The 125,111-nt window shown below is 50.2% G+C and overlaps 5 protein-coding genes across 5 annotated transcripts; 4 read left to right on the top strand and 1 right to left on the bottom strand.

Annotated features, from left to right (window-relative positions):
• Positions 1-3,610: 3,610 nt before the first annotated feature.
• Positions 3,611-9,552, top strand: LOC309978590 (uncharacterized protein CXorf49 homolog; the record flags this gene model as incomplete). The annotated part of the gene is made up of 6 exons (XM_082865116.1): positions 3,611-3,635; positions 5,439-5,680; positions 5,879-6,997; positions 7,653-7,809; positions 8,339-8,415; positions 9,457-9,552. The coding sequence occupies 6 exons, from the start codon at positions 3,611-3,613 to the stop codon at positions 9,550-9,552; spliced, it is 1,716 nt and encodes a 571-aa protein (XP_082721242.1).
• An 8,726-nt stretch (positions 9,553-18,278) lies between these two features.
• On the top strand, positions 18,279-24,159 carry LOC309978589 (uncharacterized protein CXorf49 homolog; the record flags this gene model as incomplete). The annotated part of the gene is made up of 7 exons (XM_082865115.1): positions 18,279-18,303; positions 20,107-21,665; positions 22,331-22,487; positions 23,017-23,093; positions 23,360-23,405; positions 23,989-24,030; positions 24,135-24,159. 6 exons carry the CDS (start codon positions 18,279-18,281, stop codon positions 24,027-24,029), a joined length of 1,905 nt encoding a protein of 634 aa, XP_082721241.1. The 3' UTR covers position 24,030; positions 24,135-24,159.
• Positions 24,160-36,173: 12,014 nt separating this feature from the next.
• On the top strand, positions 36,174-38,805 carry LOC309977922 (uncharacterized protein CXorf49 homolog). Its single transcript, XM_082864293.1, has 6 exons — positions 36,174-36,340; positions 36,990-37,146; positions 37,663-37,739; positions 38,006-38,051; positions 38,635-38,676; positions 38,781-38,805. The coding sequence occupies exons 2-5, from the start codon at positions 37,026-37,028 to the stop codon at positions 38,673-38,675; spliced, it is 285 nt and encodes a 94-aa protein (XP_082720419.1). The 5' UTR covers positions 36,174-36,340; positions 36,990-37,025; the 3' UTR covers position 38,676; positions 38,781-38,805.
• A 25,167-nt stretch (positions 38,806-63,972) lies between these two features.
• On the top strand, positions 63,973-67,834 carry LOC309978588 (uncharacterized protein CXorf49 homolog; the record flags this gene model as incomplete). Its single annotated transcript, XM_082865114.1, has 2 exons — positions 63,973-65,244; positions 67,739-67,834. 2 exons carry the CDS (start codon positions 63,973-63,975, stop codon positions 67,832-67,834), a joined length of 1,368 nt encoding a protein of 455 aa, XP_082721240.1.
• A 24,331-nt stretch (positions 67,835-92,165) lies between these two features.
• Positions 92,166-94,148, bottom strand: LOC309977836 (uncharacterized protein CXorf49 homolog). The gene is made up of 5 exons (XM_082864171.1): positions 93,953-94,148; positions 93,347-93,423; positions 93,016-93,061; positions 92,393-92,434; positions 92,166-92,288 (listed from the first exon to the last, which is right to left on the bottom strand). The coding sequence occupies exons 1-4, from the start codon at positions 94,071-94,073 to the stop codon at positions 92,394-92,396; spliced, it is 285 nt and encodes a 94-aa protein (XP_082720297.1). The 5' UTR covers positions 94,074-94,148; the 3' UTR covers positions 92,166-92,288; position 92,393.
• Between the last annotated feature and the right edge of the window lie 30,963 nt (positions 94,149-125,111).

The following is a 125,111-nucleotide window of genomic DNA, read 5'->3' as shown; positions in this document are numbered from 1 at the left end:
ACAACAGGGATGAATCTCAGTTACACAGTATCACACGGGAGAAGTCAGAAACAACACAAATGATTCCATTTACATAAAGACCAAAGGATGCAGCAAAACCACCGTTGTTAGGAATATGAACCTATGTAGAGAATAACTAAAGAAAAGGAAGGGAACGATGAAGACAAAGGATAGAGGTTACTTCTGAGGAGGGTGAAGGGAAAGGAATTGGAGCTTCCATGCAAGGAACTTCTAAGGTTATGGTGACGTTTGAAAAAACACTGCTATAAAAGTTTACTGAGGGAATGAATGACTCCCAAGTCTGTATCTCTCTCTAGCTTTGACCCCTCACTGGTGTTCCAGAACCAAATTTCTAAGTGCATTCCACCTGCATGTCCTATAAGAAACACAACCTTAATGTATCCAAAATCCCATCATTTCCCTCCCAATCTTTCTTTACTTCCTGTGTCCTTATGCTCCCCACCACAAAGTCACTCAAAACGGAAATGTTAGTCACCTTTGACTTCTGCTTCCTTGTGGTGGCCATAGAAACATGCCCCTCCGATCCACTGCAGGGAACATAGTAGATTGGCAAGTGCCAGCTGCCACTTCTCGGGCACCACCATTGTTTGTGCCAAGATCCCACATCCTCTGGGTAGCTCCCAGCCAGTGACTGAGCATGGCAGGGGCATACTGCTTCAGGACAGGGACTCCTCTAAATGGCAGCTGTAGGGTGGGGACTCCACATGAGCCTGAACAAACTAAACTAAACGGAACTAAAGTTTACTGTTAGAATGAAACTGCATCTGAGATTCTTCTTATCTGACCCTCCTTTCCCCCACGTCTCTCTTACAGACGTCAGACCCGCATCGCACCCTGAAGAAGAAGACTCATTCCTGCTCCTTCTCCTTTATCCTTCACATGCCATTCTCCCATCATGTTCGTTCATGTCCAATCATGCCTTGGTGTCCGTATTTTTGGAGGACCCAAACTAACAAAAGTGGTACCAGGAGTGGTCTGAGAAGTTAGCTATAAGATGGGGTTTATGGACCAGCTCACTCACTGCCCAAATGACAAAGAGCGTACCATTTTGAGTGTTATGTGGGGCATGGATAATCTCTAGCACAAGGTTACCTCCTGATTCCTTAAGGTTTTATCCATACGTACCTTGAAAAATATCCCAGTGGAGGGTCTTACTTGTGGCCTGTGAGATGATTCAGGCCTTTGAATGGTAGGGAGGGCACTATGTCTATAGGGAGGGCAGGGGCGGCTGTTCATCACTGTTATACTGGCGCCCTGCAAAGACATAATGAGAAACTAAGGGACATTACCAAACAGTTAAGGGCCAAGTGTAAGATTCATGGGGTTTTCTTGGTGGCTTACAAAATGCCCTTGCCTCCTGCAGAGACAGCTGAGTAGCTCACAGATTATGCGATAACAGTAAGTGCAGAACTCCAGAGATGTATACATCCTTGACAAACACAGGCCTGTTATGGGAAGGTCAGGGCCCTTTTTGGAAAAACTTCAGACTCTGAAATGTAGGCCGGGTATATTGGCATGGATGTCTCCAAACGTTGGCTTATCAGATCCAAACGTCCTGAGGCCTCAAAGCTTGCAGGGTGGCCCTTCCTTCCCTAGCAAGAGCTAACACATGCCCTGTGCTGGTAGATGCTACAGAGTCTGCTCCCCCACAAAGTGACAGACGCCTCTCCCAGGGAAACCCTCATCTCTTCCCCATAAACTCACTGGGATATGCCGAGCCTGATAAGGGGAAAAAGAAATTATACACCAAGAAATAACAAGCCTGTACTGGCAGGAGCAGGGCAATATCCCTGGGATTGGATTTTGAGGGTGCTGGATCAAGTGGACAGGAATATAAGAGTGGATAAGCAAGTTTTGCTGAGCGGAGGCGCTTTCTCATGCCATGGGATTTAACACACGGGCAAGGACTCCAGGAGGTGGAGGAAATTCACTGCCAGACTGGCCCTTTGAAACTCTGAGAAAGTGATGGCCCGTAAGGAGAGAAGTGGAAATGCCTGCCTTGGATTGGCAGATGGCAGAGGAAGGAACAAAAAGGTTGAGTGATGCAGACATGCTAGAACGCACAGAAAAGGTGAGGCCAGTCACATGGCCTCATGGTTATGTCCCACTGTAGGGCTGAGAGGACACATCACTCACCAAAGCCATCAGGAGTGTTCTGGTGAGAGGGGCCCCAGCATCACTAGAAGTTTGGTGGTTGCTCCCCTCTGGAGGCCAATGCCAATGATGGAAGGAAAGTGGTCCCGACCTGGGCTCATTACCACCCATGGGAGCCAACGAATTCTGACATAATAGAGGGCACAGGGCAGCTCTTAACCAAGAGATGCCAGCAGACCACATTTGCAGTAACGACCAGCAAGGTCAGAGGGGCAGTCAAGAGTGCCTGCTTGACCGGCAGAAAGCTGAGAAGATGGCTCAGACAGCATGGCTCCCTAGGGGCAACGACAGCCAGCAAAAGGCAAGAATGCAAGAGAAGGAGGGCCATCATCCCGCTAAAAAGCCACAGTCTCCTGCTCAGTTCCTGGTCCTCAGCCAATTCAGAGACTGGCCCCACTGAAGAGGTGGATAAGTCCTGAGGAGGAAGGATCCAGAAACAAGGCAGTGGGTTATGACCGTCCCTAAAGAGAATGACTGCCAGTTCTCAGGTGACTGTACCCGGAGGCTAGAAAAAGACCCAGACACTTCTACTACTACTGGACACAGGATCTGAGCTGACATTGATCCAGGAGGCCCAAAGTGTCATGATGGGGCCCCATTAGAATGGGGCTTATGAGGCCCTGACATTAAAAGGAGTTGGGAATAGAGACCGGTTCACAGTGAGCTGAATGGGTCCCTGGACCAAAATAGCGGTCATTTCTCCAGTCCCCAAGCTGATAATGATAAGTGATACACTTGGCAGTTGGAGCGATGACTTCCACATTGGGTCACTGCTCTGTGGGGTAAGAGCTATCCCGGTGGGGAAAGCCAAGAGGAACCTCTGACACTGGCTCCCACCCCAGGCCAAGAGAGTAAGTCAAAAGCAGTATTGGATCCTGGTGAGCATAGGGGGCTAAAGCAGAGATTAGTGACATCATTGGAGACGTATGGGATGCAGGGGAAGAGGGGGTAGGAGAGCCACAGGGACGAAGAGAGTGGAGAAGGTGAGAAGTTCTGGGAGTCTCTCTCTGGGGGAGGGAGGAAGGGAATGGAAATGGTGAGAGGGAAGACGGAGGCTTCCACTGAATCCACTGGTAATGTTTCCTAGGGTGCTGGTGGATGCAGGAGATTTTGCTATATCCTTCCTTATCCATTTTAACATATTTGAAATAGCACACCACGACTTAAAAAGTCACTGGGAGAAGTGGAAGAGGGCGGTATCCACAAACGGGCAGGCACCATCGGGGGCAGGCTCGAGTAGGAGGATTGCAGATTTACATTGCACCCAATCTCCCCTGCTCTGAAACTTCTCCAGCACGGCCAGCTTCTCAGGTGCAGACCCAGAAAACTGGGCCTTTGAGTTCCACAGGCAACAGGGGTTCAGACACCCCAGGACTCTCCAGGAGGTCAGCCAGAGCAGGTTGCAGGAGAGAGAGGTGACTGAAGACAGAGGAGTATGAACGGGAAGGAGCAGAAGGAAGGTATGGGAGGAATGGAGCGGTGTCAGAGTAGGAGTGGGGTGGCAGACACGGGAAATTCTAACACCCATGGGCCGTATAGAAACCAAGGGAGGCACCACTCCCCAGACATCAGTACTGCTCAGCTCACGGAAGCTGAGAACTGACAGTTCCAAGAAAAATTGAGAGACACCTGGCTATCCACACCCACCGCCATCACAACTGGTAGGCCTTGGTTGTGCGTCCTTCAAAACTTTAAAACATACTTGTACATATACTTAAATGAATTCTCATATATTACATAGGATTGACTGGTGTGTGTGCGTGTGCCCACGCACGCAAGTGATTTAACTTACAAATGTGAATCCAAAGCCATCGTTCTGCAACTTGCAGTTGGAAGTCAGGCGGATGCTTTCGAAAGCTGTGAGAATGGCCTGATGCATTCCGTTGGACTGCCACGCTTTATGCTACTGGATGCTAAGCCACGTTGCATTCATCCATTTCCTTACTGACGGGAATTTGGAGTGTTCCCAGTTTTTCCCATCACCAACTCCCTTGTGCATGTGTTCTTGTACACTACAGGTACCAGCGTGTCTCCGGAAGAAGTACCAGGCAGCAGACTTGCAGGAGCATAGAGGAAATAGATTCTTTCTTCCTTCCTTTTAAAGATCTTGGGCTAAAAGCAAGGACTCTGGAGTCAGATTGATTGGTTTCAATTCTGCCGCTGATCCCCACGAGCCGAATGACCTTGGGCCAGTGGCCGAACCTCTCAGTGCCTGTTTCCTCACCGGGAAGAGGCCAGTAATAGTTGGTACTATAGTTAAAGGCGTGTCACGCGGAGGCATTATTATTTATGCCCAGCGCTTAGAAGAGTGCCAGGCACAGAGTCCATGCCGGCACTAAGTTGCTTTCAATGGATTCTGCCAAATTACCTCCCAAATGCGTCTCTTGCACCACCGCCACAGGGGTTTGCTCCTAACCTCTCCCACCCTCGGAATGGTTAAGCTCTTTGAAGGTTGTCAACCTAGTGTGTGAAACCCGATTCGTGGTTTTAGTTCACATCTCCAGGATCAGCGGTGGGGAGCATCTTTTGGGGTGTAACTGGCCACTGCGATTTCCTCTTCTTTGAATTTGCCTCAGAGAGGGGGAAGGACTGATGGAGCGAGGCCAACCCCAAGTCTATCCGCCACACCCGCCTGCCAGTAACGTCTGCTGAGCCACATTTGATGGAGCAGTTGAGACAGAGACCTTACAGAACGAAAATACGATCCCTTTGCTCTCTGGCCGACCCCTGATCACTGACTGCGGGACTCCTGTGCCCATTCTCCTGTTGGGTCTTAAGGCTTGCGGTGGAAGGGAGGCTGGCAAATGCTTTCGGCGCGTGCTAGGCATCCAGCGCCTCCATCTTGACGTTTCATCCTCACCACCCCTGGAGCCCGGCGCCCTCACTCGCCGACGCCCTCGACCCCCTGTATACATGGGAAACGGAGGCTCAGAGCTGTGACTCTAACCAGAAAGGGGAGGCGGGACAGGAGGAGGCGGGCCCAGAGGCTTGACAGAGGGAGGCACTCCCACCACCTCCTTCACCAGCCAACTGCCCGGACCGCCCACGGGCTTGCGAGCAAACCAGAGGCCCTCGGCCCCATTGGTTAGGTCTCGACGGGGGCGGGCGAACAAGGAGCCCGCTGGTTGGCGGGGGCCGGACCAATGAGGAGGCTGCGGCGCGGGCGTGAGAGGCGCGCTGAAAGTGGCGCGTCCTTTCTTTTGAGGCGAGCTCGTGCGGCGCGTGAGGTGGCTGACGCTCCCTTCTGAGCGCCGGCCGCCTAGCCCGCCGTGACCGCGACCGCGACTCGGGCCATCGACTGTCGCCCCGGTTCTGGGGCCACCCGGGTCGCGACATGAGCTCCGCGGATGAGGTGTATGTGTTGAGAAGGCGTGTCCGCCCAAAAGTCAGGGAGCGGGCCGGCGTTCGCATAGCCGGCCCCGCAGTCCCGCCGGGGCCCGACCCAGGCCCCGAGCCTGGGGAGCCGCGGAGCGGCAAGGGCGGAGGCGGCTTCCCGGACCCCGAGGGCTTCCAGTCGAAGCGGGAGATGCTGGAAGGGCGAGGGCCGGTGCTGTGGGGCCGCGAAGGCCGACCTGGCTCCCCAGATGAGCACACGAGGGACCTCCTGGACCTGATCGAGGAGTCTGAGGCGGCCAAGGAGGCCAACCTGCAGCAGCTGACCGACCAGGATGTGCTGGGCGTCCGCAAATACCCAGACCCCGAGGGCTTCCAGTCTGAGCGGGAGATGCTGGAAGCGCGAGGGCCGGTGCTGTGGGGCCGCGAAGGCCGACCTGGCTCCCCAGATGAGCACACGAGGGACCTCCTGGACCTGATCGAGGAGTCTGAGGCGGCCAAGGAGGCCAACCTGCAGCAGCTGACCGACCAGGACGTGCTGGGCGTCCGCAGGTACCCGTCCCCGGAGAGGTCCACTGCCTTCAAAGAGGCCACTGGGTCGACACTGCGCCTCGAGGCGGGTCCCGGCGGTCGAGGAGCGCCCGGCCAGAGCTGTGGGGAGGCGTCGACGGCTCCAGCCGGCCCTCTCCACCTCGGTGGGCCTGAAGCGGGCCGGGCCTTGGGGAACCCTAAGAGAGGCACTAAGCATAGGTTGAACGTGGCTGCGGATCGCCAGCGGCGCTCCGCGGAAGGCCTGGCCTGGCTGCTGTCCGACTCCGAGTCCTCAGATGAATTCAGTGAGACACAGCTGATGACGGTGAGCACTTACCGCAGAGGAGGAGGCCAGGCCAAGCCCAGCAGACCCGAGGATCCCGGGGACACTCCCAGACACTCGAAGTTCCAAGTCAGGGAGAATTACCGTCACGTGACAGGCTCTTCCCTGTCCTCGGCTCCGCGAGGACTCTCTTCGGTTGTGGAAAGGCAGGGCGTGGGAAAGCAGGGCATCTCTTCCCCTAAGAAAATGCAGAGCGTGCTGTGGGGCAAGGGGGGCAGCAAGCCCAGCTACCCGGGAGCTGCTGCTGCTGCTGCTGCTGCTGCTGCTTCTGTTTCTGCTGCTGCTCCAGGTGGCCTACCGCAGGTCACTCCTAGGAAGAACGGAGCCCAGGAGAAGAAATCCGTCGGGGAAGCATCCAAACTTGCCCTGGGGGGAACCTTCCATTCCCGGGGGCAGCGAATCTCGGCAACTCCCGTGGAACCGGCCACCTTCCCCCCAATCTCTGGTATTCCGCTGCCTGGGAGACCCAAGAGTTATACCTTGGTCCTTTCGGGAACCAAACAGTCCAAGCACAGTGGTGCTGGGAAGAAATCCGTGGTCAGCTGGGCAAGGGAGTCTGAGGCGGTGGCGGGAGAAGATAAGGACCCAAATAGAGACCCAGCCGCAAAGGGCCAAGTGAGTAGGCCATGCTCCTCCTCTCTCCCCACTCTTCCCCCCCCCACAGCACCCAGGGACACGTCTTCATCCATGCTGCCTCTGTCCACCCCTCAGAGGTCAGCATTGGGTGCCCCTCGGTCACTGGGTCATTACGATGCCAGATCGGGCTCCTTTTCCTAGGGACAAACATTAAGGTAGCACTTCGGGTGTCCTGGGCCCGGTTCTCCACCCTTGGCCTCTTTCCAGCCTCCTCTGAGAGACTTGGGCTGGGATGGAAGGGAGGGCTGGTAGCTGAATTGGGTCGGGGGATCCCTTAAAAGCTTCCCCGGAAAGCCTCAGTATTTAGACTCACCAGCTTCCTGAATCCTCCTTCCTAGCTGTTCCCCAGACCTTCCTTGCAGGGGGCCTGGGCTTTCTCAGTGTCCCACTGTTGTGCCTAGATCAGCTCTGCCTGCTGGCCTGGGGCTGACTGAGGGAGAAAGTGCTAATGAGATCAGCCTTTCAATTCCCTTCCCAATTCCCTGCCTCACCCTGGCCCGAATCACACAACTCTCTCTCTCTCTCTCTCTCTCTCTCTCTCTCTCACACACACACACACACACACACACACAGACACAGACACACACACACACACACTTCCTTAGTCCAAATCGGTGAGAAATTTTTGTTTCAGCTGCTCACTCACAGGCCAGGGACATCTTGTCTGCGCATGCATCGTAGAAAAGCCAGCAGTGGCGACGTCAACACCAGAGGGCCCCAAGATCCAGGAAACTCAGAACCCTTGGCCCTGAACCAGGGAGAAGTCATGCCCAGGGGGCCTGCCCCCTCAGGTGAGTGTCGTGGGTTTGATATGAGGGGAGGGAAGAGGGGTTGAGGACAGAAACCTCTGCCTCTGTCTCTGCCGGGGGCACAGCCTTGCTCCCAGGCAGCTTCTCCCACAGGAGACGGGGTGCTGGCAGGGCTGGCCTTGAGCCACATCATCCTCTGTGTGGGGTTTGTGCAGCCGGGGTGATCGGTGGCAGTGCCCCAAACAGCTGCTCCGGGTGTAGACTTGCAGGGGAACAGCCTTTTCTGTTAAGTCCTGATCGGCCACATTGCTCTCCCACGTGCTGGCTGTGGCTGCAGCTCTGGGAGGGTCGAATCCAGAGCCACATTGTTTGGGGACCACAATGGTGAAATGGCTGCCCCCGGGGAACAGGGGAGGCAGGCCCAGAGACAAGGTTCCGGCTGCTGGGCAGAGCAGGGGCGGCTGGTTGCCAGCAGAGGATGGTGCTGCCTCACCTCACTTTAGAGCCCGCTTGGCCCTTTCCACCTCACTGGGAGCCTGGGAAGCTGGATTGTGTGTCCTTTCCCTCTCAGGTGACCGGGAGCCACTTGACCATCCCCCAAGACCGGAAACGCAGCAGCAGCCACTGGGAACGCCCTGCTGTCCTTGGGTAATGCTTCCTCTGCATCCTGGAAATGCAGGCCCAAACTCGAGGGTGGGATCTGGGTCCAAGTTCAGCTGACATGTGTGGGCTCCCCCTCCCCTGCCCCCATCACGTACCCCACGGAGGGAGCCCACCTCCTTTCCACTGAGGAGCCCTTGCCAGTCTAACCACCCGGCTTTGGGGTGGAGGGCCCGGGGGAGAGGAGAAGGTGGAGGAGAGAGGAGGCCAGAGTATACTAATCATTCCTCTTCCTCCTCTGTCTGCTGGCCTAGTGTCTCGAGCTAAAGAGAGAAGTAGACGAACTTAAGGAGCAACTTGGTATGAGGAACCAGGGCCGGAGAGCGGTGTCTTAGTGAAGAACCCGGGTGGGCACCTGGGGTGGGGGTGGGCTGCAGGTGCGGTGGGCCTGGCAGGGACGATCATCCCTGTGGGGAGGAGAACCTCTCAGGCCTGGCCCTGGAGCTGGCTGTGCATGTACAACTGGGCGTGTGTACAAACAGCAAAGTACTGTCTGGACTGCATGCACACTTTGACAACCAGACCAGTCCTAGGGAATGTCCTTCTGATAGGACTTTTAGAGATGCCTCGTTGATTTTTCCCTTGAACTGCTGCTTGGTGTGGCTTCTAAGGTTCTTGTTGGATTGTTTGTTTGTGTGTGTGACAAGTTCTGAGTGGTTGTGGCACGGCCCACAGCATGAGAGCTGCTGGCACATTTTGTTTCCCTTTAGGAACCGGTTCCACATTCAATTTGGGTGGTGGGGAGTGATCAGGCCCAGAGCTCTTTGCATCGGGTCTGGAGGGGTTTCAGGTATCAGGGCTAGGCGGTTCCTCACGGGGATAGGGGGACGGGCTTCTGTATCCCTCTGTCTGGAGCGCCTGCTAATGCCTGTCCCTGTTGCAGCCGCCATGCAGTACCTGGCTGACAAGTTGCAGACCCTTTGAAGTGAGTGTTACACACACCGTACCCCTTCCCGCAGTCCTGGCTGTTGAGCAGGGCTGGGGGCTGGCCCTGGCTTCAGGCTCTTCCCTGACTCTGCTGTTTCACAGGTTGAGCCCAGCGTCTTCCTGCAAGAGGAGCAGCTGGTACCTTTGGGGCCCTGGAGCTGTGGCCAAGCTCGTTCCCTCCTGTTCTGCCTCAGCTAGGGCTTCCTCTCCCCCTTGTTTTGCCCCCGCCCCGCCCCAGTTTCACAGCAGTTTCCAATTAAAGTACCTCTCATATTCTGTGTTCTGCCTTCTCTCTGGAGGGGTAGGGGTCGGGGTCGGGGTAGGGGGCCGGGGCGGGGCGCTGCTCCACGTCAGAGCCTTTTCCAGAACGGTATCTGTGGCATCCTGTGGTGGGGACTCTGGGCCAGCCTCTGTTACCATCCCTGCAGTCAAGCCAGCGGAGTGTCCCAGGTCTGGGTCCTGTGTGTGCTCTGCCTGGCCACATTGGCACGTCCTCCCTTTCCCCCGAAGGCCCTCTTCTAGCTCTCTCCAAACCCCCCTCCTCCTCTGGGGTCTGGCGGTTCCCATTCATCTCTGCCATTCACCCTTCCCATCAGCAGGAACTCATGACCCCCTTCCAGAGCTCCAATCTGGAAGCATTCACATCCTCCCTGCCCTAGCCAGCTGACCACCCTCCTCCAGCTGGGTCGTCTGTACACCCTTGAGTGGAAATTGGCCCGTCAGGTTCTATGGCGAGTGTGGTTAGTAGGTCTGTGTTGTTGCATGGTCCCCGTCAAATACTCTTCCACCAGCCCCATGACACAGATTTTCCTGGAAATGATATTTCCGTGTCCCAGCTCAATCTCCCAGACTGCCTCTTTAGGACACACGAGATTGAGTCTGAACTCCATGTTCGATTTCCCCCTCACTCGAGGTTGGGGAGCACTTCCTTCCCTCAGCCAGGACCCAGGGCTGTACCAGCCTGAGACTCAGAGGGACAGATTTGTGTTTGAGTGAGGCAAGGGTGGTTCTGCCTGACACCCTTCCCGAAAGACCGGTGTTTTACTACACAAAAGGGGGTATGATGGTAGATTGGCCATTCAAGGTTGGTGACGGTGTGTCTCTGTGTGTGAATAAATGTAATCAGGGGTAATCTCCCTTGAGGGAGAAAGATGTGATTCAGGGAGTAAAGGGAGTAGAGGCTGGTCCAGGTTCTGTAAGGCATTGAATGAGCAAAAGCAAGGGTCGGATCTGTTTTGTTCAAGGGTTGTCGTTAAATTCCCAAAACATAGGAGGGGGATGATGCAGAAGTCACCAACCCCCACGACAGGGTGTCGGGATGCTCGAAATGTTGGATTCGCTGGAGGTGGCTCTCGATCCTACTCTGTGATCCTATGATGTCTGACAACTACTGTGGGTGTGGATGGAATGAGATTGGGAAGGGTGGCTCCTCAGAGTAGCTCATCTTAGAATCAGGGGACCCATATATGAGGCCACCCAACATGAGCTACCCGGGACAGGGGCAGGATGGGCGCAGTGAGGATGGGAAGTAAGGAGTGACTGCACCTGGACAATGGGGAGCACTTGGGTCCACCCTTCCCCCATATTCTCACCCTGACTCCCTTCCAGAGTCCACGGCATGAGTTCAGGTGGGCAGACCACAGGTGGGATGGGACAGTCACAGACCTCAGGGTCAGAAAAGAACGTTCGTGGGACTTAATCCTTCCCCTCAAATCCCTCCCTGGAGAAGGTGGGCTTGATTGCTGCCCAGGCCTCTGGCTGGATTCCTAGAATGTATCCAGTGCCCCACCCAGCCTGTACCAGGCTTATGTTCTAGCCCCTCTTGCTCCGGCACTGCTCCCCACTGAGCTGAGGCCATTACCAATGAGTGTGTGTGCACTTCGAGGAAACAGAGCTAGCTTAGACCTTGGACCTGCCTCTGACCAGTAGAGACAGTCATTCCAGGTCATGTGTCCCTGCAGACACTCTGGAGAGAGTGAAGCTAACTACAGGCTGGAGACAGCCATCACAGGAACTCGCTTCCCAGTGCACACTATGGATGTTAATAGAATGTTAACAGAATGTTAATAGAAACCTTATTCATAGTCACCCCAAACTGAAAGCAATCAAGATGTTATTCAACAGATGAACGAATAAAACCATACATCTATAAATGAAACATTTTTTAACAATACAAAGGAAGGAACTCTTGATACATGCAACAACTTGGATGAATCGCAAATGCATTATGCTAAATGAAAGAAGCCAGTCTCAAAATGTTACATACTGTGTGATTGTGTTTGTATAATATTTGGAAAAGGTAAAACTATAGGGATGGGAAACAGATCACCAGTTATCAGAGGTTTGGGATGGGGGAGATGGTTTGACTACAAAGCAGCAGAATGAGGGAGATTTTGGGGCTGATGGAACTGTTTTGTATCCTGATTGTGGTGATAGTTACACAAATCTGTCCATGTGTTAAAACTCATGGTACTGAAAACAAAAAAGTTAATTTTACTATGTAATAAATCAAAATATATGTAACTAAAAAAATTAAATGTGTCATACATAAAGGCTTGGGAATCATAATGGCATGCAAAATAGTACCAGCATTCTCAAAAGTGACATTGAAAGTCAGAAAACTTTTCAGCCTGAAATTATATATCAGCTATCAAATAAGCATGAAATTAAAGGTAATATTAAAGGTAATATTTGTTCATGCAAAGTCTTAAAAGAAATTATCACCCATGGTACCTGGAGAATGAGTCCCATCAAAACACCGTGGTAAACCAAGAACAATGAAGACATTAGTTCTAGGAAGCAGAAGATCCCACTTAGGGGTTTGGTAAAGGAGTGTTCTAGGAGCAACACTCTAGGCAACCAATAAAGATTGAAACTGGGTCCAGGAAAGTGATTTCCAACAACAAAGGAATGGACATAGTTGAAGATTGAGAAAATATTGCCAATAGGCCTATGACAGAAATGTAAGCTCTTGAGGGAAGGAACGTCATCTGTTTTTCTCAGTGATGTAGCACCATGTGTTAGAACAGCACCATGTGTTAGAACAGTACCTTGTAAGCCCTCAATAGAGAATTGTTAAATGGAAAGGAGAGAAAGAGTGAATGAGAAGAGAAGAATTTGACGCAGCAAGTATACACTGACTCTTAAGGTGTTTTTATGTGAAGGTGAGCAGAGAAAAATGGTGTCACTTGAAGGGAAATTGGAATCAAAAGAAGGTTTTCTTTAATTGGGAGAAACGACAACATACTTGTATGCTGATAGGAATGATCCAAAATAGAGAAAACTATTTATGAATGAGGGAAGTTTGTTTCTGATTGCCTGTATACTCTCAATGAAATGGGAAGCAAGGTCATCTGGTGAGAGCGAAGGTGGTCCATGATCAGCAAGTACCCCCTCAACTTTCCCGGATCATCTTGTGATCTTCTTCTTTCTTTTAAAATTTTATTTATTTATTTGGCTGCGCTGGGCCTCTGTGGCTGCGCGCCGGCTTTCTCTAGTTGCGGTGAGCAGGGGCTACTCTTCGTTGTGGTGCGCGGGCTTCTCATTGCAGTGGCTTCTCTTGTTGTGGAGCATGGGCTCTAGGCACGCAGGCTTCAGCAGTTGTGGCACGCAGGCTCTAGAGCACAGGCTCCAGTAGCTGTGCCGCACAGGCTTAGTTGCTCCGTGGCATAGGGGATCTTCTGGGACCAGGGATCGAACCCGTGTCCCCTACATTGGCAGGCAGATTCTTAACCACTGTGCCACCAGGGAAGTCCCGTGATCTTCTTGTATGGAACTTTTCATAATAAAGTGCTGTGAAAAATTAAAAAGAAGTGCTTTTGTTCGTTAAAAGGTATGATAAAAAGAGTGAAGGCAAGCTAAAAACTAGAAGATATTTACATAACATGAAATCATCAAAGAATTAAAGTATAGAATACATAAAGAACTTCCACAAATAAATATGCAAACAACCCAAGGGGAAAATGGGCAAAAGACACTAAATGAACACCTCATAGACAAGAAAATCCCCAAGGCCAAGCATATGAAAAGCTGCTCAATATTCTTACTAATATTATTACTAATCAAGAAATTGCAGATTAAATCTACAATGAGACGCCATTTCACTATCACAAGATTGACAACAATTTTGTACTTTGTTAATATCAAATGTTGATGAGGATGTGGAACAGTTAAACACTGTTGATAGGAGTAGAAATTAGCATGACCGCATTGTAAAAACTCTGGCATGATCTAGTAATGTTGGAAATCTTCTTTCCCTATGAGATGACAAGTTCAGTCCTAAGTATGAGCACTGAAGCAGCTTCCCAGCCATTTGATTCTATGGCTCACACAGAAAATGATGATTGTATGGCATACAGGAGTAAGATGACAAAGTTGTTCAGGGCCAGAACCAAGCGGTCCAGGGGCTGCTGTCTGGCTGTCTCCGGAGATGAAGGCCTCAAAGTCCCAGGTCCAAAAGTTGGAAAGCTCTGCCCTGGAAGGCTCTTGTACGTGGGCACCAGGAAACATGCGCCAGAATGTTTATAGTAGCGCTATGAATAATATCTGCCCAAATGGAAACAACCCAAATTACCCATTGACAGTAGAATGGATACATAGGTTGAGATACAGTTGATTCTTGTTATTTGTAGGTTCCATACTTGCAAATTCCCCTATTTGCTAAAATTCATTTTTAACCACAAATCAGTACCAGAGTGCTTTCCTCCTCATTCGAGAGAGCTGTGAAAAATTTGAGTTGGTGGAATATGTTCCCAACTGAGGTCAAACAAGGTGACGCTCTGCCTTCTGGTTTCAGTCTCATACTGCAAGCAAGTGTCCTTTTCATGATTTATTTGGTGCCACATAGTTTGCATTTTTGTGCTTCTTTGTTGGTGATTTCATAATTAAAGATGGCCTCCAAGCTTAGTGCTGAAGTACTGTCTAGTGTTCTTGAGTGCAAAATGACTATGACGTGCACTCAAGAAAATATGTGTGTTACATAAACCTTGTTCAGGCATGATTTATAATGCTGTTGGCTGTGAGGTCAGTGTTAATGAATCAATAATATTTGTATTAAATAGAGTGCCTTTAAACAGAAACACACATGAAACATGATTACGCAGCGATCAGTCGATGAAAATGTTGTGACCAGCGGATGGTAGGAACTTGAAATTATATTTCCCTTAGGAGCAATGTTTCAGGATTGCCTAATTCAGTGTTCATGGCAACTTTATAGACTGCAAATAACTATCATGATAATGAGAGTCTACTGTATATTCATTTGGTGGAACAGTGTACAGCAATGAAAATGAACAAGTGCCTGCCACATGCGACAACAGGGATGAATCTCAGTTACACAGTATCACACGGGAGAAGTCAGAAACAACACAAATGATTCCATTTACATAAAGACCAAAGGATGCAGCAAAACCACCGTTGTTAGGAATATGAACCTATGTAGAGAATAACTAAAGAAAAGGAAGGGAACGATGAAGACAAAGGATAGAGGTTACTTCTGAGGAGGGTGAAGGGAAAGGAATTGGAGCTTCCATGCAAGGAACTTCTAAGGTTATGGTGACGTTTGAAAAAACACTGCTATAAAAGTTTACTGAGGGAATGAATGACTCCCAAGTCTGTATCTCTCTCTAGCTTTGACCCCTCACTGGTGTTCCAGAACCAAATTTCTAAGTGCATTCCACCTGCATGTCCTATAAGAAACACAACCTTAATGTATCCAAAATCCCATCATTTCCCTCCCAATCTTTCTTTACTTCCTGTGTCCTTATGCTCCCCACCACAAAGTCACTCAAAACGGAAATGTTAGTCACCTTTGACTTCTGCTTCCTTGTGGTGGCCATAGAAACATGCCCCTCCGATCCACTGCAGGGAACATAGTAGATTGGCAAGTGCCAGCTGCCACTTCTCGGGCACCACCATTGTTTGTGCCAAGATCCCACATCCTCTGGGTAGCTCCCAGCCAGTGACTGAGCATGGCAGGGGCATACTGCTTCAGGACAGGGACTCCTCTAAATGGCAGCTGTAGGGTGGGGACTCCACATGAGCCTGAACAAACTAAACTAAACGGAACTAAAGTTTACTGTTAGAATGAAACTGCATCTGAGATTCTTCTTATCTGACCCTCCTTTCCCCCACGTCTCTCTTACAGACGTCAGACCCGCATCGCACCCTGAAGAAGAAGACTCATTCCTGCTCCTTCTCCTTTATCCTTCACATGCCATTCTCCCATCATGTTCGTTCATGTCCAATCATGCCTTGGTGTCCGTATTTTTGGAGGACCCAAACTAACAAAAGTGGTACCAGGAGTGGTCTGAGAAGTTAGCTATAAGATGGGGTTTATGGACCAGCTCACTCACTGCCCAAATGACAAAGAGCGTACCATTTTGAGTGTTATGTGGGGCATGGATAATCTCTAGCACAAGGTTACCTCCTGATTCCTTAAGGTTTTATCCATACGTACCTTGAAAAATATCCCAGTGGAGGGTCTTACTTGTGGCCTGTGAGATGATTCAGGCCTTTGAATGGTAGGGAGGGCACTATGTCTATAGGGAGGGCAGGGGCGGCTGTTCATCACTGTTATACTGGCGCCCTGCAAAGACATAATGAGAAACTAAGGGACATTACCAAACAGTTAAGGGCCAAGTGTAAGATTCATGGGGTTTTCTTGGTGGCTTACAAAATGCCCTTGCCTCCTGCAGAGACAGCTGAGTAGCTCACAGATTATGCGATAACAGTAAGTGCAGAACTCCAGAGATGTATACATCCTTGACAAACACAGGCCTGTTATGGGAAGGTCAGGGCCCTTTTTGGAAAAACTTCAGACTCTGAAATGTAGGCCGGGTATATTGGCATGGATGTCTCCAAACGTTGGCTTATCAGATCCAAACGTCCTGAGGCCTCAAAGCTTGCAGGGTGGCCCTTCCTTCCCTAGCAAGAGCTAACACATGCCCTGTGCTGGTAGATGCTACAGAGTCTGCTCCCCCACAAAGTGACAGACGCCTCTCCCAGGGAAACCCTCATCTCTTCCCCATAAACTCACTGGGATATGCCGAGCCTGATAAGGGGAAAAAGAAATTATACACCAAGAAATAACAAGCCTGTACTGGCAGGAGCAGGGCAATATCCCTGGGATTGGATTTTGAGGGTGCTGGATCAAGTGGACAGGAATATAAGAGTGGATAAGCAAGTTTTACTGAGCGGAGGCGCTTTCTCATGCCATGGAATTTAACACACGGGCAAGGACTCCAGGAGGTGGAGGAAATTCACTGCCAGACTGGCCCTTTGAAACTTTGAGAAAGTGATGGCCCGTAAGGAGAGAAGTGGAAATGCCTTCCTTGGATTGGCAGATGACAGAGGAAGGAACAATAAGGTTGAGTGATGCAGACATGCTAGAACGGACAGAAAAGGTGAGGCCAGTCACATGGCCTCATGGTTATGTCCCACTGTAGGGCTGAGAGGACACATCACTCACCAAAGCCATCAGGAGTGTTCTGGTGAGAGGGGCCCCAGCATCACTAGAAGTTTGGTGGTTGCTCCCCTCTGGAGGCCAATGCCAATGATGGAAGGAAAGTGGTCCCGACCTGGGCTCATTACCACCCATGGGAGCCAACGAATTCTGACATAATAGAGGGCACAGGGCAGCTCTTAACCAAGAGATGCCAGCAGACCACATTTGCAGTAACGACCAGCAAGGTCAGAGGGGCAGTCAAGAGTGCCTGCTTGACCGGCAGAAAGCTGAGAAGATGGCTCAGACAGCATGGCTCCCTAGGGGCAACGACAGCCAGCAAAAGGCAAGAATGCAAGAGAAGGAGGGCCATCATCCCGCTAAAAAGCCACAGTCTCCTGCTCAGTTCCTGGTCCTCAGCCAATTCAGAGACTGGCCCCACTGAAGAGGTGGATGAGTCCTGAGGAGGAAGGATCCAGAAACAAGGCAGTGGGTTATGACCGTCCCTAAAGAGAATGACTGCCAGTTCTCAGGTGACTGTACCCGGAGGCTAGAAAAAGACCCAGACACTTCTACTACTACTGGACACAGGATCTGAGCTGACATTGATCCAGGAGGCCCAAAGTGTCATGATGGGGCCCCATTAGAATGGGGCTTATGAGGCCCTGACATTAAAAGGAGTTGGGAATAGAGACCGGTTCACAGTGAGCTGAATGGGTCCCTGGACCAAAATAGCGGTCATTTCTCCAGTCCCCAAGCTGATAATGATAAGTGATACACTTGGCAGTTGGAGCGATGACTTCCACATTGGGTCACTGCTCTGTGGGGTAAGAGCTATCCCGGTGGGGAAAGCCAAGAGGAACCTCTGACACTGGCTCCCACCCCAGGCCAAGAGAGTAAGTCAAAAGCAGTATTGGATCCTGGTGAGCATAGGGGGCTAAAGCAGAGATTAGTGACATCATTGGAGACGTATGGGATGCAGGGGAAGAGGGGGTAGGAGAGCCACAGGGACGAAGAGAGTGGAGAAGGTGAGAAGAAGTTCTGGGAGTCTCTCTCTGGGGGAGGGAGGAAGGGAATGGAAATGGTGAGAGGGAAGACGGAGGCTTCCACTGAATCCACTGGTAATGTTTCCTAGGGTGCTGGTGGATGCAGGAGATTTTGCTATATCCTTCCTTATCCATTTTAACATATTTGAAATAGCACACCACGACTTAAAAAGTCACTGGGAGAAGTGGAAGAGGGCGGTATCCACAAACGGGCAGGCACCATCGGGGGCAGGCTCGAGTAGGAGGATTGCAGATTTACATTGCACCCAATCTCCCCTGCTCTGAAACTTCTCCAGCACGGCCAGCTTCTCAGGTGCAGACCCAGAAAACTGGGCCTTTGAGTTCCACAGGCAACAGGGGTTCAGACACCCCAGGACTCTCCAGGAGGTCAGCCAGAGCAGGTTGCAGGAGAGAGAGGTGACTGAAGACAGAGGAGTATGAACGGGAAGGAGCAGAAGGAAGGTATGGGAGGAATGGAGCGGTGTCAGAGTAGGAGTGGGGTGGCAGACACGGGAAATTCTAACACCCATGGGCCGTATAGAAACCAAGGGAGGCACCACTCCCCAGACATCAGTACTGCTCAGCTCACGGAAGCTGAGAACTGACAGTTCCAAGAAAAATTGAGAGACACCTGGCTATCCACACCCACCGCCATCACAACTGGTAGGCCTTGGTTGTGCGTCCTTCAAAACTTTAAAACATACTTGTACATATACTTAAATGAATTCTCATATATTACATAGGATTGACTGGTGTGTGTGCGTGTGCCCACGCACGCAAGTGATTTAACTTACAAATGTGAATCCAAAGCCATCGTTCTGCAACTTGCAGTTGGAAGTCAGGCGGATGCTTTCGAAAGCTGTGAGAATGGCCTGATGCATTCCGTTGGACTGCCACGCTTTATGCTACTGGATGCTAAGCCACGTTGCATTCATCCATTTCCTTACTGACGGGAATTTGGAGTGTTCCCAGTTTTTCCCATCACCAACTCCCTTGTGCATGTGTTCTTGTACACTACAGGTACCAGCGTGTCTCCGGAAGAAGTACCAGGCAGCAGACTTGCAGGAGCATAGAGGAAATAGATTCTTTCTTCCTTCCTTTTAAAGATCTTGGGCTAAAAGCAAGGACTCTGGAGTCAGATTGATTGGTTTCAATTCTGCCGCTGATCCCCACGAGCCGAATGACCTTGGGCCAGTGGCCGAACCTCTCAGTGCCTGTTTCCTCACCGGGAAGAGGCCAGTAATAGTTGGTACTATAGTTAAAGGCGTGTCACGCGGAGGCATTATTATTTATGCCCAGCGCTTAGAAGAGTGCCAGGCACAGAGTCCATGCCGGCACTAAGTTGCTTTCAATGGATTCTGCCAAATTACCTCCCAAATGCGTCTCTTGCACCACCGCCACAGGGGTTTGCTCCTAACCTCTCCCACCCTCGGAATGGTTAAGCTCTTTGAAGGTTGTCAACCTAGTGTGTGAAACCCGATTCGTGGTTTTAGTTCACATCTCCAGGATCAGCGGTGGGGAGCATCTTTTGGGGTGTAACTGGCCACTGCGATTTCCTCTTCTTTGAATTTGCCTCAGAGAGGGGGAAGGACTGATGGAGCGAGGCCAACCCCAAGTCTATCCGCCACACCCGCCTGCCAGTAACGTCTGCTGAGCCACATTTGATGGAGCAGTTGAGACAGAGACCTTACAGAACGAAAATACGATCCCTTTGCTCTCTGGCCGACCCCTGATCACTGACTGCGGGACTCCTGTGCCCATTCTCCTGTTGGGTCTTAAGGCTTGCGGTGGAAGGGAGGCTGGCAAATGCTTTCGGCGCGTGCTAGGCATCCAGCGCCTCCATCTTGACGTTTCATCCTCACCACCCCTGGAGCCCGGCGCCCTCACTCGCCGACGCCCTCGACCCCCTGTATACATGGGAAACGGAGGCTCAGAGCTGTGACTCTAACCAGAAAGGGGAGGCGGGACAGGAGGAGGCGGGCCCAGAGGCTTGACAGAGGGAGGCACTCCCACCACCTCCTTCACCAGCCAACTGCCCGGACCGCCCACGGGCTTGCGAGCAAACCAGAGGCCCTCGGCCCCATTGGTTAGGTCTCGACGGGGGCGGGCGAACAAGGAGCCCGCTGGTTGGCGGGGGCCGGACCAATGAGGAGGCTGCGGCGCGGGCGTGAGAGGCGCGCTGAAAGTGGCGCGTCCTTTCTTTTGAGGCGAGCTCGTGCGGCGCGTGAGGTGGCTGACGCTCCCTTCTGAGCGCCGGCCGCCTAGCCCGCCGTGACCGCGACCGCGACTCGGGCCATCGACTGTCGCCCCGGTTCTGGGGCCACCCGGGTCGCGACATGAGCTCCCCGGATGAGGTGTATGTGTTGAGAAGGCGTGTCCGCCCAAAAGTCAGGGAGCGGGCCGGCGTTCGCATAGCCGGCCCCGCAGTCCCGCCGGGGCCCGACCCAGGCCCCGAGCCTGGGGAGCCGCGGAGCGGCAAGGGCGGAGGCGGCTTCCCGGACCCCGAGGGCTTCCAGTCGAAGCGGGAGATGCTGGAAGGGCGAGGGCCGGTGCTGTGGGGCCGCGAAGGCCGACCTGGCTCCCCAGATGAGCACACGAGGGACCTCCTGGACCTGATCGAGGAGTCTGAGGCGGCCAAGGAGGCCAACCTGCAGCAGCTGACCGACCAGGATGTGCTGGGCGTCCGCAAATACCCAGACCCCGAGGGCTTCCAGTCTGAGCGGGAGATGCTGGAAGCGCGAGGGCCGGTGCTGTGGGGCCGCGAAGGCCGACCTGGCTCCCCAGATGAGCACACGAGGGACCTCCTGGACCTGATCGAGGAGTCTGAGGCGGCCAAGGAGGCCAACCTGCAGCAGCTGACCGACCAGGACGTGCTGGGCGTCCGCAGGTACCCGTCCCCGGAGAGGTCCACTGCCTTCAAAGAGGCCACTGGGTCGACACTGCGCCTCGAGGCGGGTCCCGGCGGTCGAGGAGCGCCCGGCCAGAGCTGTGGGGAGGCGTCGACGGCTCCAGCCGGCCCTCTCCACCTCGGTGGGCCTGAAGCGGGCCGGGCCTTGGGGAACCCTAAGAGAGGCAATAAGCGTAGGTTGAACGTGGCTGCGGATCGCCAGCGGCGCTCCGCGGAAGGCCTGGCCTGGCTGCTGTCCGACTCCGAGTCCTCAGATGAATTCAGTGAGACACAGCTGATGACGGTGAGCACTTACCGCAGAGGAGGAGGCCAGGCCAAGCCCAGCAGACCCGAGGATCCCGGGGACACTCCCAGACACTCGAAGTTCCAAGTCAGGGAGAAATACCGTCACGTGACAGGCTCTTCCCTGTCCTCGGCTCCGCGAGGACTCTCTTTGGTTGTGGAAAGGCAGGGCGTGGGAGAGCAGGGCATCTCTTCCCCTAAGAAAATGCAGAGCGTGCTGTGGGGCAAGGGGGGCAGCAAGCCCAGCTACCCGGGAGCTGCTGCTGCTGCTGCTGCTGCTGCTGCTTCTGTTTCTGCTGCTGCTCCAGGTGGCCTACCGCAGGTCACTCCTAGGAAGAACGGAGCCCAGGAGAAGAAATCCGTCGGGGAAGCATCCAAACTTGCCCTGGGGGGAACCTTCCATTCCCGGGGGCAGCGAATCTCGGCAACTCCCGTGGAACCGGCCACCTTCCCCCCAATCTCTGGTATTCCGCTGCCTGGGAGACCCAAGAGTTATACCTTGGTCCTTTCGGGAACCAAACAGTCCAAGCACAGTGGTGCTGGGAAGAAATCCGTGGTCAGCTGGGCAAGGGAGTCTGAGGCGGTGGCGGGAGAAGATAAGGACCCAAATAGAGACCCAGCCCCAAAGGGCCAAGTGAGTAGGCCATGCTCCTCCTCTCTCCCCACTCTTCCCCCCCCCACAGCACCCAGGGACACGTCTTCATCCATGCTGCCTCTGTCCACCCCTCAGAGGTCAGCATTGGGTGCCCCTCGGTCACTGGGTCATTACGATGCCAGATCGGGCTCCTTTTCCTAGGGACAAACATTAAGGTAGCACTTCGGGTGTCCTGGGCCCGGTTCTCCACCCTTGGCCTCTTTCCAGCCTCCTCTGAGAGACTTGGGCTGGGATGGAAGGGAGGGCTGGTAGCTGAATTGGGTCGGGGGATCCCTTAAAAGCTTCCCCGGAAAGCCTCAGTATTTAGACTCACCAGCTTCCTGAATCCTCCTTCCTAGCTGTTCCCCAGACCTTCCTTGCAGGGGGCCTGGGCTTTCTCAGTGTCCCACTGTTGTGCCTAGATCAGCTCTGCCTGCTGGCCTGGGGCTGACTGAGGGAGAAAGTGCTAATGAGATCAGCCTTTCAATTCCCTTCCCAATTCCCTGCCTCACCCTGGCCCGAATCACACAACTCTCTCTCTCTCTCTCTCTCTCTCTCTCTCTCTCTCTCTCACACACACACACACACACACACACACACACAGACACAGACACACACACACACACACTTCCTTAGTCCAAATCGGTGAGAAATTTTTGTTTCAGCTGCTCACTCACAGGCCAGGGACATCTTGTCTGCGCATGCATCGTAGAAAAGCCAGCAGTGGCGACGTCAACACCAGAGGGCCCCAAGATCCAGGAAACTCAGAACCCTTGGCCCTGAACCAGGGAGAAGTCATGCCCAGGGGGCCTGCCCCCTCAGGTGAGTGTCGTGGGTTTGATATGAGGGGAGGGAAGAGGGGTTGAGGACAGAAACCTCTGCCTCTGTCTCTGCCGGGGGCACAGCCTTGCTCCCAGGCAGCTTCTCCCACAGGAGACGGGGTGCTGGCAGGGCTGGCCTTGAGCCACATCATCCTCTGTGTGGGGTTTGTGCAGCCGGGGTGATCGGTGGCAGTGCCCCAAACAGCTGCTCCGGGTGTAGACTTGCAGGGGAACAGCCTTTTCTGTTAAGTCCTGATCGGCCACATTGCTCTCCCACGTGCTGGCTGTGGCTGCAGCTCTGGGAGGGTCGAATCCAGAGCCACATTGTTTGGGGACCACAATGGTGAAATGGCTGCCCCCGGGGAACAGGGGAGGCAGGCCCAGAGACAAGGTTCCGGCTGCTGGGCAGAGCAGGGGCGGCTGGTTGCCAGCAGAGGATGGTGCTGCCTCACCTCACTTTAGAGCCCGCTTGGCCCTTTCCACCTCACTGGGAGCCTGGGAAGCTGGATTGTGTGTCCTTTCCCTCTCAGGTGACCGGGAGCCACTTGACCATCCCCCAAGACCGGAAACGCAGCAGCAGCCACTGGGAACGCCCTGCTGTCCTTGGGTAATGCTTCCTCTGCATCCTGGAAATGCAGGCCCAAACTCGAGGGTGGGATCTGGGTCCAAGTTCAGCTGACATGTGTGGGCTCCCCCTCCCCTGCCCCCATCACGTACCCCACGGAGGGAGCCCACCTCCTTTCCACTGAGGAGCCCTTGCCAGTCTAACCACCCGGCTTTGGGGTGGAGGGCCCGGGGGAGAGGAGAAGGTGGAGGAGAGAGGAGGCCAGAGTATACTAATCATTCCTCTTCCTCCTCTGTCTGCTGGCCTAGTGTCTCGAGCTAAAGAGAGAAGTAGACGAACTTAAGGAGCAACTTGGTATGAGGAACCAGGGCCGGAGAGCGGTGTCTTAGTGAAGAACCCGGGTGGGCACCTGGGGTGGGGGTGGGCTGCAGGTGCGGTGGGCCTGGCAGGGACGATCATCCCTGTGGGGAGGAGAACCTCTCAGGCCTGGCCCTGGAGCTGGCTGTGCATGTACAACTGGGCGTGTGTACAAACAGCAAAGTACTGTCTGGACTGCATGCACACTTTGACAACCAGACCAGTCCTAGGGAATGTCCTTCTGATAGGACTTTTAGAGATGCCTCGTTGATTTTTCCCTTGAACTGCTGCTTGGTGTGGCTTCTAAGGTTCTTGTTGGATTGTTTGTTTGTGTGTGTGACAAGTTCTGAGTGGTTGTGGCACGGCCCACAGCATGAGAGCTGCTGGCACATTTTGTTTCCCTTTAGGAACCGGTTCCACATTCAATTTGGGTGGTGGGGAGTGATCAGGCCCAGAGCTCTTTGCATCGGGTCTGGAGGGGTTTCAGGTATCAGGGCTAGGCGGTTCCTCACGGGGATAGGGGGACGGGCTTCTGTATCCCTCTGTCTGGAGCGCCTGCTAATGCCTGTCCCTGTTGCAGCCGCCATGCAGTACCTGGCTGACAAGTTGCAGACCCTTTGAAGTGAGTGTTACACACACCGTACCCCTTCCCGCAGTCCTGGCTGTTGAGCAGGGCTGGGGGCTGGCCCTGGCTTCAGGCTCTTCCCTGACTCTGCTGTTTCACAGGTTGAGCCCAGCGTCTTCCTGCAAGAGGAGCAGCTGGTACCTTTGGGGCCCTGGAGCTGTGGCCAAGCTCGTTCCCTCCTGTTCTGCCTCAGCTAGGGCTTCCTCTCCCCCTTGTTTTGCCCCCGCCCCGCCCCAGTTTCACAGCAGTTTCCAATTAAAGTACCTCTCATATTCTGTGTTCTGCCTTCTCTCTGGAGGGGTAGGGGTCGGGGTCGGGGTAGGGGGCCGGGGCGGGGCGCTGCTCCACGTCAGAGCCTTTTCCAGAACGGTATCTGTGGCATCCTGTGGTGGGGACTCTGGGCCAGCCTCTGTTACCATCCCTGCAGTCAAGCCAGCGGAGTGTCCCAGGTCTGGGTCCTGTGTGTGCTCTGCCTGGCCACATTGGCACGTCCTCCCTTTCCCCCGAAGGCCCTCTTCTAGCTCTCTCCAAACCCCCCTCCTCCTCTGGGGTCTGGCGGTTCCCATTCATCTCTGCCATTCACCCTTCCCATCAGCAGGAACTCATGACCCCCTTCCAGAGCTCCAATCTGGAAGCATTCACATCCTCCCTGCCCTAGCCAGCTGACCACCCTCCTCCAGCTGGGTCGTCTGTACACCCTTGAGTGGAAATTGGCCCGTCAGGTTCTATGGCGAGTGTGGTTAGTAGGTCTGTGTTGTTGCATGGTCCCCGTCAAATACTCTTCCACCAGCCCCATGACACAGATTTTCCTGGAAATGATATTTCCGTGTCCCAGCTCAATCTCCCAGACTGCCTCTTTAGGACACACGAGATTGAGTCTGAACTCCATGTTCGATTTCCCCCTCACTCGAGGTTGGGGAGCACTTCCTTCCCTCAGCCAGGACCCAGGGCTGTACCAGCCTGAGACTCAGAGGGACAGATTTGTGTTTGAGTGAGGCAAGGGTGGTTCTGCCTGACACCCTTCCCGAAAGACCGGTGTTTTACTACACAAAAGGGGGTATGATGGTAGATTGGCCATTCAAGGTTGGTGACGGTGTGTCCCTGTGTGTGAATAAATGTAATCAGGGGTAATCTCCCTTGAGGGAGAAAGATGTGATTCAGGGAGTAAAGGGAGTAGAGGCTGGTCCAGGTTCTGTAAGGCATTGAATGAGCAAAAGCAAGGGTCGGATCTGTTTTGTTCAAGGGTTGTCGTTAAATTCCCAAAACATAGGAGGGGGATGATGCAGAAGTCACCAACCCCCACGACAGGGTGTCGGGATGCTCGAAATGTTGGATTCGCTGGAGGTGGCTCTCGATCCTACTCTGTGATCCTATGATGTCTGACAACTACTGTGGGTGTGGATGGAATGAGATTGGGAAGGGTGGCTCCTCAGAGTAGCTCATCTTAGAATCAGGGGACCCATATATGAGGCCACCCAACATGAGCTACCCGGGACAGGGGCAGGATGGGCGCAGTGAGGATGGGAAGTAAGGAGTGACTGCACCTGGACAATGGGGAGCACTTGGGTCCACCCTTCCCCCATATTCTCACCCTGACTCCCTTCCAGAGTCCACGGCATGAGTTCAGGTGGGCAGACCACAGGTGGGATGGGACAGTCACAGACCTCAGGGTCAGAAAAGAACGTTCGTGGGACTTAATCCTTCCCCTCAAATCCCTCCCTGGAGAAGGTGGGCTTGATTGCTGCCCAGGCCTCTGGCTGGATTCCTAGAATGTACCCAGTGCTCCACCCAGCCTGTACCAGGCTTATGTTCTAGCCCCTCTTGCTCCGGCACTGCTCCCCACTGAGCTGAGGCCATTACCAATGAGTGTGTGTGCACTTCGAGGAAACAGAGCTAGCTTAGACCTTGGACCTGCCTCTGACCAGTAGAGACAGTCATTCCAGGTCATGTGTCCCTGCAGACACTCTGGAGAGAGTGAAGCTAACTACAGGCTGGAGACAGCCATCACAGGAACTCGCTTCCCAGTGCACACTATGGATGTTAATAGAATGTTAACAGAATGTTAATAGAAACCTTATTCATAGTCACCCCAAACTGAAAGCAATCAAGATGTTATTCAACAGATGAACGAATAAAACCATACATCTATAAATGAAACATTTTTTAACAATACAAAGGAAGGAACTCTTGATACATGCAACAACTTGGATGAATCGCAAATGCATTATGCTAAATGAAAGAAGCCAGTCTCAAAATGTTACATACTGTGTGATTGTGTTTGTATAATATTTGGAAAAGGTAAAACTATAGGGATGGGAAACAGATCACCAGTTATCAGAGGTTTGGGATGGGGGAGATGGTTTGACTACAAAGCAGCAGAATGAGGGAGATTTTGGGGCTGATGGAACTGTTTTGTATCCTGATTGTGGTGATAGTTACACAAATCTGTCCATGTGTTAAAACTCATGGTACTGAAAACAAAAAAGTTAATTTTACTATGTAATAAATCAAAATATATGTAACTAAAAAAATTAAATGTGTCATACATAAAGGCTTGGGAATCATAATGGCATGCAAAATAGTACCAGCATTCTCAAAAGTGACATTGAAAGTCAGAAAACTTTTCAGCCTGAAATTATATATCAGCTATCAAATAAGCATGAAATTAAAGGTAATATTAAAGGTAATATTTGTTCATGCAAAGTCTTAAAAGAAATTATCACCCATGGTACCTGGAGAATGAGTCCCATCAAAACACCGTGGTAAACCAAGAACAATGAAGACATTAGTTCTAGGAAGCAGAAGATCCCACTTAGGGGTTTGGTAAAGGAGTGTTCTAGGAGCAACACTCTAGGCAACCAATAAAGATTGAAACTGGGTCCAGGAAAGTGATTTCCAACAACAAAGGAATGGACATAGTTGAAGATTGAGAAAATATTGCCAAAGGGCCTATGACAGAAATGTAAGCTCTTGAGGGAAGGAACGTCATCTGTTTTTCTCAGTGATGTAGCACCATGTGTTAGAACAGCACCATGTGTTAGAACAGTACCTTGTAAGCCCTCAATAGAGAATTGTTAAATGGAAAGGAGAGAAAGAGTGAATGAGAAGAGAAGAATTTGACGCAGCAAGTATACACTGACTCTTAAGGTGTTTTTATGTGAAGGTGAGCAGAGAAAAATGGTGTCACTTGAAGGGAAATTGGAATCAAAAGAAGGTTTTCTTTAATTGGGAGAAACGACAACATACTTGTATGCTGATAGGAATGATCCAAAATAGAGAAAACTATTTATGAATGAGGGAAGTTTGTTTCTGATTGCCTGTATACTCTCAATGAAATGGGAAGCAAGGTCATCTGGTGAGAGCGAAGGTGGTCCATGATCAGCAAGTACCCCCTCAACTTTCCCGGATCATCTTGTGATCTTCTTCTTTCTTTTAAAATTTTATTTATTTATTTGGCTGCGCTGGGCCTCTGTGGCTGCGCGCCGGCTTTCTCTAGTTGCGGTGAGCAGGGGCTACTCTTCGTTGTGGTGCGCGGGCTTCTCATTGCAGTGGCTTCTCTTGTTGTGGAGCATGGGCTCTAGGCACGCAGGCTTCAGCAGTTGTGGCACGCAGGCTCTAGAGCACAGGCTCCAGTAGCTGTGCCGCACAGGCTTAGTTGCTCCGTGGCATAGGGGATCTTCTGGGACCAGGGATCGAACCCGTGTCCCCTACATTGGCAGGCAGATTCTTAACCACTGTGCCACCAGGGAAGTCCCGTGATCTTCTTGTATGGAACTTTTCATAATAAAGTGCTGTGAAAAATTAAAAAGAAGTGCTTTTGTTCGTTAAAAGGTATGATAAAAAGAGTGAAGGCAAGCTAAAAACTAGAAGATATTTACATAACATGAAATCATCAAAGAATTAAAGTATAGAATACATAAAGAATTTCCACAAATAAATATGCAAACAACCCAAGGGGAAAATGGGCAAAAGACACTAAATGAACACCTCATAGACAAGAAAATCCCCAAGGCCAAGCATATGAAAAGCTGCTCAATATTCTTACTAATATTATTACTAATCAAGAAATTGCAGATTAAATCTACAATGAGACGCCATTTCACTATCACAAGATTGACAACAATTTTGTACTTTGTTAATATCAAATGTTGATGAGGATGTGGAACAGTTAAACACTGTTGATAGGAGTAGAAATTAGCATGACCGCATTGTAAAAACTCTGGCATGATCTAGTAATGTTGGAAATCTTCTTTCCCTATGAGATGACAAGTTCAGTCCTAAGTATGAGCACTGAAGCAGCTTCCCAGCCATTTGATTCTATGGCTCACACAGAAAATGATGATTGTATGGCATACAGGAGTAAGATGACAAAGTTGTTCAGGGCCAGAACCAAGCGGTCCAGGGGCTGCTGTCTGGCTGTCTCCGGAGATGAAGGCCTCAAAGTCCCAGGTCCAAAAGTTGGAAAGCTCTGCCCTGGAAGGCTCTTGTACGTGGGCACCAGGAAACATGCGCCAGAATGTTTATAGTAGCGCTATGAATAATATCTGCCCAAATGGAAACAACCCAAATTACCCATTGACGGTAGAATGGATACATAGGTTGAGATACAGTTGATTCTTGTTATTTGTAGGTTCCATACTTGCAAATTCCCCTATTTGCTAAAATTCATTTTTAACCACAAATCAGTACCAGAGTGCTTTCCTCCTCATTCGAGAGAGCTGTGAAAAATTTGAGTTGGTGGAATATGTTCCCAACTGAGGTCAAACAAGGTGACGCTCTGCCTTCTGGTTTCAGTCTCATACTGCAAGCAAGTGTCCTTTTCATGATTTATTTGGTGCCACATAGTTTGCATTTTTGTGCTTCTTTGTTGGTGATTTCATAATTAAAGATGGCCTCCAAGCTTAGTGCTGAAGTACTGTCTAGTGTTCTTGAGTGCAAAATGACTATGACGTGCACTCAAGAAAATATGTGTGTTACATAAACCTTGTTCAGGCATGATTTATAATGCTGTTGGCTGTGAGGTCAGTGTTAATGAATCAATAATATTTGTATTAAATAGAGTGCCTTTAAACAGAAACACACATGAAACATGATTACGCAGCGATCAGTCGATGAAAATGTTGTGACCAGCGGATGGTAGGAACTTGAAATTATATTTCCCTTAGGAGCAATGTTTCAGGATTGCCTAATTCAGTGTTCATGGCAACTTTATAGACTGCAAATAACTATCATGATAATGAGAGTCTACTGTATATTCATTTGGTGGAACAGTGTACAGCAATGAAAATGAACAAGTGCCTGCCACATGCGACAACAGGGATGAATCTCAGTTACACAGTATCACACGGGAGAAGTCAGAAACAACACAAATGATTCCATTTACATAAAGACCAAAGGATGCAGCAAAACCACCGTTGTTAGGAATATGAACCTATGTAGAGAATAACTAAAGAAAAGGAAGGGAACGATGAAGACAAAGGATAGAGGTTACTTCTGAGGAGGGTGAAGGGAAAGGAATTGGAGCTTCCATGCAAGGAACTTCTAAGGTTATGGTGACGTTTGAAAAAACACTGCTATAAAAGTTTACTGAGGGAATGAATGACTCCCAAGTCTGTATCTCTCTCTAGCTTTGACCCCTCACTGGTGTTCCAGAACCAAATTTCTAAGTGCATTCCACCTGCATGTCCTATAAGAAACACAACCTTAATGTATCCAAAATCCCATCATTTCCCTCCCAATCTTTCTTTACTTCCTGTGTCCTTATGCTCCCCACCACAAAGTCACTCAAAACGGAAATGTTAGTCACCTTTGACTTCTGCTTCCTTGTGGTGGCCATAGAAACATGCCCCTCCGATCCACTGCAGGGAACATAGTAGATTGGCAAGTGCCAGCTGCCACTTCTCTGGCACCACCATTGTTTGTGCCAAGATCCCACATCCTCTGGGTAGCTCCCAGCCAGTGACTGAGCATGGCAGGGGCATACTGCTTCAGGACAGGGACTCCTCTAAATGGCAGCTGTAGGGTGGGGACTCCACATGAGCCTGAACAAACTAAACTAAACGGAACTAAAGTTTACTGTTAGAACGAAACTGCATCTGAGATTCTTCTTATCTGACCCTCCTTTCCCCCACGTCTCTCTTACAGACGTCAGACCCGCATCGCACCCTGAAGAAGAAGACTCATTCCTGCTCCTTCTCCTTTATCCTTCACATGCCATTCTCCCATCATGTTCGTTCATGTCCAATCATGCCTTGGTGTCCGTATTTTTGGAGGACCCAAACTAACAAAAGTGGTACCAGGAGTGGTCTGAGAAGTTAGCTATAAGATGGGGTTTATGGACCAGCTCACTCACTGCCCAAATGACAAAGAGCGTACCATTTTGAGTGTTATGTGGGGCATGGATAATCTCTAGCACAAGGTTACCTCCTGATTCCTTAAGGTTTTATCCATACGTACCTTGAAAAATATCCCAGTGGAGGGTCTTACTTGTGGCCTGTGAGATGATTCAGGCCTTTGAATGGTAGGGAGGGCACTATGTCTATAGGGAGGGCAGGGGCAGCTGTTCATCACTGTTATACTGGCGCCCTGCAAAGACATAATGAGAAACTAAGGGACATTACCAAACAGTTAAGGGCCAAGTGTAAGATTCATGGGGTTTTCTTGGTGGCTTACAAAATGCCCTTGCCTCCTGCAGAGACAGCTGAGTAGCTCACAGATTATGCGATAACAGTAAGTGCAGAACTCCAGAGATGTATACATCCTTGACAAACACAGGCCTGTTATGGGAAGGTCAGGGCCCTTTTTGGAAAAACTTCAGACTCTGAAATGTAGGCCGGGTATATTGGCATGGATGTCTCCAAACGTTGGCTTATCAGATCCAAACGTCCTGAGGCCTCAAAGCTTGCAGGGTGGCCCTTCCTTCCCTAGCAAGAGCTAACACATGCCCTGTGCTGGTAGATGCTACAGAGTCTGCTCCCCCACAAAGTGACAGACGCCTCTCCCAGGGAAACCCTCATCTCTTCCCCATAAACTCACTGGGATATGCCGAGCCTGATAAGGGGAAAAAGAAATTATACACCAAGAAATAACAAGCCTGTACTGGCAGGAGCAGGGCAATATCCCTGGGATTGGATTTTGAGGGTGCTGGATCAAGTGGACAGGAATATAAGAGTGGATAAGCAAGTTTTGCTGAGCGGAGGCGCTTTCTCATGCCATGGAATTTAACACACGGGCAAGGACTCCAGGAGGTGGAGGAAATTCACTGCCAGACTGGCCCTTTGAAACTCTGAGAAAGTGATGGCCCGTAAGGAGAGAAGTGGAAATGCCTGCCTTGGATTGGCAGATGACAGAGGAAGGAACAATAAGGTTGAGTGATGCAGACATGCTAGAATGGACAGAAAAGGTGAGGCCAGTCACATGGCCTCATGGTTATGTCCCACTGTAGGGCTGAGAGGACACATCACTCACCAAAGCCATCAGGAGTGTTCTGGTGAGAGGGGCCCCAGCATCACTAGAAGTTTGGTGGTTGCTCCCCTCTGGAGGCCAATGCCAATGATGGAAGGAAAGTGGTCCCGACCTGGGCTCATTACCACCCATGGGAGCCAACGAATTCTGACATAATAGAGGGCACAGGGCAGCTCTTAACCAAGAGATGCCAGCAGACCACATTTGCAGTAACGACCAGCAAGGTCAGAGGGGCAGTCAAGAGTGCCTGCTTGACCGGCAGAAAGCTGAGAAGATGGCTCAGACAGCATGGCTCCCTAGGGGCAACGACAGCCAGCAAAAGGCAAGAATGCAAGAGAAGGAGGGCCATCATCCCGCTAAAAAGCCACAGTCTCCTGCTCAGTTCCTGGTCCTCAGCCAATTCAGAGACTGGCCCCACTGAAGAGGTGGATGAGTCCTGAGGAGGAAGGATCCAGAAACAAGGCAGTGGGTTATGACCGTCCCTAAAGAGAATGACTGCCAGTTCTCAGGTGACTGTACCCGGAGGCTAGAAAAAGACCCAGACACTTCTACTACTACTGGACACAGGATCTGAGCTGACATTGATCCAGGAGGCCCAAAGTGTCATGATGGGGCCCCATTAGAATGGGGCTTATGAGGCCCTGACATTAAAAGGAGTTGGGAATAGAGACCGGTTCACAGTGAGCTGAATGGGTCCCTGGACCAAAATAGCGGTCATTTCTCCAGTCCCCAAGCTGATAATGATAAGTGATACACTTGGCAGTTGGAGCGATGACTTCCACATTGGGTCACTGCTCTGTGGGGTAAGAGCTATCCCGGTGGGGAAAGCCAAGAGGAACCTCTGACACTGGCTCCCACCCCAGGCCAAGAGAGTAAGTCAAAAGCAGTATTGGATCCTGGTGAGCATAGGGGGCTAAAGCAGAGATTAGTGACATCATTGGAGACGTATGGGATGCAGGGGAAGAGGGGGTAGGAGAGCCACAGGGACGAAGAGAGTGGAGAAGGTGAGAAGTTCTGGGAGTCTCTCTCTGGGGGAGGGAGGAAGGGAATGGAAATGGTGAGAGGGAAGACGGAGGCTTCCACTGAATCCACTGGTAATGTTTCCTAGGGTGCTGGTGGATGCAGGAGATTTTGCTATATCCTTCCTTATCCATTTTAACATATTTGAAATAGCACACCACGACTTAAAAAGTCACTGGGAGAAGTGGAAGAGGGCGGTATCCACAAACGGGCAGGCACCATCGGGGGCAGGCTCGAGTAGGAGGATTGCAGATTTACAGTGCACCCAATCTCCCCTGCTCTGAAACTTCTCCAGCACGGCCAGCTTCTCAGGTGCAGACCCAGAAAACTGGGCCTTTGAGTTCCACAGGCAACAGGGGTTCAGACACCCCAGGACTCTCCAGGAGGTCAGCCAGAGCAGGTTGCAGGAGAGAGAGGTGACTGAAGACAGAGGAGTATGAACGGGAAGGAGCAGAAGGAAGGTATGGGAGGAATGGAGCGGTGTCAGAGTAGGAGTGGGGTGGCAGACACGGGAAATTCTAACACCCATGGGCCGTATAGAAACCAAGGGAGGCACCACTCCCCAGACATCAGTACTGCTCAGCTCACGGAAGCTGAGAACTGACAGTTCCAAGAAAAATTGAGAGACACCTGGCTATCCACACCCACCGCCATCACAACTGGTAGGCCTTGGTTGTGCGTCCTTCAAAACTTTAAAACATACTTGTACATATACTTAAATGAATTCTCATATATTACATAGGATTGACTGGTGTGTGTGCGTGTGCCCACGCACGCAAGTGATTTAACTTACAAACGTGAATCCAAAGCCATCGTTCTGCAACTTGCAGTTGGAAGTCAGGCGGATGCTTTCGAAAGCTGTGAGAATGGCCTGATGCATTCCGTTGGACTGCCACGCTTTATGCTACTGGATGCTAAGCCACGTTGCATTCATCCATTTCCTTACTGACGGGAATTTGGAGTGTTCCCAGTTTTTCCCATCACCAACTCCCTTGTGCATGTGTTCTTGTACACTACAGGTACCAGCGTGTCTCCGGAAGAAGTACCAGGCAGCAGACTTGCAGGAGCATAGAGGAAATAGATTCTTTCTTCCTTCCTTTTAAAGATCTTGGGCTAAAAGCAAGGACTCTGGAGTCAGATTGATTGGTTTCAATTCTGCCGCTGATCCCCACGAGCCGAATGACCTTGGGCCAGTGGCCGAACCTCTCAGTGCCTGTTTCCTCACCGGGAAGAGGCCAGTAATAGTTGGTACTATAGTTAAAGGCGTGTCACGCGGAGGCATTATTATTTATGCCCAGCGCTTAGAAGAGTGCCAGGCACAGAGTCCGTGCCGGCACTAAGTTGCTTTCAATGGATTCTGCCAAATTACCTCCCAAATGCGTCTCTTGCACCACCGCCACAGGGGTTTGCTCCTAACCTCTCCCACCCTCGGAATGGTTAAGCTCTTTGAAGGTTGTCAACCTAGTGTGTGAAACCCGATTCGTGGTTTTAGTTCACATCTCCAGGATCAGCGGTGGGGAGCATCTTTTGGGGTGTAACTGGCCACTGCGATTTCCTCTTCTTTGAATTTGCCTCAGAGAGGGGGAAGGACTGATGGAGCGAGGCCAACCCCAAGTCTATCCGCCACACCCGCCTGCCAGTAACGTCTGCTGAGCCACATTTGATGGAGCAGTTGAGACAGAGACCTTACAGAACGAAAATACGATCCCTTTGCTCTCTGGCCGACCCCTGATCACTGACTGCGGGACTCCTGTGCCCATTCTCCTGTTGGGTCTTAAGGCTTGCGGTGGAAGGGAGGCTGGCAAATGCTTTCGGCGCGTGCTAGGCATCCAGCGCCTCCATCTTGACGTTTCATCCTCACCACCCCTGGAGCCCGGCGCCCTCACTCGCCGACGCCCTCGACCCCCTGTATACATGGGAAACGGAGGCTCAGAGCTGTGACTCTAACCAGAAAGGGGAGGCGGGACAGGAGGAGGCGGGCCCAGAGGCTTGACAGAGGGAGGCACTCCCACCACCTCCTTCACCAGCCAACTGCCCGGACCGCCCACGGGCTTGCGAGCAAACCAGAGGCCCTCGGCCCCATTGGTTAGGTCTCGACGGGGGCGGGCGAACAAGGAGCCCGCTGGTTGGCGGGGGCCGGACCAATGAGGAGGCTGCGGCGCGGGCGTGAGAGGCGCGCTGAAAGTGGCGCGTCCTTTCTTTTGAGGCGAGCTCGTGCGGCGCGTGAGGTGGCTGACGCTCCCTTCTGAGCGCCGGCCGCCTAGCCCGCCGTGACCGCGACCGCGACTCGGGCCATCGACTGTCGCCCCGGTTCTGGGGCCACCCGGGTCGCGACATGAGCTCCCCGGATGAGGTGTATGTGTTGAGAAGGCGTGTCCGCCCAAAAGTCAGGGAGCGGGCCGGCGTTCGCATAGCCGGCCCCGCAGTCCCGCCGGGGCCCGACCCAGGCCCCGAGCCTGGGGAGCCGCGGAGCGGCAAGGGCGGAGGCGGCTTCCCGGACCCCGAGGGCTTCCAGTCGAAGCGGGAGATGCTGGAAGGGCGAGGGCCGGTGCTGTGGGGCCGCGAAGGCCGACCTGGCTCCCCAGATGAGCACACGAGGGACCTCCTGGACCTGATCGAGGAGTCTGAGGCGGCCAAGGAGGCCAACCTGCAGCAGCTGACCGACCAGGATGTGCTGGGCGTCCGCAAATACCCAGACCCCGAGGGCTTCCAGTCTGAGCGGGAGATGCTGGAAGCGCGAGGGCCGGTGCTGTGGGGCCGCGAAGGCCGACCTGGCTCCCCAGATGAGCACACGAGGGACCTCCTGGACCTGATCGAGGAGTCTGAGGCGGCCAAGGAGGCCAACCTGCAGCAGCTGACCGACCAGGACGTGCTGGGCGTCCGCAGGTACCCGTCCCCGGAGAGGTCCACTGCCTTCAAAGAGGCCACTGGGTCGACACTGCGCCTCGAGGCGGGTCCCGGCGGTCGAGGAGCGCCCGGCCAGAGCTGTGGGGAGGCGTCGACGGCTCCAGCCGGCCCTCTCCACCTCGGTGGGCCTGAAGCGGGCCGGGCCTTGGGGAACCCTAAGAGAGGCAATAAGCGTAGGTTGAACGTGGCTGCGGATCGCCAGCGGCGCTCCGCGGAAGGCCTGGCCTGGCTGCTGTCCGACTCCGAGTCCTCAGATGAATTCAGTGAGACACAGCTGATGACGGTGAGCACTTACCGCAGAGGAGGAGGCCAGGCCAAGCCCAGCAGACCCGAGGATCCCGGGGACACTCCCAGACACTCGAAGTTCCAAGTCAGGGAGAAATACCGTCACGTGACAGGCTCTTCCCTGTCCTCGGCTCCGCGAGGACTCTCTTCGGTTGTGGAAAGGCAGGGCGTGGGAAAGCAGGGCATCTCTTCCCCTAAGAAAATGCAGAGCGTGCTGTGGGGCAAGGGGGGCAGCAAGCCCAGCTACCCGGGAGCTGCTGCTGCTGCTGCTGCTGCTGCTGCTTCTGTTTCTGCTGCTGCTCCAGGTGGCCTACCGCAGGTCACTCCTAGGAAGAACGGAGCCCAGGAGAAGAAATCCGTCGGGGAAGCATCCAAACTTGCCCTGGGGGGAACCTTCCATTCCCGGGGGCAGCGAATCTCGGCAACTCCCGTGGAACCGGCCACCTTCCCCCCAATCTCTGGTATTCCGCTGCCTGGGAGACCCAAGAGTTATACCTTGGTCCTTTCGGGAACCAAACAGTCCAAGCACAGTGGCGCTGGGAAGAAATCCGTGGTCAGCTGGGCAAGGGAGTCTGAGGCGGTGGCGGGAGAAGATAAGGACCCAAATAGAGACCCAGCCCCAAAGGGCCAAGTGAGTAGGCCATGCTCCTCCTCTCTCCCCACTCTTCCCCCCCCACAGCACCCAGGGCACACGTCTTCATCCATGCTGCCTCTGTCCACCCCTCAGAGGTCAGCATTGGGTGCCCCTCGGTTACTGGGTCATTACGATGCCAGATCGGGCTCCTTTTCCTAGGGACAAACATTAAGGCAGCACTTCGGGTGTCCTGGGCCCGGTTCTCCACCCTTGGCCTCTTTCCAGCCTCCTCTGAGAGACTTGGGCTGGGATGGAAGGGAGGGCTGGTAGCTGAATTGGGTCGGGGGATCCCTTAAAAGCTTCCCCGGAAAGCCTCAGTATTTAGACTCACCAGCTTCCTGAATCCTCCTTCCTAGCTGTTCCCCAGACCTTCCTTGCAGGGGGCCTGGGCTTTCTCAGTGTCCCACTGTTGTGCCTAGATCAGCTCTGCCTGCTGGCCTGGGGCTGACTGAGGGAGAAAGTGCTAATGAGATCAGCCTTTCAATTCCCTTCCCAATTCCCTGCCTCACCCTGGCCCGAATCACACAACTCTCTCTCTCTCTCTCTCTCTCTCTCTCTCTCTCTCTCTCTCTCTCACACACACACACATACACACACACACAGACACACTTCCTTAGTCCAAATCGGTGAGAAATTTTTGTTTCAGCTGCTAACTCACAGGCCAGGGACATCTTGTCTGCGCATGCATCGTAGAAAAGCCAGCAGTGGCGACGTCAACACCAGAGGCCCCCAAGATCCAGGAAACTCAGAACCCTTGGCCCTGAACCAGGGAGAAGTCATGCCCAGGGGGCCTGCCCCCTCAGGTGAGTGTCGTGGGTTTGATATGAGGGGAGGGAAGAGGGGTTGAGGACAGAAACCTCTGCCTCTGTCTCTGCCGGGGGCACAGCCTTGCTCCCAGGCAGCTTCTCCCACAGCAGACTGGGTGCTGGCAGGGCTGGCCTTGAGCCACATCATCCTCTGTGTGGGGTTTGTGCGGCCGGGGTGATCGGTGGCAGTGCTCCGGGTGTAGACTTGCAGGGGAACAGCCTTTTCTGTTAAGTCCTGATCGGCCACATTGCTCTCCCACGTGCTGGCTGTGGCTGCAGCTCTGGGAGGGTCGAATCCAGAGCCACATTATTTGGGGACCACAATGGCGAAATGGCTGCCCCCGGGGAACAGGGGAGGCAGGCCCAGAGACAAGGTTCCGGCTGCTGGGCAGAGCAGGGGCGGCTGGTTGCCAGCAGAGGATGGTGCTGCCTCACCTCACTTTAGAGCCCGCTTGGCCCTTTCCACCTCACTGGGAGCCTGGGAAGCTGGATTGTGTGTCCTTTCCCTCTCAGGTGACCGGGAGCCACTTGACCATCCCCCAAGACCGGAAACGCAGCAGCAGCCACTGGGAACGCCCTGCTGTCCTTGGGTAATGCTTCCTCTGCATCCTGGAAATGCAGGCCCAAACTCGAGGGTGGGATCTGGGTCCAAGTTCAGCTGACATGTGTGGGCTCCCCCTCCCCTGCCCCCATCACGTACCCCACGGAGGGAGCCCACCTCCTTTCCACTGAGGAGCCCTTGCCAGTCTAACCACCCGGCTTTGGGGTGGAGGGCCCGGGGGAGAGGAGAAGGTGGAGGAGAGAGGAGGCCAGAGTATACTAATCATTCCTCTTCCTCCTCTGTCTGCTGGCCTAGTGTCTCGAGCTAAAGAGAGAAGTAGACGAACTTAAGGAGCAACTTGGTATGAGGAACCAGGGCCGGAGAGCGGTGTCTTAGTGAAGAACCCGGGTGGGCACCTGGGGTGGGGGTGGGCTGCAGGTGCGGTGGGCCTGGCAGGGACGATCATCCCTGTGGGGAGGAGAACCTCTCAGGCCTGGCCCTGGAGCTGGCTGTGCATGTACAACTGGGCGTGTGTACAAACAGCAAAGTACTGTCTGGACTGCATGCACACTTTGACAACCAGACCAGTCCTAGGGAATGTCCTTCTGATAGGACTTTTAGAGATGCCTCGTTGATTTTTCCCTTGAACTGCTGCTTGGTGTGGCTTCTAAGGTTCTTGTTGGATTGTTTGTTTGTGTGTGTGACAAGTTCTGAGTGGTTGTGGCACGGCCCACAGCATGAGAGCTGCTGGCACATTTTGTTTCCCTTTAGGAACCGGTTCCACATTCAATTTGGGTGGTGGGGAGTGATCAGGCCCAGAGCTCTTTGCATCGGGTCTGGAGGGGTTTCAGGTATCAGGGCTAGGCGGTTCCTCACGGGGATAGGGGGACGGGCTTCTGTATCCCTCTGTCTGGAGCGCCTGCTAATGCCTGTCCCTGTTGCAGCCGCCATGCAGTACCTGGCTGACAAGTTGCAGACCCTTTGAAGTGAGTGTTACACACACCGTACCCCTTCCCACAGTCCTGGCTGTTGAGCAGGGCTGGGGGCTGGCCCTGGCTTCAGGCTCTTCCCTGACTCTGCTGTTTCACAGGTTGAGCCCAGCGTCTTCCTGCAAGAGGAGCAGCTGGTACCTTTGGGGCCCTGGAGCTGTGGCCAAGCTCGTTCCCTCCTGTTCTGCCTCAGCTAGGGCTTCCTCTCCCCCTTGTTTTGCCCCCGCCCCGCCCCAGTTTCACAGCAGTTTCCAATTAAAGTACCTCTCAAAAAAATAAAAAATGAAAATAAAGTACCTCTCATATTCTGTGTTCTGCCTTCTCTCTGGAGGGGTAGGGGTCGGGGTCGGGGTAGGGAGCCGGGGCGGGGCACTGCTCCACGTCAGAGCCTTTTCCAGAACGGTATCTGTGGCATCCTGTGGTGGGGACTCTGGGCCAGCCTCTGTTACCATCCCTGCAGTCAAGCCAGCGGAGTGTCCCAGGTCTGGGTCCTGTGTGTGCTCTGCCTGGCCACATTGGCACGTCCTCCCTTTCCCCCGAAGGCCCTCTTCTAGCTCTCTCCAAACCCCCCTCCTCCTCTGGGGTCTGGCGGTTCCCATTCATCTCTGCCATTCACCCTTCCCATCAGCAGGAACTCATGACCCCCTTCCAGAGCTCCAATCTGGAAGCATTCACATCCTCCCTGCCCTAGCCAGCTGACCACCCTCCTCCAGCCGGGTCGTCTGTACACCCTTGAGTGGAAATTGGCCCGTCAGGTTCTATGGCGAGTGTGGTTAGTAGGTCTGTGTTGTTGCATGGTCCCCGTCAAATACTCTTCCACCAGCCCCATGACACAGATTTTCCTGGAAATGATATTTCCGTGTCCCAGCTCAATCTCCCAGACTGCCTCTTTAGGACACACGAGATTGAGTCTGAACTCCATGTTCGATTTCCCCCTCACTCGAGGTTGGGGAGCACTTCCTTCCCTCAGCCAGGACCCAGGGCTGTACCAGCCTGAGACTCAGAGGGACAGATTTGTGTTTGAGTGAGGCAAGGGTGGTTCTGCCTGACACCCTTCCCGAAAGACCGGTGTTTTACTACACAAAAGGGGGTATGATGGTAGATTGGCCATTCAAGTTGGTGACGGTGTGTCCCTGTGTGTGAATAAATGTAATCAGGGGTAATCTCCCTTGAGGGAGAAAGATGTGATTCAGGGAGTAAAGGGAGTAGAGGCTGGTCCAGGTTCTGTAAGGCATTGAATGAGCAAAAGCAAGGGTCGGATCTGTTTTGTTCAAGGGTTGACGTTAAATTCCCAAAACATAGGAGGGGGATGATGCAGAAGTCACCAACCCCCACGACAGGGTGTCGGGATGCTCGAAATGTTGGATTCGCTGGAGGTGGCTCTCGATCCTACTCTGTGATCCTATGATGTCTGACAACTACTGTGGGTGTGGATGGAATGAGATTGGGAAGGGTGTCTCCTCAGAGTAGCTCATCTTAGAATCAGGGGACCCATATATGAGGCCACCCAACATGAGCTACCCGGGACAGGGGCAGGATGGGCGCAGTGAGGATGGGAGGTAAGGAGTGACTGCACCTGGACAATGGGGAGCACTTGGGTCCACCCTTCCCCCATATTCTCACCCTGACTCCCTTCCAGAGTCCACGGCATGAGTTCAGGTGGGCAGACCACAGGTGGGATGGGACAGTCACAGACCTCAGGGTCAGAAAAGAACGTTCGTGGGACTTAATCCTTCCCCTCAAATCCCTCCCTGGAGAAGGTGGGCTTGATTGCTGCCCAGGCCTCTGGCTGGATTCCTAGAATGTACCCAGTGCCCCACCCAGCCTGTACCAGGCTTATGTTCTAGCCCCTCTTGCTCCGGCACTGCTCCCCACTGAGCTGAGGCCATTACCAATGAGTGTGTGTGCACTTCGAGGAAACAGAGCTAGCTTAGACCTTGGACCTGCCTCTGACCAGTAGAGACAGTCATTCCAGGTCATGTGTCCCTGCAGACACTCTGGAGAGAGTGAAGCTAACTACAGGCTGAAGACAGCCATCACAGGAACTCGCTTCCCAGTGCACACTATGGATGTTAATAGAATGTTAACAGAATGTTAATAGAAACCTTATTCATAGTCACCCCAAACTGAAAGCAATCAAGATGTTATTCAACAGATGAACGAATAAAACCATACATCTATAAATGAAACATTTTTTAACAATACAAAGGAAGGAACTCTTGATACATGCAACAACTTGGATGAATCGCAAATGCATTATGCTAAATGAAAGAAGCCAGTCTCAAAATGTTACATACTGTGTGATTGTGTTTGTATAATATTTGGAAAAGGTAAAACTATAGGGATGGGAAACAGATCACCAGTTATCAGAGGTTTGGGATGGGGGAGATGGTTTGACTACAAAGCAGCAGAATGAGGGAGATTTTGGGGCTGATGGAACTGTTTTGTATCCTGATTGTGGTGATAGTTACACAAATGTGTCCATGTGTTAAAACTCATGGTACTGAAAACAAAAAAGTTAATTTTACTATGTAATAAATCAAAATATATGTAACTAAAAAAATTAAATGTGTCATACATAAAGGCTTGGGAATCATAATGGCATGCAAAATAGTACCAGCATTCTCAAAAGTGACATTGAAAGTCAGAAAACTTTTCAGCCTGAAATTATATATCAGCTATCAAATAAGCATGAAATTAAAGGTAATATTAAAGGTAATATTTGTTCATGCAAAGTCTTAAAAGAAATTATCACCCATGGTACCTGGAGAATGAGTCCCATCAAAACACCGTGGTAAACCAAGAACAATGAAGACATTAGTTCTAGGAAGCAGAAGATCCCACTTAGGGGTTTGGTAAAGGAGTGTTCTAGGAGCAACACTCTAGGCAACCAATAAAGATTGAAACTGGGTCCAGGAAAGTGATTTCCAACAACAAAGGAATGGACATAGTTGAAGATTGAGAAAATATTGCCAATAGGCCTATGACAGAAATGTTAGCTCTTGAGGGAAGGAACGTCATCTGTTTTTCTCAGTGATGTAGCACCATGTGTTAGAACAGCACCATGTGTTAGAACAGTACCTTGTAAGCCCTCAATAGAGAATTGTTAAATGGAAAGGAGAGAAAGAGTGAATGAGAAGAGAAGAATTTGACGCAGCAAGTATACACTGACTCTTAAGGTGTTTTTATGTGAAGGTGAGCAGAGAAAAATGGTGTCACTTGAAGGGAAATTGGAATCAAAAGAAGGTTTTCTTTAATTGGGAGAAACGACAACATACTTGTATGCTGATAGGAATGATCCAAAATAGAGAAAACTATTTATGAATGAGGGAAGTTTGTTTCTGATTGCCTGTATACTCTCAATGAAATGGGAAGCAAGGTCATCTGGTGAGAGCGAAGGTGGTCCATGATCAGCAAGTACCCCCTCAACTTTCCCGGATCATCTTGTGATCTTCTTCTTTCTTTTAAAATTTTATTTATTTATTTGGCTGCGCGCCGGCTTTCTCTAGTTGCGGTGAGCAGGGGCTACTCTTCGTTGTGGTGTGCGGGCTTCTCATTGCAGTGGCTTCTCTTGTTGTGGAGCATGGGCTCTAGGCACGCAGGCTTCAGCAGTTGTGGCACGCAGGCTCTAGAGCACAGGCTCCAGTAGCTGTGCCGCACAGGCTTAGTTGCTCCGTGGCATAGGGGATCTTCTGGGACCAGGGATTGAACCCGTGTCCCCTACATTGGCAGGCAGATTCTTAACCACTGTGCCACCAGGGAAGTCCCGTGATCTTCTTGTATGGAACTTTTCATAATAAAGTGCTGTGAAAAATTAAAAAGAAGTGCTTTTGTTCGTTAAAAGGTATGATAAAAAGAGTGAAGGCAAGCTAAAAACTAGAAGATATTTACATAACATGAAATCATCAAAGAATTAAAGTATAGAATACATAAAGAACTTCCACAAATAAATATGCAAACAACCCAAGGGGAAAATGGGCAACAGACACTAAATGAACACCTCATAGGCAAGAAAACCCCAAGGCCAAGCATATGAAAAGCTGCTCAATATTCTTACTAATATTATTACTAATCAAGAAATTGCAGATTAAATCTACAATGAGACGCCATTTCACTATCACAAGATTGACAACAATTTTGTACTTTGTTAATATCAAATGTTGATGAGGATGTGGAACAGTTAAACACTGTTGATAGGAGTAGAAATTAGCATGACCGCATTGTAAAAACTCTGGCATGATCTAGTAATGTTGGAAATCTTCTTTCCCTATGAGATGACAAGTTCAGTCCTAAGTATGAGCACTGAAGCAGCTTCCCAGCCATTTGATTCTATGGCTCACACAGAAAATGATGATTGTATGGCATACAGGAGTAAGATGACAAAGTTGTTCAGGGCCAGAACCAAGCGGTCCAGGGGCTGCTGTCTGGCTGTCTCTGGAGATGAAGGTCTCAAAGTCCCAGGTCCAAAAGTTGGAAAGCTCTGCCCTGGAAGGCTCTTGTACGTGGGCACCAGGAAACATGTGCCAGAATGTTTATAGTAGCGCTATGAATAATATCTGCCCAAATGGAAACAACCCAAATTACCCATTGACAGTAGAATGGATACATAGGTTGAGATACAGTTGATTCTTGTTATTTGTAGATTCCATACTTGCAAATTCCCCTATTTGCTAAAATTCATTTTTAACCACAAATCAGTACCAGAGTGCTTTCCTCCTCATTCGAGAGAGCTGTGAAAAATCTGAGTTGGTGGAATATGTTCCCAACTGAGGTCAAACAAGGTGACGCTCTGCCTTCTGGTTGCAGTCTCATACTGCAAGCAAGTGTCCTTTTCATGATTTATTTGGTGCCACATAGTTTGCATTTTTGTGCTTCTTTGTTGGTGATTTCATAATTAAAGATGGCCTCCAAGCTTAGTGCTGAAGTACTGTCTAGTGTTCTTGAGTGCAAAATGACTATGACGTGCACTCAAGAAAATATGTGTGTTACATAAACCTTGTTCAGGCATGATTTATAATGCTGTTGGCTGTGAGGTCAGTGTTAATGAATCAATAATATTTGTATTAAATAGAGTGCCTTTAAACAGAAACACACATGAAACATGATTACGCAGCGATCAGTCGATGAAAATGTTGTGACCAGCGGATGGTAGGAACTTGAAATTATATTTCCCTTAGGAGCAATGTTTCAGGATTGCCTAATTCAGTGTTCATGGCAACTTTATAGACTGCAAATAACTATCATGATAATGAGAGTCTACTGTATATTCATTTGGTGGAACAGTGTACAGCAATGAAAATGAACAAGTGCCTGCCACATGCGACAACAGGGATGAATCTCAGTTACACAGTATCACACGGGAGAAGTCAGAAACAACACAAATGATTCCATTTACATAAAGACCAAAGGATGCAGCAAAACCACCGTTGTTAGGAATATGAACCTATGTAGAGAATAACTAAAGAAAAGGAAGGGAACGATGAAGACAAAGGATAGAGGTTACTTCTGAGGAGGGTGAAGGGAAAGGAATTGGAGCTTCCATGCAAGGAACTTCTAAGGTTATGGTGACGTTTGAAAAAACACTGCTATAAAAGTTTACTGAGGGAATGAATGACTCCCAAGTCTGTATCTCTCTCTAGCTTTGACCCCTCACTGGTGTTCCAGAACCAAATTTCTAAGTGCATTCCACCTGCATGTCCTATAAGAAACACAACCTTAATGTATCCAAAATCCCATCATTTCCCTCCCAATCTTTCTTTACTTCCTGTGTCCTTATGCTCCCCACCACAAAGTCACTCAAAACGGAAATGTTAGTCACCTTTGACTTCTGCTTCCTTGTGGTGGCCATAGAAACATGCCCCTCCGATCCACTGCAGGGAACATAGTAGATTGGCAAGTGCCAGCTGCCACTTCTCGGGCACCACCATTGTTTGTGCCAAGATCCCACATCCTCTGGGTAGCTCCCAGCCAGTGACTGAGCATGGCAGGGGCATACTGCTTCAGGACAGGGACTCCTCTAAATGGCAGCTGTAGGGTGGGGACTCCACATGAGCCTGAACAAACTAAACTAAACGGAACTAAAGTTTACTGTTAGAACGAAACTGCATCTGAGATTCTTCTTATCTGACCCTCCTTTCCCCCACGTCTCTCTTACAGACGTCAGACCCGCATCGCACCCTGAAGAAGAAGACTCATTCCTGCTCCTTCTCCTTTATCCTTCACATGCCATTCTCCCATCATGTTCGTTCATGTCCAATCATGCCTTGGTGTCCGTATTTTTGGAGGACCCAAACTAACAAAAGTGGTACCAGGAGTGGTCTGAGAAGTTAGCTATAAGATGGGGTTTATGGACCAGCTCACTCACTGCCCAAATGACAAAGAGCGTACCATTTTGAGTGTTATGTGGGGCATGGATAATCTCTAGCACAAGGTTACCTCCTGATTCCTTAAGGTTTTATCCATACGTACCTTGAAAAATATCCCAGTGGAGGGTCTTACTTGTGGCCTGTGAGATGATTCAGGCCTTTGAATGGTAGGGAGGGCACTATGTCTATAGGGAGGGCAGAGGCCACTGTTCATCACTGTTATACTGGCGCCCTGCAAAGACATAATGAGAAACTAAGGGACATTACCAAACAGTTAAGGGCCAAGTGTAAGATTCATGGGGTTTTCTTGGTGGCTTACAAAATGCCCTTGCCTCCTGCAGAGACAGCTGAGTAGCTCACAGATTATGTGATAACAATAAGTGCAGAACTCCAGAGATGTATACATCCTTGACAAACACAGGCCTGTTATGGGAAGGTCAGGGCCCTTTTTGGAAAAACTTCAGACTCTGAAATGTAGGCCGGGTATATTGGCATGGATGTCTCCAAACGTTGGCTTATCAGATCCAAACGTCCTGAGGCCTCAAAGCTTGCAGGGTGGCCCTTCCTTCCTTAGCAAGAGCTAACACATGCCCTGTGCTGGTAGATGCTACAGAGTCTGCTCCCCCACAAAGTGACAGACGCCTCTCCCAGGGAAACCCTCATCTCTTCCCCATAAACTCACTGGGATATGCCGAGCCTGATAAGGGGAAAAAGAAATTATACACCAAGAAATAACAAGCCTGTACTGGCAGGAGCAGGGCAATATCCCTGGGATTGGATTTTGAGGGTGCTGGATCAAGTGGACAGGAATATAAGAGTGGATAAGCAAGTTTTGCTGAGCGGAGGCGCTTTCTCATGCCATGGGATTTAACACACGGGCAAGGACTCCAGGAGGTGGAGGAAATTCACTGCCAGACTGGCCCTTTGAAACTCTGAGAAAGTGATGGCCCGTAAGGAGAGAAGTGGAAATGCCTGCCTTGGATTGGCAGATGGCAGAGGAAGGAACAAAAAGGTTGAGTGATGCAGACATGCTAGAACGCACAGAAAAGGTGAGGCCAGTCACATGGCCTCATGGTTATGTCCCACTGTAGGGCTGAGAGGACACATCACTCACCAAAGCCATCAGGAGTGTTCTGGTGAGAGGGGCCCCAGCATCACTAGAAGTTTGGTGGTTGCTCCCCTCTGGAGGCCAATGCCAATGATGGAAGGAAAGTGGTCCCGACCTGGGCTCATTACCACCCATGGGAGCCAACGAATTCTGACATAATAGAGGGCACAGGGCAGCTCTTAACCAAGAGATGCCAGCAGACCACATTTGCAGTAACGACCAGCAAGGTCAGAGCGGCAGTCAAGAGTGCCTGCTTGACCGGCAGAAAGCTGAGAAGATGGCTCAGACAGCATGGCTCCCTAGGGGCAACGACAGCCAGCAAAAGGCAAGAATGCAAGAGAAGGAGGGCCATCATCCCGCTAAAAAGCCACAGTCTCCTGCTCAGTTCCTGGTCCTCAGCCAATTCAGAGACTGGCCCCACTGAAGAGGTGGATGAGTCCTGAGGAGGAAGGATCCAGAAACAAGGCAGTGGGTTATGACCGTCCCTAAAGAGAATGACTGCCAGTTCTCAGGTGACTGTACCCGGAGGCTAGAAAAAGACCCAGACACTTCTACTACTACTGGACACAGGATCTGAGCTGACATTGATCCAGGAGGCCCAAAGTGTCATGATGGGGCCCCATTAGAATGGGGCTTATGAGGCCCTGACATTAAAAGGAGTTGGGAATAGAGACCGGTTCACAGTGAGCTGAATGGGTCCCTGGACCAAAATAGCGGTCATTTCTCCAGTCCCCAAGCTGATAATGATAAGTGATACACTTGGCAGTTGGAGCGATGACTTCCACATTGGGTCACTGCTCTGTGGGGTAAGAGCTATCCCGGTGGGGAAAGCCAAGAGGAACCTCTGACACTGGCTCCCACCCCAGGCCAAGAGAGTAAGTCAAAAGCAGTATTGGATCCTGGTGAGCATAGGGGGCTAAAGCAGAGATTAGTGACATCATTGGAGACGTATGGGATGCAGGGGAAGAGGGGGTAGGAGAGTCACAGGGACGAAGAGAGTGGAGAAGGTGAGAAGTTCTGGGAGTCTCTCTCTGGGGGAGGGAGGAAGGGAATGGAAATGGTGAGAGGGAAGACGGAGGCTTCCACTGAATCCACTGGTAATGTTTCCTAGGGTGCTGGTGGATGCAGGAGATTTTGCTATATCCTTCCTTATCCATTTTAACATATTTGAAATAGCACACCACGACTTAAAAAGTCACTGGGAGAAGTGGAAGAGGGCGGTATCCACAAACGGGCAGGCACCATCGGGGGCAGGCTCGAGGAGGGGGATTGCAGATTTACATTGCACCCAATCTCCCCTGCTCTGAAACTTCTCCAGCACGGCCAGCTTCTCAGGTACAGACCCAGAAAACTGGGCCTTTGAGTTCCACAGGCAAGAGGGGTTCAGACACCCCAGGACTCTCCAGGAGGTCAGCCAGAGTAGGATGCAGGAGAGAGAGGTGACTGGAGACAGAGGAGTATGAACGGGAAGGAGCAGAAGGAAGGTATGGGAGGAATGGAGCGGTGTCAGAGTAGGAGTGGGGTGGCAGACACGGGAAATTCTAACACCCATGGGCCGTATAGAAACCAAGGGAGGCACCACTCCCCAGATATCAGTACTGCTCAGCTCAGGGAAGCTGAGAACTGACAGTTCCAAGAAAAATTGAGAGACACCTGGCTATCCACACCCACCGCCATCACAACTGGTAGGCCTTGGTTGTGCGTCCTTCAAAACTTTAAAACATACTTGTACATATACTTAAATGAATTCTCATATATTACATAGGATTGACTGGTGTGTGTGCGTGTGCCCACGCACGCAAGTGATTTAACTTACAAATGTGAATCCAAAGCCATCGTTCTGCAACTTGCAGTTGGAAGTCAGGCGGATGCTTTCGAAAGCTGTGAGAATGGCCTGATGCATTCCGTTGGACTGCCACGCTTTATGCTACTGGATGCTAAGCCACGTTGCATTCATCCATTTCCTTACTGACGGGAATTTGGAGTGTTCCCAGTTTTTCCCATCACCAACACCCTTGTGCATGTGTTCTTGTACACTACAGGTACCAGCGTGTCTCTGGAAGAAGTACCAGGCAGCAGACTTGCAGGAGCATAGAGGAAATAGGTTCTTTCTTCCTTCCTTTTAAAGATCTTGGCCTAAAAGCAAGGACTCTGGAGTCAGATTGATTGGTTTCAATCCTGCCGCTGATCCCCACGAGCCGAATGACCTTGGGCCAGTGGCCGGACCTCTCAGTGCCTGTTTCCTCACTGGGAAGAGGCCAGTAATAGTTGGTACTATAGTTAAAGGCGTGTCACGCGGATGCATTATTATTTATGCCCAGCGCTTAGAAGAGTGCCAGGCACAGAGTGCGTGCCGGCACTAAGTTGCTTTCAATGGATTCTGCCAAATTACCTCCCAAATGCGTCTCTTGCACCACCGCCACAGGGGTTTGCTCCTAACCTCTCCCATCCTCGGAATTGTTAAGCTCTTTGAAGGTTGTCAACCTAGTGTGTGAAACCCGATTCGTGGTTTTAGTTCACATCTCCAGGATCAGCGGTGGGGAGCACCTTTTGGGGTGTAACTGGCCACTGCGATTTCCTCTTCTTTGAATTTGCCTCAGAGAGGGGGAAGGGCTGATGGAGCGAGGCCAACCCCAAGTCTATCCGCCAAACCCGCCTGCCAATAACGTCTGCTGAACCACATTTAATGGAGCAGTTGAGACAGAGACCTTACAGAACGAAAATACGATCCCTTTGCTCTCTGGCCGACCCCTGATCACTGACTGCGGGACTCCTGTGCCCATTCTCCTGTTGGGTCTTAAGGCTTGCGGTGGAAGGGAGGCTGGCAAATGCTTTCGGCGCATGCTAGGCATCCAGCGCCTCCATCTTGACGTTTCATCCTCACCACCCCTGGAGCCCGGCGCCCTCACTCCCCGACGCCCTCGACCCCCTGTACACATGGGAAACGGAGGCTCAGAGCTGTGACTCTAACCGGAAAGGGGAGGCGGGACAGGAGGAGGCGGGCCCAGAGGCTTGACAGAGGGAGGCACTCCCACCAACCCCTTCACCAGCCAACTGCCCAGAACGCCCAGGGGCTTGCGAGCAAACCAGAGGCCCTCGACCCCATTGGTTAGGCCTCGAGGGGGCGGGCGAACAAGGCGCCCGCTGGTTGGCGGGGGCCAGACCAATGAGGAGGCCGCGGCGGGGGCGTGTGAGGCGCGCTGGAAGTGGCGCGTCCTTTCTTTCGAGGCGAGCTCGTGCGGCGCGTGAGGTGGCTGACGCTCCCTTCTGAGCGCCGGCCGCCTAGCCTGCCGTGACCGCGACCGCGACTCGGGCCATCGACCGTCGCCCCGGTTCTGGGGCCGCCCGGGTCGCGACATGAGCTCCCCGAATAAGATGTTTGTGTGGGGAAGGCTTTTCCGCCCAAAGGGCAGGGAGCGGGCCGTCGTCCGCGAGGCCGGCCCCGCAGTCCAACGGGGACCCGCCCCAGGCCCCGAGACTGGGGAGCCGCGGAGCGGCGAGGGCGCAGGCGGCTTCCCAGACCCCGAGGGCTTCCAGTTGAAAAGGGAGATGGTGGAAGCGCGAGGGCCCGTGCTGTGGGGCCGCGAAGGCCGACCTGGCTCCCCTGCTTACCACAAGAGGGATCTCCTGGACCTGATCGAGGAGTCTGAGGAGGCCAACCTGCAGCAGCTGACCGACCAGGACGTGCTGGGCGCCCGCAGGTACCCAACCCCGGAGAGCTCCACCGCCTTCAAAGAGTCCACCGTGTGGACACTGCGCCTCGAGGCGGGTCCCGGCGGTCGAGGAGCGCCCGGCCAGAGCTGTGGGGAGGGGCCGACGGCTCCAGCCGGCCCTCTCCACCTCGGTAGGCCTGAAGGGGGCCGGGCCTTGGGGAACCCTAAGAGAGGCACTAACCGTAAGTTGAACGTGGCTGCGGATCGCCAGCGGCGCTCCGCGGAAGGCCTGGCCTGGCTGCTGTCCGACTCCGAGTCCTCAGATGAATTCAGTGAGACACAGCTGATGACGGTGAGCACTTACCCCAGAGGAGGAGGCCAGGCCAAGCCCAGCAGACCCGAGGATCCCGGGGACACTCCCAGACACTCGAAGTTCCAAATCAGGGAGAATTTCCTTCACGTGACAGGCTCTTCCCTGTCCTTGGCTCCGCGAGGACTCTCTTCGGTTGTGGAAAGTCAGGGCGTGGGAGAGCAGGGCATCTCTTCCCCTAAGAAAATGCAGAGTGTGCTGTGGGGCAAGGGGGGAAGCAAGCCCAGCTACCCGGGAGCTGCTGCTGCTGCTGCTGCTTCTGTTTCTGCTGCTGCTCCAAGTGGCCTGCCGCAGGTCACTCCTAGGAAGAACGGAGCCCAGGAGAAGAAATCCGTCGGGGAAGCATCCAAACTTGCCCTGGGGGGAACCTTCCGTTCCCGGGGGCAGCGAATCTCGGCAACTCCCGTGGAACCGGCCACCTTCCCCCCATTCTCTGGTATTCCGCTGCCTGGGAGACCCAAGAGTTATACCTTGGTCCTTTCGGGAACCAAACAGTCCAAGCACAGCGGCGCTGGGAAGAAATCCGTGGTCAGCTGGGCAAGGGAGTCTGAGGCGGTGGCAGGAGAAGATAAGGACCCAAATAGAGACCCAGCCCCAAAGGGCCAAGTGAGTAGGCCATGCTCCTCCTCTCTCCCCACTCTTCCCCCCCCCACAGCACCCAGGGCACACGTCTTCACCCATGCTGCCTCTGTCCACCCCTCAGAGGTCAGCATTGGGTGCCCCTCGGTCACTGGGTCATTACGATGCCAGATCGGGCTCCTTTTCCTAGGGACAAACATTAAGGTAGCACTTCGGGTGTCCTGGGCCCGGTTCTCCACCCTTGGCCTCTTTCCAGCCTCCTCTGAGAGACTTGGGCTGGGATGGAAGGGAGGGCTGGTAGCTGAATTGGGTCGGGGGATCCCTTAAAAGCTTCCCCGGAAAGCCTCAGTATTTAGACTCACCAGCTTCCTGAATCCTCCTTCCTAGCTGTTCCCCAGACCTTCCTTGCAGGGGGCCTGGGCTTTCTCAGTGTCCCACTGTTGTGCCTAGATCAGCTCTGCCTGCTGGCCTGGGGCTGACTGAGGGAGAAAGTGCTAATGAGATCAGCCTTTCAATTCCCTTCCCAATTCCCTGCCTCAACCTGGCCCGAATCACACAACTCTCTCTCTCTCTCTCTCTCTCTCTCTCTCTCTCTCTCTCTCTCACACACACACACACACACACACACAGACACAGACACACACACACACACACTTCCTTAGTCCAAATCGGTGAGAAATTTTTGTTTCAGCTGCTCACTCACAGGCCAGGGACATCTTGTCTGCGCATGCATCGTAGAAAAGCCAGCAGTGGCGACGTCAACACCAGAGGGCCCCAAGATCCAGGAAACTCAGAACCCTTGGCCCTGAACCAGGGAGAAGTCATGCCCAGGGGGCCTGCCCCCTCAGGTGAGTGTCGTGGGTTTGATATGAGGGGAGGGAAGAGGGGTTGAGGACAGAAACCTCTGCCTCTGTCTCTGCCGGGGGCACAGCCTTGCTCCCAGGCAGCTTCTCCCACAGGAGACGGGGTGCTGGCAGGGCTGGCCTTGAGCCACATCATCCTCTGTGTGGGGTTTGTGCGGCCGGGGTGATCGGTGGCAGTGCCCCAAACAGCTGCTCCGGGTGTAGACTTGCAGGGGAACAGCCTTTTCTGTTAAGTCCTGTTCGGCCACATTGCTCTCCCACGTGCTGGCTGTGGCTGCAGCTCTGGGAGGGTCGAATCCAGAGCCACATTGTTTGGGGACCACAATGGCGAAATGGCTGCCCCCGGGGAACAGGGGAGGCAGGCCCAGAGACAAGGTTCCGGCTGCTGGGCAGAGCAGGGGCGGCTGGTTGCCAGCAGAGGATGGTGCTGCCTCACCTCACTTTAGAGCCCGCTTGGCCCTTTCCACCTCACTGGGAGCCTGGGAAGCTGGATTGTGTGTCCTTTCCCTCTCAGGTGACCGGGAGCCACTTGACCATCCCCCAAGACCGGAGACGCAGCAGCAGTCACTGGGAACGCCCTGCTGTCCTTGGGTAATGCTTCCTCTGCATCCTGGAAATGCAGGCCCAAACTCGAGGGTGGGATCTGGGTCCAAGTTCAGCTGACATGTGTGGGTGCCCCCCTCCCCTGCCCCCATCACGTACCCCACGGAGGGAGCCCACCTCCTTTCCACTGAGGAGCTCTTGCCAGTCAGGTCCCCCGACTTTGGGGTGGAGGGCCCAGGCGAGAGGAGAAGGTGGAGGAGAGAGGAGGCCAGAGTATAGTAATCATTTCTCTTCCTCCTCTGTCTGCTGGCCTAGTGTCTCGAGCTAGAGAGAGAAGTAGTCAAACTTAAGGAGCAACTTGGTATGAGGAACCAGGACCGGAGAGCGGTGTCATAGTGCAGAACACAGGTGGGCACCTGGGGTGGGGGTGGGCTGCAGGTTCAGTCGGCCAGGCAGGGACCAACATCCCTGTGGGGAGAACCTCTGAGGCCTGGCCCTGGAGCCGGCTGTGCATGTACAACTAGGCATGTGTACAAATAGCAAAGTACTGTCTGGACTGCATGCACACTTTGACAACCAGACCAGTCCTAGGGAATATCCTTCTGATAGGACTTTTAGAGATGCCTCGTTGATTTTTCCATTGAACTGCTGCTTGGTGCGGCTTCTAAGGTTCTTGTTGGATTGTTTGTTTGTGTGTGTGACAAGTTCTGAGTGGTTGTGGCACGGCCCACAGCATGAGAGCTGCTGGCACATTTTGTTTCCCTTTAGGTACCGGTTCCACATTCAGTTTGGGTGGTGGGGAGTGATCAGGCCCAGAGCTCTTTGCATCCGGTCTGGAGGGGTTTCAGGTTTCAGGGCTAGGCGGTTCCTCTCGGGGATTGGGGACAGGCTTCTATATCCCTGTGTCTGGAGCGCCTGCTAATGCCTGTCCCTGTTGCAGCCGCCATGCAGTACCTGGCTGACAAGTTGCAGACCCTTTGAAGTGAGTGTTACACACACCGTACCCCTTCCCACAGTCCTGGCTGTTGAGCAGGGCTGGGGGCTGGCCCTGGCTTCAGGCTCTTCCCTGACTCTGCTGTTTCACAGGTTGAGCCCAGCGTCTTCCTGCAAGAGGAGCAGCTGGTACCTTTGGGACCCTGGAGCTGTGGCCAAGCTCGTTCCCTCCTGTTCTGCCTCAGCTAGGGCTTCCTCTCCCCCCTGTTTTGCCCCCGCCTCACCCCAGTTTCACAGCAGTTTCCAACTAAAGTACCTCTCATATTCTGTGTTCTGCCTTCTCTCTGGAGGGGTCGGGTTCGGGGTCGGGGTGGCGGTAGGGAGCCGGGGCGGGGCGCTGCTCCTCATCAGAGCCTTTTCCAGAAAGGTATCTGTGGCATCCTATGGTGGGGACTCTGGGCCAGCCTCTGCTACCATCCCTGCAGTCAACCCAGCGGAGTGCCCCAGGTCTGGGTCCTGTGTGTGCTCTGCCTGGCCACATTGGCACGTCCTCCCTTTCCCCCGAAGGCCCTCTTCTAGTTCTCTCCAAACCCCCCTCCTCCTTTGGGGTCTGGCGGTTCCCACTCATCTCTGCCATTCACCCTTCCCATCAGTAGGAACTCATGACCCCCTTCCAGAGCTCCAATCTGGAAGCATTCACATCCTCCCTGCCCTAGCCAACTGACCACCCTCCTCCAGCCGGGTCGTCTGTACACCCTTGAGTGGAAATTGGCCTGTCAGGTTCTATGGCAAGTGTGGTTAGTAGGTCTGTGTTGTTGCATGGTCCCCGTCAAATACTCTTCCACCAGCCCCATGACACAGATTTTCCTGGAAATGATATTTCCGTGTCCCAGCTCAATCTCCCAGACTGCCTCTTTAGGACACACGAGATTGAGTCTGAACTCCATGTTCGATTTCCCCCTCACTCGAGGTTGGGGAGCACTTCCTTCCCTCAGCCAGGACCCAGGGCTGTACCAGCCTGAGACTCAGAGGGACAGATTTGTGTTTGAGTGAGGCAAGGGTGGTTCTGCCTGACACCCTTCCCGAAAGACCGGTGTTTTACTACACAAAAGGGGGTATGATGGTAGATTGGCCATTCAAGGTTGGTGACGGTGTGTCCCTGTGTGTGAATAAATGTAATCAGGGGTAATCTCCCTTGAGGGAGAAAGATGTGATTCAGGGAGTAAAGGGAGTAGAGGCTGGTCCAGGTTCTGTAAGGCATTGAATGAGCAAAAGCAAGGGTCGGATCTGTTTTGTTCAAGGGTTGTCGTTAAATTCCCAAAACATAGGAGGGGGATGATGCAGAAGTCACCAACCCCCACGACAGGGTGTCGGGATGCTCGAAATGTTGGATTCGCTGGAGGTGGCTCTCGATCCTACTCTGTGATCCTATGATGTCTGACAACTACTGTGGGTGTGGATGGAATGAGATTGGGAAGGGTGGCTCCTCAGAGTAGCTCATCTTAGAATCAGGGGACCCATATATGAGGCCACCCAACATGAGCTACCCGGGACAGGGGCAGGATGGGCGCAGTGAGGATGGGAAGTAAGGAGTGACTGCACCTGGACAATGGGGAGCACTTGGGTCCACCCTTCCCCCATATTCTCACCCTGACTCCCTTCCAGAGTCCACGGCATGAGTTCAGGTGGGCAGACCACAGGTGGGATGGGACAGTCACAGACCTCAGGGTCAGAAAAGAACGTTCGTGGGACTTAATCCTTCCCCTCAAATCCCTCCCTGGAGAAGGTGGGCTTGATTGCTGCCCAGGCCTCTGGCTGGATTCCTAGAATGTACCCAGTGCCCCACCCAGCCTGTACCAGGCTTATGTTCTAGCCCCTCTTGCTCCGGCACTGCTCCCCACTGAGCTGAGGCCATTACCAATGAGTGTGTGTGCACTTCGAGGAAACAGAGCTAGCTTAGACCTTGGACCTGCCTCTGACCAGTAGAGACAGTCATTCCAGGTCATGTGTCCCTGCAGACACTCTGGAGAGAGTGAAGCTAACTACAGGCTGGAGACAGCCATCACAGGAACTCGCTTCCCAGTGCACACTATGGATGTTAATAGAATGTTAACAGAATGTTAATAGAAACCTTATTCATAGTCACCCCAAACTGAAAGCAATCAAGATGTTATTCAACAGATGAACGAATAAAACCATACATCTATAAATGAAACATTTTTTAACAATACAAAGGAAGGAACTCTTGATACATGCAACAACTTGGATGAATCGCAAATGCATTATGCTAAATGAGAGAAGCCAGTCTCAAAATGTTACATACTGTGTGATTGTGTTTGTATAATATTTGGAAAAGGTAAAACTATAGGGATGGGAAACAGATCACCAGTTATCAGAGGTTTGGGATGGGGGAGATGGTTTGACTACAAAGCAGCAGAATGAGGGAGATTTTGGGGCTGATGGAACTGTTTTGTATCCTGATTGTGGTGATAGTTACACAAATGTGTCCATGTGTTAAAACTCATGGTACTGAAAACAAAAAAGTTAATTTTACTATGTAATAAATCAAAATATATGTAACTAAAAAAATTAAATGTGTCATACATAAAGGCTTGGGAATCATAATGGCATGCAAAATAGTACCAGCATTCTCAAAAGTGACATTGAAAGTCAGAAAACTTTTCAGCCTGAAATTATATATCAGCTATCAAATAAGCATGAAATTAAAGGTAATATTAAGGGTAATATTTGTTCATGCAAAGTCTTAAAAGAAATTATCACCCATGGTACCTGGAGAATGAGTCCCATCAAAACACCGTGGTAAACCAAGAACAATGAAGACATTAGTTCTAGGAAGCAGAAGATCCCACTTAGGGGTTTGGTAAAGGAGTGTTCTAGGAGCAACACTCTAGGCAACCAATAAAGATTGAAACTGGGTCCAGGAAAGTGATTTCCAACAACAAAGGAATGGACATAGTTGAAGATTGAGAAAATATTGCCAATAGGCCTATGACAGAAATGTAAGCTCTTGAGGGAAGGAACGTCATCTGTTTTTCTCAGTGATGTAGCACCATGTGTTAGAACAGCACCATGTGTTAGAACAGTACCTTGTAAGCCCTCAATAGAGAATTGTTAAATGGAAAGGAGAGAAAGAGTGAATGAGAAGAGAAGAATTTGACGCAGCAAGTATACACTGACTCTTAAGGAGTTTTTATGTGAAGGTGAGCAGAGAAAAATGGTGTCGCTTGAAGGGAAATTGGAATCAAAAGAAGGTTTTCTTTAATTGGGAGAAACGACAACATACTGGTATGCTGATAGGAATGATCCAAAATAGAGAAAACTATTTATGAATGAGGGAAGTTTGTTTCTGATTGCCTGTATACTCTCAATGAAATGGGAAGCAAGGTCATCTGGTGAGAGCGAAGGTGGTCCATGATCAGCAAGTACCCCCTCAACTTTCCCGGATCATCTTGTGATCTTCTTCTTTCTTTTAAAATTTTATTTATTTATTTGGCTGCGCTGGGCCTCTGTGGCTGCGCGCCGGCTTTCTCTAGTTGCGGTGAGCAGGGGCTACTCTTCGTTGTGGTGCGCGGGCTTCTCATTGCAGTGGCTTCTCTTGTTGTGGAGCATGGGCTCTAGGCACGCAGGCTTCAGCAGTTGTGGCACGCAGGCTCTAGAGCACAGGCTCCAGTAGCTGTGTCGCACAGGCTTAGTTGCTCCGTGGCATAGGGGATCTTCTGGGACCAGGGATCGAACCCGTGTCCCCTACATTGGCAGGCAGATTCTTAACCACTGTGCCACCAGGGAAGTCCCGTGATCTTCTTGTATGGAACTTTTCATAATAAAGTGCTGTGAAAAATTAAAAAGAAGTGCTTTTGTTCGTTAAAAGGTATGATAAAAAGAGTGAAGGCAAGCTAAAAACTAGAAGATATTTACATAACATGAAATCATCAAAGAATTAAAGTATAGAATACATAAAGAACTTCCACAAATAAATATGCAAACAACCCAAGGGGAAAATGGGCAAAAGACACTAAATGAACACCTCATAGACAAGAAAATCCCCAAGGCCAAGCATATGAAAAGCTGCTCAATATTCTTACTAATATTATTACTAATCAAGAAATTGCAGATTAAATCTACAGTGAGACACCATTTCACTATCACAAGATTGACAACAATTTTGTACTTTGTTAATATCAAATGTTGATGAGGATGTGGAACAGTTATACACTGTTGATAGGAGTAGAAATTAGCATGACCACATTGTAAAAACTCTGGCATGATCTAGTAATGTTGGAAATCTTCTTTCCCTATGAGATGACAAGTTCAGTCCTAAGTATGAGCACTGAAGCAGCTTCCCAGCCATTTGATTCTATGGCTCACACAGAAAATGATGATTGTATGGCATACAGGAGTAAGATGACAAAGTTGTTCAGGGCCAGAACCAAGCGGTCCAGGGGCTGCTGTCTGGCTGTTTCTGGAGATGAAGGCCTCAAAGTCCCAGGTCCAAAAGTTGGAAAGCTCTGCCCTGGAAGGCTCTTGTACGTGGGCACCAGGAAACATGCGCCAGAATGTTTATAGTAGCGCTATGAATAATACCTGCCCAAATGGAAACAACCCAAATTACCCATTGACAGTAGAATGGATACATAGGTTGAGATACAGTTGATTCTTGTTATTTGTAGATTCCATACTTGCAAATTCCCCTATTTGCTAAAATTCATTTTTAACCACAAATCAGTACCAGAGTGCTTTCCTCCTCATTCGAGAGAGCTGTGAAAAATCTGAGTTGGTGGAATATGTTCCCAACTGAGGTCAAACAAGGTGACGCTCTGCCTTCTGGTTTCAGTCTCATACTGCAAGCAAGTGTCCTTTTCATGATTTATTTGGTGCCACATAGTTTGCATTTTTGTGCTTCTTTGTTGGTGATTTCATAATTAAAGATGGCCTCCAAGCTTAGTGCTGAAGTACTGTCTAGTGTTCTTGAGTGCAAAATGACTATGACGTGCACTCAAGAAAATATGTGTGTTACATAAACCTTGTTCAGGCATGATTTATAATGCTGTTGGCTGTGAGGTCAGTGTTAATGAATCAATAATATTTGTATTAAATAGAGTGCCTTTAAACAGAAACACACATGAAACATGATTACGCAGCGATCAGTCGATGAAAATGTTGTGACCAGCGGATGGTAGGAACTTGAAATTATATTTCCCTTAGGAGCAATGTTTCAGGATTGCCTAATTCAGTGTTCATGGCAACTTTATAGACTGCAAATAACTATCATGATAATGAGAGTCTACTGTATATTCATTTGGTGGAACAGTGTACAGCAATGAAAATGAACAAGTGCCTGCCACATGCGACAACAGGGATGAATCTCAGTTACACAGTATCACACGGGAGAAGTCAGAAACAACACAAATGATTCCATTTACATAAAGACCAAAGGATGCAGCAAAACCACCGTTGTTAGGAATATGAACCTATGTAGAGAATAACTAAAGAAAAGGAAGGGAACGATGAAGACAAAGGATAGAGGTTACTTCTGAGGAGGGTGAAGGGAAAGGAATTGGAGCTTCCATGCAAGGAACTTCTAAGGTTATGGTGACGTTTGAAAAAACACTGCTATAAAAGTTTACTGAGGGAATGAATGACTCCCAAGTCTGTATCTCTCTCTAGCTTTGACCCCTCACTGGTGTTCCAGAACCAAATTTCTAAGTGCATTCCACCTGCATGTCCTATAAGAAACACAACCTTAATGTATCCAAAATCCCATCATTTCCCTCCCAATCTTTCTTTACTTCCTGTGTCCTTATGCTCCCCACCACAAAGTCACTCAAAACGGAAATGTTAGTCACCTTTGACTTCTGCTTCCTTGTGGTGGCCATAGAAACATGCCCCTCCGATCCACTGCAGGGAACATAGTAGATTGGCAAGTGCCAGCTGCCACTTCTCGGGCACCACCATTGTTTGTGCCAAGATCCCACATCCTCTGGGTAGCTCCCAGCCAGTGACTGAGCATGGCAGGGGCATACTGCTTCAGGACAGGGACTCCTCTAAATGGCAGCTGTAGGGTGGGGACTCCACATGAGCCTGAACAAACTAAACTAAACGGAACTAAAGTTTACTGTTAGAATGAAACTGCATCTGAGATTCTTCTTATCTGACCCTCCTTTCCCCCACGTCTCTCTTACAGACGTCAGACCCGCATCGCACCCTGAAGAAGAAGACTCATTCCTGCTCCTTCTCCTTTATCCTTCACATGCCATTCTCCCATCATGTTCGTTCATGTCCAATCATGCCTTGGTGTCCGTATTTTTGGAGGACCCAAACTAACAAAAGTGGTACCAGGAGTGGTCTGAGAAGTTAGCTATAAGATGGGGTTTATGGACCAGCTCACTCACTGCCCAAATGACAAAGAGCGTACCATTTTGAGTGTTATGTGGGGCATGGATAATCTCTAGCACAAGGTTACCTCCTGATTCCTTAAGGTTTTATCCATACGTACCTTGAAAAATATCCCAGTGGAGGGTCTTACTTGTGGCCTGTGAGATGATTCAGGCCTTTGAATGGTAGGGAGGGCACTATGTCTATAGGGAGGGCAGGGGCGGCTGTTCATCACTGTTATACTGGCGCCCTGCAAAGACATAATGAGAAACTAAGGGACATTACCAAACAGTTAAGGGCCAAGTGTAAGATTCATGGGGTTTTCTTGGTGGCTTACAAAATGCCCTTGCCTCCTGCAGAGACAGCTGAGTAGCTCACAGATTATGTGATAACAATAAGTGCAGAACTCCAGAGATGTATACATCCTTGACAAACACAGGCCTGTTATGGGAAGGTCAGGGCCCTTTTTGGAAAAACTTCAGACTCTGAAATGTAGGCCGGGTATATTGGCATGGATGTCTCCAAACGTTGGCTTATCAGATCCAAACGTCCTGAGGCCTCAAAGCTTGCAGGGTGGCCCTTCCTTCCTTAGCAAGAGCTAACACATGCCCTGTGCTGGTAGATGCTACAGAGTCTGCTCCCCCACAAAGTGACAGACGCTTCTCCCAGGGAAACCCTCATCTCTTCCCCATAAACTCACTGGGATATGCCGAGCCTGATAAGGGGAAAAAGAAATTATACACCAAGAAATAACAAGCCTGTACTGGCAGGAGCAGGGCAATATCCCTGGGATTGGATTTTGAGGGTGCTGGATCAAGTGGACAGGAATATAAGAGTGGATAAGCAAGTTTTGCTGAGCGGAGGCGCTTTCTCATGCCATGGGATTTAACACACAGGCAAGGACTCCAGGAGGTGGAGGAAATTCACTGCCAGACTGGCCCTTTGAAACTCTGAGAAAGTGATGGCCCGTAAGGAGAGAAGTGGAAATGCCTGCCTTGGATTGGCAGATGGCAGAGGAAGGAACAAAAAGGTTGAGTGATGCAGACATGCTAGAACGCACAGAAAAGGTGAGGCCAGTCACATGGCCTCATGGTTATGTCCCACTGTAGGGCTGAGAGGACACATCACTCACCAAAGCCATCAGGAGTGTTCTGGTGAGAGGGGCCCCAGCATCACTAGAAGTTTGGTGGTTGCTCCCCTCTGGAGGCCAATGCCAATGATGGAAGGAAAGTGGTCCCGACCTGGGCTCATTACCACCCATGGGAGCCAACGAATTCTGACATAATAGAGGGCACAGGGCAGCTCTTAACCAAGAGATGCCAGCAGACCACATTTGCAGTAACGACCAGCAAGGTCAGAGCGGCAGTCAAGAGTGCCTGCTTGACCGGCAGAAAGCTGAGAAGATGGCTCAGACAGCATGGCTCCCTAGGGGCAACGACAGCCAGCAAAAGGCAAGAATGCAAGAGAAGGAGGGCCATCATCCCACTAAAAAGCCACAGTCTCCTGCTCAGTTCCTGGTCCTCAGCCAATTCAGAGACTGGCCCCACTGAAGAGGTGGATGAGTCCTGAGGAGGAAGGATCCAGAAACAAGGCAGTGGGTTATGACCGTCCCTAAAGAGAATGACTGCCAGTTCTCAGGTGACTGTACCCGGAGGCTAGAAAAAGACCCAGACACTTCTACTACTACTGGACACAGGATCTGAGCTGACATTGATCCAGGAGGCCCAAAGTGTCATGATGGGGCCCCATTAGAATGGGGCTTATGAGGCCCTGACATTAAAAGGAGTTGGGAATAGAGACCGGTTCACAGTGAGCTGAATGGGTCCCTGGACCAAAATAGCGGTCATTTCTCCAGTCCCCAAGCTGATAATGATAAGTGATACACTTGGCAGTTGGAGCAATGACTTCCACATTGGGTCACTGCTCTGTGGGGTAAGAGCTATCCCGGTGGGGAAAGCCAAGAGGAACCTCTGACACTGGCTCCCACCCCAGGCCAAGAGAGTAAGTCAAAAGCAGTATTGGATCCTGGTGAGCATAGGGGGCTAAAGCAGAGATTAGTGACATCATTGGAGACGTATGGGATGCAGGGGAAGAGGAGGTAGGAGAGCCACAGGGACGAAGAGAGTGGAGAAGGTGAGAAGAAGTTCTGGGAGTCTCTCTCTGGGGGAGGGAGGAAGGGAATGGAAATGGTGAGAGGGAAGACGGAGGCTTCCACTGAATCCACTGGTAATGTTTCCTAGGGTGCTGGTGGATGCAGGAGATTTTGCTATATCCTTCCTTATCCATTTTAACATATTTGAAATAGCACATCATGACTTAAAAAGTCACTGGGAGAAGTGGAAGAGGGCGGTATCCACAAACGGGCAGGCACCATCGGGGGCAGGCTCGAGGAGGAGGATTGCAGATTTACATTGCACCCAATCTCCCCTGCTCTGAAACTTCTCCAGCACGGCCAGCTTCTCAGGTACAGACCCAGAAAACTGGGCCTTTGAGTTCCACAGGCAACAGGGGTTCAGACACCCCAGGACTCTCCAGGAGGTCAGCCAGAGTAGGATGCAGGAGAGAGAGGTGACTGGAGACAGAGGAGTATGAACGGGAAGGAGCAGAAGGAAGGTATGGGAGGAATGGAGCGGTGTCAGAGTAGGAGTGGGGTGGCAGACAAGGGAAATTCTAACACCCATGGGCCGTATAGAAACCAAGGGAGGCACCACTCCCCAGATATCAGTACTGCTCAGCTCAGGGAAGCTGAGAACTGACAGTTCCAAGAAAAACTGAGGTACACCTGGCTATCCACACCCACCGCCATCACAACTGGTAGGCCTTGGTTGTGCGTCCTTCAAAACTTTAAAACATACTTGTACATATACTTAAATGAATTCTCATATATTACATAGGATTGACTGGTGTGTGTGCGTGTGCCCACGCACGCAAGTGATTTAACTTACAAATGTGAATCCAAAGCCATTGTTCTGCAACTTGCAGTTGGAAGTCAGGCGGATGCTTTTGAAAGCTGTGAGAATGGCCTGATGCATTCCGTTGGACTGCCACGCTTTATGCTACTGGATGCTAAGCCACGTTGCATTCATCCATTTCCTTACTGACGGGAATTTGGAGTGTTCCCAGTTTTTCCCGTCACCAACACCCTTGTGCATGTGTTCTTGTACCCTACAGGTATCAGCGTGTCTCCGGAAGAAGTACCAGGCAGCAGACTTGCAGGAGCATAGAGGAAATAGGTTCTTTCTTCCTTCCTTTTAAAGATCTTGGCCTAAAAGCAAGGACTCTGGAGTCAGATTGATTGGTTTCAATTCTGCCGCTGATCCCCACGAGCCGAATGACCTTGGGCCAGTGGCCGAACCTCTCAGTGCCTGTTTCCTCACCGGGAAGAGGCCAGTAATAGTTGGTACTATAGTTAAAGGCGTGTCACGCGGAGGCATTATTATTTATGCCCAGCGCTTAGAAGAGTGCCAGGCACAGAGTGCGTGCCGGCACTAAGTTGCTTTCAATGGATTCTGCCAAATTACCTCCCAAATGCGTCTCTTGCACCACCGCCACAGGGGTTTGCTCCTAACCTCTCCCACCCTCGGAATGGTTAAGCTCTTTGAAGGTTGTCAACCTAGTGTGTGAAACCCGATTCGTGGTTTTAGTTCACATCTCCAGGATCAGCGGTGGGGAGCACCTTTTGGGGTGTAACTGGCCACTGCGATTTCCTCTTCTTTGAATTTGCCTCAGAGAGGGGTAAGGGCTGATGGAGCGAGGCCAGCCCCAAGTCTATCCGCCAAACCCGCCTGCCAATAATGTCTGCTGAACCACATTTAATGGAGCAGTTGAGACAGAGACCTTACAGAACGAAAATACGATCCCTTTGCTCTCTGGCCGACCCCTGATTACTGACTGCGGGACTCCTGTGCCCATTCTCCTGTTGGGTCTTAAGGCTTGCGGTGGAAGGGAGGCTGGTAAATGCTTTCGGCGCGTGCTAGGCATCCAGCGCCTCCATCTTGACGTTTCATCCTCACCACCCCTGGAGCCCGGCGCCCTCACTCCCCGACGCCCTCGACCCCCTGTATACATGGGAAACGGAGGCTCAGAGCTGTGACTCTAACCGGAAAGGGGAGGCGGGACAGGAGGAGGCGGGCCCAGAGGCTTGACAGAGGGAGGCACTCCCACCAACCCCTTCACCAGCCAACTGCCCAGAACGCCCAGGGGCTTGCGAGCAAACCAGAGGCCCTCGACCCCATTGGTTAGGCCTCGAGGGGGCGGGCGAACAAGGCGCCCGCTGGTTGGCGGGGGCCGGACCAATGAGGAGGCCGCGGCGGGGGCGTGTGAGGCGCGCTGGAAGTGGCGCGTCCTTTCTTTCGAGGCGAGCTCGTGTGGCGCGTGAGGTGGCTGACGCTCCCTTCTGAGCGCCGGCCGCCTAGCCTGCCGTGACCGCGACCGCGACTCGGGCCATCGACCGTCGCCCCGGTTCTGGGGCCTCCCGGGTCGCGACATGAGCTCCCCGAATAAGATGTCTGTGTGGGGAAGGCTTTTCCGCCCAAAGGGCAGGGAGCGGGCCGGCGTCCGCGAGGCCGGCCCCGCAGTCCAACGGGGACCCGCCCCAGGCCCCGAGACTGGGGAGCCGCGGAGCGGCGAGGGCGCAGGCGGCTTCCCAGACCCCGAGGGCTTCCAGTTGAAAAGGGAGATGGTGGAAGCGCGAGGGCCCGTGCTGTGGGGCCGCGAAGGCCGACCTGGCTCCCCTGCTTACCACAAGAGGGATCTCCTGGACCTGATCGAGGAGTCTGAGGAGGCCAACCTGCAGCAGCTGACCGACCAGGACGTGCTGGGCGCCCGCAGGTACCCAACCCCGGAGAGCTCCACCGCCTTCAAAGAGTCCACCGTGTGGACACTGCGCCTCGAGGCGGGTCCCGGTGGTCGAGGAGCGCCCGGCCAGAGCTGTGGGGAGGGGCCGACGGCTCCAGCCGGCCCTCTCCACCTCGGTAGGCCTGAAGTGGGCCGGGCCTTGGGGAACCCTAAGAGAGGCACTAACCGTAAGTTGAACGTGGCTGCGGATCGCCAGCGGCGCTCCGCGGAAGGCCTGGCCTGGCTGCTGTCCGACTCCGAGTCCTCAGATGAATTCAGTGAGACACAGCTGATGACGGTGAGCACTTACCCCAGAGGAGGAGGCCAGGCCAAGCCCAGCAGACCCGAGGATCCCGGGGACACTCCCAGACACTCGAAGTTCCAAATCAGGGAGAATTTCCTTCACGTGACAGGCTCTTCCCTGTCCTTGGCTCCGCGAGGACTCTCTTCGGTTGTGGAAAGTCAGGGCGTGGGAGAGCAGGGCATCTCTTCCCCTAAGAAAATGCAGAGCGTGCTGTGGGGCAAGGGGGCCAGCAAGCCCAGCTACCCGGGAGTTGCTGCTGCTGCTGCTGCTTCTGTTTCTGCTGCTGCTGCAGGTGGCCTGCCGCGGGTCACTCCTAGGAAGAACGGACCCCAGGAGAAGAAATCCGTCGGGGGAACATCCAAACTTGCCCTGGGGGGAACCTTCCGTTCCCGGGGGCAGCGAATCTCGGCAACTCCCGTGGATCCGGCCACCTTCCCCCCAGTCTCTGGTATTCCGCTGCCTGGGAGACCCAAGAGTTATACCTTGGTCCTTTCGGGAACCAAACAGTCCAAGCACAGTGGCGCTGGGAAGAAATCCGTGGTCAGCTGGGCAAGGGAGTCTGAGGCGGTGGCGGGAGAAGATAAGGACCCAAATAGAGACGCAGCCCCAAAGGGCCAAGTGAGTAGGCCATGCTCCTCCTCTCTCCCCACTCTTCCCCCCCCACAGCACCCAGGGCACACGTCTTCACCCATGCTGCCTCTGTCCACCCCTCAGAGGTCAGCATTGGGTGCCCCTCGGTCACTGGGTCATTACGATGCCAGATCGGGCTCCTTTTCCTAGGGACAAACATTAAGGCAGCACTTCGGGTGTCCTGGGCCCGGTTCTCCACCCTTGGCCTCTTTCCAGCCTCCTCTGAGAGACTTGGGCTGGGATGGAAGGGAGGGCTGGTAGCTGAATTGGGTCGGGGGATCCCTTAAAAGCTTCCCCGGAAAGCCTCAGTATTTAGACTCACCAGCTTCCTGAATCCTCCTTCCTAGCTGTTCCCCAGACCTTCCTTGCAGGGGGCCTGGGCTTTCTCAGTGTCCCACTGTTGTGCCTAGATCAGCTCTGCCTGCTGGCCTGGGGCTGACTGAGGGAGAAAGTGCTAATGAGATCAGCCTTTCAATTCCCTTCCCAATTCCCTGCCTCACCCTGGCCCGAATCACACAACTCTCTCTCTCTCTCTCTCTCTCTCTCTCTCTCTCTCTGTCTCTGTCTCTCTCTCTCTCTCTCTCTCTCTCTCTCTCACACACACACACACACACACACACACACACACACACACACACACACACACACACACTTCCTTAGTCCAAATCGGTGAGAAATTTTTGTTTCAGCTGCTAACTCACAGGCCAGGGACATCTTGTCTGCGCATGCATCGTAGAAAAGCCAGCAGTGGCGACGTCAACACCAGAGGCCCCCAAGCTCCAGGAAACTCAGAACCCTTGGCCCTGAACCAGGGAGAAGTCATGCCCAGGGGGCCTGCCCCCTCAGGTGAGTGTCGTGGGTTTGATATGAGGGGAAGGAAGAGGGGTTGAGGACAGAAACCTCTGCCTCTGTCTCTGCTGGGGGCACAGCCTTGCTCCCAGGCAGCTTCTCCCACAGGAGACGGGGTGCTGGCAGGGCTGGCCTTGAGCCACATCATCCTCTGTGTGGGGTTTGTGCGGCCGGGGTGATCGGTGGCAGTGCTCCGGGTGTAGACTTGTAGGGGAACAGCCTTTTCTGTTAAGTCCTGTTCGGCCACATTGCTCTCCCACGTGCTGGCTGTGGCTGCAGCTCTGGGAGGGTCGAATCCAGAGCCACATTGTTTGGGGACCACAATGGCGAAATGGCTGCCCCCGGGGAACAGGGGAGGCAGGCCCAGAGACAAGGTTCCGGCTGCTGGGCAGAGCAGGGGCGGCTGGTTGCCAGCAGAGGATGGTGCTGCCTCACCTCACTTTAGAGCCCGCTTGGCCCTTTCCACCTCACTGGGAGCCTGGGAAGCTGGATTGTGTGTCCTTTCCCTCTCAGGTGACCGGGAGCCACTTGACCATCCCTCAAGACCGGAAACGCAGCAGCAGCCACTGGGAACGCCCTGCTGTCCTTGGGTAATGCTTCCTCTGCATCCTGGAAATGCAGGCCCAAACTCGAGGGTGGGATCTGGGTCCAAGTTCAGCTGACATGTGTGAGCTCCCCCTCCCCTGCCCCCATCACGTACCCCACGGAGGGAGCCCACCTCCTTTCCACTGAGGAGCCCTTGCCAGTCTAACCACCCGGCTTTGGGGAGGAGGGCCCGGGGGAGAGAGGAGAAGGTGGAGGAGAGAGGAGGCCAGAGTATACTAATCATTTCTCTTCCTCCTCTGTCTGCTGGCCTAGTGTCTCGAGCTAAAGAGAGAAGTAGACGAACTTAAGGAGCAACTTGGTATGAGGAACCAGGGCCGGAGAGCGGTGTCTTAGTGAAGAACCCGGGTGGGCACCTGGGGTGGGGGTGGGCTGCAGGTGCGGTGGGCCTGGCAGGGACGATCACCCCTGTGGGGAGGAGAACCTCTCAGGCCTGGCCCTGGAGCTGGCTGTGCATGTACAACTGGGCGTGTGTACAAACAGCAAAGTACTGTCTGGACTGCATGCACACTTTGACAACCAGACCAGTCCTAGGGAATGTCCTTCTGATAGGACTTTTAGAGATGCCTCGTTGATTTTTCCCTTGAACTGCTGCTTGGTGTGGCTTCTAAGGTTCTTGTTGGATTGTTTGTTTGTGTGTGTGACAAGTTCTGAGTGGTTGTGGCACGGCCCACAGCATGAGAGCTGCTGGCACATTTTGTTTCCCTTTAGGAACCGGTTCCACATTCAATTTGGGTGGTGGGGAGTGATCAGGCCCAGAGCTCTTTGCATCGGGTCTGGAGGGGTTTCAGGTATCAGGGCTAGGCGGTTCCTCACGGGGATAGGGGGACGGGCTTCTGTATCCCTCTGTCTGGAGTTCCTGCTAATGCCTGTCCCTGCTGAAGCCGCCATGCAGTACCTGGCTGGCAAGTTGCAGACCCTTTGAAGTGAGTGTTACACACACCGTACCCCTTCCCACAGTCCTGGCTGTTGAGCAGGGCTGGGGGCTGGCCCTGGCTTCAGGCTCTTCCCTGACTCTGCTGTTTCACAGGTTGAGCCCAGCATCTTTCTGCAAGAGGAGCAGCTGGTACCTTTGGGGCCCAGGAGCTGTGGCCACGCTCATTTCCTCCTGTTCTGCCTCAGCTAGGGCTTCCTCTCCCCCTTGTTTTGCCCCCGCCCCGCCCCAGTTTCACAGCAGTTTCCAATTAAAGTACCTCTCATATTCTGTGTTCTGCCTTCTCTCTGGAGGGGTAGGGGTCGGGGTCGGGGTAGGGGGCCGGGGCGGGGCACTGCTCCACTTCAGAGCCTTTTCCAGAGTGGTATCTGTGGCATCCTGTGGTGGGGACTCTGGGCCAGCCTTTGCTACCATCCCTGCAGTCAAGCCAGTGGAGTGTCCCAGGTCTGGGTCCTGTGTGTGCTCTGCCTGGCCACATTGGCACGTCCTCCCTTTCCCCCGAAGGCCCTCTTCTAGCTCTCTCCAAACTCCCCTCCTCCTTTGTGGTCTGGCGGTTCCCATTCATCTCTGCCCTTCACCCTTCCCATCAGCAGGAACTCATGACCCCCTTCCGTAGCTCCAATCTGGAAGCATTCACATCCTCCCTGCCCTAGCCAGCTGACCACCCTCCTCCAGCCGGGTCGTCTATATACCCTTGAGTTGAAATTGGCCCGTCAGGTTCTATGGCAAGTGTGGTTAGTTGGTCTGTGTTGTTGCATGGTCCCCATCAAATACTCTTCCACCAGCCCCATGACACAGATTTTCCTGGAAATGATATTTCCGTGTCCCAGCTCAATCTCCCAGACTGCCTCCTTAGGGCACACGAGATTGAGTCTGAACTCCATGTTCGATTTCCCCCTCACTCGAGGTTGGGGAGCACTTCCTTCCCTCAGCCAGGACCCAGGGCTGTACCAGCCTGAGACTCAGAGGGACAGATTTGTGTTTGAGTGAGGCAAGGGTGGTTCTGCCTGACACCCTTCCCGAAAGACCGGTGTTTTACTACACAAAAGGGGTTATGATGGTAGATTGGCCATTCAAGGTTGGTGACGGTGTGTCCCTGTGTGTGAATAAATGTAATCGGGGTAATCTCCCTTGAGGGAGAAAGATGTGATTCAGGGAGTAAAGGGAGTAGAGGCTGGTCCAGGTTCTGTAAGGCATTGAATGAGCAAAAGCAAGGGTCGGATCTGTTTTGTTCAAGGGTTGTCCTTAAATTCCCAAAACATAGGAGGGGGATGATGCAGAAGTCACCAAACCCCACGACAGGGTGTCGGGATGCTCGAAATGTTGGATTCGCTGGAGGTGGCTCTCGATCCTACTCTGTGATCCTATGATGTCTGACAACTACTGTGGGTGTGGATGGAATGAGATTGGGAAGGGTGGCTCCTCAGAGTAGCTCATCTTAGAATCAGGGGACCCATATATGAGGCCACCCAACATGAGCTACCCGGGACAGGGGCAGGATGGGTGCAGTGAGGATGGGAAGTAAGGAGTGAGTGCACCTGGGCAATGGGGAGCAGTTGGGTCCACCCTTCCCCCATATTCTCACCCTGACTCCCTTCCAGAGTCCATGGAATGAGCTCAGGTGGACAGACCACATGTGGGATGGGACAGTCAGAGATCGCAGGGTCAGAAAAGAACGTTCCTGTGACTCTCTCCTTACACTCACACCCCTCTCTGGAGAAGGTGGGCTTGACTGCTTAGTTTACAGCTTTGAGCCTGAATCTGATCCAGTGGTTATTGCTTGGTGGTGTAGGACATCTCGCTGCTGTCTGAGTGACAAAGTTTGGCAGAGACCTTCCAGCTGAGGTTTCTGCCCACCGAGATGTGCAGGCAACTTGTTCCCCGGGAGAAGTCCAGCACCAGCACCAGCGCCACCTGTCAGCAGAGGGGGTCACGGGGACGTGGTCACCAGGGTGAGGAAATAGAGAAGCTTGTTGAAAGGGAGGTGACATGGGCGAGCGTGACCTCAACCCTTGGTTTTCCCTGCCTCCCTTCCCTCCACTGAGCACACAATCTCCCTGTTCCATGTTCTGACCAACTACCACAGAAAAATGTTGCTGGAAACATGTATATCACAGACTGTGGCTTGGCCCTGAGCTTTCCAGTTCCAGAGGGAATAGTGGCAGGTCATACATCTGGGCCCCCGTGGGTAGGAAGAGGTCAAAACCCCGCCCTCATTCAGTTCACCCCATTTGCCTTTCCCCTCAAGCCCCTTCTCCAGCCTGGGAGACAGTGGCAGCTGGCCTGGAGAGCCTTAGGCCCCATCCTGCCTGATTCTGCTCCCTGCCCAATTACTGGGAAAATGCCCCCTCCCCACCCCACCCACTCCACACCAGCGCCATCCCAACCAGAGTCCCACTGCTCTTTCTGGACTCTTGGGGGAAACTGACACAAACAAAGAAGGTAGGTGGGGGCTTCCCTGGTGGTGCAGTGGTTGAGAGTCCGCCTGCCGATGCAGGGGACACGGGTTCGTGCCCCAGTCCGGGAAGATCCCACATTCCGTGGAGCGGCTGGGCCCGTGAGCCATGGCTGCTGAGCCTGCATGTCTGGAGCCTGTGCTCCGCAACGGGAGAGGCCACGACAGTGAGAGGCCCACGTACTGCAAAAAAAAAGCAAACAAAACAACAAAAAAACCCAAAGAAGGTAGGTGTAGGTGTGCCCTGGAGAAGGAGCTGGATGTGGTGGGCAGAGTAATCATGCCCAAAGGTGTCCAAATCCTAATTTCTGCTGTTGGCTTATATGTTACCTTGCATGGCAACAGGGGTTAAAGGCTGATACTCAGCTGAATTAAGGTGGGAAGACTCTCACCTGCATTGGCCGGGTCCGGCCAGGCACATTGGGGCTGCCTGGGTTGCCATGTGGGCTGTCCCTGCATGATTCCAGTGCGCGGCATTCAAATGACTGCAGTGTGCTTGGTGCCTCCTGTGCTTGTGCAGTGTTGAAGTCCTGGTAAGTACCGCTCAGATGCAGATGGAGGACAGACCAGTAGTTTTGGACCTCCCTTTGGTTCCAAGCCAATCACTTCCCCCTCCCTAGTCCTCTTGAGGTATCTGCCAGCCTGACTTTTACGACGATCATTCACTTTCTTTTAAAGGATTTACATTTGCTATTTAATAAAATAACCCTTCCAAAGATAAAAGACACTATACATATACACATCATAGAGAGCATAGGCTGTCAATCTGACAAATAATTATGAACGGAACAACCCATGTAATTATACCCAGGTGACAGAAAATTACATTGCACATCCAAAAGTCCCCTATATGTCCTTTTCTGTGTAGGAATCCAAATGGATAAGTCCACATACTGCCTGATCCCATTTACTTCACATTCTTGAGAAGGCCAAACTACAGGGACAGAAAACAGATTGGTGGTTGCCTGGGTCTGGGGGTTTAGACAAGGGGTTAAACTACCAAAGAGCATGAAGCAATTCTGAGGCTGGTGAAAATGTTTTTTATTTTGGTTGTATTAGTGGTTCCATGGTTAAGTTTATTTTTAGGTATGTTATGCTTTCTGATGCGATTGCAAATGGGATTGTTTTCTTGCTTTCTCTCTCTGATAGTTCATTATTATGTATAGAAAAGCAGCAGATTTCTGTATATTAATCTTGTATCCTGTAACTTTACTGAATTCATTTATTACTTCTAATAGTTTTTTTTCCCTTTGGTGCAGACTTTAGGGTATTCCATATATAGTATTATGTCACCTGCAAATAGTGACAGTTTTACTTCTTCCCTTCAAAATTTGATGCCATTAATTTATTTTTCTTGTTGATTGCTGTGTCTAGGACAATACTATATTAAATAGAAATTTGAGAGCGGGCATCATTGTCTTGTTCCTGACTTTAGAGGAAAAGCTTTCAGTTTTTCTCCATTGTATACAATGTCAGCTGTGGGCTTGTCATAAATGGCCCTTATTGTGCTGAGATATGTTCCATCTATACCAACTTTGTTGAGAGTTTTTATCACAAGTGGGTGTTGAATTTTGTCAAATTTTTTTTCTGCATCTATTGAGATGATGTGACTTTATCTTTCATTTTGTTAATGTGGTGTACTACACTGATTGATTTGTGAGTATTGAACCATCCTTGCATTCCTGGAATAAATCGTACTTGATCATATAGTGTATGATCCTTTTTATATATTGTGAATTCGGTTTGCTAATATTTTGTTGAGGATTTTGGCATCTGTATTCATCATATTGGCCTAAAATTTTCTTTTCTTGTAGAGTCCTTGTCTAGTTTTCGTGTCAGGGTAATCTTGGTCTTGTAGAATGAATTTGGGAGTGTTCCCTCCTCTTCAATTATTTGGAGTAGTTGGAGAAGGATAGTTATTAACTCTTTTTTTAAATAGATTTTTATTGGAGTATAAGTAGTTCACAATACTGCACTAGCCTTTGTCACACAACAAAGTGAATCAGCCACATGCACACATACATCCCCATATCTGCTCCCTCTTAAGCATCCCTCCAATCATCCTTATCCCACCCCTCTAGGTGGTCACAAAGCACCGAGCTGATCTCACTGTGCTATGATACTGCTTCCCACTAGCTAAGTATCTTATATTTGGTAGTGTATATATGTTGATGCTACTCTCACTTTGCCCCAGATTCTCCCTCCCGCTGTGTCCTCAAGTCCATTCTCTATGTCTACGTCTTTATTCCTGCCCTGTCACTAGGTTCATCAGTACTATATATATATATATATATATATATTTATATTTATATTCCATATACATGTGTTAGCATACGGTATTTATTTTTCTCTTTCTGACTTACTTCACTCTGTATGACAGACTCTAGGTCTATCTACCTCACTACAAAAAACTCAATTTTGTTTCCTTTTATGGCTGAGTAATATTGCATTGTATATATGTGCCACATCTTCTTTATCCATTCATCTGTCAATGGACATTTAGGTTGCTTCTATGTCCTGGCTATTGTAAATAGTGCTGCAATGAACATTGTGGTATGTGTCTCTTTTTGAACTATGGTTTTCTCAGGGTGTATGCCCAATAGTGGGATGGCTGGGTCATACAGTAGTTCTATTTTTAGTTTCTTAAGGAACCTCCATACTGTTCTCCATAGTGGCTGTATCAATTTACATTCCCACCAACAGTGCAGGAGGGTTCCCTTTTTGTATGCTTGGTAAAATTTCCCTGTGCATCCGTCTGGTCCTCGAATTTTGTTTGCTGCGTGCTTTTTGATTACTGATTCAATTTCAGTAGTAGTAATCAGTTTGTTCATATTATCTATTTTTTTCCTGATTAAGTCTTGGAAGATTGTATGTTTCTAGGAATTTATCCATTTCTTCTAGGTTGTCCAATTTTGTGGCATATAAGTTTTCATACTGTTCTCTTATGATCATTTGTATTTCTGTGATGTTGGTTGCAATTTCTCCTGTTTCATTTCTTATTTTCTTTATTTGAGTCCTCTCTCTTTTTTTCTTAAGGAGCCTGGCTAAAGTCCTTTCAATTTTGTTTATCTTAAAAAAAAACCCCAACTCTTGGTTTCATTGATCGTTTCTTTCTTTTTTTTTGGTATCTATTTTATTTATTTCTGCTCTGAAATTTATTATTTCCTTCCTTCTGCTGATGTTGGGCTTTGTTTGTTCTTCTTCTAATTCCTTTAGATGGAAGTTAGGTTGTTTATTTGAGATTTTTCTTGTTTCTTGAGGCATGTATGTATCTCTATAAACTTCCCTCTTAGAACTGCTTTTGCTGCATCCCGTGGATTTTGGAAAGGTTTTTTTAATTTTCATTTTTCTCAAGGTATTTTCTGATTTCCTCTTTGAGTTTTTCATTGACCAATTGGGTTTTTTTAGCAGTATATTGTTTAGTCTCTATGTGTTTGTGTTTTTCCAATTTTTCTTCCTGTAATTGATTTCTAGTTTTATACCATTGTGATCAGAAAAAGTGCTAGATATAATTTCTATCTTCTTAAATTTGTTGAGACTTCTTTTGTGGCCTAGTATGTGCTCTATCCTGGAGAATAATCCATGTACACTTGAAAGGAATGTGTATTCTGCTGTTTTTGGATGGGATGTCCTATAGATATTTATTAAGTTCACTGATCAAATGTGTCATTTAAGGCCACTGTTTCTTTAATGATTTTCTGTGTGGATGATCTGTCCACTGATGTATGTGTGTTGTTTACGTCCGCTGTTATTATTGTATTATTGTCAATTTCTCCCTTTATTTCTGTTAATATTTGCTTTATATATATATGTGTGTATATATATATATTTTTTTTTATTTTATTTATTTATTTATTTATTTTTGCGGTACGTGGGCCTCTCACTGCTGTGGCCCCTCCCGTTGCGGAGCACAGGCTCCGGACGCGCAGGCTCAGCCGCCATGGCTCATGGGCCCAGCCGCTCTGCGGCATGTGGGATTCTCCCGGACCGGGGCACGAACCCGTGTCCCCTGCATCGGCAGGTGGACTGTCAACCACTGCGCCACCAGGGAAGCCCTGCTTTATATATTTATGTGCTCTTATATTAGGTGCATATGTGTTTATGAATGTTGTAACCTCTTCTTCTATTGACACCTTTATCATTATATGATGCCTTTCTTTGTCTTTTATTATAGACATTGTTTTAAAGTCTACTTTGATATGTGTATTTCTACCACAGCTTTCTTGTTGTGGCCATTTGCATGGAATATTTTTTCGATCCCCTCACATTTAGTCTGTGCGTGTCTCTCATTCTGAGTTGAGTCTCTTATAGGCAGCATAAAGATGGGTCTTTTTTCTATTTACTTATTTTTAAAATCCAATCCAGCCTGATGTCTTTTGATTGGAGGATTTTGTCCACTGACATTTTTTTGTGGTTTTCACTGCTTCTTTATTTTTTCTTTCTTATTTTTTTATTGGGGTATAGTTGTTTTACAATGTTGTGTTAGTTTCTACTGTACAGTGAAGTGGAGTTCCCTGTGCTATACAGCAGGTTCTTGTTAGGTATCTATTTTATACATACTAGTGTATATATGTCAATCCCAATCTCCCAATTCATCCCACCCCCCACCCCCACCCCCATTTTCCCCCCTTGCTGTCCATACATTTGTTCCCTACATCTCTGTCTCTATTTCTGCCTTGTAAACTGGTTCATCTATACCATTTTTCTAGATTCCACATATATGCCTTAATATACGATATCTTTTTTCTCTTTCTGACTTACTCCACTCTGTGTGACAGTCTCTATGGCCATCTAACTCTCTACAAATGACCCAATTCATTCCTTTTTATGGTTGAGTAATATTCCATTGTATATATGTACCACAACTTCTTTATCCATTCATCTGTCAATGGACATTTAGGTTGTTTCCATTACCTGGCTATTGTAAATAGTGCTGCAATGAACATTGGGGTGCATGTGTCTTTTTGAATTATGGTTTTCTTTGGGTATATGCCCAGTGGTGGGATTGCTGGGTCATATGGTAATTCTATTTTTAGTTTTTTAAGGAACCTCCATACTGTTCTCCATAGTGGTTGTATCAATTTATATTCCCACCAACAGTGCAAGAGGGTTCTCTTTTCCCACACCCTCTCCAGAATTTATTGTTTGTAGATTTTCTGATGATGCCCATTCTAACCACTGTGAGGTGATATCTCATTGTAGTTTTGATTTGCATTTCCCTAATAATTAGTGATGTTGAGCAGCAATTTTTTTTTTTTTTTGCGGTACGTGGGCCTCTCACTGTTGTGGCCTCTCCTGCCATGGAGCACAGGCTCCAGACGCGCAGGCCCAGTGGCCATGGCCCACGGGCCCAGCTACTCCATGGCACATGGGATCTTCCTGGACCAGGGCACGAACCCGTGTCCCCTGCATCGGCAGGCAGAGCCTCAACCAATGCACCACCAGGGAAGCCCCTGAGCAGCTTTTATGTGCTTCTTGGCCATCTGTATGTCTTCTTTGGAGAAATGTCTATTTGGGTCTTCTGCCCATTTTTTGACTGGATTTTATTTTTTTTTATTTTTTTTTATTTTTTTTTTTTGCGGTACGTGGGCCTCTCACTTTTGTGGCCTCTCCCATTGCAGAGCACAGGCTCCGGATGCGCAGGCCCAGCGGCCATGGCTCACAGGCCCAGCCACTCCACGGCATGTGGGATCCTCCCGGACCGGGGCACGAACCCGTGTCCCCTGCATCGGCAGGCGGACTCTCAACCACTGCGCCACCAGGGAAGCCTGGATTTTATTTTTTATATTGAGCTGCATGAGCTGTTTATATTTTGGAGATTAATCGTTTGTCTGTTGATTCCTTTGCAAATATTTTCTCCCATTCTGAGGGTTGTCTTTTGGTCTTGTTTATAGTTTCCTTTGCTGTGCAAAAGACTTTACGTTTCATTAGGTCCCATTTGTTTATTTATTTATTATTATTTTTTGTGGTACACGGGCCTCTCACTGTTGTGGCCTCTCCCATTGCAGAGCACAGGCTCCAGACACGCAGGCCCAGCAGCCATGGCTCACGGGCCCAGCCCCTCAGTGGAATGTGGGATCTTCCCGGACTGGGGCATGAACCTGTGTCCCCTGCATTGGCAGGTGGACTCTCAACGACTGTGCCACCAGGAAAGCCCCCATTTGTTTATTTTTATTTTTCTTTTCATTACTCTAGGAAGTGGGTCAAAAAAGATGTTGCTGTGACTTATGTCAAAGAACGTTCTTCCTATATTTTCCTCTAAGAGTTTTATAAAGCCCAGTCTTACATTTAGGTCTTTAATCCATTTTGAGTTTATTTCTGTGTATGGTGTTAAGGAGTATTCTAATTTCATTCTCTTACATGTGGCTGTCCAGTTTTCCCAGCACCACTTATTGAAGAGAATGTCTTTTCTCCATTGTATATCCTTGCCTCCTTTGTGATAGATTAGTTGACCATAGGTGCGTGGGTTTATCTCTGGGCTTTCTATCCTGTTCCATTCATTTATATTTCTGTTTTTGTGCCAGTACCATATTGTCTAGATTACTGTAGCTTTGCAATATAGTCTGAAGTCAGGGAGTCCAATTCCTCCGGCTACTTTTTTATTTTTTTCCCTGAAGATTGCTTTGGCTATTTGCAATTTTTTTTTGTCTCCATACAAATTTTAAAGTTTTTGGTTCTAGTTCTGTAAAAAATTGTCACTGGTAATTTGACAGGGATTGCATTGAATCTGTAGATTGCTTTGATTAGAATAGTCGTTTTCACAATATTGATTCTTCCAATTCAGGAACATGGTATGTCACTCCATCTGTTTGTGTCATCTGTGATTTCTTTCAACAGTGTCTTATAGTTTTCTGAGTATATGTCTTGTTTGTTTTGTTAAATAAATTTATTTATTTATTCATTTATTTAATTTTTGGTTGCATTGGGTCTTCGGTGCTGCATGTGGGTTTTCTCTAGTTGCTGAGAGCGGGGCTTCTCTTCTGGTGGATCATGGGCTGTAGGCGTGCGGGCTTCAGTAGTGTGGCATGCAGGCTCAAGAGTGCAGGCTCAGTAGTTGTGGTGCACAGGCTTAGTTGCTCCGTGGCATGTGGGATCTTCCCGTATCAGGGCTCGAACCCATGTCCCCTGCATTAGCAGGTGGATTCTTAACCACTGCGCCACCAGGGATGCCCTGAGTATATGTCTTATACCTCCTAAGGTAGGTTTATTCCTCGGTATTTTGTTCTTTTTGTTGCAGTGATGAATGGGATTGTTTCATTCATTTCTCTTTCTGACCTATTATTGTTAGTGTATAGGAATGCAAAAGATTTCTGTGCATTAATTTTATATCCTGCAACTTTACCAAATTCATTGATTAACTCTAGTAGTTTTCTGGTGGCATCTTTAGGATTTCCTATATATAGTATTATGTCATCTGCAAACAGTGACAGTTTTACCTCTTCGTTTCCAATTTGGATTCCTTTTATTTCTTTTTCTTCTCTGATTGCTGTGGCTACGACTTCCAAAACTATGTTGAATAATAGTGGTGAGAGTGGACATCCTTGTCTTCACCCTGATCTTAGAAGAAATGCTTTCATTTTTATTTCCCACCATTTAGATTGATGTTTGCTGTGGGTTTGTCATATATGGCCTTTATTTTGTTGAGGTAGGTTCCCTCAATGCCCACTTTCTGGAGAGTTTTTACCATAAATTGGTGTTGAAATTTGTCAAAAGCTTTTTCTGCATCTATTGAGATGATCATATGGCTTTTATTCTTCAATTTGTTAATATGGTGTATCACATTGATTTGTGTATATTGAAGAAGCCTTGCAACCCTGGGATAAATCCCACTTGATCATGGTGTATGCTCCTTTTAATGTGCTGTTGAATTCTGTTTGCTAGTGTGTTGTTGAGGATTTTTGCATCTATATTCATCAGTGATATTTGTCTGTAATTTTCTTTTTCTGTAGTATCTTTGTCTGGTTTTGGTATCAGGGTGATGGTGGCCTCGTAGAATGAGTTTGGGAGTTTTCCTTCCTCTGCAATTTTTTGGAAGAGTTTGAGAAGGCTGGGTGTTAGCTCATCTTTAAATGTTTGATAGAATTCACCTGTGAAGCCATCTGGTCCTGGACTTCTGTTTGTTGGAAGATTTTTAATCACTCTTTCCATTTCATTACTTGTGATTTGTCTGTTCATATTTTCTATTTCTTTCTGATTCAGTCTTGGCAGGTTATACCTTTCTAAGAATTTGTCCATTTCTTCCAGGTTGTCCATTTTACTGGCATACAGTTGCTTGTAGTACTCTCTTATGATCCCTTGTATTTCTGCAATGTATGGTGTAACTTCTTTTTCATTTCTGATTTTATTTATGTGATTGCTCTCCCTATTTTTCTTGATGAGTCTGGCTAAAAGTTTATCAATTTTGTTTATCTTCTCAAAGAACCAGTTTTAGTTTTATTGATCTTTGCTACTGTTTTCTTTGTTTCTATTTCATTTATTTCTGCTCTGATCTTTATGATTTCTTTCCTTCTACTAACTTTGGGTTATTTTTTTCTTCTGTTCTTCTTCTTTCTCTAGTTCCTTTAGGTGTAAAGTTAGATTGTTTATTTGAAATTTTTCTTGTTTCTTGAGGTAGGATTGTATTGCTATAAACTTCCCCCTTAGAACTGCTTTTGCTGCATCCCATAGGTTTGGGGTCGTCGTGTTTTCATTGACATTTATCTCTAGGTATTTTTTGATTTCCTCTTTGATTTCTTCAGTGATCTCTCGGCTATTTAGTAACGTATTGTTTAGCCTCCATGTGTTTGTGTTTTTTACGTTTTATTCACTGTAGTTTATTTCTAATCTCACAGTGTTTTCATCAGGGAGATGTTTGATATGATTTCAATTTTCCTAAATTTACCAAGGCTTGATTTGTGACACAAGATGTGATCTATCCTGGAGAATATTCCGTGTGCACTTGAGAAGAAAGTGTAATCTGCTGTTTTCAGATGGAACGTCCTATAAATACCAATTAAATCTATCTGGTCTACTGTGTCATTTAAGGCTTGTCTTTCCTTATTAATTTTCTGTCTGGATGATCTGTCCATTGGTATAAGTGAGTTGTTAAAGTCCCCCACTATTATTGTGTTACTGTCAATTTCTTCTTTTATAGCTGTTAACATTTGCCTTATGTACTGAGTTACTCCTATGTGAAGTGCATATATATATATATATATATATTTAACATCTTTATTGGAGTATAATTGCTTTACAATGGTGTGTTAGATTCTGCTTTATAACAAAGTGAAACAGCTATACATATATCCCCATATCTCCTCCCTCTTGCATCTCCTTCCCACCCTCCCTATCCCACCCCTCTAAGTGGTCACAAAGCACTGAGCTGATGTCCCTGTGCTATGCGGCTGCTTCCCAGTAGCTGTCTATTTTACATTTCGTTGTATATATAGGTCCATGCTACTCTCTCATTTCGTCCCAGCTTACCCTTCTCCTTCCCCCTATCCTCAAGTCCATTCTCTACATCTGCATCTTTATTCCTCTCCTGCCCCTAGGGTTCTTCAGAACCTTTTTTTTTTTTAAGATTCCATATATATGTGTTAGCATACGGTATTTATTTTTCTCTTTCTGACTTACTTCACTCTGTATGACAGTCTCTAGGCCCATCCACCTTACTACAAATAATTCAATTTTGTTTCTTTTTATGGCTGAGTAATATTCCATTGTATACATATGCCACATCTTCTTTATCCATTCATCTGTTGATGGACACTTAGGTTGCTTCCATGTTCTGGCTATTGTAAATAGAGCTGCAATGAACATTTTGGTACATGACTTTTTTTGAATTATGGTCTTCTCAGGGTATATGCCCAGTAGTGGGATTGCTGGGTCACACGGTAGTTCTATTTTCAGTTTTTTTAAGGAACCTCCATACTGTTCTCCATAGTGGCTGTATCAATTTGCATTCTCACCAAGAGTGCAGAGTGTTCCCTTTTCTCCACACCCTTTCCAGCATTTATTGTTTCCAGATTTTTAAAACATCTTTATTGAAGTATAATTGCTTTACAATGGTCTGTTAGTTTCTCCTTTATAACAAAGTGAATCAGTTATATATATATATATATATTCCCATATCCCTTCCCTCTTGTGTCTCTCTCCCTACCACCGTCCCTATCCCACCCCTCTACGTGGTCACAAACCACCTAGCTGATCTCCCTGTGCTATGAGGCTGCTTCCCAGTAGCTACCTATTTTACGTTTGGTAGTGTATATATGTCCATGCCACTCTTTCACTTTGTCACAGCTTACCCTTCCTCCTTTCCATATCCTCAGATCCGTGCTCTAGTAGGTCTGTGTCTTTATTCCCGTTTTACCCCTAGCTACTTCATGACCTTATTTTTTTCTTGGATTCCATATATATGTGTTAGCATACAGTATTTGTTTTTCTCTTTCTGACTTACTTCACTCTGTATGACAGACTCTAGGTCCACCCACCTCACTACAAATAACTATTTCGTTTCTTTTTATGGCTGAGTAATATTCCATTGTATATATGTGCCACATCTTCTTTACCCATCATCTGTTGATGGACACTTAGGTGGCTTGCATGTCCTGGCTATTGTAAATAGAGCTGCAATGAACATTTTGGTACATGACTCTTTTTGAATTATGTTTTTCTCAGGGTATATGCCCAGTAGTGGGATTTCTGGGTCTTATGGTAGTTCTGTTTGTACTTTTTTAGGGAACCTCTGTACTGTTCTCCATAGTGGTAGTATCAATTTACATTTGCACCAACATTGCAAGAGTGTTCCCTTTTCTCCACACCCTCACCAGCATTTATTGTTTCTAGATTTTTTGATGATGGCCATTCTGACCAGTGTGAGATGATATCTAATTGTAGGTTAGATTTGCATTTCTCTAATGATTAATGATGTTGAGCATTGTTTCATGTGTTTGTTGGCAATCTGTATATCTCCTTTGGAGAAATGTCTATTTAGGTCTTCTGCCCATTTTTGGACTGGGTTGTTTGTTTTTTTGTTATTGATCTGCTTGTAAATTTTGGAAATTAATCCTTTGTCAATTGCTTCATTTGCAAATATTTTCTCCCATTCTGAGGTTTGTCTTTTGGTTTATTGTTTCCTTCACTGTGCAAAAGCTTTTAAGTATCATTAGGTCCCATTTGTTTATGTTTGTTTTTATTTCCATTTCTGTAGGAGGTGGGTCAAAAGGATCTTGCTGTGATTTATGTCATAGAGTGTTCTGCCTAAGTTTTCCTCTAAGAGTTTGATAGTGTCTGGCCTTACATTTAGGTCTTTAATCAATTTTGACTTTATTTTTGTGTATAGTGTTAGGGAGTGTTCTAATTTCATACTTCTACATGTACCTGTCCAGTTTTCCCAACACCACTTTTTGAAGCGGCTGTCTTTTCTCCACTGTATATTCTTGCCTCCTTTATCAAAGATAAGGTGACCATATGTGTGTGGGTTTATCTCTGGGCTTTCTATCCTGTTCCATTGATCTATATTTCTGTTTTTGTGCCAGTACCATACTGTCTTGATTACAGTAGCTTTGTAGTATTGTCTGAAGTCAGTGAGCCTGATTCCTCCAGGTCCGTTTTTCTTTTTCCTGATTGCTTTGGGTATTCGGGGTCTTTTGTGTTTCCATACAAATTGTGAATTTTTTTTCTATTCCTGTGAAAAATGCCAGTGGTAGTTTCATAGGGATTGCATTGAATCTGTAGATTGCTTTTGGTAGTAGAGTCATTTTCACAATGTTGATTCTTCCAATCCAAGAACATGGTATATCTCTCCATCTATTTGTATCATCTTTAATTTCTTTCATCAGTGCCTTGTAATTTTCTGCATACAGGTATTTTGTCTCCTTAGGTAGGTTTATTCCTAGATATTTTATTCTTTTTGTTGTAATGGTAAATGGGAGTGTTTTCTTGATTTCACTTTCAGATTTTTCATCATTAGTGTATAGGAATGCCAGAGATTTCTGTGCATTAATTTTGTATCCTGCTACTTTACCAAATTCATTGATTAGCTCTAGTAGTTTTCTGGTAGCATCTTTAGGATTCTCTATGTATAGTATCATGTCATCTGCAAACAGTGACAGCTTTAATTCTTGTTGTCCTATTTGGATTCTTTTTATTTCTTTTTCTTCTCTGATTGCTGTGGCTAAAACTTCCAAAACTATGTTGAATAATAGTGGTGAGAGTGGACAACGTTGTCTTGTTCCTGATCTTAGTGAAAATGATTTCAGTTTTTCACCATTGAGGATGATGTTGACTGTGGGTTTGTCATATATGGCCTTTATTATGTTGTGGAAAGTTCCCTCTATGCCTACTTTTGCTGGGTTTTTATCATAAAGGGGTGTTGAATTTTGTCGATAGCTTTCTCTGCATCTATTGAGATGATCATATGGTTTTTCTCCTTCAGTTTCTTAGTATGGTGTATCAAGTTGATTGATTTGTGTATGTTGAAGAATCCTTGCATTCCTGGAATAAACCCCACTTGATCATGGTGTATGATCCTTTTAATGTGCTGTTGGATTCTGTTTGCTAGTATTTTGTTGAGGATTTTGGCATCTATGTTCATCAGTGATATTGGCCTGTAGTTTTCTTTCTTTGTGACATCCGTGTCTGGTTTCAGTGTCAGGGTGATGTTGGCCTCCTAGAATGAGTTGGGGAGTGTTCCTCCCTCTGCTATATTTTGGAAGAGTTTGAGAAGGATAGGTGTTAGCTCTTCTCTAAATGTTTGACAGAATTTGCCTGTGAAGCCATCTGGTCCTGGGCTTTTGTTTGTTGGAAGATTTTTAATCACAGTTTCAATTTCAGTGCTTGCAATTGGTCTGTTCATATATTCTGTTTCTTCCTGGTTCAGTCTCGGCAGGTTGTGCATTTCTAAGAATTTGTCCATTTCTTCCAGGTTGTCCATTTTATTGGCATATAGTTGCTTGTAGTAATCTCTCATGATCCTTTGTATTTCTTCATTGTTTGTTGTAACTTCTTTTTCATTTCTAATTTTATTGATTTGAGTCCTCTCCCTCTTTTTCTTGATGAGTCTGGCTAATGGTTTATCAATTTTGTTTATCTTCACAAAGAACCAGCTTTTAATTTTATTGATCTTTGCTATCATTTCCTTCATTTTTTTTTCATTTATTTCTGATCTGATGTGTATGATTTCTTTCCTTCTGCTAACTTTGGGTTTTTTTGTTCTTCTTTCTCTAATTGCTTTAGGTGCAAGGTTAGGTTGTTTATTTGAGATGTTTCCTTTTCTTAAGGTAGGATTGTATTGCTATAAACTTTCCTCTTAGAACTGCTTTTGCTGCATCCCATAGGTTTTGGGTTGTCGTAACCCCACTGTCATTTTCTCTAGGTTTTTTTTGGTTTCCTCTTTGATTTCTTCAGTGATCTCTTGGTTATTAAGTAGTGTATTGTTTAGCCTCCATGTGCTTGTATTGTATACAGATCTTTTCCTGTAATTGATATCTAGTCTCATAGCGCTGTGGTCGGAAAAGATACTTGATACAATTTCAATTTTCTTAAATTTACCAAGGCTTGATTTGTAACCCAAGATATGATCTATCCTGGAGAATGTTCCATGAGTACTTGAGAAGAATGTGTATTCTGTTGTTTTTGGATGGAATGTCTTATAAATATTAATTAAGTTCATCTTGTTTAATGTATCATTTAAAGCTTGTTTTTCCTTATTTATTTTTATTTTGGATGATCTGTCCATTGGTGAATGTGGGGTGTTAAAGTCCCCTACTATGATTGTGTTACTGTTGATTTTCCCTTTTATGGCTGTTAGTATTTGCCTTATGTATTGAGGTGCTCCCATGTTGGGTGCATAAATATTTACAATTGTTATATCTTCTTCCTGTGTTGATCCCTTGATCATTATGCAGTGCCCTTCTTTGTCTCTTGTAATAGTCTTTATTTTAAAGGCTATTTTGTCTGATATGAGAATTTCTACTGCAGCTTTCTTTTGATTTCCATTTGCATCGAATATCTTTTTCCATCCCCTCACTTTCAGTCTGTATGTGTTTGTAGTTCTGAAGTGGTCTCTTGTAGACAGTATATATACGCATCTTGTTTTTGTATCCATTCAGCAGGTCTATGTCTTATGGTTGGAGCATTTAATCCATTTACATTTTAGGTAATTATCAATATGTATGTTCCTATTATCATTTTTTAAATATTGTTTTGGGTTTGTTATTGTAGGTCTTTACCTTCTCTTGTGTTTCCTGTCTAGAGAAGTTCCTTTAACATTTCTTGTAAAGCCGGTTTGTTTGTGCTGAGTTCTCTTAAGTTTTCCTCATCTGTAGATGTTTTAATTTCTCTGTTGAATCTGAATGAGATCCTTCCTGGGTAGAGCAATCTTGGTTGTAGTTTTCTCCCTTTTGTCACTTTAAATATGTCTTGCCACTCCCTTCAGGCCTGCAGAGTTTTTGGTGAAAGATCAGCTGTTAACCTTATGGGGATTTGCTTGTATGTTATTTGTTGTTTTTCCCTTGCTGCTTTTAATATTTTATCTTGGTTTTCAATTTTTGATAGTTTGATTAATATGTGTCTTGGTGTGTTTCTCCTTGGATTTATCCTATATGGGACTCCCTGCGTTTCCTGGACTTGATTGACTATTTCCTTTTCCATATTAGGGAAATTTTCAACTATAATCTCTTCAAATATTTTCTCAGTCCCTTTCTTTATCTCTTGTTCTTCTGGGACCCCTGTAGTTCAAATGTTGATGCGTTTAATGTTGTCCCAGAGGTCTCTAGGACTGTCCTCAGTTCTTTTCATTCTTTTTTCTTTATTCTGCTCTGCAGTACTTATTTCCACTATATTATCTTCCAGATCACTTATCTGTTCTTCTGCCTCAGTTATTCTGCTATTAATTACTTCTAGAGAATTTTTCATTTCATTTATTGTGTTGTTCATCATTTGTTTGCTCTTCAGTTCTTCTAGGTCCTTGTTAAACTTTTCTGCGTTTTCTCCATTCTATTTCCAAGATTTTCGATCATCTTTACTATCATTACTCTGAATTCTTTTTCAGGTACACTGCCTATTTACTCTTCATTTGTTTGGTCTGTTGTGTTTTTCCTTTCACCTTCATCTGTTGTCTGTTTCTCTGTCTTCTCATTTTGCTTATCTTACTGTGTTTGGGGTCTCCTTTTCTCAGGCTAAAGGATCGTAGTTCCCACTGTTTTTGGTGTCTGCTCCCAGTGGCTAAGTTTGGTTCAGTGGGTTGTGTAGGCTTCCTGGTGGCAGGGACTATTGCCTATGTTCTGGTGTATGAGGCTGGATCTTGTCTTTCTGGTGGGCAGGACCTCGTCCAGTGGTATGTTTTGGGGGTGTCTGTGACCTTATTATGATTTTAGGTAGCTGTTCTGCTGATGGGTGGGCTTGTGTTCCTGTCTTACTAGTTGTTTGGCATAGAGTGTCCAGCACTGTAGCTTGCTCGTTGTTGAGTGGAGCTGGGTCTTAGCATTGAGATGGATATCTCTGGGAGAGGGTCCCCATTTGATATTACATGGAGCTGGGAGGTCTCTGGTGGACCAATATCCTGAACTCGGCTCTCCCACCTCAGAGGCACAGGCTGATACCAGACCGGAGCACCAAGATCCTGTCAGCCACATGATAATTACTCTTTCCTGTGGTGGGCCAACAGTGGGGCAGGGAGAGTGGTTTGTCCAAGCTAAAATCCAGCTGGAGGAGGTCATGGAGAGGACATAACGGCTGGTTGAACAGAGAGGTGGACTGAGACAATTCCACGACTTGACTATCAGGTTAGCGTATGCACCTTCCCCATGTTTATAATTGCTATATCTTCTTCTTGGATTGATCTCTTGATCATTATACAGTGCCCTTCCTCTTCTCTTTTAAAATTCTTTATTTTAAAGTCTATCTTATCTAATATGAGTATTGCTACTCCACCTTTCTTTTGATTTTCATTTGCATGGAATCTTCTTTTCCATCCCGTCACTTTCAGTCTGTATGTGTCCCTGTGTCTGAAGTGGGTCTCTTGTAGACAGCCTATAGATGGGTCTTGTTTTTATATCCATTCAGCGAGCCTGTGTCTTTTGTTTGCAGCATTTAATCCATTCACATTTAAGGTAATTATCAATATGTATGTTCGTATTACCATTTTCTTAATTGTTCTGTGTTAGTTTTTGTGTGTCTTGTTTTTTCTTGTGTTTCCCGCTAGAGAATTTCCTTTAGCATTTGTCATAGAACTGGTTTGGTGATGCTGAACTCTCTTAGCTTTTGCTTGTTTGTAAAGCTTTTGATTTCTCCATCAAATCTGAATGAGATCCTTGCTGGGTAGAGTGTTCTTTGCTGTAGGTTCTTCCTTTTCATCACTTTAAATATATCGTACCATTCTCTTCTGGCTTGCAGATTTTCTGCTGAGAAATCAGCTGTAAACCTTATGGGAGTTCCCTTGTATGTTATTTGTCGTTTTTCCCTTGCTGCTTTTAATAATTTTTCTGTCTTTAATTTTTGTCAATTTGATTACTATGTGTCTCGGTGTGTTTCTCCTTGGGTTTATCCTGCCTGGGACTCTGTGTGCTTTCTGGACTTGGGTGGCTATTTCCTTTCCCATGTTTGGGAAGTTTTTGACTATAATCTCTTCAAATATTCTCTTGGGTCCTTTCTCTCTCTCTTTTCCTTCTGGGACCCTTATAATGCAAATGCTTGTGCGTTTAACATTGTCCCCGAGGTCTCTTAAGCTGTCTTCATTTCTTTTCATTCTTTTTTCTTTATTCTGTTCCACGGCAGTGATTTCCACTGTTCTGTCTTCCAGGTCACGTACTCGGCCTTCTGCCTCAGTTATTCTGCTATTGATTCCTTCTAGTGTAGTTCTCATTTCAGTTATTGTATTGTTCATCTCTGTTTGTTTCTTCTTTAATTCTTGTAGGTCTTTGTTAAACATTTCTTGCATTTTCTCGATCCTTGACTCCACTCTTTTTCCAAGGTCCTGGATCATCTTCACTATCATTTTTTTGAATTCTTTTTCTGGAAGGTTGCCTATCTCCACTTCATTTAGTTGTTTTTCTGGCGTTTTATTTTGTTCCTTCATCTGGGACATAGTCCTCTGCCTTTTCATTTTGTCTGTCTTTCTGTGATTGTGGTTTTTATTCCATGGGCTGCACGGTTGTTTTTCTTGCTTCTGCTGTCTGCCCTCTGGTGGATGAGGCTATCTAAGAGGCTTGTGCAAGCTTCCTGATGGGAGGGAGTGGTGGTGGGTAGAGCTGCGTGTTGCTCTGGTGGGTAGAGCTCAGTAAAATTTTAATCCAGTTGTCTGCTGATGGGTGGGGCCGTGTTCCCTCCTTGTTGGTTGTTTGGCTCAGGCAACCCAGCACTGGAGCCTACAGGCTCTTTGGTGGGGCTAATGGTGGACTCTGGGAGGGCTTATGCCAATGAGTACTTCCCAGAACTTCTGCTGCTAGTGTCCTTATCCCCGCATTGAGACACAGCCATCCCCACCTCTGCAGGCGTCCCTTGGACACTAGCAGGTAGGACTGGTTCAGTCTCCTATGGGGTCACTGCTCCTTCCCCCTGGGTCCTGATGCACAGACTACTTTGTGTGTGCCCTCCAAGCATGGAGTCTCTGTTTCCCCCAGTCCTGTTGAAGTACTGCAATCAACTCCCGCTGGCCTTCAAAGTCTGGTTCTCTGGGGATTCCTCCTCCCGTTGCTGGACCCCCACGTTGGGAAGCCTGATGTGGGGCTCAGAACCTTCACTGCAGTGGACAGACTTCTTTTTTTAAAAAATAATTTAATTAATTAATTTATTTTTGGCTGTGTTTTGTCTTTGTTGCTGCATGTGGGCTTTCTCTAGTTGCAGCGAGCAGGGGCTACTCTTCATTGCCATGCGTGGGTTTCTCAGTGTGGTAGTTTCTCTTGTTGCAGAGCAGGGGCTCTAGGTGCACGGGCTTCAGTAGTTGTGGCTTGCAGGCCCTAGAGTGCAGGCTCAGTAGTTGTGGCACACAGGCTCAGCTGCTCCACAGCATGTGGGATCTTCCCGGACCAGTGCTCGAACCCATGTCCCCTGCATTGGCAGGCAGATTCTTAACCACTGTGCCACCAGGGAAGCCCTGCAGTGGGCAGACTTCTGTGGTATAGTTGTTCTCCAGTTTGTGAGTTGCCCACCCAGCAGTTATGTGATTTGACTTTATCGTGATTGCGCCCCTCTTACTGTCTCATTGCGGCTTCTCCTTTGTCTTTGGATGTGGGATATCTTTTTTGGTGAGTTCCAGTGTCTTTTTGTCGATGATTGTTCAGCAGTTAGTTGTGATTCTGGTGTTCTCACAGGAGGGAGGAGCACACGTCCTTCTACTCCACCATCTTGAACCAATCTCCTCCATTGACATTTAAAGTGGTTTTTTTGTAGGTATGTACTTATTGCTATTTTGTTATTTGTTTTCTGGTTGTTTTTGTAGTTCTTCTCCATTACTTTCTTCTTTCAGTGTCTCTCTTGTGATTTGATGATTTTCTTCAGTGTTAGGTTTGTGTTACTTTCTCTCTAGTTTTGGTATATCTATAGTAGGTCTTTGATTTGTGGTTACCATGGAGTTCACTTATGTTGACCTATATCTATTTGATTTAAACCGATAGTCATTTAAGTTCAAACACATTCTGAAAGCTCTACATTTTTTACTCACCTCCCAACATTTTGTGTTTTTGATGTCATATTTCACATCTTCATGTCTATCATTTAACTATTTATTGTAGTTATAGTTGATTTTACAATTTTTGTCTTTTAACCTTTGTACTAGCTTATTTAACTGGTAAATACCCAGCCTTTATGATATAATTGCTTCACCAGTATATTTTCCCCATCCTTTAATTTCTTATTTCCTGTTGTAGCCATTTTTTTTTTTTTTTTACTTCAAGAAGACTTTTTAAGCCTTCTTGTAAGGTTGGTTTAGTATTGATGAACTCTTTTAATGTTTGCTTTTCTGAGAAGCCTTTATCTCTCCTTCAATTCTGAATGATAACCTTGCTGGGTAAAGTATCCTAAGTTGTAGGGTTTTCCCTCTCATCACTTTAAATATTATCATGCCACTGTCTTCTGACCTGCAAAGTTTATGTAGAAAAATTACCTGATAGGCTTAAGGGACTTCCCTTGTATGTGACTCTTGTTTTTCTCTTGCTACCTTCAGAATTCTCTCTTTAACTTTTGCCCTTTTAATTATATGTCTTGATGTGGGTGTGTATGGGTTCATGTTATGTGGGACTCACTGTGCTTCCTCTGTGTTTCTTTCTTCAGATTAGGGAAGTTTTCAGCCATAATTTCATCAAATACATTTTCAATCCCTTTCTCTCTCTCTTCTCCTCTGGGACCCCTATAATGCAAATGTGAGTATGCTTGATGTTGTCCCACAGGTCCCTTAAACTATTCTCATGTAAAAACAATTTTTTTGCACTTATGACTGAGTGATTTCCATTATTCTACTTTCCAGACTGCTTATGTGTTCTTCTCTGTCACCTAATCTGCTGTTAATTCCCTCTAGTGTATTTGTAATTTCAGTTATTATATTAGGCTCTAACTGGTCCTTTTTATATTTTCTAGTTCTTTGTTAACAATTCTCACTGTGTTCGTGTATTCTTTTCCCCAGTTCAGTTAGCATTCATATTACTACTGCTTTGAACTTTTCATCAATTAAATTATTTATCAGGTTCCTTTGTGTTTTCTTCAGCATTTTTTCTTGTCCTTAATTTGAAACATGTTCCCTGTCTACTCATTTTTTAAAAGCTTTCTCTGTGTCTATGAAATTAGGTGAGACAGTTATGTATCCCAGTCTTGAGGGTGTGTTCTTGGGTGGGACTATCCCTGTTCAGTCTGCATGTGCCCAGTGAGTCCGGAGGGAGAGCTAGATATGAAGTGAACATGGGCTGCATCTTCCCCTAGGGTGTGGTGGCAGTCACTGCCCAGGTGGGAAACAGGTCCGGAGTTGAAGGGGCTAGAGCCAGAACAAGGTGTGAGCTGGTGCTTCTTCTATGCTCCATGGCCCTCACTGCCCTTTCAGGCGTGGGTTTGGGTCCTCAGGGGCTAGAGTAAGAGCCCTGAGGAAGTTGGGATTCTCCCGGTTGTGATGGCACTCTCCCCATTGGTCTAGGATATAGCTGGGTCCTGAGGGATTGGGGCAGTATTTCTCTGCCGGTTTCACTTTTTCCTCAGTGTGCACACAGTGGTTAGAGGCTGGAGGGAATGGGCTCTGACACAGAGGGGTTCAGGCCGGAGGGGTTGTTGCCATACAACTGAGCTGGTCCCATACACTACATAGTGTGCACTGGGAAGCGAGTTCCTGTGATGGCTGTCTCCAGCCTGTAGTTAGCTTCACTCTCTCCAGGGTGTCTGCAGGGACACATGACCTGGAATGACTGTCTCTACTGGTCAGAGGCAGGTCCAAGGTCTAAGCTAACACTGTTTCCTCGAAGTGCACACACACTCATTGGTAATGGCCTCAGCTCAGTGGGGAGCAGTGCCGGAGCAAGAGGGGCTAGAACATAAGCCTGGTACAGGCTGGGTGGGGCACTGGGTACATTCTAGGAATCCAGCCAGAGGCCTGGGCAGCAATCAAGCCCACCTTCTCCAGGGAGGGATTTGAGGGGAAGGATTAAGTCCCACGAACGTTCTTTTCTGACCCTGAGGTCTGTGACTGTCCCATCCCACCTGTGGTCTGCCCACCTGAGCTCATGCCATGGACTCTGGAAGGGAGTCAGGGTGAGAATATGGGGGAAGGGTGGACCCAAGTGCTCCCCATTGTCCAGGTGCAGTCACTCCTTACTTCCCATCCTCACTGCGCCCATCCTGCCCCTGTCCCGGGTAGCTCATGTTGGGTGGCCTCATATATGGGTCCCCTGATTCTAAGATGAGCTACTCTGAGGAGCCACCCTTCCCAATCTCATTCCATCCACACCCACAGTAGTTGTCAGACATCATAGGATCACAGAGTAGGATCGAGAGCCACCTCCAGCGAATCCAACATTTCGAGCATCCCGACACCCTGTCGTGGGGGTTGGTGACTTCTGCATCATCCCCCTCCTATGTTTTGGGAATTTAACGACAACCCTTGAACAAAACAGATCCGACCCTTGCTTTTGCTCATTCAATGCCTTACAGAACCTGGACCAGCCTCTACTCCCTTTACTCCCTGAATCACATCTTTCTCCCTCAAGGGAGATTACCCCTGATTACACTTATTCACACACAGGCACACACCGTCACCAACCTTGAATGGCCAATCTACCATCATACCCCCTTTTGTGTAGTAAAACACCGGTCTTTCAGGAAGGGTGTCAGGCAGAACCACCCTTGCCTCACCCAAACACAAATCTGTCCCTCTGAGTCTCGGGCTGGTACAGCCCTGGGTCCTGGCTGAGGGAAGGAAGTGCTCCCCAACCTCGAGTGAGGGGGAAATCGAACATGGAGTTCAGACTCAATCTTGTGTGCCCTAAGGAGGCAGTCTGGGAGATTGAGCTGGGACACGGAAATATCATTTCCAGGAAAATCTGTGTCATGGGGCTGGTGGAAGAGTATTTGACGGGGACCATGCAACAACACAGACCTACTAACCACACTCGCCATAGAACCTGACGGGCCAAATTCCACTCAAGGGTGTACAGACGACCCGGCTGGAGGAGGGTGGTCAGCTGGCTAGGGCAGGGAGGATGTGAATGCTTCCAGATTGGAGCTCTGGAAGGGGGTCATGAGTTCCTGCTGATGGGAAGGGTGAATGGCAGAGATGAATGGGAACCGCCAGACCCCAGAGGAGGAGGGGGTTTTGGAGAGAGCTAGAAGAGGGCCTTCGGGGGAAAGGGAGGACGTGCCAGTGTGGCCAGGCAGAGCACACACAGGACCCAGACCTGGGACACTCCGCTGGCTTGACTGCAGGGATGGTAGCAGAGGCTGGCCCAGAGTCCCCACCACAGGATGCCACAGATACCATTCTGGAAAAGGCTCTGACGTGGAGCAGCGCCCCGCCCCGGCCCCCTACCCCGACCCCGACCCCTACCCCTCCAGAGAGAAGGCAGAACACAGAATATGAGAGGTACTTTAATAGGAAACTGCTGTGAAACTGGGGCGGGGCGGGGGCAAAACAAGGGGGAGAGGAAGCCCTAGCTGAGGCAGAACAGGAGGGAACGAGCTTGGCCACAGCTCCAGGGCCCCAAACAGCTGCTCCTCTTGCAGGAAGACGCTGGGCTCAACCTGTGAAACAGCAGAGTCAGGGAAGAGCCTGAAGCCAGGGCCAGCCCCCAGCCCTGCTCAACAGCCAGGACTGTGGGAAGGGGTACGGTGTGTGTAACACTCACTTCAAAGGGTCTGCAACTTGTCAGCCAGGTACTGCATGGCGGCTGCAACAGGGACAGGCATTAGCAGGTGCTCCAGACAGAGGGATACAGAAGCCCGACCCCCTATCCCCGTGAGGAACCGCCTAGCCCTGAAACCTGAAACCCCTCCAGACCCGATGCAGAGCTCTGGGCCTGATCACTCCCCACCACCCAAATTGAATGTGGAACCGGTTCCTAAAGGGAAACAAAATGTGCCAGCAGCTCTCATGCTGTGGGCCGTGCCACAACCACTCAGAACTTGTCACACACACAAACAAACAATCCAACAAGAACCTTAGAAGCCACACCAAGCAGCAGTTCAAGGGAAAAATCAACGAGGCATCTCTAAAAGTCCTATCAGAAGGACATTCCCTAGGACTGGTCTGGTTGTCAAAGTGTGCATGCAGTCCAGACAGTACTTTGCTATTTGTACACACGCCCAGTTATACATGCACAGCCAGCTCCAGGGCCAGGCCTGAGAGGTTCTCCTCCCCACAGGGATGATCGTCCCTGCCAGGCCCACCGCACCTGCAGCCCACCCCCACCCCAGGTGCCCACCCGGGTTCTTCACTAAGACACCGCTCTCCGGCCCTGGTTCCTCATACCAAGTTGCTCCTTAAGTTCGTCTACTTCTCTCTTTAGCTCGAGACACTAGGCCAGCAGACAGAGGAGGAAGAGAAATGATTAGTATACTCTGGCCTCCTCTCTCCTCCACCTTCTCCTCTCCCCTCCACCTTCTCCTCTCCCCCGGGCCCTCCACCCCAAAGCCGGGTGGTTAGACTGGCAAGGGCTCCTCAGTGGAAAGGAGGTGGGCTCCCTCCGTGGGGTACGTGATGGGGGCAGGGGAGGGGGAGCCCACACATGTCAGCTGAACTTGGACCCAGATGCCACCCTCGAGTTTGGGCCTGCATTTCCAGGATGCAGAGGAAGCATTACCCAAGGACAGCAGGGCGTTCCCAGTGACTGCTGCTGCGTCTCCGGTCTTGGGGGATGGTCAAGTGGCTCCCGGTCACCTGAGAGGGAAAGGACACACAATCCAGCTTCCCAGGCTCCCAGTGAGGTGGAAAGGGCCAAGCGGGCTCTAAAGTGAGGTGAGGCAGCACCATCCTCTGCTGGCAACCAGCCGCCCCTGCTCTGCCCAGCAGCCGGAACCTTGTCTCTGGGCCTGCCTCCCCTGTTCCCCGGGGGCAGCCATTTCGCCATTGTGGTCCCCAAACAATGTGGCTCTGGATTCGACCCTCCCAGAGCTGCAGCCACAGCCAGCACGTGGGAGAGCAATGTGGCCGAACAGGACTTAACAGAAAAGGCTGTTCCCCTGCAAGTCTACACCCGGAGTAGCTGTTTGGGGCACTGCCACCGATCACCCCGGCCGCACAAACCCCACACAGAGGATGATGTGGCTCAAGGCCAGCCCTGCCAGCACCCCATCTCCTGTGGGAGAAGCTGCCTGGGAGCAAGGCTGTGCCCCCGGCAGAGACAGAGGCAGAGGTTTCTGTCCTCAACCCCTCTTCCCTCCCCTCATATCAAACCCACGACACTCACCTGAGGGGGCAGGCCCCCTGGGCATGACTTCTCCCTGGTTCAGGGCCAAGGGTTCTGAGTTTCCTGGATCTTGGGGCCCTCTGGTGTTGACGTCGCCACTGCTGGCTTTTCTACGATGCATGCGCAGACAAGATGTCCCTGGCCTGTGAGTGAGCAGCTGAAACAAAAATTTCTCACCGATTTGGACTAAGGAAGTGTGTGTGTGTGTGTGTGTGTCTGTGTCTGTGTGTGTGTGTGTGTGTGTGTGTGAGAGAGAGAGAGAGAGAGAGAGAGAGAGAGAGAGAGAGAGAGAGAGAGAGAGAGAGTTGTGTGATTCGGGCCAGGTTGAGGCAGGGAATTGGGAAGGGAATTGAAAGGCTGATCTCATTAGCACTTTCTCCCTCAGTCAGCCCCAGGCCAGCAGGCAGAGCTGATCTAGGCACAACAGTGGGACACTGAGAAAGCCCAGGCCCCCTGCAAGGAAGGTCTGGGGAACAGCTAGGAAGGAGGATTCAGGAAGCTGGTGAGTCTAAATACTGAGGCTTTCCGGGGAAGCTTTTAAGGGATCCCCCGACCCAATTCAGCTACCAGCCCTCCCTTCCATCCCAGCCCAAGTCTCTCAGAGGAGGCTGGAAAGAGGCCAAGGGTGGAGAACCGGGCCCAGGACACCCGAAGTGCTACCTTAATGTTTGTCCCTAGGAAAAGGAGCCCGATCTGGCATCGTAATGACCCAGTGACCGAGGGGCACCCAATGCTGACCTCTGAGGGGTGGACAGAGGCAGCATGGATGAAGACGTGTCCCTGGGTGCTGTGGGGGGGGGGAAGAGTGGGGAGAGAGGAGGAGCATGGCCTACTCACTTGGCCCTTTGGGGCTGCGTCTCTATTTGGGTCCTTATCTTCTCCCGCCACCGCCTCAGACTCCCTTGCCCAGCTGACCACGGATTTCTTCCCAGCACCACTGTGCTTGGACTGTTTGGTTCCCGAAAGGACCAAGGTATAACTCTTGGGTCTCCCAGGCAGCGGAATACCAGAGATTGGGGGGAAGGTGGCCGGTTCCACGGGAGTTGCCGAGATTCGCTGCCCCCGGGAATGGAAGGTTCCCCCCAGGGCAAGTTTGGATGCTTCCCCGACGGATTTCTTCTCCTGGGCTCCGTTCTTCCTAGGAGTGACCTGCGGTAGGCCACCTGGAGCAGCAGCAGAAACAGAAGCAGCAGCAGCAGCAGCAGCAGCAGCAGCAGCTCCCGGGTAGCTGGGCTTGCTGCCCCCCTTGCCCCACAGCACGCTCTGCATTTTCTTAGGGGGAGAGATGCCCTGCTTTCCCACGCCCTGCCTTTCCACAACCGAAGAGAGTCCTCGCGGAGCCGAGGACAGGGAAGAGCCTGTCACGTGACGGTATTTCTCCCTGACTTGGAACTTCGAGTGTCTGGGAGTGTCCCCGGGATCCTCGGGTCTGCTGGGCTTGGCCTGGCCTCCTCCTCTGCGGTAAGTGCTCACCGTCATCAGCTGTGTCTCACTGAATTCATCTGAGGACTCGGAGTCGGACAGCAGCCAGGCCAGGCCTTCCGCGGAGCGCCGCTGGCGATCCGCAGCCACGTTCAACCTACGCTTATTGCCTCTCTTAGGGTTCCCCAAGGCCCGGCCCGCTTCAGGCCCACCGAGGTGGAGAGGGCCGGCTGGAGCCGTCGACGCCTCCCCACAGCTCTGGCCGGGCGCTCCTCGACCGCCGGGACCCGCCTCGAGGCGCAGTGTCGACCCAGTGGCCTCTTTGAAGGCAGTGGACCTCTCCGGGGACGGGTACCTGCGGACGCCCAGCACGTCCTGGTCGGTCAGCTGCTGCAGGTTGGCCTCCTTGGCCGCCTCAGACTCCTCGATCAGGTCCAGGAGGTCCCTCGTGTGCTCATCTGGGGAGCCAGGTCGGCCTTCGCGGCCCCACAGCACCGGCCCTCGCGCTTCCAGCATCTCCCGCTCAGACTGGAAGCCCTCGGGGTCTGGGTATTTGCGGACGCCCAGCACATCCTGGTCGGTCAGCTGCTGCAGGTTGGCCTCCTTGGCCGCCTCAGACTCCTCGATCAGGTCCAGGAGGTCCCTCGTGTGCTCATCTGGGGAGCCAGGTCGGCCTTCGCGGCCCCACAGCACCGGCCCTCGCCCTTCCAGCATCTCCCGCTTCGACTGGAAGCCCTCGGGGTCCGGGAAGCCGCCTCCGCCCTTGCCGCTCCGCGGCTCCCCAGGCTCGGGGCCTGGGTCGGGCCCCGGCGGGACTGCGGGGCCGGCTATGCGAACGCCGGCCCGCTCCCTGACTTTTGGGCGGACACGCCTTCTCAACACATACACCTCATCCGCGGAGCTCATGTCGCGACCCGGGTGGCCCCAGAACCGGGGCGACAGTCGATGGCCCGAGTCGCGGTCGCGGTCACGGCGGGCTAGGCGGCCGGCGCTCAGAAGGGAGCGTCAGCCACCTCACGCGCCGCACGAGCTCGCCTCAAAAGAAAGGACGCGCCACTTTCAGCGCGCCTCTCACGCCCGCGCCGCAGCCTCCTCATTGGTCCGGCCCCCGCCAACCAGCGGGCTCCTTGTTCGCCCGCCCCCGTCGAGACCTAACCAATGGGGCCGAGGGCCTCTGGTTTGCTCGCAAGCCCGTGGGCGGTCCGGGCAGTTGGCTGGTGAAGGAGGTGGTGGGAGTGCCTCCCTCTGTCAAGCCTCTGGGCCCGCCTCCTCCTGTCCCGCCTCCCCTTTCTGGTTAGAGTCACAGCTCTGAGCCTCCGTTTCCCATGTATACAGGGGGTCGAGGGCGTCGGCGAGTGAGGGCGCCGGGCTCCAGGGGTGGTGAGGATGAAACGTCAAGATGGAGGCGCTGGATGCCTAGCACGCGCCGAAAGCATTTGCCAGCCTCCCTTCCACCGCAAGCCTTAAGACCCAACAGGAGAATGGGCACAGGAGTCCCGCAGTCAGTGATCAGGGGTCGGCCAGAGAGCAAAGGGATCGTATTTTCGTTCTGTAAGGTCTCTGTCTCAACTGCTCCATCAAATGTGGCTCAGCAGACGTTACTGGCAGGCGGGTGTGGCGGATAGACTTGGGGTTGGCCTCGCTCCATCAGTCCTTCCCCCTCTCTGAGGCAAATTCAAAGAAGAGGAAATCGCAGTGGCCAGTTACACCCCAAAAGATGCTCCCCACCGCTGATCCTGGAGATGTGAACTAAAACCACGAATCGGGTTTCACACACTAGGTTGACAACCTTCAAAGAGCTTAACCATTCCGAGGGTGGGAGAGGTTAGGAGCAAACCCCTGTGGCGGTGGTGCAAGAGACGCATTTGGGAGGTAATTTGGCAGAATCCATTGAAAGCAACTTAGTGCCGGCACGGACTCTGTGCCTGGCACTCTTCTAAGCGCTGGGCATAAATAATAATGCCTCCGCGTGACACGCCTTTAACTATAGTACCAACTATTACTGGCCTCTTCCCGGTGAGGAAACAGGCACTGAGAGGTTCGGCCACTGGCCCAAGGTCATTCGGCTCGTGGGGATCAGCGGCAGAATTGAAACCAATCAATCTGACTCCAGAGTCCTTGCTTTTAGCCCAAGATCTTTAAAAGGAAGGAAGAAAGAATCTATTTCCTCTATGCTCCTGCAAGTCTGCTGCCTGGTACTTCTTCCGGAGACACGCTGGTACCTGTAGTGTACAAGAACACATGCACAAGGGAGTTGGTGATGGGAAAAACTGGGAACACTCCAAATTCCCGTCAGTAAGGAAATGGATGAATGCAACGTGGCTTAGCATCCAGTAGCATAAAGCGTGGCAGTCCAACGGAATGCATCAGGCCATTCTCACAGCTTTCGAAAGCATCCGCCTGACTTCCAACTGCAAGTTGCAGAACGATGGCTTTGGATTCACGTTTGTAAGTTAAATCACTTGCGTGCGTGGGCACACGCACACACACCAGTCAATCCTATGTAATATATGAGAATTCATTTAAGTATATGTACAAGTATGTTTTAAAGTTTTGAAGGACGCACAACCAAGGCCTACCAGTTGTGATGGCGGTGGGTGTGGATAGCCAGGTGTCTCTCAATTTTTCTTGGAACTGTCAGTTCTCAGCTTCCGTGAGCTGAGCAGTACTGATGTCTGGGGAGTGGTGCCTCCCTTGGTTTCTATACGGCCCATGGGTGTTAGAATTTCCCGTGTCTGCCACCCCACTCCTACTCTGACACCGCTCCATTCCTCCCATACCTTCCTTCTGCTCCTTCCCGTTCATACTCCTCTGTCTTCAGTCACCTCTCTCTCCTGCAACCTGCTCTGGCTGACCTCCTGGAGAGTCCTGGGGTGTCTGAACCCCTGTTGCCTGTGGAACTCAAAGGCCCAGTTTTCTGGGTCTGCACCTGAGAAGCTGGCCGTGCTGGAGAAGTTTCAGAGCAGGGGAGATTGGGTGCACTGTAAATCTGCAATCCTCCTACTCGAGCCTGCCCCCGATGGTGCCTGCCCGTTTGTGGATACCGCCCTCTTCCACTTCTCCCAGTGACTTTTTAAGTCGTGGTGTGCTATTTCAAATATGTTAAAATGGATAAGGAAGGATATAGCAAAATCTCCTGCATCCACCAGCACCCTAGGAAACATTACCAGTGGATTCAGTGGAAGCCTCCGTCTTCCCTCTCACCATTTCCATTCCCTTCCTCCCTCCCCCAGAGAGAGACTCCCAGAACTTCTCACCTTCTCCACTCTCTTCGTCCCTGTGGCTCTCCTACCCCCTCTTCCCCTGCATCCCATACGTCTCCAATGATGTCACTAATCTCTGCTTTAGCCCCCTATGCTCACCAGGATCCAATACTGCTTTTGACTTACTCTCTTGGCCTGGGGTGGGAGCCAGTGTCAGAGGTTCCTCTTGGCTTTCCCCACCGGGATAGCTCTTACCCCACAGAGCAGTGACCCAATGTGGAAGTCATCGCTCCAACTGCCAAGTGTATCACTTATCATTATCAGCTTGGGGACTGGAGAAATGACCGCTATTTTGGTCCAGGGACCCATTCAGCTCACTGTGAACCGGTCTCTATTCCCAACTCCTTTTAATGTCAGGGCCTCATAAGCCCCATTCTAATGGGGCCCCATCATGACACTTTGGGCCTCCTGGATCAATGTCAGCTCAGATCCTGTGTCCAGTAGTAGTAGAAGTGTCTGGGTCTTTTTCTAGCCTCCGGGTACAGTCACCTGAGAACTGGCAGTCATTCTCTTTAGGGACGGTCATAACCCACTGCCTTGTTTCTGGATCCTTCCTCCTCAGGACTCATCCACCTCTTCAGTGGGGCCAGTCTCTGAATTGGCTGAGGACCAGGAACTGAGCAGGAGACTGTGGCTTTTTAGCGGGATGATGGCCCTCCTTCTCTTGCATTCTTGCCTTTTGCTGGCTGTCGTTGCCCCTAGGGAGCCATGCTGTCTGAGCCATCTTCTCAGCTTTCTGCCGGTCAAGCAGGCACTCTTGACTGCCGCTCTGACCTTGCTGGTCGTTACTGCAAATGTGGTCTGCTGGCATCTCTTGGTTAAGAGCTGCCCTGTGCCCTCTATTATGTCAGAATTCGTTGGCTCCCATGGGTGGTAATGAGCCCAGGTCGGGACCACTTTCCTTCCATCATTGGCATTGGCCTCCAGAGGGGAGCAACCACCAAACTTCTAGTGATGCTGGGGCCCCTCTCACCAGAACACTCCTGATGGCTTTGGTGAGTGATGTGTCCTCTCAGCCCTACAGTGGGACATAACCATGAGGCCATGTGACTGGCCTCACCTTTTCTGTGCGTTCTAGCATGTCTGCATCACTCAACCTTTTTGTTCCTTCCTCTGCCATCTGCCAATCCAAGGCAGGCATTTCCACTTCTCTCCTTACGGGCCATCACTTTCTCAGAGTTTCAAAGGGCCAGTCTGGCAGTGAATTTCCTCCACCTCCTGGAGTCCTTGCCCGTGTGTTAAATCCCATGGCATGAGAAAGCGCCTCCGCTCAGTAAAACTTGCTTATCCACTCTTATATTCCTGTCCACTTGATCCAGCACCCTCAAAATCCAATCCCAGGGATATTGCCCTGCTCCTGCCAGTACAGGCTTGTTATTTCTTGGTGTATAATTTCTTTTTCCCCTTATCAGGCTCGGCATATCCCAGTGAGTTTATGGGGAAGAGATGAGGGTTTCCCTGGGAGAGGCGTCTGTCACTTTGTGGGGGAGCAGACTCTGTAGCATCTACCAGCACAGGGCATGTGTTAGCTCTTGCTAGGGAAGGAAGGGCCACCCTGCAAGCTTTGAGGCCTCAGGACGTTTGGATCTGATAAGCCAACGTTTGGAGACATCCATGCCAATATACCCGGCCTACATTTCAGAGTCTGAAGTTTTTCCAAAAAGGGCCCTGACCTTCCCATAACAGGCCTGTGTTTGTCAAGGATGTATACATCTCTGGAGTTCTGCACTTACTGTTATCGCATAATCTGTGAGCTACTCAGCTGTCTCTGCAGGAGGCAAGGGCATTTTGTAAGCCACCAAGAAAACCCCATGAATCTTACACTTGGCCCTTAACTGTTTGGTAATGTCCCTTAGTTTCTCATTATGTCTTTGCAGGGCGCCAGTATAACAGTGATGAACAGCCGCCCCTGCCCTCCCTATAGACATAGTGCCCTCCCTACCATTCAAAGGCCTGAATCATCTCACAGGCCACAAGTAAGACCCTCCACTGGGATATTTTTCAAGGTACGTATGGATAAAACCTTAAGGAATCAGGAGGTAACCTTGTGCTAGAGATTATCCATGCCCCACATAACACTCAAAATGGTACGCTCTTTGTCATTTGGGCAGTGAGTGAGCTGGTCCATAAACCCCATCTTATAGCTAACTTCTCAGACCACTCCTGGTACCACTTTTGTTAGTTTGGGTCCTCCAAAAATACGGACACCAAGGCATGATTGGACATGAACGAACATGATGGGAGAATGGCATGTGAAGGATAAAGGAGAAGGAGCAGGAATGAGTCTTCTTCTTCAGGGTGCGATGCGGGTCTGACGTCTGTAAGAGAGACGTGGGGGAAAGGAGGGTCAGATAAGAAGAATCTCAGATGCAGTTTCATTCTAACAGTAAACTTTAGTTCCGTTTAGTTTAGTTTGTTCAGGCTCATGTGGAGTCCCCACCCTACAGCTGCCATTTAGAGGAGTCCCTGTCCTGAAGCAGTATGCCCCTGCCATGCTCAGTCACTGGCTGGGAGCTACCCAGAGGATGTGGGATCTTGGCACAAACAATGGTGGTGCCCGAGAAGTGGCAGCTGGCACTTGCCAATCTACTATGTTCCCTGCAGTGGATCGGAGGGGCATGTTTCTATGGCCACCACAAGGAAGCAGAAGTCAAAGGTGACTAACATTTCCGTTTTGAGTGACTTTGTGGTGGGGAGCATAAGGACACAGGAAGTAAAGAAAGATTGGGAGGGAAATGATGGGATTTTGGATACATTAAGGTTGTGTTTCTTATAGGACATGCAGGTGGAATGCACTTAGAAATTTGGCTCTGGAACACCAGTGAGGGGTCAAAGCTAGAGAGAGATACAGACTTGGGAGTCATTCATTCCCTCAGTAAACTTTTATAGCAGTGTTTTTTCAAACGTCACCATAACCTTAGAAGTTCCTTGCATGGAAGCTCCAATTCCTTTCCCTTCACCCTCCTCAGAAGTAACCTCTATCCTTTGTCTTCATCGTTCCCTTCCTTTTCTTTAGTTATTCTCTACATAGGTTCATATTCCTAACAACGGTGGTTTTGCTGCATCCTTTGGTCTTTATGTAAATGGAATCATTTGTGTTGTTTCTGACTTCTCCCGTGTGATACTGTGTAACTGAGATTCATCCCTGTTGTCGCATGTGGCAGGCACTTGTTCATTTTCATTGCTGTACACTGTTCCACCAAATGAATATACAGTAGACTCTCATTATCACGATAGTTATTTGCAGTCTATAAAGTTGCCATGAACACTGAATTAGGCAATCCTGAAACATTGCTCCTAAGGGAAATATAATTTCAAGTTCCTACCATCCGCTGGTCACAACATTTTCATCGACTGATCGCTGCGTAATCATGTTTCATGTGTGTTTCTGTTTAAAGGCACTCTATTTAATACAAATATTATTGATTCATTAACACTGACCTCACAGCCAACAGCATTATAAATCATGCCTGAACAAGGTTTATGTAACACACATATTTTCTTGAGTGCACGTCATAGTCATTTTGCACTCAAGAACACTAGACAGTACTTCAGCACTAAGCTTGGAGGCCATCTTTAATTATGAAATCACCAACAAAGAAGCACAAAAATGCAAACTACGTGGCACCAAATAAATCATGAAAAGGACACTTGCTTGCAGTATGAGACTGAAACCAGAAGGCAGAGCGTCACCTTGTTTGACCTCAGTTGGGAACATATTCCACCAACTCAAATTTTTCACAGCTCTCTCGAATGAGGAGGAAAGCACTCTGGTACTGATTTGTGGTTAAAAATGAATTTTAGCAAATAGGGGAATTTGCAAGTATGGAATCTACAAATAACAAGAATCAACTGTATCTCAACCTATGTATCCATTCTACTGTCAATGGGTAATTTGGGTTGTTTCCATTTGGGCAGATATTATTCATAGCGCTACTATAAACATTCTGGCGCATGTTTCCTGGTGCCCACGTACAAGAGCCTTCCAGGGCAGAGCTTTCCAACTTTTGGACCTGGGACTTTGAGGCCTTCATCTCCGGAGACAGCCAGACAGCAGCCCCTGGACCGCTTGGTTCTGGCCCTGAACAACTTTGTCATCTTACTCCTGTATGCTATACAATCATCATTTTCTGTGTGAGCCATAGAATCAAATGGCTGGGAAGCTACTTCAGTGCTCATACTTAGGACTGAACTTGTCATCTCATAGGGAAAGAAGATTTCCAACATTACTAGATCATGCCAGAGTTTTTACAATGCGGTCATGCTAATTTCTACTCCTATCAACAGTGTTTAACTGTTCCACATCCTCATCAACATTTGATATTAACAAAGTACAAAATTGTTGTCAATCTTGTGATAGTGAAATGGCGTCTCATTGTAGATTTAATCTGCAATTTCTTGATTAGTAATAATATTAGTAAGAATATTGAGCAGCTTTTCATATGCTTGGCTTTGGGGTTTTCTTGCCTATGAGGTGTTCATTTAGTGTCTTTTGCCCATTTTCCCCTTGGGTTGTTTGCATATTTATTTGTGGAAGTTCTTTATGTATTCTATACTTTAATTCTTTGATGATTTCATGTTATGTAAATATCTTCTAGTTTTTAGCTTGCCTTCACTCTTTTTATCATACCTTTTAACGAACAAAAGCACTTCTTTTTAATTTTTCACAGCACTTTATTATGAAAAGTTCCATACAAGAAGATCACGGGACTTCCCTGGTGGCACAGTGGTTAAGAATCTGCCTGCCAATGTAGGGGACACGGGTTCGATCCCTGGTCCCAGAAGATCCCCTATGCCACGGAGCAACTAAGCCTGTGCGGCACAGCTACTGGAGCCTGTGCTCTAGAGCCTGTGTGCCACAACTGCTGAAGCCTGCGTGCCTAGAGCCCATGCTCCACAACAAGAGAAGCCACTGCAATGAGAAGCCCGCGCACCACAACGAAGAGTAGCCCCTGCTCACCGCAACTAGAGAAAGCCGGCGCGCAGCCACAGAGGCCCAGCGCAGCCAAATAAATAAATAAAATTTTAAAAGAAAGAAGAAGATCACAAGATGATCCGGGAAAGTTGAGGGGGTACTTGCTGATCATGGACCACCTTCGCTCTCACCAGATGACCTTGCTTCCCATTTCATTGAGAGTATACAGGCAATCAGAAACAAACTTCCCTCATTCATAAATAGTTTTCTCTATTTTGGATCATTCCTATCAACATACAAGTATGTTGTCGTTTCTCCCAATTAAAGAAAACCTTCTTTTGATTCCAATTTCCCTTCAAGTGACACCATTTTTCTCTGCTCACCTTCACATAAAAACACCTTAAGAGTCAGTGTATACTTGCTGCATCAAATTCTTCTCTTCTCATTCACTCTTTCTCTCCTTTCCATTTAACAATTCTCTATTGAGGGCTTACAAGGTACTGTTCTAACACATGGTGCTATTCTAACACATGGTGCTACATCACTGAGAAAAACAGATGACGTTCCTTCCCTCAAGAGCTAACATTTCTGTCATAGGCCTATTGGCAATATTTTCTCAATCTTCAACTATGTCCATTCCTTTGTTGTTGGAAATCACTTTCCTGGACCCAGTTTCAATCTTTATTGGTTGCCTAGAGTGTTGCTCCTAGAACACTCCTTTACCAAACCCCTAAGTGGGATCTTCTGCTTCCTAGAACTAATGTCTTCATTGTTCTTGGTTTACTACGGTGTTTTGATGGGACTCATTCTCCAGGTACCATGGGTGATAATTTCTTTTAAGACTTTGCATGAACAAATATTACCTTTAATATTACCTTTAATTTCATGCTTATTTGATAGCTGATATATAATTTCAGGCTGAAAAGTTTTCTGACTTTCAATGTCACTTTTGAGAATGCTGGTACTATTTTGCATGCCATTATGATTCCCAAGCCTTTATGTATGACACATTTAATTTTTTTAGTTACATATATTTTGATTTATTACATAGTAAAATTAACTTTTTTGTTTTCAGTACCATGAGTTTTAACACATGGACAGATTTGTGTAACTATCACCACAATCGGGATACAAAACAGTTCCATCAGCCCCAAAATCTCCCTCATTCTGCTGCTTTGTAGTCAAACCATCTCCCCCATCCCAAACCTCTGATAACTGGTGATCTGTTTCCCATCCCTATAGTTTTACCTTTTCCAAATATTATACAAACACAATCACACAGTATGTAACATTTTGAGACTGGCTTCTTTCATTTAGCATAATGCATTTGCGATTCATCCAAGTTGTTGCATGTATCAAGAGTTCCTTCCTTTGTACTGTTAAAAAATGTTTCATTTATAGATGTATGGTTTTATTCGTTCATCTGTTGAATAACATCTTGATTGCTTTCAGTTTGGGGTGACTATGAATAAGGTTTCTATTAACATTCTGTTAACATTCTATTAACATCCATAGTGTGCACTGGGAAGCGAGTTCCTGTGATGGCTGTCTCCAGCCTGTAGTTAGCTTCACTCTCTCCAGAGTGTCTGCAGGGACACATGACCTGGAATGACTGTCTCTACTGGTCAGAGGCAGGTCCAAGGTCTAAGCTAGCTCTGTTTCCTCGAAGTGCACACACACTCATTGGTAACGGCCTCAGCTCAGTGGGGAGCAGTGCCGGAGCAAGAGGGGCTAGAACATAAGCCTGGTACAGGCTGGGTGGGGCACTGGGTACATTCTAGGAATCCAGCCAGAGGCCTGGGCAGCAATCAAGCCCACCTTCTCCAGGGAGGGATTTGAGGGGAAGGATTAAGTCCCACGAACGTTCTTTTCTGACCCTGAGGTCTGTGACTGTCCCATCCCACCTGTGGTCTGCCCACCTGAACTCATGCCGTGGACTCTGGAAGGGAGTCAGGGTGAGAATATGGGGGAAGGGTGGACCCAAGTGCTCCCCATTGTCCAGGTGCAGTCACTCCTTACTTCCCATCCTCACTGCGCCCATCCTGCCCCTGTCCCGGGTAGCTCATGTTGGGTGGCCTCATATATGGGTCCCCTGATTCTAAGATGAGCTACTCTGAGGAGACACCATTCCCAATCTCATTCCATCCACACCCACAGTAGTTGTCAGACATCATAGGATCACAGAGTAGGATCGAGAGCCACCTCCAGCGAATCCAACATTTCGAGCATCCCGACACCCTGTTGTGGGGGTTGGTGACTTCTGCATCATCCCCCTCCTATGTTTTGGGAATTTAACGACAACCCTTGAACAAAACAGATCCGACCCTTGCTTTTGCTCATTCAATGCCTTACAGAACCTGGACCAGCCTCTACTCCCTTTACTCCCTGAATCACATCTTTCTCCCTCAAGGGAGATTACCCCTGATTACATTTATTCACACACAGGGACACACCGTCACCAACCTTGAATGGCCAATCTACCATCATACCCCCTTTTGTGTAGTAAAACACCGGTCTTTCGGGAAGGGTGTCAGGCAGAACCACCCTTGCCTCACTCAAACACAAATCTGTCCCTCTGAGTCTCAGGCTGGTACAGCCCTGGGTCCTGGCTGAGGGAAGGAAGTGCTCCCCAACCTCGAGTGAGGGGGAAATCGAACATGGAGTTCAGACTCAATCTCGTGTGTCCTAAAGAGGCAGTCTGGGAGATTGAGCTGGGACACGGAAATATCATTTCCAGGAAAATCTGTGTCATGGGGCTGGTGGAAGAGTATTTGACGGGGACCATGCAACAACACAGACCTACTAACCACACTCGCCATAGAACCTGACGGGCCAATTTCCACTCAAGGGTGTACAGACGACCCAGCTGGAGGAGGGTGGTCAGCTGGCTAGGGCAGGGAGGATGTGAATGCTTCCAGATTGGAGCTCTGGAAGGGGGTCATGAGTTCCTGCTGATGGGAAGGGTGAATGGCAGAGATGAATGGGAACCGCCAGACCCCAGAGGAGGAGGGGGGTTTGGAGAGAGCTAGAAGAGGGCCTTCGGGGGAAAGGGAGGACGTGCCAATGTGGCCAGGCAGAGCACACACAGGACCCAGACCTGGGACACTCCGCTGGCTTGACTGCAGGGATGGTAACAGAGGCTGGCCCAGAGTCCCCACTACAGGATGCCACAGATACCGTTCTGGAAAAGGCTCTGACGTGGAGCAGCGCCCCGCCCCGGCCCCCTACCCCGACCCCGACCCCTACCCCTCCAGAGAGAAGGCAGAACACAGAATATGAGAGGTACTTTAATTGGAAACTGCTGTGAAACTGGGGCGGGGCGGGGGCAAAACAAGGGGGAGAGGAAGCCCTAGCTGAGGCAGAACAGGAGGGAACGAGCTTGGCCACAGCTCCAGGGCCCCAAAGGTACCAGCTGCTCCTCTTGCAGGAAGACGCTGGGCTCAACCTGTGAAACAGCAGAGTCAGGGAAGAGCCTGAAGCCAGGGCCAGCCCCCAGCCCTGCTCAACAGCCAGGACTGCGGGAAGGGGTACGGTGTGTGTAACACTCACTTCAAAGGGTCTGCAACTTGTCAGCCAGGTACTGCATGGCGGCTGCAACAGGGACAGGCATTAGCAGGCGCTCCAGACAGAGGGATACAGAAGCCCGTCCCCCTATCCCCGTGAGGAACCGCCTAGCCCTGATACCTGAAACCCCTCCAGACCCGATGCAAAGAGCTCTGGGCCTGATCACTCCCCACCACCCAAATTGAATGTGGAACCGGTTCCTAAAGGGAAACAAAATGTGCCAGCAGCTCTCATGCTGTGGGCCGTGCCACAACCACTCAGAACTTGTCACACACACAAACAAACAATCCAACAAGAACCTTAGAAGCCACACCAAGCAGCAGTTCAAGGGAAAAATCAACGAGGCATCTCTAAAAGTCCTATCAGAAGGACATTCCCTAGGACTGGTCTGGTTGTCAAAGTGTGCATGCAGTCCAGACAGTACTTTGCTGTTTGTACACACGCCCAGTTGTACATGCACAGCCAGCTCCAGGGCCAGGCCTGAGAGGTTCTCCTCCCCACAGGGATGATCGTCCCTGCCAGGCCCACCGCACCTGCAGCCCACCCCCACCCCAGGTGCCCACCCGGGTTCTTCACTAAGACACCGCTCTCCGGCCCTGGTTCCTCATACCAAGTTGCTCCTTAAGTTCGTCTACTTCTCTCTTTAGCTCGAGACACTAGGCCAGCAGACAGAGGAGGAAGAGAAATGATTAGTATACTCTGGCCTCCTCTCTCCTCCACCTTCTCCTCTCCCCCGGGCCCTCCACCCCAAAGCCGGGTGGTTAGACTGGCAAGGGCTCCTCAGTGGAAGGGAGGTGGGCTCCCTCCATGGGGTACGTGATGGGGGCAGGGGAGGGGGAGCCCACACATGTCAGCTGAACTTGGACCCAGATCCCACCCTCGAGTTTGGGCCTGCATTTCCAGGATGCAGAGGAAGCATTACCCAAGGACAGCAGGGCGTTCCCAGTGGCTGCTGCTGCGTTTCCGGTCTTGGGGGATGGTCAAGTGGCTCCCGGTCACCTGAGAGGGAAAGGACACACAATCCAGCTTCCCAGGCTCCCAGTGAGGTGGAAAGGGCCAAGCGGGCTCTAAAGTGAGGTGAGGCAGCACCATCCTCTGCTGGCAACCAGCCGCCCCTGCTCTGCCCAGCAGCCGGAACCTTGTCTCTGGGCCTGCCTCCCCTGTTCCCCGGGGGCAGCCATTTCGCCATTGTGGTCCCCAAACAATGTGGCTCTGGATTCGACCCTCCCAGAGCTGCAGCCACAGCCAGCACGTGGGAGAGCAATGTGGCCGAACAGGACTTAACAGAAAAGGCTGTTCCCCTGCAAGTCTACACCCGGAGCACTGCCACCGATCACCCCGGCCGCACAAACCCCACACAGAGGATGATGTGGCTCAAGGCCAACCCTGCCAGCACCCTGTCTCCTGTGGGAGAAGCTGCCTGGGAGCAAGGCTGTGCCCCCGGCAGAGACAGAGGCAGAGGTTTCTGTCCTCAACCCCTCTTCCCTCCCCTCATATCAAACCCACGACACTCACCTGAGGGGGCAGGCCCCCTGGGCATGACTTCTCCCTGGTTCAGGGCCAAGGGTTCTGAGTTTCCTGGATCTTGGGGCCCTCTGGTGTTGACGTCGCCACTGCTGGCTTTTCTACGATGCATGCGCAGACAAGATGTCCCTGGCCTGTGAGTGAGCAGCTGAAACAAAAATTTCTCACCGATTTGGACTAAGGAAGTGTGTGTGTGTGTGTGTGTGTCTGTGTCTGTGTGTGTGTGTGTGTGTGTGTGTGTGAGAGAGAGAGAGAGAGAGAGAGAGAGAGAGAGAGAGAGAGAGAGAGAGAGAGAGAGAGAGAGAGAGAGTTGTGTGATTCGGGCCAGGGTGAGGCAGGGAATTGGGAAGGGAATTGAAAGGCTGATCTCATTAGCACTTTCTCCCTCAGTCAGCCCCAGGCCAGCAGGCAGAGCTGATCTAGGCACAACAGTGGGACACTGAGAAAGCCCAGGCCCCCTGCAAGGAAGGTCTGGGGAACAGCTAGGAAGGAGGATTCAGGAAGCTGGTGAGTCTAAATACTGAGGCTTTCCGGGGAAGCTTTTAAGGGATCCCCCGACCCAATTCAGCTACCAGCCCTCCCTTCCATCCCAGCCCAAGTCTCTCAGAGGAGGCTGGAAAGAGGCCAAGGGTGGAGAACCGGGCCCAGGACACCCAAAGTGCTACCTTAATGTTTGTCCCTAGGAAAAGGAGCCCGATCTGGCATCGTAATGACCCAGTGACCGAGGGGCACCCAATGCTGACCTCTGAGGGGTGGACAGAGGCAGCATGGATGAAGACGTGTCCCTGGGTGCTGTGGGGGGGGGGAAGAGTGGGGAGAGAGGAGGAGCATGGCCTACTCACTTGGCCCTTTGGGGCTGCATCTCTATTTGGGTCCTTATCTTCTCCCGCCACCGCCTCAGACTCCCTTGCCCAGCTGACCACGGATTTCTTCCCAGCGCCACTGTGCTTGGACTGTTTGGTTCCCGAAAGGACCAAGGTATAACTCTTGGGTCTCCCAGGCAGCGGAATACCAGAGATTGGGGGGAAGGTGGCCGGTTCCACGGGAGTTGCCGAGATTCGCTGCCCCCGGGAATGGAAGGTTCCCCCCAGGGCAAGTTTGGATGCTTCCCCGACGGATTTCTTCTCCTGGGCTCCGTTCTTCCTAGGAGTGACCTGCGGTAGGCCACCTGGAGCAGCAGCAGAAACAGAAGCAGCAGCAGCAGCAGCAGCAGCAGCAGCAGCAGCAGCTCCCGGGTAGCTGGGCTTGCTGCCCCCCTTGCCCCACAGCACGCTCTGCATTTTCTTAGGGGAAGAGATGCCCTGCTTTCCCACGCCCTGCCTTTCCACAACCGAAGAGAGTCCTCGCGGAGCCGAGGACAGGGAAGAGCCTGTCACGTGACGGTATTTCTCCCTGACTTGGAACTTCGAGTGTCTGGGAGTGTCCCCGGGATCCTCGGGTCTGCTGGGCTTGGCCTGGCCTCCTCCTCTGCGGTAAGTGCTCACCGTCATCAGCTGTGTCTCACTGAATTCATCTGAGGACTCGGAGTCGGACAGCAGCCAGGCCAGGCCTTCCGCGGAGCGCCGCTGGCGATCCGCAGCCACGTTCAACCTACGCTTATTGCCTCTCTTAGGGTTCCCCAAGGCCCGGCCCGCTTCAGGCCCACCGAGGTGGAGAGGGCCGGCTGGAGCCGTCGACGCCTCCCCACAGCTCTGGCCGGGCGCTCCTCGACCGCCGGGACCCGCCTCGAGGCGCAGTGTCGACCCAGTGGCCTCTTTGAAGGCAGTGGACCTCTCCGGGGACGGGTACCTGCGGACGCCCAGCACGTCCTGGTCGGTCAGCTGCTGCAGGTTGGCCTCCTTGGCCGCCTCAGACTCCTCGATCAGGTCCAGGAGGTCCCTCGTGTGCTCATCTGGGGAGCCAGGTCGGCCTTCGCGGCCCCACAGCACCGGCCCTCGCGCTTCCAGCATCTCCCGCTCAGACTGGAAGCCCTCGGGGTCTGGGTATTTGCGGACGCCCAGCACATCCTGGTCGGTCAGCTGCTGCAGGTTGGCCTCCTTGGCCGCCTCAGACTCCTCGATCAGGTCCAGGAGGTCCCTCGTGTGCTCATCTGGGGAGCCAGGTCGGCCTTCGCGGCCCCACAGCACCGGCCCTCGCCCTTCCAGCATCTCCCGCTTCGACTGGAAGCCCTCGGGGTCCGGGAAGCCGCCTCCGCCCTTGCCGCTCCGCGGCTCCCCAGGCTCGGGGCCTGGGTCGGGCCCCGGCGGGACTGCGGGGCCGGCTATGCGAACGCCGGCCCGCTCCCTGACTTTTGGGCGGACACGCCTTCTCAACACATACACCTCATCCGCGGAGCTCATGTCGCGACCCGGGTGGCCCCAGAACCGGGGCGACAGTCGATGGCCCGAGTCGCGGTCGCGGTCACGGCGGGCTAGGCGGCCGGCGCTCAGAAGGGAGCGTCAGCCACCTCACGCGCCGCACGAGCTCGCCTCAAAAGAAAGGACGCGCCACTTTCAGCGCGCCTCTCACGCCCGCGCCGCAGCCTCCTCATTGGTCCGGCCCCCGCCAACCAGCGGGCTCCTTGTTCGCCCGCCCCCGTCGAGACCTAACCAATGGGGCCGAGGGCCTCTGGTTTGCTCGCAAGCCCGTGGGCGGTCCGGGCAGTTGGCTGGTGAAGGAGGTGGTGGGAGTGCCTCCCTCTGTCAAGCCTCTGGGCCCGCCTCCTCCTGTCCCGCCTCCCCTTTCTGGTTAGAGTCACAGCTCTGAGCCTCCGTTTCCCATGTATACAGGGGGTCGAGGGCGTCGGCGAGTGAGGGCGCCGGGCTCCAGGGGTGGTGAGGATGAAACGTCAAGATGGAGGCGCTGGATGCCTAGCACGCGCCGAAAGCATTTGCCAGCCTCCCTTCCACCGCAAGCCTTAAGACCCAACAGGAGAATGGGCACAGGAGTCCCGCAGTCAGTGATCAGGGGTCGGCCAGAGAGCAAAGGGATCGTATTTTCGTTCTGTAAGGTCTCTGTCTCAACTGCTCCATCAAATGTGGCTCAGCAGACGTTACTGGCAGGCGGGTGTGGCGGATAGACTTGGGGTTGGCCTCGCTCCATCAGTCCTTCCCCCTCTCTGAGGCAAATTCAAAGAAGAGGAAATCGCAGTGGCCAGTTACACCCCAAAAGATGCTCCCCACCGCTGATCCTGGAGATGTGAACTAAAACCACGAATCGGGTTTCACACACTAGGTTGACAACCTTCAAAGAGCTTAACCATTCCGAGGGTGGGAGAGGTTAGGAGCAAACCCCTGTGGCGGTGGTGCAAGAGACGCATTTGGGAGGTAATTTGGCAGAATCCATTGAAAGCAACTTAGTGCCGGCACGGACTCTGTGCCTGGCACTCTTCTAAGCGCTGGGCATAAATAATAATGCCTCCGCGTGACACGCCTTTAACTATAGTACCAACTATTACTGGCCTCTTCCCGGTGAGGAAACAGGCACTGAGAGGTTCGGCCACTGGCCCAAGGTCATTCGGCTCGTGGGGATCAGCGGCAGAATTGAAACCAATCAATCTGACTCCAGAGTCCTTGCTTTTAGCCCAAGATCTTTAAAAGGAAGGAAGAAAGAATCTATTTCCTCTATGCTCCTGCAAGTCTGCTGCCTGGTACTTCTTCCGGAGACACGCTGGTACCTGTAGTGTACAAGAACACATGCACAAGGGAGTTGGTGATGGGAAAAACTGGGAACACTCCAAATTCCCGTCAGTAAGGAAATGGATGAATGCAACGTGGCTTAGCATCCAGTAGCATAAAGCGTGGCAGTCCAACGGAATGCATCAGGCCATTCTCACAGCTTTCGAAAGCATCCGCCTGACTTCCAACTGCAAGTTGCAGAACGATGGCTTTGGATTCACGTTTGTAAGTTAAATCACTTGCGTGCGTGGGCACACGCACACACACCAGTCAATCCTATGTAATATATGAGAATTCATTTAAGTATATGTACAAGTATGTTTTAAAGTTTTGAAGGACGCACAACCAAGGCCTACCAGTTGTGATGGCGGTGGGTGTGGATAGCCAGGTGTCTCTCAATTTTTCTTGGAACTGTCAGTTCTCAGCTTCCGTGAGCTGAGCAGTACTGATGTCTGGGGAGTGGTGCCTCCCTTGGTTTCTATACGGCCCATGGGTGTTAGAATTTCCCGTGTCTGCCACCCCACTCCTACTCTGACACCGCTCCATTCCTCCCATACCTTCCTTCTGCTCCTTCCCGTTCATACTCCTCTGTCTTCAGTCACCTCTCTCTCCTGCAACCTGCTCTGGCTGACCTCCTGGAGAGTCCTGGGGTGTCTGAACCCCTGTTGCCTGTGGAACTCAAAGGCCCAGTTTTCTGGGTCTGCACCTGAGAAGCTGGCCGTGCTGGAGAAGTTTCAGAGCAGGGGAGATTGGGTGCACTGTAAATCTGCAATCCTCCTACTCGAGCCTGCCCCCGATGGTGCCTGCCCGTTTGTGGATACCGCCCTCTTCCACTTCTCCCAGTGACTTTTTAAGTCGTGGTGTGCTATTTCAAATATGTTAAAATGGATAAGGAAGGATATAGCAAAATCTCCTGCATCCACCAGCACCCTAGGAAACATTACCAGTGGATTCAGTGGAAGCCTCCGTCTTCCCTCTCACCATTTCCATTCCCTTCCTCCCTCCCCCAGAGAGAGACTCCCAGAACTTCTCACCTTCTCCACTCTCTTCGTCCCTGTGGCTCTCCTACCCCCTCTTCCCCTGCATCCCATACGTCTCCAATGATGTCACTAATCTCTGCTTTAGCCCCCTATGCTCACCAGGATCCAATACTGCTTTTGACTTACTCTCTTGGCCTGGGGTGGGAGCCAGTGTCAGAGGTTCCTCTTGGCTTTCCCCACCGGGATAGCTCTTACCCCACAGAGCAGTGACCCAATGTGGAAGTCATCGCTCCAACTGCCAAGTGTATCACTTATCATTATCAGCTTGGGGACTGGAGAAATGACCGCTATTTTGGTCCAGGGACCCATTCAGCTCACTGTGAACCGGTCTCTATTCCCAACTCCTTTTAATGTCAGGGCCTCATAAGCCCCATTCTAATGGGGCCCCATCATGACACTTTGGGCCTCCTGGATCAATGTCAGCTCAGATCCTGTGTCCAGTAGTAGTAGAAGTGTCTGGGTCTTTTTCTAGCCTCCGGGTACAGTCACCTGAGAACTGGCAGTCATTCTCTTTAGGGACGGTCATAACCCACTGCCTTGTTTCTGGATCCTTCCTCCTCAGGACTCATCCACCTCTTCAGTGGGGCCAGTCTCTGAATTGGCTGAGGACCAGGAACTGAGCAGGAGACTGTGGCTTTTTAGCGGGATGATGGCCCTCCTTCTCTTGCATTCTTGCCTTTTGCTGGCTGTCGTTGCCCCTAGGGAGCCATGCTGTCTGAGCCATCTTCTCAGCTTTCTGCCGGTCAAGCAGGCACTCTTGACTGCCGCTCTGACCTTGCTGGTCGTTACTGCAAATGTGGTCTGCTGGCATCTCTTGGTTAAGAGCTGCCCTGTGCCCTCTATTATGTCAGAATTCGTTGGCTCCCATGGGTGGTAATGAGCCCAGGTCGGGACCACTTTCCTTCCATCATTGGCATTGGCCTCCAGAGGGGAGCAACCACCAAACTTCTAGTGATGCTGGGGCCCCTCTCACCAGAACACTCCTGATGGCTTTGGTGAGTGATGTGTCCTCTCAGCCCTACAGTGGGACATAACCATGAGGCCATGTGACTGGCCTCACCTTTTCTGTGCGTTCTAGCATGTCTGCATCACTCAACCTTTTTGTTCCTTCCTCTGCCATCTGCCAATCCAAGGCAGGCATTTCCACTTCTCTCCTTACGGGCCATCACTTTCTCAGAGTTTCAAAGGGCCAGTCTGGCAGTGAATTTCCTCCACCTCCTGGAGTCCTTGCCCGTGTGTTAAATCCCATGGCATGAGAAAGCGCCTCCGCTCAGTAAAACTTGCTTATCCACTCTTATATTCCTGTCCACTTGATCCAGCACCCTCAAAATCCAATCCCAGGGATATTGCCCTGCTCCTGCCAGTACAGGCTTGTTATTTCTTGGTGTATAATTTCTTTTTCCCCTTATCAGGCTCGGCATATCCCAGTGAGTTTATGGGGAAGAGATGAGGGTTTCCCTGGGAGAGGCGTCTGTCACTTTGTGGGGGAGCAGACTCTGTAGCATCTACCAGCACAGGGCATGTGTTAGCTCTTGCTAGGGAAGGAAGGGCCACCCTGCAAGCTTTGAGGCCTCAGGACGTTTGGATCTGATAAGCCAACGTTTGGAGACATCCATGCCAATATACCCGGCCTACATTTCAGAGTCTGAAGTTTTTCCAAAAAGGGCCCTGACCTTCCCATAACAGGCCTGTGTTTGTCAAGGATGTATACATCTCTGGAGTTCTGCACTTACTGTTATCGCATAATCTGTGAGCTACTCAGCTGTCTCTGCAGGAGGCAAGGGCATTTTGTAAGCCACCAAGAAAACCCCATGAATCTTACACTTGGCCCTTAACTGTTTGGTAATGTCCCTTAGTTTCTCATTATGTCTTTGCAGGGCGCCAGTATAACAGTGATGAACAGCCGCCCCTGCCCTCCCTATAGACATAGTGCCCTCCCTACCATTCAAAGGCCTGAATCATCTCACAGGCCACAAGTAAGACCCTCCACTGGGATATTTTTCAAGGTACGTATGGATAAAACCTTAAGGAATCAGGAGGTAACCTTGTGCTAGAGATTATCCATGCCCCACATAACACTCAAAATGGTACGCTCTTTGTCATTTGGGCAGTGAGTGAGCTGGTCCATAAACCCCATCTTATAGCTAACTTCTCAGACCACTCCTGGTACCACTTTTGTTAGTTTGGGTCCTCCAAAAATACGGACACCAAGGCATGATTGGACATGAACGAACATGATGGGAGAATGGCATGTGAAGGATAAAGGAGAAGGAGCAGGAATGAGTCTTCTTCTTCAGGGTGCGATGCGGGTCTGACGTCTGTAAGAGAGACGTGGGGGAAAGGAGGGTCAGATAAGAAGAATCTCAGATGCAGTTTCATTCTAACAGTAAACTTTAGTTCCGTTTAGTTTAGTTTGTTCAGGCTCATGTGGAGTCCCCACCCTACAGCTGCCATTTAGAGGAGTCCCTGTCCTGAAGCAGTATGCCCCTGCCATGCTCAGTCACTGGCTGGGAGCTACCCAGAGGATGTGGGATCTTGGCACAAACAATGGTGGTGCCCGAGAAGTGGCAGCTGGCACTTGCCAATCTACTATGTTCCCTGCAGTGGATCGGAGGGGCATGTTTCTATGGCCACCACAAGGAAGCAGAAGTCAAAGGTGACTAACATTTCCGTTTTGAGTGACTTTGTGGTGGGGAGCATAAGGACACAGGAAGTAAAGAAAGATTGGGAGGGAAATGATGGGATTTTGGATACATTAAGGTTGTGTTTCTTATAGGACATGCAGGTGGAATGCACTTAGAAATTTGGCTCTGGAACACCAGTGAGGGGTCAAAGCTAGAGAGAGATACAGACTTGGGAGTCATTCATTCCCTCAGTAAACTTTTATAGCAGTGTTTTTTCAAACGTCACCATAACCTTAGAAGTTCCTTGCATGGAAGCTCCAATTCCTTTCCCTTCACCCTCCTCAGAAGTAACCTCTATCCTTTGTCTTCATCGTTCCCTTCCTTTTCTTTAGTTATTCTCTACATAGGTTCATATTCCTAACAACGGTGGTTTTGCTGCATCCTTTGGTCTTTATGTAAATGGAATCATTTGTGTTGTTTCTGACTTCTCCCGTGTGATACTGTGTAACTGAGATTCATCCCTGTTGTCGCATGTGGCAGGCACTTGTTCATTTTCATTGCTGTACACTGTTCCACCAAATGAATATACAGTAGACTCTCATTATCACGATAGTTATTTGCAGTCTATAAAGTTGCCATGAACACTGAATTAGGCAATCCTGAAACATTGCTCCTAAGGGAAATATAATTTCAAGTTCCTACCATCCGCTGGTCACAACATTTTCATCGACTGATCGCTGCGTAATCATGTTTCATGTGTGTTTCTGTTTAAAGGCACTCTATTTAATACAAATATTATTGATTCATTAACACTGACCTCACAGCCAACAGCATTATAAATCATGCCTGAACAAGGTTTATGTAACACACATATTTTCTTGAGTGCACGTCATAGTCATTTTGCACTCAAGAACACTAGACAGTACTTCAGCACTAAGCTTGGAGGCCATCTTTAATTATGAAATCACCAACAAAGAAGCACAAAAATGCAAACTATGTGGCACCAAATAAATCATGAAAAGGACACTTTCTTGCAGTATGAGACTGAAACCAGAAGGCAGAGCGTCACCTTGTTTGACCTCAGTTGGGAACATATTCCACCAACTCAAATTTTTCACAGCTCTCTCGAATGAGGAGGAAAGCACTCTGGTACTGATTTGTGGTTAAAAATGAATTTTAGCAAATAGGGGAATTTGCAAGTATGGAATCTACAAATAACAAGAATCAACTATCTCAACCTATGTATCCATTCTACTGTCAATGGGTAATTTGGGTTGTTTCCATTTGGGCAGATATTATTCATAGCGCTACTATAAACATTCTGGCGCATGTTTCCTGGTGCCCATGTACAAGAGCCTTCCAGGGCAGAGCTTTCCAACTTTTGGACCTGGGACTTTGAGGCCTTCATCTCCGGAGACAGCCAGACAGCAGCCCCTGGACCGCTTGGTTCTGGCCCTGAACAACTTTGTCATCTTACTCCTGTATGCTATACAATCATCATTTTCTGTGTGAGCCATAGAATCAAATGGCTGGGAAGCTGCTTCAGTGCTCATACTTAGGACTGAACTTGTCATCTCATAGGGAAAGAAGATTTCCAACATTACTAGATCATGCCAGAGTTTTTACAATGCGGTCATGCTAATTTCTACTCCTATCAACAGTGTTTAACTGTTCCACATCCTCATCAACATTTGATATTAACAAAGTACAAAATTGTTGTCAATCTTGTGATAGTGAAATGGCGTCTCATTGTAGATTTAATCTGCAATTTCTTGATTAGTAATAATATTAGTAAGAATATTGAGCAGCTTTTCATATGCTTGGCTTTGGGGTTTTCTTGCCTATGAGGTGTTCATTTAGTGTCTTTTGCCCATTTTCCCCTTGGGTTGTTTGCATATTTATTTGTGGAAGTTCTTTATGTATTCTATACTTTAATTCTTTGATGATTTCATGTTATGTAAATATCTTCTAGTTTTTAGCTTGCCTTCACTCTTTTTATCATACCTTTTAACGAACAAAAGCACTTCTTTTTAATTTTTCACAGCACTTTATTATGAAAAGTTCCATACAAGAAGATCACGGGACTTCCCTGGTGGCACAGTGGTTAAGAATCTGCCTGCCAATGTAGGGGACACGGGTTCGATCCCTGGTCCCAGAAGATCCCCTATGCCACGGAGCAACTAAGCCTGTGCGGCACAGCTACTGGAGCCTGTGCTCTAGAGCCTGTGTGCCACAACTGCTGAAGCCTGCGTGCCTAGAGCCCATGCTCCACAACAAGAGAAGCCACTGCAATGAGAAGCCCGCGCACCACAACGAAGAGTAGCCCCTGCTCACCGCAACTAGAGAAAGCCGGCGTGCAGCCACAGAGGCCCAGCGCAGCCAAATAAATAAATAAAATTTTAAAAGAAAGAAGAAGATCACAAGATGATCCGGGAAAGTTGAGGGGGTACTTGCTGACCATGGACCACCTTCGCTCTCACCAGATGACCTTGCTTCCCATTTCATTGAGAGTATACAGGCAATCAGAAACAAACTTCCCTCATTCATAAATAGTTTTCTCTATTTTGGATCATTCCTATCAGCATACAAGTATGTTGTCGTTTCTCCCAATTAAAGAAAACCTTCTTTTGATTCCAATTTCCCTTCAAGTGACACCATTTTTCTCTGCTCACCTTCACATAAAAACACCTTAAGAGTCAGTGTATACTTGCTGCGTCAAATTCTTCTCTTCTCATTCACTCTTTCTCTCCTTTCCATTTAACAATTCTCTATTGAGGGCTTACAAGGTACTGTTCTAACACATGGTGCTGTTCTAACACATGGTGCTACATCACTGAGAAAAACAGATGACGTTCCTTCCCTCAAGAGCTTACATTTCTGTCATAGGCCCTTTGGCAATATTTTCTCAATCTTCAACTATGTCCATTCCTTTGTTGTTGGAAATCACTTTCCTGGACCCAGTTTCAATCTTTATTGGTTGCCTAGAGTGTTGCTCCTAGAACACTCCTTTACCAAACCCCTAAGTGGGATCTTCTGCTTCCTAGAACTAATGTCTTCATTGTTCTTGGTTTACCACAGTGTTTTGATGGGACTCATTCTCCAGGTACCATGGGTGATAATTTCTTTTAAGACTTTGCATGAACAAATATTACCTTTAATATTACCTTTAATTTCATGCTTATTTGATAGCTGATATATAATTTCAGGCTGAAAAGTTTTCTGACTTTCAATGTCACTTTTGAGAATGCTGGTACTATTTTGCATGCCATTATGATTCCCAAGCCTTTATGTATGACACATTTAATTTTTTTAGTTACATATATTTTGATTTATTACATAGTAAAATTAACTTTTTTGTTTTCAGTACCATGAGTTTTAACACATGGACACATTTGTGTAACTATCACCACAATCAGGATACAAAACAGTTCCATCAGCCCCAAAATCTCCCTCATTCTGCTGCTTTGTAGTCAAACCATCTCCCCCATCCCAAACCTCTGATAACTGGTGATCTGTTTCCCATCCCTATAGTTTTACCTTTTCCAAATATTATACAAACACAATCACACAGTATGTAACATTTTGAGACTGGCTTCTTTCATTTAGCATAATGCATTTGCGATTCATCCAAGTTGTTGCATGTATCAAGAGTTCCTTCCTTTGTACTGTTAAAAAATGTTTCATTTATAGATGTATGGTTTTATTCGTTCATCTGTTGAATAACATCTTGATTGCTTTCAGTTTGGGGTGACTATGAATAAGGTTTCTATTAACATTCTGTTAACATTCTATTAACATCCATAGTGTGCACTGGGAAGCGAGTTCCTGTGATGGCTGTCTCCAGCCTGTAGTTAGCTTCACTCTCTCCAGAGTGTCTGCAGGGACACATGACCTGGAATGACTGTCTCTACTGGTCAGAGGCAGGTCCAAGGTCTAAGCTAGCTCTGTTTCCTCGAAGTGCACACACACTCATTGGTAACGGCCTCAGCTCAGTGGGGAGCAGTGCCGGAGCAAGAGGGGCTAGAACATAAGCCTGGTACAGGCTGGGTGGGGCACTGGGTACATTCTAGGAATCCAGCCAGAGGCCTGGGCAGCAATCAAGCCCACCTTCTCCAGGGAGGGATTTGAGGGGAAGGATTAAGTCCCACGAACGTTCTTTTCTGACCCTGAGGTCTGTGACTGTCCCATCCCACCTGTGGTCTGCCCACCTGAACTCATGCCGTGGACTCTGGAAGGGAGTCAGGGTGAGAATATGGGGGAAGGGTGGACCCAAGTGCTCCCCATTGTCCAGGTGCAGTCACTCCTTACTTCCCATCCTCACTGCGCCCATCCTGCCCCTGTCCCGGGTAGCTCATGTTGGGTGGCCTCATATATGGGTCCCCTGATTCTAAGATGAGCTACTCTGAGGAGCCACCCTTCCCAATCTCATTCCATCCACACCCACAGTAGTTGTCAGACATCATAGGATCACAGAGTAGGATCGAGAGCCACCTCCAGCGAATCCAACATTTCGAGCATCCCGACACCCTGTTGTGGGGGTTGGTGACTTCTGCATCATCCCCCTCCTATGTTTTGGGAATTTAACGACAACCCTTGAACAAAACAGATCCGACCCTTGCTTTTGCTCATTCAATGCCTTACAGAACCTGGACCAGCCTCTACTCCCTTTACTCCCTGAATCACATCTTTCTCCCTCAAGGGAGATTACCCCTGATTACATTTATTCACACACAGGGACACACCGTCACCAACCTTGAATGGCCAATCTACCATCATACCCCCTTTTGTGTAGTAAAACACCGGTCTTTCGGGAAGGGTGTCAGGCAGAACCACCCTTGCCTCACTCAAACACAAATCTGTCCCTCTGAGTCTCAGGCTGGTACAGCCCTGGGTCCTGGCTGAGGGAAGGAAGTGCTCCCCAACCTCGAGTGAGGGGGAAATCGAACATGGAGTTCAGACTCAATCTCGTGTGTCCTAAAGAGGCAGTCTGGGAGATTGAGCTGGGACATGGAAATATCATTTCCAGGAAAATCTGTGTCATGGGGCTGGTGGAAGAGTATTTGACGGGGACCATGCAACAACACAGACCTACTAACCACACTCGCCATAGAACCTGACGGGCCAATTTCCACTCAAGGGTGTACAGACGACCCAGCTGGAGGAGGGTGGTCAGCTGGCTAGGGCAGGGAGGATGTGAATGCTTCCAGATTGGAGCTCTGGAAGGGGGTCATGAGTTCCTGCTGATGGGAAGGGTGAATGGCAGAGATGAATGGGAACCGCCAGACCCCAGAGGAGGAGGGGGGTTTGGAGAGAGCTAGAAGAGGGCCTTCGGGGGAAAGGGAGGACGTGCCAATGTGGCCAGGCAGAGCACACACAGGACCCAGACCTGGGACACTCCGCTGGCTTGACTGCAGGGATGGTAACAGAGGCTGGCCCAGAGTCCCCACCACAGGATGCCACAGATACCGTTCTGGAAAAGGCTCTGACGTGGAGCAGCGCCCCGCCCCGGCCCCCTACCCCGACCCCGACCCCTACCCCTCCAGAGAGAAGGCAGAACACAGAATATGAGAGGTACTTTAATTGGAAACTGCTGTGAAACTGGGGCGGGGCGGGGGCAAAACAAGGGGGAGAGGAAGCCCTAGCTGAGGCAGAACAGGAGGGAACGAGCTTGGCCACAGCTCCAGGGCCCCAAAGGTACCAGCTGCTCCTCTTGCAGGAAGACGCTGGGCTCAACCTGTGAAACAGCAGAGTCAGGGAAGAGCCTGAAGCCAGGGCCAGCCCCCAGCCCTGCTCAACAGCCAGGACTGCGGGAAGGGGTACGGTGTGTGTAACACTCACTTCAAAGGGTCTGCAACTTGTCAGCCAGGTACTGCATGGCGGCTGCAACAGGGACAGGCATTAGCAGGCGCTCCAGACAGAGGGATACAGAAGCCCGTCCCCCTATCCCCGTGAGGAACCGCCTAGCCCTGATACCTGAAACCCCTCCAGACCCGATGCAAAGAGCTCTGGGCCTGATCACTCCCCACCACCCAAATTGAATGTGGAACCGGTTCCTAAAGGGAAACAAAATGTGCCAGCAGCTCTCATGCTGTGGGCCGTGCCACAACCACTCAGAACTTGTCACACACACAAACAAACAATCCAACAAGAACCTTAGAAGCCACACCAAGCAGCAGTTCAAGGGAAAAATCAACGAGGCATCTCTAAAAGTCCTATCAGAAGGACATTCCCTAGGACTGGTCTGGTTGTCAAAGTGTGCATGCAGTCCAGACAGTACTTTGCTATTTGTACACACGCCCAGTTGTACATGCACAGCCAGCTCCAGGGCCAGGCCTGAGAGGTTCTCCTCCCCACAGGGATGATCGTCCCTGCCAGGCCCACCGCACCTGCAGCCCACCCCCACCCCAGGTGCCCACCCGGGTTCTTCACTAAGACACCGCTCTCCGGCCCTGGTTCCTCATACCAAGTTGCTCCTTAAGTTCGTCTACTTCTCTCTTTAGCTCGAGACACTAGGCCAGCAGACAGAGGAGGAAGAGAAATGATTAGTATACTCTGGCCTCCTCTCTCCTCCACCTTCTCCTCTCCCCCGGGCCCTCCACCCCAAAGCCGGGTGGTTAGACTGGCAAGGGCTCCTCAGTGGAAGGGAGGTGGGCTCCCTCCATGGGGTACGTGATGGGGGCAGGGGAGGGGGAGCCCACACATGTCAGCTGAACTTGGACCCAGATCCCACCCTCGAGTTTGGGCCTGCATTTCCAGGATGCAGAGGAAGCATTACCCAAGGACAGCAGGGCGTTCCCAGTGGCTGCTGCTGCGTTTCCGGTCTTGGGGGATGGTCAAGTGGCTCCCGGTCACCTGAGAGGGAAAGGACACACAATCCAGCTTCCCAGGCTCCCAGTGAGGTGGAAAGGGCCAAGCGGGCTCTAAAGTGAGGTGAGGCAGCACCATCCTCTGCTGGCAACCAGCCGCCCCTGCTCTGCCCAGCAGCCGGAACCTTGTCTCTGGGCCTGCCTCCCCTGTTCCCCGGGGGCAGCCATTTCGCCATTGTGGTCCCCAAACAATGTGGCTCTGGATTCGACCCTCCCAGAGCTGCAGCCACAGCCAGCACGTGGGAGAGCAATGTGGCCGAACAGGACTTAACAGAAAAGGCTGTTCCCCTGCAAGTCTACACCCGGAGCACTGCCACCGATCACCCCGGCCGCACAAACCCCACACAGAGGATGATGTGGCTCAAGGCCAGCCCTGCCAGCACCCCGTCTCCTGTGGGAGAAGCTGCCTGGGAGCAAGGCTGTGCCCCCGGCAGAGACAGAGGCAGAGGTTTCTGTCCTCAACCCCTCTTCCCTCCCCTCATATCAAACCCACGACACTCACCTGAGGGGGCAGGCCCCCTGGGCATGACTTCTCCCTGGTTCAGGGCCAAGGGTTCTGAGTTTCCTGGATCTTGGGGCCCTCTGGTGTTGACGTCGCCACTGCTGGCTTTTCTACGATGCATGCGCAGACAAGATGTCCCTGGCCTGTGAGTGAGCAGCTGAAACAAAAATTTCTCACCGATTTGGACTAAGGAAGTGTGTGTGTGTCTGTGTCTGTGTGTGTGTGTGTGTGTGTGTGTGTGTGTGTGTGTGTGAGAGAGAGAGAGAGAGAGAGAGAGAGAGAGAGAGAGAGAGAGAGAGAGAGAGAGTTGTGTGATTCGGGCCAGGGTGAGGCAGGGAATTGGGAAGGGAATTGAAAGGCTGATCTCATTAGCACTTTCTCCCTCAGTCAGCCCCAGGCCAGCAGGCAGAGCTGATCTAGGCACAACAGTGGGACACTGAGAAAGCCCAGGCCCCCTGCAAGGAAGGTCTGGGGAACAGCTAGGAAGGAGGATTCAGGAAGCTGGTGAGTCTAAATACTGAGGCTTTCCGGGGAAGCTTTTAAGGGATCCCCCGACCCAATTCAGCTACCAGCCCTCCCTTCCATCCCAGCCCAAGTCTCTCAGAGGAGGCTGGAAAGAGGCCAAGGGTGGAGAACCGGGCCCAGGACACCCAAAGTGCTACCTTAATGTTTGTCCCTAGGAAAAGGAGCCCGATCTGGCATCGTAATGACCCAGTGACCGAGGGGCACCCAATGCTGACCTCTGAGGGGTGGACAGAGGCAGCATGGATGAAGACGTGTCCCTGGGTGCTGTGGCGGGGGGAAGAGTGGGGAGAGAGGAGGAGCATGGCCTACTCACTTGGCCCTTTGGGGCTGGGTCTCTATTTGGGTCCTTATCTTCTCCCGCCACCGCCTCAGACTCCCTTGCCCAGCTGACCACGGATTTCTTCCCAGCGCCACTGTGCTTGGACTGTTTGGTTCCCGAAAGGACCAAGGTATAACTCTTGGGTCTCCCAGGCAGCGGAATACCAGAGATTGGGGGGAAGGTGGCCGGTTCCACGGGAGTTGCCGAGATTCGCTGCCCCCGGGAATGGAAGGTTCCCCCCAGGGCAAGTTTGGATGCTTCCCCGACGGATTTCTTCTCCTGGGCTCCGTTCTTCCTAGGAGTGACCTGCGGTAGGCCACCTGGAGCAGCAGCAGAAACAGAAGCAGCAGCAGCAGCAGCAGCAGCAGCAGCTCCCGGGTAGCTGGGCTTGCTGCCCCCCTTGCCCCACAGCACGCTCTGCATTTTCTTAGGGGAAGAGATGCCCTGCTTTCCCACGCCCTGCCTTTCCACAACCGAAGAGAGTCCTCGCGGAGCCGAGGACAGGGAAGAGCCTGTCACGTGACGGTATTTCTCCCTGACTTGGAACTTCGAGTGTCTGGGAGTGTCCCCGGGATCCTCGGGTCTGCTGGGCTTGGCCTGGCCTCCTCCTCTGCGGTAAGTGCTCACCGTCATCAGCTGTGTCTCACTGAATTCATCTGAGGACTCGGAGTCGGACAGCAGCCAGGCCAGGCCTTCCGCGGAGCGCCGCTGGCGATCCGCAGCCACGTTCAACCTACGCTTATTGCCTCTCTTAGGGTTCCCCAAGGCCCGGCCCGCTTCAGGCCCACCGAGGTGGAGAGGGCCGGCTGGAGCCGTCGACGCCTCCCCACAGCTCTGGCCGGGCGCTCCTCGACCGCCGGGACCCGCCTCGAGGCGCAGTGTCGACCCAGTGGCCTCTTTGAAGGCAGTGGACCTCTCCGGGGACGGGTACCTGCGGAC

Source organism: Leucopleurus acutus (assembly GCF_964270905.1).
Source record: "Leucopleurus acutus genome assembly, chromosome: X".
Lineage (NCBI taxonomy): Eukaryota > Metazoa > Chordata > Mammalia > Artiodactyla > Delphinidae > Leucopleurus > Leucopleurus acutus.
This window is presented reverse-complemented; position numbering and strand designations above follow the sequence as displayed.

Bases quoted from the DNA above. Each gene is read 5' to 3' on its own strand.
- LOC309977836 (XM_082864171.1), bottom strand. From the start codon at position 94,073: ATGCATCGTAGAAAAGCCAGCAGTGGCGACGTCAACACCAGAGGGCCC. The intron at 93,424-93,952 runs GTGAGTGTCGTG...TTTCCCTCTCAG, and splicing joins CAGGGGGCCTGCCCCCTCAG to GTGACCGGGAGCCACTTGAC. The intron at 93,062-93,346 runs GTAATGCTTCCT...CTGCTGGCCTAG, and splicing joins GAACGCCCTGCTGTCCTTGG to TGTCTCGAGCTAAAGAGAGA.
- LOC309977922 (XM_082864293.1), top strand. From the start codon at position 37,026: ATGCATCGTAGAAAAGCCAGCAGTGGCGACGTCAACACCAGAGGCCCC. The intron at 37,147-37,662 runs GTGAGTGTCGTG...TTTCCCTCTCAG, and splicing joins CAGGGGGCCTGCCCCCTCAG to GTGACCGGGAGCCACTTGAC. The intron at 38,052-38,634 runs GTATGAGGAACC...TCCCTGTTGCAG, and splicing joins CGAACTTAAGGAGCAACTTG to CCGCCATGCAGTACCTGGCT.